Below are 144,179 nucleotides of genomic sequence, written 5' to 3'. Positions count from 1 at the left end.
TGTTTAAGGGGAATTCAAGGTTACTGCTTGCTCTCCTTAACTCCTCACCAGTCATTCTCATCCATCCATCTCTATCAAAGGCATCAATACTATTTCCTACCTCGCCCCAAAGAACTCCCTGCGAAAACTGTGTCCAATCCCTGCACCCGAAATTGCCATTCCCCAATTTTCCACCAAAACTTTAAAAATCCCAAATTTAAACCTCTTGATCAGTTTACTAGCCTAAAATCAGTGTTTTCCTATTGGTCATCTCGCCCATTGAAGGTCTTTACTGAGATTGACCGGAGAGAGCCCTCTCTTGCCCCGTAGGGCTAGCTACGAGGTTAAGTGGTTTGATGTTGCCTTGGAGTTTACCTTTCTCAGCCTGAGGTGAAATTTCAAGCGCTAACATAATGAACATAAAATTACATAAATAAATAAAAATATTACATTTCTTTTTTTTAATAAAATTAGAATCTGAAACCAAACCCATACTTTGCAATGAAAATTAGAGCCTGGGAAACCATAGTTACATGTTTTCAGGTCCTCTTTGAATGAAAAAGGGATATTATTTCTTTCACTCTCATGATTTTTCTGGCCTTATGCAGTTAATGGTGTTTTATTGGACCTTGGAGGAATGAAACCTAGTGACCTAATGGGACCTTGAACAAACAGACTTCAGGTGGACTTGACTGACATAAGACATGATGACATGAGCCTTTAAAATGAATGTATGCTCAACAAGACACATGAAGGTGGGCCAGAAAATATTGATTTTTTGAGAGGGGCTTTGGAGTTTGAACTTGGGCTACCATCAGTGAGTAAATTTTTACATGATGACCTAGGTGGAATGATAAAAATTTCAACATGGGACACTAATATGATGTAAAAGAGGAATTTTGATCACTGATGGTAGTATGAAAATACTGACTCTAACAACGTGCTCACAGAAAGCATCATCTTCATGAACCAGAACCATACAAATAGTTGATTCTGCTGCCGTGAGATACAATAGGAAGTCTCTTCTATAATCAGGTGGACTGAATAAAGAGTAGATGTTAATGTTTTTTTCAAAGCATCAAATGAGTGTTGCGTGAAATCATCCCATAGAAATGTGACCCCCTTCTTAAGAAATCTCATAAATCCTTTAGTAATCTCGGCATAATTAGCTATAAATCTCCTTAAGAAATTGACTTTTCCTTGAATACTCTGAAGTTGACGAATAGAGGACGGGGGATGCAACTGAAGTATTGCCTCAACCTTGAAGGGATCTACACAAATCCCTTCAGTAAAAATGATGAATCCCAACAACTGACCAGACATGACGACGAAAAAACACTTATTTGGATTCAACCCGATTCTATAAAAATGACATCATTCAAAAATCAATCGAAGATGTTTAGGATGATCTATTATCTTTTGAGAATGAGTAGCTAAATCATCCAAGTAAGCTTCGATAACATGTTTGATATCATGAAAAGCATATGACATGGCCCGCTAAAAGGTAGCTCCAACATTTTTAAGGCCAAAAGGAATCTTTTTATATGCAAATGTACCCCAGGGAAAATAAAAGCTGTATTATGTTGATCTTCTAGATGAATAGTGATTTTATTATAACCAGAAAATCCATCCATAAACGAGAAAATCTCATTACACACACACTTATCGATAATTTGATCAATAAAGCGTGTGGGGTAATTATCTTTGAGAAAACCCTTATTCAAGTCCCTAAGGTCAATGTATACACGAATCTTTCCTCGCTTCTTGTCAACGGGGGCCAGATTCGAGATCCACTCATGTGGTGCAGGTAAATTCTAAGTGCGAACACAAACAATTCCTCTAGCCCAAGGGAGCGGTTCTAGCCACAAACAAACAATCTATGGAAAATATCCCTAAGCTAGAATCAATTAAGAGGGCCTACCTATTAGAACACTATTCCACTTAGTGATGATCCTGCTTCCTCACTCCAGCTATCTTCCGTTTCCTTCCTTCGAATACCTGAAACAAGCAAACAACAACAATAACAAACATGATAGCATACAATATTGTATTCAACCTACTTAATAGGTTAAGGAACATTAAGCCATAAAGATGTAAAATGACACTTCATGTAGGAAGTCAATCAATAGTTGCATTTATATAAATCAGCAAAAGATTACAACCGGTGCCTTGACGTTGCTGGTCTCCTCTAATGTATCCGGGTTCCCACACTTCTATTAGCACTTCATGGGTAGCCCCAACAATGGAAGTTTTAAGGCATCTTTCCCTCTAGTCTCAAACCAAACCAAAAACACACTATTGTCCCTCAAACATACACTAGAAAGCTACAAGCTATAGATGACTCGCTAATCATTCAAACTCACTCCAAAACTAGTTTAGCTTAGGAAAAGAGAGGTTTATATAGCTTGGATGGATGGGATATGGTTCCTCTCATCATGGGAGAAGGTCTTATCTCTTGAGTTTGTTCCATCCTAATAGGGGAAAGGAGCCCAAACTGACTTCCTCGGCTCCATCCAGCCCAACCATCTACCAGACTTCTGTTACGAAGCTTCTAGATATAGAAGCTTTGGCTCCATATTTAAAAAATTTTCTAAAAGAGGATCGGTATGATTGGGAAATGGCTCAGTTGCTCCGTATGGCGTGAGGGCTAGTTTTAATCTCTGCAAATCAGCATGAAGAGGAAACTTGTCAGTAGCATCGGTCTTGTAAACTGGGATAAAAGGAAGATTCTTGGGAAATGATGCAAAGGGGAATTATTCTACTCATGAAGAGGGACATACTGGGAGTTTCTTCATGATGGGAAAGCATGTCAGGTTCACTATAGAGGTCCTCCAGGATCATGGACGGGGAGTATAGGGATAGTGGAAAACATTTGTGTAACAAATGTGCCCTAAAGCGTGAAGGCCGAACTAGAGTGAGGGGTGAAAAGATTTACAAGTGGAAGCGGGGAACCAAAGTCCATCATCGAAAAACCTGCAAGAAAGCATAGATACATATACATCACCGAAAACTATGAATAATGATACATAAATCATGGTATGGACGCATCCATCCAGAGAATGATCATGTAAATGGATGCAAGGCATGGGCGCAACCATCCAATAGAAATGATTATAATGAAACGAAGGTATGGCCGCAACCATACAATAATGAGAAGGATCACAGATAAAACTCATGGTATGGTCACAGCCATCCATCTGAAGGAGACATGTATATCAACATGATCATGTCACATCGCCTTGCAACCTGGACTTGTGTAATCTAAGCCTAGGGTCTTGTGCTCCAAATGACCCGATCAAAGTACAAATCCTAACATGTGAATGAATATGTTGAAGTTGAACATGCTAAAAAGTTGCTTGATTATCGATCAATGATGTGAACCGTTAACAAGCGTGAGAGAAACCGCCAATAATGACAATGGCTTTCATGGTACCGATAACAAAATTCACAAAATGTGAATAAAGGAACTGATGTCGAACACCTGTTAAATCGCCTGATCGAAAGCCAATGATGTGAGCTTGTTGTCAAGTGCGAAGAACTTTCCATTAGGGCATGTAAGCTCTAAGGTACTGGAAGGGAGTCTCTCAGCTAGCTTCCAGGATAATGAGCTAAAGTCGATAGGAAGTGACTGCGTCGAAGGATGGCCATGATGTATCCCACATCATTGACAAAATACAAAGGGATGCAAATGATTTTAGATGATACAGAGAATCAGGAGTAAATGTAACTGCAGAAGGACTAACTCTTGAACATATTGGCAACACAATTCTGGATTTTGGCAGCTTTTAGATCCATAGGATTGGTGGTCATGATGATGTGGTAGAGATCAAATGGAAGGAAAAAATGAATGGCCCAACCCAGGAAGGTCACTGATGAAAAGGAGGATATCCCAACCCGAAACGAAGTAGAAAGTGTCATGTTCAAGAGTGATCTTCCTACACGATTGATAGAATTTCCAATTTCCCTCCACCATTTCTGGCAGGTACCCCAATTATTTTTTGTCACAAGCTTGAAGGGGATAGAATGTGCTTGTACTGTAAGTTCATCCTTTGGAAGAATTTGACCTAGTAAGTCTAATGAGCCCTAGGAAGGAGAAGCTCACATTCGTCATGGCGACGAATCCAATGTCATTTAATGTTTTAACGAGTACGACAAAGGTGTAACTCTGTATATTTTTCATATTTAGAGAGTTTGAAAAAGACACGGAAAAGAAAACTCCACATGGTCCCTTTTCGTACATTTGTGTCTCTCGAGCCCAAAAAGGTAGAAAATGATACTCAAGAGAATCGCTTGACCATTTCAGTCAAGAAGTACCGTTTTCATAAACAGTTCATCCCAACCCGAAAAAGGGGTAAATGTAGATTGGGCGAACAATGTTTTGCAGCCATTAACGAGTTCAAAATGACAAGAGCTCGACAATATTTTCACATTAAAGAGTCGGAATAGAGCTTGAAAGTAGACCCCCCATTTTTATTCTCTTTTATGAGTCAAAAAGGGAAAAATACTTGGCGATCTTTTCATTTGAGTTTTACGAGTCAAGAAAAGAGCTGAAACATGACTCCAGTACCATCATCGACAATCTATCACTTGTCGCTGCACAAAAAGGTAAATGCGTTATCCAGTTTTTGAGGTAAAATAGGTCAAAAATACTTAAATACCCTAATATTTCATGAAAAAACGAATACAAGGAGAAAAAGTAATTAGTTTTTACAATTTACCATTTTACCTTTGTGTGAAGAGCTTTTTACCCACTTGTGCCCTAATTTTTTTGGAGAAGATTGCTGGAGATCCGGGAGGCCATTTGCCAAGCCGTTAGTTGTAGGTAATAGCCAAGACCTTAAGCTCCATTTTCATACTTATTTCACCTATTTTTAACCATTTTTTGGATTTCATGAGGAGGTTTTGACAAAAAAAATTCGCCCTCAGTCGACGTGATTTTCGAGCACGGAATCATGCTGATCGGGGTTTGCTAAAACTGTTAACCACATCATTGGTGCTACTATTTCTAAAACAGTCGCACCGTCATTGTGAACAAAATTTCTTCATATTTTTGCTCAATTTGTCTATTTGAATCCAAATTTCTCTAGTCAAAGATGATTATTGACTTGATTATATGGTTTTTGCAGGGAAAAAATCGTGAAAAATGGTGGACTGGAAGTAACGTGAGCATGAGGATATTGAAACTTAAGAAATGACTAACCCAAATTGCTTAGATGCTTTGAGGAACCGTGGGCTCCTCAAATTCTTCCTTACACTAGGTCTACGGGCTCAACCCGAATTCTACGGTATCTGATCAGTCTCTGGGATGTGAATTGAGAAATTTTCATGATTGGTGACCAAGAGTTGGAGTTGGAAACTTCAGACATTTATTTCATCATAGGACTATCCCGGAGAGGGGAGCCAGTCAATATATATGGGTCAAGGCCAATTGGGGCAAGTGTGACCATGCTACTTGCAGAACATTGCCCAGAAGCACTCAAATCAAAAAGTGGCAAGATCGAGATTATGACTATTCGGGATCTTGTGTTGAGAGTGTTACTACTGACCATCAACAGAGTGGTTGGGGCCCAAGCACAACATGAGACCAACAAGTCAAAGTTTCAGTATGCTATCGACTGTACGACACCCACTATCTTCAACTGGGTGGAAGCTATGAAAGTCAACATGAAGCACCAACTATCAAAAGCTAAGGCGGGAAACCTGAAGCAGTTTTGCTATGGGTCTGTGCTAGTGACCTTCTTCCTGGAGTGGGTTCCACTGTTCCACTACCAGTTGGCTGAGGTGGAACCGCCGATGCCACGAGACCCATGGATGGTTCGTTGGAGTGCGTTGATGCCCAAGATTATCGGGGGCCAACAAATGTCCTATAAGCCCGCCTTTTTCTCGTGGCTATGATGACAACTGATCATAGTGGAGGATTGGCCTTACAGTGGTACCGACTTCCGCGGAGATCTGGATATGCCACTCCCAGAGGGGGAGGATTATGATGATGGAGATAAAAACAAACAATTTTAATTTTTGATGTTTTTTATTATTTTTTAGATATATGTGTTCATGCCATTTTGATTTTATGAATGCTGATGTTGGACCAGAACACCCTACCGGGATGTCCTCGATCGCTAGGCACATTGCTCTGTAGTTCGAGGTCGTTCCTTATCAAGAGGGAAGTGACAATGAGGAGGAGATCGCGCAGAATATTGAGGAATTGACCCATGGGATCCCAGAGTATGTCTAGATGGGTGATGTCGCACGCCAGTATCAGAGGCATACGGTGGGGGTATCCGATCGGATCCGCTGACTACTGACTCGTGTAGTCCAAGCAGTTATATGCTATCATGAGAATCATGTTGTTTAGTGCATAGGTCTACCATTCCACATTTTTGAGGCTTGCGAGCCATGGATGTATAAGGCCTGCGAGCCACCGATGTATTTGAACACACATTTTTTTTGAGGTTTTGATGTATGACAAACATGATCGACATATATATATATATATATATATATATATATATGCTATATTGCCTTGCTTACTATGGTATAAATGCTTTTGTTTTTTGAGTTTTACATGTTTCGCAAATGTCTATCCAACACATAATTAGCTAATGCATATGTTAATGTATTCATGTGTCTAGGAATATGATGATATGTAATGTAATCAAAATTTCTTTCCAGTAGATGAACACGTAGATACATTCTCAATAGCTGAGGGTTTCTGACCCACTTTTTCCATTAATTAAATACTCTTCCAGCCTGTATGGAATCTCTCTTCAACACCATTAAGTCCCACCATGGAAGGGACATGCAGAACAATGCAGATCTCATTACCCTGATGATGGACTCACCTAGCTAGTCCGAAACGTTGGTTTCAAAATTGCTCACAGGTTTTTCCATTAATTAAATAGAATATTGCTTGTTGAGTTGAAGGATGACAAGTTGTGAATCAAGGTTGACAACCAATTCTAGGATGCCAAGAGCGATAGCTTCTGACAACAATTCGATAACTGCGCTATACTCAGCGATGTTATTAGTTGTTCGACCTAGACAAATACCTTGAATATCATTCAACTCACCATGGGGGTCATAAATGGCCTATGCTGTGGATGATAGATTCTGGGTACTACGGAAAGCACCATCAGCAAAATCGATGTGAGGAGACATTGACATCTATAAAGCAGGCAAAAACATAATAAGCAGGAAATCAGATTGCAAAACAGCACACCAAACCACACTGTACAAAAATGAATAACACACTATCGTACAAAAGTAACCATGCAATATGTCCTAAGCATAGTACTTTTTGAGATAAAGCCCATTCCAGGGCTTGTCTAAGGGATTGCCCTCATAGTCAATAAGCTCATAGGTCCCTTTCTGTAACAAACATTTAACAATGTAGGTCCCATGCCACATGGGTTTGAACTTGCCTGCCCCTAGCTTATCATTAGCTTGATCATACAAAAGAACCAAATCACCGTCGGAAAAAGCTCGAGGCGAGACAGACTGATTAAAATGGGACTTGACCCACTTTTTCTGTGCTTCAATGACCAAAGCAGCGAGATGATGAGTCTCGTCCAGTCATTCTAAATACAAGAGATGCTCTTCCTGAGGTGAGGTCTCGGGGAGAAGTTCGACAACTAGCTTGATGGTTGGAATTTGACACTCAATTAGTAAAGTTGCTTCCTGACCGTAGACTAGCTAGAATGATGTGAATCCAATTACGTCTTTGGTTGAGGTTTAGTAAGCCCACAGAGCTGAAAAGAGCATGAGATGCCAATTTGACTTGTGCATCCCAATGGTGCACTGAAGCATTGTAACCAAGACTTTGTTCACAGCTTCAACTTGGCCATTGGCCTGAGGGTAATACGGGGTTGAGCCATCGTGGTGCAAGCCCAACGTAGAAGTTAGCTTAGCCATCATGTAATCTCGAAAATGGGATCCATGGTCAGTGACAATGGCCTGAGGCACTCCAAACCTGGAAATAACGTGATTGAATAGAAATTGAGCCGTTGTTTTATCGTCCACAGAGTATGTAGGCATTGCTTCGGCCCATTTGGTGAAATAGTCCACAACAACAATAATATACCCATGCCCCCCGGCTGAATGAGGGTTACAGGTCATATAGTCGATGCCCCATTTGGAAAAAGGACTAATGGTAATAACGGGGTGTAGGTGAGCGGGTGGGGTGCACATCTTACACTGATAAATTTGGCACTCATGGCACTTGCGAATAGCAAGGATGCAATCCTTGAAGATAGAGGGCCAAAAATAACCAGCGCGAAGGATTTTTTGAGCAGTAGCATATCTAGACAGGTGACCGCCACATGTGCTAGAATGGCAGTCATTCAAGACTCTCTCAGCCTCCTCGAGAGTGAGACACGATGAAGAATTGAATCGACACCGATGCAGTATAAAGTATCTCCAATGATATGGTAAGGTTGATATTGATGCTGAATGCGTCAGCGATCATCCTTGGTCAACGTAGATCGGAAGGTGGATGTCTAGAGATATACGATGATATCATCGTACCAGGGGTCGAGAGTGTTAATTAAGAAAAGAGTCTCTTCTAGAAGCTGCTCGTTGGCACCAGCAGGAATATAAGCGGAGGGAAGGGAGCAAATCAACTTAGTGAAGACCAATGATTTCTTAGATTTGGCAGTAGTGAATACCAGATCAAATTCTTGGAGGATAAAAATCCACTTTGAATACTTGTCCCCCAACAACTAACGAGTCAAGATGTAGGTCATGGGGTTGCATTCCGAAATCACAGTGGTAGTGCAGAGTATAATGTAATGCCGAAAGTGCTAAAAAACCTGTACGGTAGCCAAAGCCAACTTCTCGACATGAGCATAACATGTTTCAGTGTCGAGGAGATTGTGATTGAGGTAGTAAATAGCATGTTCATTGCCTTTTTCATCGTCCTATACTAGCACCATAGCGATGGTACTAGAGGCTATAGCTAGATAAAGGAAGTAATTACGATGATAGTTCGGGGTATGCAACAAATGAGCATTTATGAGGACATTTTTTAGGTCATCGAAAGACTTTTGAACAGCCTCATCCCAAACAAATGGGGTTCATTGCTTGAGCAACCGGGTGAACCCTGAAGTTAGCTCAACATAGTTCGGTATGAAACGACGGAGGAAATTTACTTTTCCTTGCAGACTCTGCAGTTCATGTAATGAAGATGGAGGGGTTAAATTAACTATGGCCTCAACTTTAAGAGGATTAAGGCGAATGCCTTCTTTTGAAATGATAAAGCCAAGGAGTCGTCCGGATTCGATGCAAAAGACACATTTATGCAGATTCAACCGAATGTTGTAGTGTCTACAACGAATAAAAATTTGTTGGAGATGATCAAGGTGGTCATGGCGTTTACGAGAAGAAGTGGGGAGATCATCCAAGTAAGGTTGAATGATGTTTCGAATGTTGTGAAAGGCATAAGACATCACTCTCTAAAATGTGGCCCCAACATTCTTAAGGCCAAAAGGGAGATTTTTATACACGAAGGTCCCCCATGGACAGATAAAGGTTGTCTTATATTGATCAGCCAACACAATTTTTATCTGGTTGTAGCCAGAAAAACCATCCATAAAGGAAAAGAATTCACTCCCAGTACATTTAGCAATGATTTGGTCAATGAAGAGAGTGGGGTGATTATCCTTAGGATAGGCATGATTAAGATCACGGTAATTGACACAAACACGAATAATGCCTTGTTTATTTGTCACCAGTACAATATTTGACACCCAATATGTAAGAGCGATTGGATAAATAAATCCAGCTTTCAGAAGTTTTTCAACTTCCCCCTTAATGGCAGCCTCTTTTCTAGGGTGTAGTGGATGAAGCTGTTGGTGAATAGGCTTCGCATAAGGATAAGTTGGAATCTCTTGCACAAATATACTTGGGTCAATGCCGAGCATTTCTTCATATGACCATGCCAAAACATCCAAGAACTCTTGGAATAGACAAGTATAGAGGTTGATCTCTCCTAGAGAACAAGTTACCTCGATATGGACATTTTCAACGACACCAGGATTGACAAAAATATCAATTGGCATTGTTTGGGTAGTGTTACCCATGTTCCCTTCCAACGAAAATTCATGAGTCATGATCGACGTTTGACGTGGTAGGGACGGTACTGAGAAGAGAACTCCTCGAGACAAGTAGACATGACCACTAGGCTAGGCAAGGACAAGGAATGATGATGAGTGTCGTTCCAAGGTACTTCCTCTAGAGACATTACTTCCATGATAATTTCATCAGAAAGAAAAGTCTCTACTAAGGGATCGAGAGATTTCGAAGACCAAGCCACGGGGATTGAGTATACACATCGAAAGATGTTCTCGAAATAGGATGATCAGAGGATACTGAAGGTGAAGCCGAAACAATTTTCACATAATCAATTTTGGCAGGACTTAATGGCATAACCTCACCCCATGTATCAATAATATACGACGAAGGAATGACCCAAGGATCATACTTGATTGAAATCATGTTGACAGAGGCAACATGAGGAGGTGGGAGCGGAAAGATGCCCATCAAGGAAGGATCTTTAAAGAGTTCTGCCCCCACACTCTCAAAAGGAGCATCGGTGTGCTTGACATATGGAACATTGCCTTCCAAGGAGGAAGAAGCAAAGAAGGAGAGTTAGTCGACTGTGACTATCTTCCCTTTATGAAGAAAACGAATCACACGGAAAAGGGAGGAGGCTACAACATGCATGGCATGGGTTTAGCTCCGTCCAAGTAGAAGATTGTAGTTAAGATTAGTGTCAACGATCTCTACTTCGACGTGTACCGTCTTGCCCTCCAAAGTAATGGCAAGGTTGGGAAGGACACATAATGGTCACAAATCGTGCCTGTCAAAAGCTTACAGAGTGTTATGGGATTAGCTCGGAGTAGGAGAACCAATTGCCTTCCAACAAAGGACATACATGATGCAGGTAGAAGCACCTTCATTGATGACAGTACTATGAATGGTTTTCTCATTTATGATCACTTGAAAGAGAAAAGCAATTTGATGAGGTAAACGTGGAACATGGTTTTCTAGGTCAAACCAGATGAAATTAGATTCAGATGGATCAATACCCCCAATAGTTGACAATAACGATTTCCACTTAGAAGGACAAATTTGAAGGAGCTCGAGAGAAGACATAACTGATGGTGCTTGAGCCAAATATTCAACAATGTTATAATGTTGAGTGGCTCGAGCATTAGGATTGTACAAGGACTTTTGAAGCACAACTCGAGAAGGTGGTTGAATGGTGGAATCAGGATTAGGTTGCTCTATATGGAGAGGACCAGAACTGGATGGGGCAGAAGAAGAAGGGGTACCTTCTTTCTCTTTCCCTGTTGACGGGGTAGGAGTTTGATAATATTTTGACCTAGTAGCCATGTTGATTAGGGTACTCATCATGAACACTTGGGAACCTGAGGAAGCGGATGACTGAGGTTGGTCGACCATTTGAGTCTGTTGGGATGGAAAGGGCTCTTTCAAGATAACGGGGGTCCCTTTGAGTAAATGACTAACCTCGAACTATCAGGGACAATCCTTAGTATAGTGATCCTCCTCACAGGTGAGGCATGGATACTTGGATTTCCTTTAGGAAGCATCACCAGTAGATGACTTAGGAGGACCTTGTTTGGGGCATCAACTTTACCCTTGCCTTTTCCTTTCTTCTTACCTTTAGAGGATTTATTTGTTGCCTTAGACTGAGCAGCGTGAACCTACGAGGTTTTACCAGGGTCGGATGAATTGCGAGAGGAATCATTGGGAGCAGTGTTGGAGACCGACTTCTATTTGGAAGAAGATTTTTTAGGTGTCTAAGTCACTGAACCAATTACTCCATCAATAAGAGGGGTAGCTAGAGACTTAGATGTTGTCAGATCAGATGATGGTCTGGGCGCATCGGGTAACACATCATATAACATGCTGGATTGTGAATAGACGAGGTCTAGATACTGGGCACGTGTGATGGCTTGTTCCTTAGTGACGCATCCACCCATAGCAATGTCCTCAGTAATTTTGTTGACAAATGATTTGGTGAACCACTCGGTCAACAACTAATCAACAATTTCAAACTTAATTAGATGATGCCTACATCTCCATTCATGGATGTGATCGGAGATGTGAGTCACAGTGTCTTGCTTGAGCGACGTTAACAGATGGGTGCCAATTTCATAGCAAACTGACAACTGGAAATGTGTGAGAAAGGCCATGGCAAGAGTGTTAAAGTCATGATAGGTATTTTGAGGTAGCTCGATACCATTTGGCTGCAGCCCCTGTAAGAGTTTGTTGGAAAAGGCAAAGATGAATGGAATCATCAACGTAGGAATTCAAGGAGCACCAGAGGTGATATGTCATCACGTGGGCTTGAGGATCCTCTTTCGCTTTTCCTTCAAACTTTGGAAAATCGCTAGAAACCTTGGATGAAACTGGAGGCCAGTATGGAAAATGAAGAATCGTGTCATTCGTGTGTCTAGACACATCTGGAAATTCCATCATAGCCAAGAATGACAATTGGGTATTGAAAGGCATTTGAGGTTGATAAGGGGGCCCAATTGGAGGGGCCTATCCCTACTGGTAAGGATTTTGTCCATATGGCATTTAATTTTTCCCCCACTACAAGTTACCTTGCTCGTAGGGAGGATTCTGACCTTGAAAGCCTTGAAACTATCCGGCCAGAGGTTGTTGATAAGAAACATACGAGTTAAAAGGATGTTGAGCCTACTGGCCTTGGACATGTGGATTTTTCACCTAATGTCCCTGAGCATAAGGGTTTTGGACCTGCTACCCCTGGACGAAAGGGTTTTATACTTGATGCCTTGGACGTAAGGATTCTACACTTGCTGTCCTTGGACATAAGGATTTTGGACTTGCTGTCCTTGGACAAAAGGAGGTTGAACCTGTTGCCCTTGGACATAAGGATTCTGTGCCTGTTGCTGTAGGACTTGACCCTGGCCTTTCCCTTGCAAGGGTTGACCCTGTTGATATGAGTATAAGGGTTGCTGCTTCCGGGTTGACCTTGTTGTTGCAAGCGCTACCCTTTCGGCTGTAAAGGATATCCCTACAACTGTAGAGGTTGACTTTACGAAGATATAGGATGGGAGGATTGCAGCGCATACTGCATTTGTGGCTGCATGGTTTGCTGCAACTATTGTGAGGGTTTCTCCTACGGTTATTGCTGTTGTCTTTGCTGCGGCATCATTTGGCCTTACTGCTGCATGGATGGCCCTTGTTGCAACAAAGGTTGGCCTTGCTGCTGCATGGATGGACCTTGTTGCAACGAAGGTTGGCCTTACTATTGCATGGATGGCCCTTGCTGAAACGAAGTTTTCCCTTGCTGCTGCAGGAGCTGTCCTTTCTGATGCAAAGGTACTTGAACAGTTCCAAAATGTTGGGTTGTGTTATATTATTTCCACGTAGTTAATAGGGGGTTTGAAGGGCACCCGTAACCCCACTTTATGGGGTCCGGGGCAGCGCCCCGGAAAATTTTGGTTTTGGACCATATGTTAGGTTGGGCGGACCCACCTATGGTTTTGTGCATGATTTTCACACATGTTTTTTGGACGCAATGGTTTTCGGTCCATGGTATTGGACGCGATGGTTTTCAGTCCATGGTATTGGATGCTTCGGCATGTATAAATATGTATTGTAACATTGAAAGGAATATAATGAAAAATCAAGCTGGTAGTCCCAATTTTGGGAGCTAGGGAAAAATCTCTGTGCATATGTGTTTTATGGGTTATGCTCTCGCATTTTTTATTTTCTTTGTTTAAGAATTCGTATGCAGGTAATTTCTGTACAGGGTTAAAACCTACATTTGGTATCAGAGTTGTTTTGGCTTCAAGGGGATGCTTTTGTTGCTGAGGGGTTTCGCTCGGGCCTGTGGTAGACCCTATTCAGTGGGAGATCTGCGAGATCGATTCTGGTGGTGAAAGAAGATGGTGTCAGTGGAAAGATAGAGATTGAGAAGTTCAATGGTCAGAATTTTGAGTTGTGGAAACTCAAGATGGAGGATATGTTGGTGGATAAAGATTAGTGGATCGCGGTAGATCCGGGTACTAAACCATCGGGAGTGACCGATGAAGAATGGAAGAAGTTGGATCAGAAGGCAAAGAGCACAATACGATTGTGTGTCTCGGATTCAGTATTGCTGAATGTATCAGGGGAAGCTACGGCAAAGGCTTTGTGGGTCAATTTAGGGACTTTGTACCAATCTAAGTCTCTGGTGAATAAACTGTTCCTGCGGAAAAAGCTGTATAACCTGAGGATGAAAGATGGAGACTCGGTGACAGAGCATCTGAATGCGTTTAATACTGTGGTAAGTCAGTTATTATCTGTTGATATTAAAATTTCAGATGAAGATAAGTGCATCAGTATGTTGTGTTTTCTACCAGATTCGTGGGATAGTCTGGTTATTGCAATAGGTAGCAATGCAATTGCTTTGCAGTTTGATGAAATAGTCTCAGCCTTGCTGACGGAGGAGATGAGACGGAAAAATATGGACAACCAGAATGGTGATGCCTTGTCTGTACGAGGACGGTCCCAGAACAGAAACAAAAATAAGTCATCGAGTGGGAGATCTAAATCTAGAGGGAGATCTAAATCTCCAGGAAAACCTACAAAGGTGGTGTGCTGGAAATGCAGAAAGGAAGGGCACTTCAGAAGGGATTGTAAATCTAAAGCTCCTGATAAAGGAAAGGGATCTGATGATGCTCCTTCTGCAGAGGTGAAAACCACCTCAGATGAAGGTGGGGATGTGTACTTGGCTTCTTCAAGTACACATGTAGATCATGAGGCATGGTTGATTGACTTAGGTGCATCCTTTCACTTCACTCCCCATAGAGAGTGGTTCTGTGAGTATGAGAAATACGATGGTGGTGATGTCTTCTTAGGAGATGATAGGAATGCTAGAATCATTGGTCGGGGAAAAGTAAAGTTGAAGTTGCAAGGTGGAAGGTTTAGAACACTTCCGGGTGTTCTACATATTCCTGCATTGGCCAGAAATCTGATTTCTGTAAGCAAGTTGGATGATGCAGGTGTAAAGACGGTGTTCGAGAAAGATACCTGCAAGATGGTTCGAGGAGCACTGATATTAATGCGGGGAGTTCGGATTGGAACTCTGTACAAGCTGCAAGGTAGCACTGTTGTTGATGGGTGCAATAGTTCTATGGTTCCTGAAAATAGAGTAGAGAATCTAGTGGTCTCTGGAGAGAAGACCATGTTGTGGCATCAAAGGCTTGGACATATTGGAGAGAAGGGCCTTCGAATACTTCATGGTAAAGGTATGGTAGAAGGTATGAATAATAGCTCTCTGGATTTTGATTTCTGTGAAAATTGTGTATATGGGAAGCAGAATCGGGTGCGTTTCTCCTCTGGTGGTAAGAGGACAAAACATATATTAGAGCTTGTGCACAGTGATGTGTTTGGACCTGTGAAGGTTCCATCACTGGGTAAGTCTGTGTACTATGTATCATTCATAGATGACTTCTCAAGGAATACATGGATATATTTCCTTAAGAAGAAATCTGAAGTCTTTGACAGGTTTAAAGAATTTAAGGCTCTGGTGGAAAATCAGACAGAGAAGAAGATAAAGGTGCTGAGGACAGATAATGGTGGAGAATTTTGCAGCAAGGAATTTGAAGAATTTTGTAAGAAGTGTGGTATAGCACGGCAGAAGACTACTCCATATACACCTCAACAAAATGGAGTCGCAGAAAGAATGAACAAGACGTTGATGGAAAGGGCAAGAAGCATGCTCAGTGGTGCCGGGTTAGGACATGAATTCTGGGCAAAGGCGGTGGATACTGCATGTTACCTGATCAACAGATCACCTTCATCAGCGTTGGAGGATAAGACTCCACAAGAAGTATGGACTGGTAAGAAACCCTCTCTTTCACATCTAAGGGTATTTGGATGTGATGCATATGTACATGTTCCAAAGGAGAAACGAACCAAGTTGGATAGTAAATCTAAAAAGTGCATCTTTATTGGGTATAAGGATGGTTTAAAGGGTTATAAGCTTTGGAACCCAGTCACACGGAAGGTTGTGCATAGCCGAGATGTGTTGTTCAGAGAGGTAAAAGATGTTATTCAACATGAAGTCCAACCAAAGGAACCTGAGAAGATAGAGTTTGAGCCAAAGGAGGAAGAATCAGACTCTGCAGCAGAGGAGGAATCAGAAGATGAAGAGCCACAAACTCCGACTGTGAGAAGATCAGTTCGAGAAAGAAGGCAGCCAGAAAGGTATAGTCCATCTGCTTTCAGTTCAAATTTTGCTTTGTCTGTTACTGATGATGATCCCAGAACTATGAAGGAAGCAGTGGATTCAGAGGATGGAAAACTCTGGAAAGAGGCCATGGTCGATGAAATGGCATCTTTGCACAAAAATTAGGCTTGGGATCTGGTGGAGTTGCCGGCTGGAAGGAAACCCATTGGCAGCAAATGGATGTTCAAGAAGAAGACAAATGCAGAAGGAAAGGTGGAGAAATACAAAGCTCGGTTGGTAGCAAAAGGTTATTCCCAGGTGTCGGGAATTGATTTTGGTGATATTTTTTCTCCTATTGCCAAGGTAACTTCTATTAGATTACTTTTATCTGTTGCTGCTGCTTTTGATTTTGAGGTAGAACAGATGGATGTGAAGACAACATTTCTTCACGGGGATTTGGAAGAGGAAATCTACATGAAGCAACCTGAAGGCTTTGCGGTGAAGGGTAAGAAAGAACTGGTATGCAAGTTAAATAAGTCTCTATATGGGTTAAAACAGTCACCAAGGATGTGGTGTCAGAAATTTGATACATTTATACGGGGACTTGGCTTCACCAGAAGCAAAGCAGATCATTGTGTGTATTTTAAATTAATTGGTGACCGTATTATTTATCTGGTCTTGTATGTGGATGATATGTTGCTGGTTGGAAATGACAAAGAAATTATCCAGGATTTGAAGACCCAATTGTCCTCCAAATTCGACATGAAAGATCTTGGTGCTGCAAACTATATTTTGGGCATGGAAATTAAAAGAGATCGGTCAAAGAGGAAGCTCTGGTTAAACTAGAGGAAGTATGTCGAGACAATACTCCAGAGGTTTAATATGCAGGATAGTAAACCGGTGAAGGTTCCTATTCCTGTAGGTGTGAGGTTATCTGCTGAATAGTGTCCCAAGACACAAGAAGAGGAAGAGGACATGTCCCGTGTTCCATATGCAAGTGCAGTGGGTAGCCTGATGTATGCAATGGTTTGTACTAGACCAGACATTGCACATGCAGTGGGAGTATTGAGCAGGTTTATGTCAAAACCTGGGAAGGAGCACTGGACAACAGTGAAGTGGGTTTTCAGGTATTTGCGTGGCACTAGTGATTATGGTTTGTGCTACCAAGGAAGACCAGGATTGGACAGAGTGTTGGATATTCATAGCTTTGTTGATGCAGACTGGGCTGGAGATCTGGATCAGAGAAGATCTACAAGTGGGTATGTGTTTAACCTATTTGGAGTTGCAGTCAGTTGGATGAGTAAGAAACAATCTGTAGTGGCACTATCAACTACAGAGGCAGAATACATGGCAGCCACTCATGCAAGCAAGGAAGCAGTTTGGTTGCAGAGATTGTGTTCAAGTATGGGGTTAGTACAGGGAGCTATAAGAATAGACTGTGACAGCCAAAGTGCAATTTTCTTAGCAAAGAACCCTGCTTATCATTCAAAGACAAAGCACATTGATGTTCAGTATCACTTTGTGAGGGATATGATAGAAGACAGAAAGGTGTTGCTGGTAAAGGTGGACACTTTGAAGAATACTGCAGATGCATTGACAAAATCTGTGAGCTATGAGAAGTTCTCTTGGTGTAGAGAAGCAATGGGAATCTCAGGGCTGAAAAAATGACTAAGCTCTCCTGTGGAAAGAAAACAACAAGTGGGAGATTGTTGGGTTGTGTTATATTCTTTCCATGTAGTTAATAGAGGGTTTGAAGGGCACCCGTAACCCCACTTTATGGGGTCCGGGGCAACGCCCCGGAAAATTTTGGTTTTGGACTGGGCGGACCCACCTATGGTTTTGTGCATGATTTTCGCACATGTTTTTTGGACGTGATGGTTTTCGGTCCATGGTATTGGATGCTTCGGCATGTATAAATATGTATTGTAACATTGAAAGGAATATAATGAAAAATCAAGCTGGTAGTCCCGGTTTTGGGATCCAGGAAAAATATCTGTGCATATGTGTTTTATGGGTTATGCTCTCGCATTTTTTATTTTCTTTGTTTAAGAATTTGTATGCAGGTAATTTCTGTACAGGGTTAAAACCTACACCAAAATGACACATTGAAAGTTCCTGAACTATATCTGGCGATACCCACAAGGTGTGGCGGATGGACCAGGCTAGACATAAGGCCTAGGTTGAGGGATGTATGGTGGATTAGTCATCACTTGTGAACCATATGGAACATAAGGAGGTTGGTACTGACCTTGAGCCATATTGGGCTGTTGGTACTGGACGTTGTTATAGACATTTTTGTGCCTTACAACATTGAGCATGAAATGTCCATAATCTAAGGGATCCAAAGTCCCTAAACATGTTGTTCCTACCCCTAGAGGAACAAGGCTAACAAACCACAACAATTCACAAAAGTTCTCCACCTGAAACTGCTCAAAAACAAGTCAATTCAGGATCATGTCAACTGCTCCACTGACCATCTGCGCTGAATGTCAATGGCTCCACTGGCTACCGGCGCTGAATGTCAACTCCAACACTGGCTACCTGCGCTGAGCGAGATTGGACAAGTGGCAGACTCATTCCTCAAGGTGTCAGAAGCCAGAAAGCTTCCAAAATGACATTTGCCTCAGGGAATTCGACTAGTGATGAGTAAGAGGTTCCAAATCTCCAAGTGGAAGCAAGAACCTCCAAGTGGACTCAAGAACTGACAGAGGGAGAGGACACTAGTCAGATCTCAAGCTGACTCATCCTCTCTCCAAACATCTATATATGGATCTTTCCTCCATGAGATCTAGAGGCTGGAATTTTGTTATTGCAAAGAATTGCTGTTGGTTTGAGACTGGAACTATTGGGTGCTTAATGCTTTGAAGGGGCTGAAGATAGGAATTCCATTTGCTGGGAAGGAGATGCTGGATTGGAGCCCTCTGGGTTGTATCTCTTCCTGAACCTTGTTATTCATCAATAAAGCTATCTTGGTTTCTCCTATATGCTGATGTTTTCTTGATGTATGATTGCATTAGTGTATTTGATTTGTTTCTAATCCTGAATCATTTATGAATATGTATATTTGCCTTTGTGTTGTGTTCTTCTCTTGTTGCAAGTAGTTGTTCTCTTGTGATCTCGCAGGAATCAAGTAGCTGTTCTCTTGGGCGAGCGAGGAGGCAAGTAGCTGTGAACACCCAAAGGGAAGAGGATCTGGATCGAGGGACAAACAGAAGACACCGGTAAGTCTATTGATCTCTCTTCTTTCATATTTCATAAAGGAAGAAACCAATATAGCTGTACTCGTTTGTTGCTAAGGCACTGTCACACCTTAGGTGGATAGGATCGTCCTGCATAAGCATTTTTCCCCACAACAAATTGGCGACTCCACTGGGGAAGATTTGTTTAGTCATTTTTATTTGTGTTTCTATCATTTGTTTGCATCATAGACTTGACAGCAACATTCGAACTGCATCTTTCCCGGATGCAAAGTAGAAAGTTGCTGCTTTGATCCAGTTGCTGGACTTGTCTATGATCTTAACAATGGATCCACAAATGATTTGATGATCCTTGTGATAGATCTTAGTAGCTTTCAAAGCATCCCTTTAGTTATACCTTGCTTGTGTTTCTGATTTGGCCTGAAACTGTTGATTTTTGAGCAATTTGTGACCCAGAACCCAGGAGGAACGAGAGTTTCTCCTTCAGCGCAACTGCTGTGAAGGCAGTCTGCATTTCAATGTAGGTCCCGTGAAGGTTACCTGCGCTGAATGTCAAATCCTCAGTGTTGAGGTTGCGCTGAACCAGTTTGGCCTTGTGCAGCTGGGGTTCTCTGCTTTCTGTTGCCCTGTTTTGATCTCTGTTTTTGCAGCCTTTAACCAGCATAGGTACCAGTCTGATAACTCCTTTTCTTTGCTTACATTCCACCTCCTTTTGTACAAAAAGACTGTGAGTGTTTTTATGTGTTTTTGGCGTCATTTACAGTTTTCCTTTGCATGAGTGAAATAGTCATCCTGTAGCCCTTGATTCAGATCTGATTGTGATCTTAGGAGAGAGTTCATTGGCTGTTTACAGTTGATTATACATTTGCTTTTGCTTATTGGTTTGAGTTTGTCTCTTTTAAGTATCAAAACAAGTCTTTATTTCGAAAATCGTTAAGTAGTGTAATCTCTTCTACCCTCTCTAATTTCGAAAAAGTGAACTTGTTTGTATTGATCATTTAAAAGCAAATTCAAAGTTGTACAAAAAGCTTTTGTTACACAGTAATTTGTCACTGCCTTCCTGTCAGTCACCCTGCTGTGCCAATCACTAAGCTTCATGCCTTCTGAACTGGCCCAAAAAACCCATTTTCCTAAAGTTTTATTCACCAGCGCGTCTGTTTGGAAAATACCCGCGATGACTGGCGCTCCATAGTGTATCCCGCGCGCCGCCAGCTCGGAAGGACATCACTTTTCCGCGCTGGTAGCCAGCGCGCCTTTCCCGTGTTCTTCCGCGCTGACATGACTGTCCTAGTTATGTGAACGCGGCGACATCGCGTCAGTTGCCTCATAATCCGCGCTGATCCAGTTTGGGCGAATTTGTTCAAACAACCAGCCTTCCAGATAACTCCAGGCTTGGTTGTTAGCTTTGTGAATGTCGACTCCCTTCTATGGCATGTCTGTTCGACCCTTTGCAACCATTTCCCTCAAGGATAAGCTCATCCTTCCACCCTTTTAGGAGGCTCCTTCTCCTATATAAACTCTCACCATTACCATGAGCAGCTAGTTAGACTTAGCTTGGAATAGCTTGGATTGTACAGAGCTTGTAGTGCTCAGATTGCTGCTATAGGTTTGGTGTGCTAGGTGTGGAAGTGATTGATTGCTTAGGGAAGGTTGTTTTGTGCTATTTGTGTGAGAGAGAGAGTTGTTTGTCTTGGGAGAATCATCCTCAAAGGTGAATGCTTGAGATACATGCTGACTGGCCCCTCCTGAGAAGGTTACCGACGTCAGAACATTTGGTTGTACTCTTCTCTATTCTGATTAATAATAGATGACTGCTATTATTGTTCCATTCTCATTTGTCTATGCAATGGTTAAATGTGAATTACATCTTTTTTGACTGATGTATGGTTGCTTTTACTAGATTTCACGCTTGTGTTTGTTTCCCCCTTCATGTGTGCAGGTATCTATTCGCGGAGATCGCGGAGGATTGTGACCAGCCGAAGCGGAGGAGCGAAGGCAACATCTCTTCGTCAAACGACAGCGCAGGAATCCAAGTAGGTGCTCTTTACCTCTTGTTTAATTGTAATTAGGAACATGCGTAGCAGCATTGTGTGATTGTTGCTAGACCCCTGCTGGGCTAGTAGGGATCGCCTCTATCCGTAGAGGGGATTTACCTCTCCAACAGCTTTCTTTGTAGGCATCAATACTAAGAAAGTAGAAAACAAACACGTGCATTGTGCATTTGATAAGTTTGCATGTTGGATTTAGGAAAAGTGCATTAGAGTGTGCTGATTGCTCTTTGAGAAAAGATGGTGTCTTTCTTTTCCCTTAGTAGCTAGGATTTTCAAAGTTGAAAAGATATAAAGCTTGCTTATCATCTTTAGACTGCATTTAGGAATTTGTATCATACATCTCGTGGTGAACCTTGAAAGGCAAACTTTAAAAAGATCAACCTAAAATAAATTGAATGAACTTAACAACGCTTTGTAACATAACGCACAACATAGAAGTCTAGGCTAGAGACGTGTTCCGGCGTCGTTAAGCCTAGTGACTGTCGATCTCATGGAAGGTGGGTGATTCCTCCTGAGGGACGATAGCGCTAGTACGGATTGTGCTCCCACGTACCGTCGCGTATATATTGGGAGACCCCTATAGGCATATATCATTTATCCTTAGGAAGCCGTGTCAGCCGCCCTACTGATCGCAATGCAGTGAACAAAGCATTCACGAAGATCGACCGCCCGTACCTTAAAAAGTATTCTGCGGTTTTGCGAAAAGTTTGGCACACCCTCTGCCTAGAACTCCAGAGCAGTTCCTTTTGGCCTTTTTCAGACTCTATAACAGAAAAAGTCCATCCGAGCATTTGTCACTTCGGGCTCGTTAAAACATCGAAGGAGACTAGAGTCATCTTTAGCTTTTTCTCGACTCTTTAAAAGTGAAAAAGCAAGTTGTGTCTAAAAAGCGTCTAAAAATTCATTTAATTCGGAAACACACTTTCCCCTTTTGTATTTTGGTTGATCGAGTAATCCGCAATCGTGGAAGAAAGTCAATTGAAACCCCGTCGTTCGCGGAGGCTTACGAGTCAACCGTCTTTGTCTCCGGAATCGAAAACAGTACGGACAAAGCGAACTCGTTTAACCGGTTCAAAATCTCCTATCAAAGTTAGAACAAGTGTTCCGACAACATCTGAGATTCCGGTTACTCCAAACATTTCTGGAAACCCTGCCTCTATAGAAGAAGTTCAACGGTAGCAGAGGGACAGTAACACTGATCCTAGTCTGGGGGAAAATACTTGTGTTACTGAACCAGTTCCATCTGTAACCGGTTCAGAGAGTCTTGCTCCCCAAACAACTGTCGCTGTCGATTTAACCCCTTCTTCGGCACCAAAAATATTTTACGGACCTGACGGTCTTCCTCTTCCACTTGGTTTGATTGCGATAGAGGAAATTGTAGAAGATCCGCAAGAAAGTACTCCAATCCATTTTGGAGTAGGGGTCACTCTATTTCCTTCTACATCAGAAGTTAATCCACCACAAGTGGAAGTTCCTGTAGAATCGCTAGGCAATCTATTGGATAGACTGAAAATGTCTGAACAACCGTCGACATCTAGGACTATGTCGAATGACACAGCGACAGCAGAAGCCCCTGCCGTCACTCCGACAATGTTTGCCGGCATACCATCTGTCCCGACTAGCTCGCAACAGCTAGAAGGAGTCCACCAAGGGACTATTTCGACAGTGTGGTATGTTCCCGTTTGTTCATCCGAAATAATATCCGGTAACTCTTATGTTGAGACTCGCCAGATTGATCCATTTGGAGGTCAATTTGGGCAATCCAGTCCCCAAGGACAAACAATCCCCTTGAGTTCCGGATTGCTACCGTATGGGGGGCAATATGCCCTTTCACTACCCCCTCCGGGAGGGTACCCATACGGGAGTTCACAACAGTATTCAGGTTATACTGGAATTACATCAAGTGGTTGGGTACCTATGCTACCTCAACAACCAAGGGTTGTATATTCTATGCAACAGTGTGTACCTGTGACAAACATCCCGACCACACCGGCTATTGTAACAGTGTCACAAGTTCAAGCAATGCCTGTTGTATGTCAACCTCAGATCTCTTAGGTTGTAATGCAACAGCCCCTTGACCTTGGGTCACAACCACAATCACCAACTGGTGGGGCGACACAGGTCCAAACGGGTACAATTACCCCACACCTTGGTCCAACAGTTAGTATAGCACAACAGAACATGGCTTCACAACCGTGGCTGGTGCAATACCAACAACCACAATTCCAGCGAGTGTACCAAGGTTCTGAGCAGCAAATCTTTGCGAACAGTGGGCAACCGTATATTCAAAACGGTCAAAACCAACTGCTTTACAATGGTCAAGTCCACCAACCATATCAGTCATACCAACATCAATTACATTATGCTGGTATGCAAAGACCCACTGCTCAAACGGTTCCATCGTACCCTGGGTATGCTTCACCTAACCTGAATCAACAGTTACCATTTGTGGCAACTTTAGAGTTACCCGATCTACACTGGTTAACCAACGATCCGATTGCTTATGCCCCTTGGTGGCCAGCGATTCCTCACAAACTTCCATCTGACATTCCTAAATTCAATGGAAATCCAGGTGAAGACCCGTCGAATCACGTGATGACTTTTCATCTGTGGTGTTCATCAAATACCCTAAACGATGATTCGATAAGACTTCGCCTTTTTCAGAGGACGTTAATGGGTCCAGCGGAAAAATGGTATATTGAATTACCTAGAGCCTCATTCGACAATTTCAGCTCCCTAGCCACGACTTTCTTAACCCATTTTCAATTACCGATAAGGTATGAAACGGGAACAGAAATATTAACCAACTTCAAGCAGACAACTGCCACTCATATATCCGATCATATACATGAGTGGCGTCGTCACCGTAGGATGGTGAAAACATACATTCCCGATCAGCTGTTAGCTGAATGGTTTATAAAGTCTTTACTTCCTGCTATAACAGAAGATGTGGCAAAGGGGGGAGTCGTAACAGAGGAGCAAGTTATTGCTCGTGCACAATATCTAGACTTAGTTTATACTCAGTCTGGCACGCTCTACGATAAAATACCTGACGCCCCTAGACCGGAATTCTCAATTCCTCCTCCTCCTAAATCAAATAGTGACTCTCATGCCGGCGATGGTGTGATTGGCACGGCAAACACGAAATCGACAAAGGCTTCGTCTAAGAAAGCCCGTAAGAATTCGGATCAAAATGCAAAAGAAGAAATTCTTGCTTCGGAAGTAAATGCCGTATCAGCAGATAAGAGCAAAGAAACCAAACAACCAGGGAGCAAGAAGAAGCAAAACAAAGGGAAGAAGAAGAAACAGGGTGAGTCATCCCCTGAAAAAACTTCTTCAAACCCTCCTGGAAATAGGAAATATCCATGTCAAATATGTGATGAGGAGGATCACCGGACAGGAAATTGTCCATACAAAGCTGAGCTTAGAAGATTCTTCAAAAGTTCGCAAACCTCAGCTGTGTTAACTGATCCATTTCCCAATCCAGGTCAAAATCTGGTTGATAGTGGAAATGCTTCCCCGTCGCAAGTGCTTATGTTGTCGGTTTCAAAACAACAGAATGATGCTTTGATTTCGACAAGGAACAAAGATTATGGGAATCCGCAGCTGTCGAACGACAAAGGTAAAGATCAACCAAGTAGTTCGACAACAACTTCGACAGAAGTTGTACCACCCATCATTCCTGAATTAACAATAAAACCGCCAAAAGGAGTAGTACACAAGTCGACATTTAATCCTCACGCCAGAGCGGCGCAACATTATAACATAGTGGAAGATTTGGCCCAATCGCCATCCGCTATGTCGACTCTTGAAGTACTACAAAATTGCCCATCCCAAAGGCAAGCTTTGTTATCGGCTATTGGTGGAGTTGATCCCAAGGATTCCAATCTTGTATCCTTTAATCACAAAGGATACGATCCTCAGTTACCAGCTCAACTAGCTTTCCTTATTCAAGTGAAAGCTCTCAACAAGACTGTTCACCGAACAATTATTGATGAGGGGGCATCTACATGTATTATGTCGATGAGTTGCTGGAAGACTTTAGGATCTCCGACCTTGTCGCGATCTTCGACGACATTGAAAGCATTCGACGGAAGGACATATACCCCGTTGGGTATCCTTAATAACTTAAAGGTTGAACTAGGAGGAAAAACAATAGAAATAGATGTCGAAGTCATCGATGGGAATCTTGACTACAACATCCTACTGGGAAGACCATGGATATATGCCATGGCAGCTGTTGTGTCGACTTATTTTAGGAAGATCGCATTCCCGTTTGAAGGAGGGATTACGATCGTCGACCAACAAGACTTCCTCCCTAATGGTTCACAAGTTACAGGAAGCATTCCCATGATCCATGGAAGCAACCATTCGCTTCAAGACATCGGAGTAGGCCTACTGAAAGACCCCACATTAATGGGAACTTTCGCACTTCCACCTCCATTCTATATAGGGGAAGTAGCATTAGTAAGAGCCTGCAACATGATATCTTCCACGAAGGTCTCAGAAGACGATGTCGACATGGATCATGCAATGGTTTTGCCCCCAAGCCCTATAGAAATATTGTAGCAATCAATGTTTCGGGCATGGGAGGCGAACCCAAATCAACGCTCATCAAGCGTTTGGGTAGATAGGTCTAGAGAATATGGTACCCCATTAGATCCTTGGTCGAAAGTACATGGGACTGACGAAGGAATTCTACAATCAATGTTGATTGAGGGGGCACCATGGAATGATTGCCACCATCGTTCCCTTCTTCCGGAATATGAAGAAGATACTCAACATGACCTTTATCACCCTTCAGTTTTTGAATTCCTATCAAATACTGTAAATACGGTGGATTCCGAGCGAAACTTATCCAATATTGAAGAGACTATAGCCATAAATATCTCGACTAAAACAAATGTTGTAGAGAATATTTATGTCGGCAAAGGTTGTTCCCCTTCAGAACTGGAAATATATAACGCTCTTTTTCGCGAATTTAGAGATGTCTTTGCTTGGTCATATGATGAAATGCTAGGCATTGACTCGAGTATCGTTGAACATGAAATTAAAATGTATCCTGATGTCAAACCAGTAAGACAACGGCTTCGGCAGGTGCACCCCAAGAAAGCCGCTGCCATTAAAGCAGAAGTTGAAAAGCTCCTCCATGCTGGTTTCATCTACCTGGTTCCTCTAACCGATTGGGTATCGAATATTGTCCCTGTTATGAAGAAATAAGGGACGATTAAAGTGTGTGTCGATTATAGGGATGTAAACCAAGCTTCTCCGAAGGACAACTACCCTACACCCTTCATCGACCAGATAATTGACGAATGCGCCGGATGTGAAATCTTTTCATTTATGGATGGATTTTCCGGGTATAATCAAATAAATATCCGCCCACAGGACCAGTCAAAGACTGCATTCATCTGTCCGTGGGGCACATTCGCTTATCGAAAATCACCCTTTGGTTTAAAGAACGCAGGGGCGACGTTTCACAGGGCAATGAATTATGCCTTCCATGACATCAAGAACATCGTTCAACCTTATCTCGACGACCTTCCAGCTCATTCGCAAAAGCGGACTGATCATCCGCAGCATTTAAGAGCGATATTTCTACGTTGCCGACACTACAAGATAAGACTCCATCTGCACAAGTATTTGTTTTGCGTCGGTTCTGGTCGTTTACTTGGCTTTGTAGTCTCTAAGGATGGGATTCGTCTCGACCCTTGCAAGGTTCAGGCAATCATTAATTTGCCTCCACCTTCAAATTTGCTTCAGATTCAGAAACTCCAAGGGAAAGAAAACTTTCTGAGGAGGTTCATTCCAAATTATGCAGAACTTGCTAAAGTTTATACTCGTCTTTTGAAAAAGGATGTACCTTTTGTCTGGGATCAGGTGGCGCAAGCTTCCTTTGATGCTCTGAAAGATTCTCTAGTAAAAGCATCATTAATGTATGCCCCGGACTATCAAAGAGATTTTAACCTGTATCTGGTTGCAGCAGATACGACCATTGCGATGGTTTTAGTTCAAGAAGTCGATGGAATTGAACATCCTATATATTATTTAAGTAAAAACTTAAATGATACAGAAAGTAAATATTCTTATGTTGAAAAACTAGCGCTTGCAGCTGTTCAAGCGATTCAAAGGTTTAGACATTATGTCCTCTTTTAGAAAACTACCATTTTATCAGATTGCAACCCCATGACTTATATACTGTCGCGACAGTTGCTGGGGGGCAAATATTCAAAATGGATAGCGATCCTTCAAGAGTTTGATCTGGAATTTGTAAAATCCAAATCAAAGAAAGCCCTAGTTTTCGCAGAATTATTGTGCGATCTCCCATCGTCGTCCAACGATGAAACCTCCGAAGAGTCAATCGTGGACGAAAGTTTGTTTCTGATATCTACAAGCAATGAGTGGTATGGGGATATAATAATTTATCTCCAAACCCAAAAATTCAGGCCTGACACCTCTCACTCAGAATAGAAGCGTATACGATACCAAGCGAAAGACTACATGATCGTCGGTGATACACTTTACCGTCAGGGTATCGATACAGTTCTGAGGAGGTGTCTCACCCATGAAGAGGCCGAAAAAGCCCTGAATGAGTGTCATTCAGGCACGTGTGGGGGGCATCAATCTGGGTATGCTACAGCACAGAAAATCTTACGAGCAGGATACTTCTGGCCAACCATGTTCAAAGATTGCATAACAGCAGTCAGAAGTTGCCATGCTTGTCAAATTTTCGGTAGCAAAACCAGAAGACCACCCGCACCTTTACAGCCAATAGTTGCTGTTGGGCCTTTCGCCAAGTGGGGCATCGATTTCATGCAATGTAACCCCACCTCGACCGGGGGGCATGGGTATATTATAGTCGTTGTTGACTATTTTACCAAATGGGCCGAGGCGATGCCTACATTAGATAACACTGGTGAAACAGCTGCCCTTTTCTTTTTCAATCATGTAGTCGCCAGGTTCGGCGTACCACAGGCCATAGTTACAGATCATGGATCGCATTTTCGCAATCACATGATGGTTGAATTAGCTGCCAAGCTAGGGCTATCTCACGACAGCTCTACCCCGTATTATCCGCAAGCTAACGGACAAGTTGAAGCAATCAACAAGGTCCTGAAGCGTATGTTGCAAAGGATGATCGGGGTTCACAAAAGAAGGTGGCACCTAATCCTGTACTCAGCCTTGTGGGCTTACCGAACATCGGTAAAGAACGCGACCGGGTCCACACCTTTTCAATTGGTGTATGGCCTGGAAGCAGTCTTGCCAATCCAGTGCGAAATTTCGTCGCTTAAACTCGCAATTGATCTCCTCCCCGGAACTTCGGAAGAAGAGGCTCGTTTCTTGGAATTAATCCAATTGGATGAAACCCGCCGTGATGCCGCTTTGGCTAACGAAGCCCATAAGAAACGAGTCAAGGCGCAGTTCGACAAAAATGTCAAACCCCGTGTCTTCTCAGAAGGTGACTTGGTCTTGCTTTATGACCAAGAATCCGATAAATTGGGAGCAGGTAAATTTAATTCCTTATGGATGGGCCCCTATATTGTTAAACGAGTGTTAGCAAAAGGAGCCTACGAGTTAATGGATTATGACGGAATTCCACTGGCGCAACCCCGCAACGGGTTGTACCTCAAGCGTTACTATGCCTAAATAGTAACCTATATGTTTTTGTTGTATTTTGTTTTCGCTAAAGTATTTGTTTTGGTTGAGTGATCCACCTCTTTACATTTATTGCAGATGTCAAACCTTCTAGAGACATGTGTTGGATATGCCGACGGAGCGAGTCGTAGTTCGCGGAACCTGTCCTCTGCAGCCTGGGCCATTTTTGATCCAAGCGGCGAGTTAGTAAGTTTCAGAGGTGTGTGTATTGGGCAATCAATGAATAACATCACTGAGTATAGTGCGTTGATAGAACTACTCTCTGATGCCATCACCCGTGGTATACGCCGACTAATCGTCAGGCTAGACTCACAGCTCGTAATACTACAACTCAATGGTATATATTCCGTTCGCAATCTAGCTATTTATCGCATGTTCCTAAGGGTTAAGATTTTGGAAAGACAATTTGATTCAATTCAATACCAGCATATTTCCAGAAACTTAAACACATTAATCGACTCATTAGCAAACTATGTGTTAGATAGACATTTGCGACATTTATAAAAAGAGACACATCATCAATGATTGTACATATGGACCATATAACTCAACCAGAATAAAACTCGAAAATAAAAATATATATAAGCTGTTTATCGTTCATACATAATGTTCTGTAACCAAGACAAAATCGGTCATATGACCCAAAAACTCAAAAGTGATAGGGGGCACCCTAGTCTAGTGATGCTCATGATAGCACGTCACGGCCTGTGCAATCATGAGCAAGAGACGAGTCCATCGTCTAGGCACGCCAGTAGTATGCCGCTGCAACTGCAAAGGTAACTCATCAATCCTCACATCGGGAATGCCGAGAGTAAGGCTCTCAACCTGCTCCTGCACAGCTGTAAGAGTCTCTGCCACATCAAGGTCGCGGAGAATAACCCTCCCAGCAGTCTCCCCTGCTGGGGCAGCGACTGGCGCTTTTGGACGAATTGCTGGACGAACAGGACCAACATCTACATGCACACATGAGTTTGATCAGAGTCTTGATAGAATAAAGCACAAGGACATTATAAATAAGAACAGTAAACAGTAATATGGTCAAAGATTTTACCAATAGCGCCCCACTGTTCGCCATCCGGTAACACCAAATCCGGATCACCTCGGAAATCCATGCCAACATATGGGTACTCAGAATAGACCATCTCCTGGCGCTCGAACCACCTAAAGAAGGTATCAATGAAAGTAATCTGAGATTGACCAGCATGCCTAGACATGTGGTCAACCCATCTCTGCATGCGTGGCTCGGTAGGAGAAGGCAGGTCGAGTGCAATATACTGAGGCTGCATCAGTGGTATTTTCTCCAAGGCAAAGGCAGTCAAAACAGAACCAAATCCAAAGTTCTTCAGCTTCCCGTCCTTTACCTTGGTCAATTGACTTTTCATCTGAACAAGTACTGCATCACACCAGTTGAATACTTTCGGTTGGAGACACTCCAAGGCGTGCTGTACATAAGACCTGTTGGCAACATGAAGAGATGCACTACCGGCCATCCTACCAATAGTATACAGAATGGACCGGAGAGACCTGTCAGTAATCTCACGGATAACGACCTTGCCGTCTCTGCTCGGCTGGGAACCTTCCCTGCAATACTGGCGGACGTAATCTCTCACGGAGTCATTCCCCCGGGCCGAACCTGACAAAGAAATGGGGGAACCCCGCCTTGACAACCCAGTCAAGAAGTAAATGTCCACTATGGTCAAGGGGATGGATTTTCCCCTAATCTGGAATACTTGGTTGATGGGATCCCAAGCATCAAGCATATACTGCAATAAAGAGATCTGTGCTCTCATGCTAGAGATACGGAAAAACTTCAGCAGGCCACAGTTCCGCAGCACGTTCACCGTGACAGGGTCATGGAGAGCAATCATATCTTCTTCTTCATGTTCTCGTTCTCGCCATGTAAGGGACATTTTGCTCAAAGATCCCTGCAAAACAAACAAGAGAAAGAGTAAGTTCCTGGATTTGATGAGAAACTGGCAAAATTTCATCAAAAACTGTGCAATAGAACTGCTTTTCTATGATCAACGCAAGTGGCTAGTGTCCTACCTGCGTTGAAGGTCAAACTGCCTTAAGGCAGCTTGACATTCAACGCAGGTTTCGAATGGACTGCCTGCGCTGATGTCAGAGCGCCCTAGCAAAACCCCAGGGGCTCATGGGGGCAGGAAAACAGGCACAGAATGAAAAAAGGAAACCATGAAAAGAAAGAGCTAGAGTTTAGCTCCTACCTGGTCCAGACGGCGCCGAAAATCGTCCGCAGAATCTCCCGGAATCAGCTGGTGAAAATCAAGGGGGAAGAGGCACCTCCAGAGCTCCAACAAACCAAGTTCGAATGAAATGGTAAAATGAGAGGTAAAAACACCTTTTAATTGCTTTTTACGTAGTTCAAAGCTAAATATTAGGGTTATAATCTCATTTTCATGCAAATGTTATTCATTTCTAACTAGTTTGATGCAGCAATTGAGAATACAGTACTATCCTTGAAAAGAGAAAAGCTAGTTATGGTAAAAAATCAAAATTTGACTATATAATCGAGCAGTTTTAGCATAAAGTTCATGCTCGTTAAAAAATAAACGCAAGATCCGAGCAGTTTTAGCACATAGTTCATGCTCGTTAAAAATTAAACATAAGATAGAGCAAATGTTTCCACCCGCGTTTAAGCTCGTTAAAAAATGAACTGTCCCGATAAATAACCACTGTGAATGTTATACCATCAGCCATTAAAGCCTTGGTCGTGTTTGTACCTGTCACCTCCACTTTTCATTTGGTCGATCGTTCACCTCCATATGATTGTTTACCCATTTTGAGGAACAGCTGCGAAGAGTGATTTCACCTAGCCATCCTTGTGACACTGCCGTGATTGGAAAATTCCAACCTGTACCTGGAATCAGCTGCTAACCCTGTTTATCACTCGTTCCTCAAAAGACGAGTCTTCTTTAAGCTCTTTTCATCTGACTCGTAAAATATGAAAAGATTGCCGAGTTTTGGACTTCCAGCTCGTTAAAGCGACTGGAAGAGCTATCCCTCCTCTAGATTTTAATCTTTTTGGACCTGAGGGATTATTGCACAAAAAGATCGAGCGCTTGTTTTATTCGGCTCGTTAAAACTATCGAAAACTCATCCCTTCTGTATTGTTTTATACTTTTTCGGACTTAAGGGATTAGATGACGAAAAAGGAATTTTGGAGTTGACTTTATGTATCTTTTCAGGCTCTCGAAAAATGAAAAGAACTGAGTTATCCTTGTCGTTAGACTCGTTAAAATCATTAAATAGCGACAAACTTGTCTTTAGACGAGAACGAGTTTCACTATCGCTAGGCTCGTTAAAACATAGCGATGGGCTTGCCCGAAGGGCAGGTTATAGAACAAGCATATGTTATCCTCCTCAAGCTTGAAAAAAATAAAGAGGTACTGGTCAGCAATGACTGGGGAAAAATTGGGAGAAACTAAAGAAAGCTTTGATGGTAGCAAGTCGCTCTTGAACATGACACTTTTCCTCCGTACCACAATCGGGTTGGGTTGTTTCATTCACCGGTCACATCCATGGTCTTGCCATACCCTCCATATTTGGGGTAATGCTACTGATCCATCGCATCAGTGTCGCCATATGTTCAAGAGAAGTCGTTCAGAAAGAGTCAACCAGGTCCCATCCACTGCCATACATTATCCTTCATCCATTCATGACCGCCACCCTGAATCATATGTCACATATCGTTTTCACCTCCATTAAAATCATTAGCTCCGTTCCGTGTCACTGATGTGGGATTCATTAAGGCCCTCCTTTGACGGATCACTTCTTGTCGACATCAGCTCATTATCCAAGAAGTTGATCTAGGAACAACCCCTTCAGTACTTTGAAGCTTGCATGCCACAATGGCAAGTTTCTCACTTCCGGCGACAGGCATACATCAATGACCTTCGACCGAAAGATTTTGCGTGGTGTTCGACGCCATGTCCTTTATTCACACCACGTGAATTGTACTGCAGTACCTTGAGGGTCATTATCATTATCGGTGATTCCTCTCGCGCTTGTTAACGGTTTACATCATTGACCGGTAATCAAGCGATGTCTTTCCATGTTCGACTTCAGAACAATTCTCACATGGATCGACTTGTACTTAGAGTGAAGATCGAACGAGTTTGAAGACCCCGGATCTAGTTTCATCCATCTGGGCTGCGATATATATTCAGGAAAGATAAAGACATTGACATGTACATCATTGCAGCAGATAATCATCCTACTCAAAGGATGATAATTTCATCAAAATTATCAGTTTATCATCAGACGATTGTCTGTTCTATGTACAGAAAAATGTATTTATAAAGTTGAGCATGGGAATGCCCGCCTTAGCTAGATCATGAAAGAAGTATGAAAAATAATGTATTGTATTGTATTGTATTACAGGTCTCCCTCCCAGCATTGGATGAACTTCGGATTCCCCTGATAAAGCATTTCGCCCGATAAACAGCCTCATACTTTAGGGGGCAACTGTTATAGACATTTTTGTGCCTTACAGCATTGAGCATGAAATGTCCATAATCTAAGGGATCCAAAGTCCCTAAACATGTTGTTCCTACCCCTAGAGGAACAAGGCTAACAAACCACAGCAATTCACAAAAGTTCTCCACCTGAAACTGCTCAAAAACAAGTCAATTCAGGATCATGTCAACTGCTCCATTGACCATCTGCGCTGAATGTCAATGGCTCCACTAGCTACCTGCGCTGAATGTCAACTCCAACACTGGCTACCTGCGCTGAGCGAGATTGGACAAGTGGCAGACTCATTCCTTAAGGTGTCAGAAGCCAGGAAGCTTCCAAAATGACATTTGCCTCAGGGAATTCGACTAGTGATGAGTAAGAGGTTCCAAATCTCCAAGTGGAAGCAAGAACCTCCAAGTGGACTCAAGAACTGACAGAGGGAGAGGACACTAGTCAGATCTCAAGCTGACTCATCCTCTCTCCAAACATCTATATATGGATCTCTCCTCCATGAGATCTAGAGGCTGGAATTTTGTTATTGCAAAGAATTGCTGTTGGTTTGAGACTGGAACTATTGGGTGCTTAATGCTTTGAAGGGGCTGAAGATAGGAATTCCATTTGCTGGGAAGGAGATGCTGGATTGGAGCCCTCTGGGTTGTATCTCTTCCTGAACCTTGTTATTCATCAATAAAGCTATCTTGGTTTCTCCTATATGTTGATGTTTTCTTGATGTATGATTGCATTAGTGTATTTGATTTGTTTCTAATCCTGAATCATTTATGAATATGTATATTTGCCTTTGTGTTGTGTTCTTCTCTTGTTGCAAGTAGCTGTTCTCTTGTGATCTCACAGGAATCAAGTAGCTGTTCTCTTGGGCGAGCGAGGAGGCAAGTAGCTGTGAACACCCAAAGGGAAGAGGATCTGGATCGAGGGACAAACGGAAGACACCGGTAAGTCTATTGATCTCTCTTCTTTCATATTTCATAAAGGAAGAAACCAGTATAGCTGTACTCGTTTGTTGCTAAGGCACTGTCACACCTTAGGTGGATAGGATCGTCCTGCATAGGCATTTTTCCCCACAACAGACGTGACTTGACCAGTAGGATCAACAGGATTTGAAATGGCACCTGAAGAGGGTTGGTTCATCCCAACCATGTGAGGTTGTGAGCCACTCACATTGGTCACGCCAGACGTCATAGAAACATTTGGACTCTGCCCCCCAGGCGGTGGCATAACCTGCCCACTTACTGGAGGGATCAAAGAACTGGTAGAGACATGACTCAAGATCATCGGTTGAACCAGACGAGTTACTTCAATTGATGAAACAAGAGGATTTGGAATGGTGGGTTGCACTGGGACTGAAGTAACTGCAAAAATCACTGTCTGTTGGGAGGTCGGGTTCTGAATGAACGGACCTGTGGTAGGCATAACGCCAGATGCCCAAATAGGGTTGTGATATAATGATGAGGCAGTAGGAAGGCCTGAAACCAACTAAGATAAAGTCACGTAATTACGTGGTAACTCAGGATGAAGGCTGGTCGGAATACTTCCCGTGTAAGGGAAACCTTCAGGAGGGGAAGGATATTCTTGCTCCTCGACTATGCGTGGAGTGGAAACCTCCGAGTGACCTAGAGAGGAGACTGGGATTTCGCCTTCTGATTCCATGGTTGAAAACAGGTGACCATGGACTACCGAAGATGTTCGATGGGACAATTCCAAAGGAATACCCAGCTGATCGTACAAACCGTATAGAAGCTACGGTGATATCACAATAGGATCAAACAAAGGATTGAAAGGTAAACAACTAGTCCAAGCTGACCTTCAGAAGTCTTCGGACTCTCAAGAGTATGGATAGGATTATCCGGAGATTCCAGGTCAATGTCAGAAAGTGACCTAGTATCTGAAGGGGGAGGACGAGATGACAAAGGTTGAATACTCAGAACAATTCCAAGCTCAACACCTTGGTCCTCAAGTGACTACGACAATTCAGGAAAAGGCTCCTCAGACAATCTTTCAGACAGAGGAGAGGAAGAGGAACTAGGCGAACCAGTTGGTTCAACCACGATGATTTTGTCTCAAATAACCAAAAAAGAGATTGATTTCAAGGGATTTAAAATGTATTTAAAGGTATACTCACGATGTGGTCTAAAAAGACTAACAGGAATGTTATATGATCATGGGAAACAATTTTTTAAGACGCAAAAACAAACTGGTGCTCTTTCATGTTTTAAGAGTCGAGAAAGAAGCAAAGGTGACTCTATCACTTTCGGTTTGAAATGAGCTCAAAAGGACAAGCGCTCGGGTGATATTTTATATTTAGGGAGTAAAAAAAATCAAAATGACTACTCAAGATGATCTAGGTAAAAAGGATTACCAGGTAACATGAACTGCAGAATACCATCCAACAAATCGAGAAGTACGGGCAGACAATCTCCCCGAATGCTGTGTTTGGTGTATCACGTTTACAAGGCGGTAGACTCGACTTCCTATGGATAAAGGATTGAAACCTAGTGGGGTCTCCCTTTATATACTCGATGGTACAGGGAGTACAAGTCTGTACTAGCGCTGTCTAGTGCTGAAGTGAATGATAGCTGCTAGGTTTTAAGATGTCGGAACACGTCTCTAGCCTAGACCTTCTAAAATGTGATCGTTAGATTTCAAATGCGTCTTAGGTTAATTGAGTACATTTTAGAGTTGATCTTGAAATTATGTCTCGGTTTTCAGGCCTTATCGATGCAACTCCAAAAACACCTATATGCAGCTAAATGAGACAAGACCCTTTCAATTCGATGAATTGTCTACATTAATGAGAGTAGAAAACACACTCAAATGCAACAAAACAAGCAATTGAAAGCAAAATGACCTTTTCACTATTTCGATTTTGAAAACAAAATGATGATTTTTTTTTTCCAATTCCTATTTTCCTATCAAATGCACTTCAAGTAGTCCTTTCACTAGTAAAGAAAATTCATTTCTTTTCCAATGCAAGTGACGATGCAACTCTAGCCTTCAATGATGCTAACTAACGTAACATATTTATTCAACAAACTAGAATTATGTAGTTTTCAATGAAATTACGGAATGAATTTTTTACAAACACTTCTCACTTCAATGAAACATTCCCAATACAGTCAATCACAAGCAAACACAAAGCACAAATGATAATTCCTTTCAAACCTGTGAAGAAAAAATCCAACCAATAAAAAGATGAGCAATGTGATCTATGCCCAAAAAGAGGCTCCAACACCAAACAAAACTTTTCAAACTTGTTAAATGGAAATCAAAGCAACAAAAGGACTAACGAATTAAATGCAAAGAGAAACTTCGACAATCGACTTGAACTTCTGAGCACACAAATGGGTGAATGGATGACAACCTAGATTCCCTAGTGTTATAAACCATCCAAGAACTAAGAAACAAAGTGGAGAAAATGCAAATCAAACAAGCACACAAACCAAGCTAAAAGAGATTTCCAACCAGGGAGAACACAGTCAAAACAAGCTGAGAGACAGAAATAAGAAGGGAAAGACACACTGGCTATGATCTAGGGTAAACCTTGATCTCCACCTACAGGAATCAACGCGACTGCCTAACTGAAAACAAGCGCCAGAAGGGGGTCGGCACGACTATTTTTGAGAAACTCACGCTGATCGACGCGACTGTCAGAAAAATAAACATGTTGACCGAGGATTCAAGGAAAAAAAATAAAAATTTTCAAAGGCTAAAACCATACTTGCCACTGTAAATTTTAGGCTTAGAACAGTAAACCAAGCAAAGCAGAGAACACTAGAGAGAAATGGGGATAGTAGAAAAGTTCACACAAAACCATAAAATGACAATCAATCAAATACAAGGATTGGCTCCCCAGTATGGTCGCCAATTTGTGGTGCAAGTAAATTCTAAGTGCAGACACAAAAAATTCCTCTAGCCCAAGAGAGTGGGTCTAGCCACAAACAAACAATCTATGGAAAATCTCCTTAAGCTAGAATCAATTAAGAGGGCCTACCTCTTAGAATTCTATTTCACTTGGTGATGATCTTGCTTCCTCACTCCAACTATCTTCCGTTTCCTTCCTTCGAATACCTGAAACAAGCAAACAACAACAAAAAATGTGATAACATACAATATTGTATTCATCCTACTTAATATGTCAAGGAACATTAAGCCATAAAGATGTAAAATGACACTTCATGTAGGAAATCAATCAATAGTTTCATTTATATAAATCAGAAAGAGATTACAACCGATGCCTTGACGTTGCTGGTCTCCTTCGACGTATCCGGGTTCCCACACTTCTGCTAGCACTTCATGGATAGCCCCAACAATGGAAGTTTTAAGGCCTCTTTCCCTCTAGTCTCAAACCAAACCAAAAACACACTATTCTCCCTCAAACATACACTAGAAAGCTACAAGCTATAGATGACTTGCTGATCATTCAAACTCACTCCAAAACTAGTTTAGCTTGGGAAAAGAGAGGTTTATATAGCTTGGATGGATGGGATATGGTTCCTCTCATCATGGGAGAAGGTCTTATCTCTTGAGTTTGTTCCATCCTAATAGGGGAAAGGATCCCAAACTGACTTCCTCGGCTCCATCCGACCCAACCATCTACCAAAATTCCGTTACGAAGCTTCTAGACATGGAAGCTTTGGCTCCATATTTAAAAAACCTTCCAAAAGAGGATCAACGCGACTGGAAAAGGGCTTAGTTGCTCTGTACGGTGCGATGGCTAGTTTTAATATTTGCAAATCGGTATGAGGAGGAAACCTGTTAGTAGTGCTCGTCTTGTAAATTTGGATAAAAGGAAGATTCTTAGGAAATGATGCAAAGGGGAATTATTTTGCTCATAAAGAGGGACATATTGGGAGTTTCTTCATGATGGGAAAGCATGTCGGGTTCACTGTATGTTCATCCTTTGGACGAATCCGGCCTAGTAAGTTTAATGAGCTCTAAGAAGGAGAAGCTCGCGTTCATCATGGCGATGAATCTAATGTCATTTAATGTTTTAATGAGTTCGGTGAAGGTTTAACTCGGTACATTTTTCATATTTAGAGAGTTTGAAAAAGACACAGAAAATAAAACTCCACATGGTCCCATTTCATACATTTGTGTCTCTCGAGCCTGAAAAGGTAGAAAATGATACTTGAGAGAACCGCTTGACCATTTCAGTTAAGGAGTACATTTTCATAAATATTTCATCCCAACCTGAAAAAGGGGTAAACGTAAACTGGGCTAATGACGTTTCACAACCTTTAACGAGTTCAAAATGACAAGAGCTAGGCAATATTTTCGCGTTTAAAGAATTCAAAAAGAGCTTGAAAGTGAACCCCCCATTTTTATTCTCTTTTACAAGTCAAAAAGGGAAAAATACTTGGCATTATTTTCATTTGAGTTTTACATGTTGAGAAAAGAGCTGAAACGTGACTCCAGTACCATCATCGATAATCCATCACCTGTCGCTGCACAAAAAGGTAAATGCATTATCTAGTTTCTAAGGAAAAATAGGTCAAAAATACTTAAAAACCCTAATATTTCATGAAAAAATGAATAAGAGGAGGAAAAAGTAATTTTTTTTACCATTTTACCTTTGTGTGAAGAGCTTTTTACCCACTTGTGCCCTAATTTCCTGGAGTAGATTTCGGGAGATCCGGGAGGCCATTCACTGAGCCGTCAGTTGCAGGTAAGAGCCAAGACCTTAAGCTCCATTTTCATACTTATTTCACCTATTTTTAACCATTTTTTGGATTTCATGAGGAGGTTTTTTAAAAAAAAATCGCCCTCGGTCAATGTGATTTCCGGGCATGGAATCGCGTCGATCGGGGTTACTAAAAATGCCAACTGCGCCATCGGTGCTACTATTTTTAAAACAGTCACACCAACGCCGTGAACAAAATTTCTTCATGTTTTTTCTCAAGTTGTCTATTTGAATCCAAATTTCTCAAGTCAAAGATGATTATTGACTTGATTATATGGTTTTTGCGGGGAAAAAATCATGAAAAATGGTGGATTGGAAGGAACATGAGCATGAGGATATTGACACTCAAGCAATGGCTGACCCAAATTGATTAGATGATTTGAGGAATTGTGGGCTCCTCAAATTATTCCTTACACCAGGTCTATGGGCTCAACCCAAATTTCTACGGTATCTGATCAGTCTCTGGGACGTGAATCAGGAAATTTTCATGATCGGTGACCAAGAGCTAGAGTTGGAAACTTTAGACATTTATTTCATCACAGGACTGTCCCGGAGAGGGGAGCCAATCAATCTATATGGGTCAAGGCCGATTGGGGCAAGTGTGACCATGCTACTTGCAGAACATTGCCCAGAAGCACTCAAATCAAAAAGTGGCAAGATCGAGATTATGACTGTTCGGGATCTTGTGCTGAGAGTGTTATTGCTGACCATCAACAGAGTGGCTGGGTCCCAAGCATAGCATGAGACCAACAAGTTGAAGTTTTAGTATGCTATCGACTGTACGACGCCCACGATCTTCAACTGGATGGAAGCTATGAAAGTCAGCATGAAGTGCCAACTATCAAAAGCCAAGGCGGGAAACCTGAAGTAGTTTTGCTATGGGTCTGTGCTAGTGACCTTCTTCCTAGAGCGGGTTCCATTGTTCCACTACTAGCTGGCTGAGGTGGAATCGCCGATGCCATGAGACCTATGGATGTTTCGTTAGAGTGTGTTGATGCCCAGGATTATCGGGGGCCAATAGATGTCGTATAAGTCCGCCTTTTTCTCGTGGCTATGACGACAGGTTATCATAGTGGAGGATTGGCCTTACAGCTGTACCGACTTCAGCGGAGATCCATATTCCGCTCCCAGAGGGGGAGGATTATGATGATGGAGGTAAAAACAAATAATTTTAATTTTTGATTTTTTTTATTGTTTTTTAGATGTGTTCATGACATTTTGATTTTATGAATGCAAATGTTGGACCAGAAAGCCCTTTCTTGCAGGTACCCCACAATTCCCCCCCACCAAATTAGACAATACCCTTAAGCTAGAATCAATTAAGAGGGGCTACCTCTTATAACTCTATTCCGCTTGGTGATGATCCTGCTTCCTCACTCCAACTTTATTCTGTTTCCTTCTTTCGAATACCTGAAACAAGCAAACAACAACAATAACAAAAGTGATAGCAAACAATATTGTATTCAACCTACTTAATAGGTCAAGGAACATCAATCCATAAAGATATAAAATAACACTTCATGTAGGAAATCAATCATTAGTTGCATTTATATAAAGCATAAAGAGATTACAACAGGTGCCTTGACGTTGCTGGTCTCCTCCGACGTATCTGGGTTCCCACACTTCTGCTGGCACTTCATGGATAACCCAACAATGGAAGTTTTAAGGCCTCTTTCCCTCTAGTCCCAAGCAAAACCAAAAACCCACTATTCTCCCTCAAAAATAGACTAGAAATCTACAAGCTATAGATGACTTGTTGATCATTCAAACTCACTCCAAAACTAGTTTAACTTGGGAAAGAGAGGTTTATATAGCTTGGATGGATGGGAGATGGTTCGTCTCATCATGGGAGAAGGTCTTATATCTTGAGTTTGTTCCATCCTAATAGGGGAATGGAGCCCAAACTAACCTCCTCGGCTCCATCCCACCCAACCATCTACGAGACTTCCGTTACGAAGCTTCTAGACATGGAAGCTTCAGCTCCATATTTAAAAAACCTTCCAAAAGAGGATTAATGCGACTGAAAAAGGGCTCAGTCGCTCCATACAACATGAGGGCTAGTTTTAATATCTACAAATCAGTGCAAGGAGGAAATTGGTCAGTAGCACTGGTCTTGTAAACTGGGATAAAAGGAAGATTCTTGGGAAATGATGCAAAGGGGAATTATTCTGCTCCTGAAGAGGGACATACTGGGAGTTTCTTCATGATGGGAAAGCATGTCGGGTTCACTGTAGAGGTCCTCCAATATCATGGACGCGGAGTATAGGGACAATGGAAAAATTCTGTGTAATAGATTGGACAGGGAGTATAAGGACAATGGAAAAATGTTGTGTAACAACTCAGTTAAAGGAACATGGTATATGAAACCCGCCTTAAGAAACTTTTCAACCTCAGCTTTGATAGTTGTTGCTTTTATAGGGTTTACCGGTCGAAGCTTTTGGCGAATAGGTTTTTCATTTTCATATGTCTTGATGTCATGCTGGACTATATATGGATCTATCCCAAGAATTTCCTCATAATAACAAGCGAACGCGTCTCAAAACTCTTTAAAGGGATCGGTATAAGTTTGAATTTCTTCAGGGGAACAATCAACTCCAATGAAGAAATTTTCGATAACGTTTGGATTCCTAGAGATGTTCATTGGAACAATTTGTGAAATGATAGACATTTTACCTTCGGCTGAAAGCTGTGCTAGAGCCAAAGGATTTAAAACTGCATGAGCATCACTAGTAGATGATGAACTAGACAAGATTGATTCTACTTCTCATAAATCAGGGAGGAAATATGATCGATGATGCAAATAATCCCACGATCTCTCAACGCCCGTCATTGCTTCTAGAATTTCTTCTTCAGATGGAAAAATAATATCTAAGAAATCCATAATAGAAGTTGAATCTAGAGTTTAGGCCAGAGCCACATCCCCATCTAGCTTCTTTGGTGAAAAAGGAGTAGGATCAGAGTCTGCAGTGTTAACTATAGATTGATAAGCAATTTCAGTTGCAGACATAGGAAATGCCATTCCACCCATTTGCCCCTCATCTAATGTGGTGGTAGAAGAGGGTAAGGGCTAAGGATCCGAAAAATAATGAGTTCTAAAGAACTCTCTTCGAGAAGGTTCCTTGGAAGATGAAATAACATTAATTCTAGCAATAGGAGCAGGAAAATCAAAGGTACCCATTAAGGAAGAGTACAGTCCAACTCCTATATTCTCAATAGGTTGCTTCGAATTGTTCACTAAGGGAACAATAGATTCAGAATATGCATTAGATTCAGCTAGAGAATAATCCATCTGATCAACCGTTACAATTCTCCCTTCATGAGGAAAATAGAGGATGCGGAATAACAATGATACAATAGCATCCATCTCATAAATCCAATTTATTCCCGCAAGGATATTGTAATCCAAATTTGCATAAACTATTTCTACTTCAATATTTACAACCTTACCCCCAACATAGACCGGAAACGCGGGAATAATCCCATGCAGCCTATGAGAATGACCATCAAATGTTGTTAATAGAGTAGGTGATGAAACAGCCTGAGGTGATCCAATAGCCTTCCAACATGATATGGACATTACACATGTGGAAGCTCCCTCATCAACTACGGTTCGAAAGATATTGGTATTTTGGTATGTAGACTTGATTTGAAAAGCCATATGATGTGGGAGTCTCTTCTTGATGTTCGACATGTTGAATGTAAGAACAAGAGAGTTTTTTGGATCAACCGCTTCGATCACAGTGAGTAATGCACTCCTTTGTGTTGGGCACGACTAGAGTACCTCTAACGCCGACATGGCACAAGGACTCTGAGCTAGATCTTCTACAATAGAGTAGTTCTAAGCTGCCTTGGCATTGGGGTTAATTGTTGAATGTTTTGTGGAGCCTTTTGGCATCCGAGGTATAGACTCAACTACAAGCCTCTCGATATGGAGTGGCTCTGAAACATCAGGAGTAGTCTTATCCTTAGACGATTTTGGTTCAACATAATCATGTGACTGTGTAGCAATGTCAATATGTGAACTCATAATATAAACATTTGATGGATTTTCCCCTTCCTGGTTTCCCTCAGTGGGGGCACTAGTACTGGAATTCGCATCAGTAAATAATTGTTGCCCTTGGGGAAAAGGGTTAGTTAGCATAGCTTGGGAGCTAGAAGACCCTTGCGAAACCAACAAGTGCTGAGTATCTTGAATATTTGGGAAAAGATGAGTCAAATGGTCACCATTGCATAACTTTCATGGAAAATTTACTTTCTTCTTAGACTCTTTTTTACCCCCCCTAGTGTTGTTGGGAAAAGTATCTATTCAGAATGCCCCTATCCCACTCTAAGGTGTGATAGTGCCTTAGCAAAAAACAAGGAAAACTACTTGAGTATTCTTCTTTATGAAATGTAAATGAAGAGGAAGGATGTAACTAACCTGTGTCTTTCGCTAGTTTGTTGATCCAATCGCTCCTCTCTTCAATAGCTCCCAGCTCCCTGCTCCCTTACTGGCCCAGCTTCACCGAATTCCTGCAAGATCACAGAAGAGAGAAACTACACGAAGATATAGATATACATTCATAAAAAGCTCAGGATCAGATTAAGCTAAACATGCAAATATAACAAAACATCACTGATATACAAGCATGTAGAAGAAACTCAAATAATTTTATTGATATGATAAACAAGTCCAAGAGGAGATACAACCAAGTGAGTCCCGATCAAGCATCTACCTCCCAGCAAAGGAATCCCTTCCTCTCCTCCAACAAAGCATAAATCACCCAATATACTAATCTCAATCTCAAACCAACAGAAATTCTCTGCAAAGTACAAAATTCCAGCCTCTGGATCTCTGGGATGAGGGATCCATATATAGATGTAAGCAGAGAGGATGAGTAAGCTTATGTTTTGACTTGTGGCTTCTCTCTGTTAGTTCTTGCTTCCACTTGGAGACTGAGAGCCTCTTACTCATCACTTGGTCAAATTCAGTGAGGCAAGTGTCATTGGAGAAGATTCTGGAAGCTTCCATTGTCTCTCCACCTCGTTGAATGACTCTGCCACTTGTCATTTCCCGCTCAACGCACCTGGTTAGTGCATTCAAGTGCGTTGCAACGCACCTAGATAGTGTATTTGGGTGCTTTGCAACGCAGGCAACTAGTGGAGCTTCTGAATTGACCCTGATTTGACTAGTTCTGAGCAGTTTCTGGTGGAGAACTTCTGGGAGAAGCTGTCATTGGTTGACCTTGTTCCTTTAGGGGTAGGAACAACACTTTTAGGGACTTTGGATCCCTTGGATTATGGACATTTCATGCTTATAGCTGTAAGGCACAAAAATGTCTATAATAGTTGCCCCCTAAAGCGTGAGGTCGTTTATCAGGTGAAATGCTTTATTAGGAGGATCCGAAGTTCTTTCAATGCTGGGAGGAGACCTGTAATAAGATACAATACAATACATTATTTTTCATACTGTTTTCATGATCTAGTTGAGGCGGGCATTCCCATGCTCAGCTTTATAAATTCATTTTTATGTACATAGGACAGACAACCGTCTGATGGTAGACCGATGATTCTGATGAAATCATCATCCTTTTGGTAGGATGATTATCTGTTCTGCAATGCTGTACGTGTCAATGTCTTTATTTTTCCTGAATATATATCGCAGCCCGGATGGATGAAACTAGATCCGGGGTCTTCAATCTCGTCCGATCTTCACTCTAAGTACAAGTCGATCCATGTGAGAAATGTTTTGAAGTCGAACATGGAAAGACATTGCTTGATTACCAGTCAATGATGTAAACTGTTAACAAGCACGAGAGGAATCACCGATAAGGATAATGACCCTCAAGGTACTGTAGTACAATTCACATGGTGTGAATAAAGGACTTGGCGTCGAACACCATGCAAAATCTTTCGGTCGAAGGTCATTGATGTATACCTGTCGCCGGAAGTGAGAAACTTGCCATTGAGGCATGCAAGCTTCAAAGTACTGAAGGGGGTGTTCCTAGATCAACTTCTTGGATAATGAGCTGATGTCGACAAGAAGCGATCCGTCAAAGGAGGGCCTTAATGAATCCCACATCAATGACACAGAACGGAGCAAATGATTTTGATGGAGGTGAAAACGATCTGATGATATATGGTTCAGGGTGGCGGTCATGAAAGAATGAAGTATAATGTATGGTAGTGGATGGGACACGGTTGACTTCTCTGGATGACTTCTCTTGAACATATCGACGACACTTATATGATGGATTGGTAGCATTTACCCCAAAGGTGGATGGTATGGCGAGACCATGGTGATGTGACCGGTGAATGAAACAACCCAACCCGACTCAGGCACGGAGTGGAAGTGTCATGTTCAAGAGCGACTTGCTACCAATAAAGGTTCTTTGAGTATCTTCCCAATTTTCCCCCAGTCATTGCTGACCAGTACCTCTTTATTTTTTTCAAGCTTGAGGAGGATAACATATGCTTGTTCTATAATTTGCCCTTCAGGCAAACCCATCGCTATGTTTTAACGAGCCTAGCGATAGTGAAACTCGTTCTCGTCTAAAGACAAGTTTGTTGCTATTAATCTTTTTAACGAGTCTAACGACAAAGATAACTCGGTCCTTTTCATTTTTAGAGAGTCTGAAAAGGTACGTAAAGTTAACTCCGGAAGTCCTTTTTCGTCATCTAATCCCTTAAGTCTGAAAAAGTATAAAACAATACAGAAGGGATGAATTTTCGATAGTTTTAACGAGCCAAACAAAACGAGCGCTTGATCTTTTTGTGCAATAATCCCTCAGGTCCAAAAAGATTAAAATCTAGAGGAGGGATAGCTCTTCCTGTCGCTTTAACGAGCTGGAAGGCCAAAACTCGGCAATCTTTTCATATTTTACGAGTCAGATGAAAAGAGCTTAAAGAAGACTCATCTTTTGAGGAACGAGTGATAAAATGGGTAGCAACTGATTCCAGGTAAGGGTTGGAATTTTCCAATCATGGCAGTGTCACAAGGATGGCTAGTGAAATCACTCTTCGCAGCTGTTCCTCAAAATGGGTAAACAATCAAATGGAGGTGAATGATCGGCCAATGGAAAAGTGGAAGTGACGGTGCAAACATGACCAAGGCTTTAATGGCTGATAATGTTACATTCACGGTGGTTATTTACCGGAGGATAGTTCATTTTTTAACGAGCTTAAACGCGGGTTGAAACATTTGCTCGATCTTATTTTTATTTTTTAGCGAGCATGAACTATGCGCTAAAACTTCTCGATTAATCCAGTCATATGATAAGAAAGTCTCATGTAAGATGCCATTTTTTATGGAGCTTGCGCCTTACAAAGCTATGCCCCGCATCCTTTCGTTATGCAAGTTCGGAAACGACTAATCCTACGAGTTTAAAGGGTTAGAGGTCCTAAAAATTTAAAAAATAAATAGCCGCCCCTTGCTTGCACTCCAAAAGGTTTGCATGCCCCCAGGTATAAAACAGAGTTTCAAGGTTACCTCTACTTCACTTCCGCCAAAACAATTGTTTTACCGAGAGAGGCCTACCTCTTACAGGTCACCCAAAGATTGTTCCATTAATCTTTCAAACAAAACACTTCTTCGGCGATGTCTACCGAGATAAACAAAGGTGAGCGACGATGCCCGCCAACTCACATAACTTTGACAAAAGAATCTTATTCTAGAATAACCCATATCTCAATCATGGACGGGGTACAGACTAGTCATATTCTCCCACGGAAACTTACCCTATACCTGAAGTTTTCCTGCCGAAGCAGACCAGGACGCATGTCCCCTGGGTTCCAGTCATATCCCTCCGAATTACTCGCGCTCATCGGGAGGACGAACCATAGGTTGAGACATTTCTTGCGTGAAGAGACCATTTAGGGATGGTATATGACTATTTGCGATGCGTGATCCCGGAAATGAAAGCTAGTCCACGAGCTTGACCACTCTTCCTTCGTGCGGAAAACACATTACTCTCAAGAGTGAGGAGACGATGGCTCCCATGCAATAAATATAGTCTCGTCCAAGGAGTAGGTTATAATCCAAGGGTCCTTGAACGACCATCACGTTCATTTGAACGGTCTTCCCTTTCAATGTTATGGGCACATTGGGGAGGATCCCTAAAGGTCGACTGGTTCCTTTATCAAAGCCTGTCAGATTTCTCATCTCAGGAAAAAGCGATGGCGAACCAAGCGCTTTCCAAGCAGTAGAGGAAAGGATACTCACAGAAGCCCCCTCATCTATGATGGTACCAGCCATGACCATTCTATATATTTGGACGATAATTCTGAATGGTATGTTTGCTGGTAAACGGGGTCTGCCTAGTTGATTCCAGTCGAAGGAGACAACTAGGTTGCTTGGTGGTGGGACCGAATAGACGGCCGGGTATGGCTCTGATGAACTTCCTTCCTGCGATAAAGGAATGGGTGGGTTGCCCCCGTGTTCGTCGGAGTCTGTGTTGATGAAGAGAATTTGGACGGTGTCATCCTTATTCTCCTCAGTGACTGTATCATTCGAAGATAAAACCTCTGAAGGCAAGACCGGGTCAACTGCCGCCTCGACCTTTTGACTTTCGTCGGGTATGGATTCAGCTGGTTCATCTTCAATGACTGGCGCTTCAGCTGACCACTTGAGCGGGCCAGCTGGATTCTCAACTAACGAAGGACTCGGCAAGAGTTTTTTATATCCAGGAGGGAGTCGTAACGGTGAAACCGGACGATCATCCAAGACTCTTTTAGCCTCGTCTAAGAAGGGACAACGGTGGAGGGCATGGTTGCCTTCGCACAGTCTACAGGGAGATCTAGTTCTCCCTTTTTGTCCTGGGACTTCACTTTCGCTAGTTGACAGTGTGCTTTCAACATGGCTATCAGAGGTTGACACCACCGGATTGTGCAAATGTGGAGACCAGTCCCTTAGTATCCGAGGGATGCAGGGACAATCTCTGTGAAAGTGGTCTCCCTTGCAAATGACACATGGCGATTTAGGCCTGGTCAGTGCAGTGTGTGGATTTTCGTTAGACGACACTCGTTTTCCCCCAGTCGCTTTTGGCCCCTTCTTCTTCTTCTCTTTCTTCTTCTTTTCCTTCTTCTCCTTAGGAACTTGACTTTTGGCTTTGCCAGCCCCATCAAGCGAAGAGGAAGGAGGAGAGGAAGAATTAGAGGAAGTAGAAGGCTGGTGGGTAACTCTAGACTGGTCTAACTGCTGATTCGACTGTTCAGGAATAGTGGTGTTCTGAACGACATTGGTTGAGAAGAGCCAGACCGGCAAGCCAATTGTCAGTCCTGGAAGCGACAATGTGGCCATATGGGGCGCACCAACATCTCCCCAAGAGGAGAAGGGACTAGGATTTCCACAAAGGGGAATTCCTTGGTTGGTAGGCTCCATTTTCTCAACCTAAAGATCAACGCAGGAAAAAGGGTATGAATATTCCGTTTAAAATAAATTTTAACGACGCTTGGACACAACTTTCTTTTTCAATTTTAAAGAGTCGAGAAAAAGCAAAAGATGACTCTAGTCTCCTTCGATTTTTAATGAGCCTGAAGTGACAAGTGCTCAGATGGACCTTTTCCGTTAAGGAGTCTGAAAAGGAATGAAAGGGACTGCTCTGGAGTTCTAGGTAGAGGGTGTGCCAAACCAATCGCAAAACCGCAGAATACTTTTTAGGGTACGGGCGGTAAATCTTCCCGAATGCTGTGTTCAGTGCATTGCGATCAGTAGGGCGGCCGACACGGCTTCCTATGGATAAAGGTTTTATGCCTATAGGGGTCTCCCAATATATACTCGACGGTACATGGGAGCACAATCCGTACTGGCACTTATCGTCTCTCAGGAGGAATCACCCAACCATCAGTGAGGCTGACAGTCACCAGGTTTTACGACGCCGGAACACGTCTCTAGCCTAGACCGCTATGTTGTGCGTTAAGTTACAATGCGTTGTTAAGTTCATTCAATTTATTTTAGGTTGATCTTTCTTAGAAGTTTGCCTTTTTAGATCACCATGAGATGTAGATACAATTCCTAAATGCAGTCTAAAGATGATAAGCAAGATTTTATCTCTTTTCAACAATGAAAATCCTAGCTACAAGGGGAAAAGAAAGACACAATATTTTCTCAAAGAGCATAGAGCACACTGTAAATGCACTTTTCCTAAATCAAACCATACAAACTATCAATATGCAAATGCACAAATGCATGTATTTGTTTTCACTTTCTTAATATTGATGCCTAAAAAGAAAGTTGTTGTATAAATTTGAATTCGATTTCAAGTGAAAACACAAACAAGCTTCTTTTTGAAATCAAAAAGACGATTACGACACTTTATGATTTTGAAGTAAACACTTGTTTCAACACTAGAAATTCACAAATTCAAACCAAAAGACAAAAGTAAAAGCGCAATCAACTGTCAACAGCAAACAAACTTTCTCCTAAGATCAAAACGACACTTACGACAGGTCTAGATCTAAGGGCGACAGTATGACTAGTTTACTTTTGTAATGGGAAACTGCAAATGATGTAACAAATACACAAAAACAAATACAGTTTCTTCTATACAACTGAGGCGGAATTAAGGCAAAGAAAAGGGGGTTTTCAGATAGGTACATAGGCTGCAAAAATCAGAGATAAAACTGAACAAAATGAAGCAAAGAACCACAGCTACACAGGGCAAAGGCTGATCAGCGCACCTGTTGCACAGAGAAACTGAATTGCAACGCAGGTAGCCCTCTCAGGACCTGCGTTGAAATGCAGAACCTCTTCACAGAGCCTGTGCTGAAGCAGAAACGATAATTTTCTCTGGGTTCTGGGTCACGGTTTGCAGTTTAATCTATGGTTTTTGGCCGGATAAAAACTATCAATAAGGTACAACTAGAAGGATGATTTAAAGGAGGACTAAGAGCTATCACAAAGGGCAGTTAGAGCATTTGTGGATCAGCTTGTTCAGATCATAAACAGGCCCAGTGAATGGACTAGAGTAGCAGATCTCTACTTTGCATTTGTAAATGGCAAATGCAGTTCGATTCAGCACTCCTAAGTTTATGAGAAGAACAACAATAGAAACACAAATAAACTAACTAGATACTTCCCCAACAGAGTCGCCAATTTGTTGTTGGGAAAAGTATCTATTCAGAACGCCCCTATCCCACTCTAAGGTGTGATAGTGCCTTAGCAACAAACAAGGAAAACTACTTGAGTATTCTTCTTTATGAAATGTAAATGAAGAGGAAGGATGTAACTAACCTGTGTCTTTCGCTAGTTTGTTGATCCAATCGCTCCTCTCTTCAGTAGCTCCCAGCTCCCTGCTCCCTTACCGGCCCAACTTCACCGAATTCCTGCAAGATCACAGAAGAGAGAAACTACACGAAGATATAGATATACATTCATAAAAAGCTCAGGATCAGATTAAGCTAAACATGCAAATATAACAAAACATCACTGATATACAAGCATGTAGAAGAAACTCAAATAATTTTATTGATATGATAAACAAGTCCAAGAGGAGATACAACCAAGTGAGTCCCGATCCAGCATCTACCTCCCAGCAAAGGAATCCCTTCCTCTCCTCCAACAAAGCATAAATCACCCAATATACTAATCTCAATCTCAAACCAACAACAATTCTCTGCAAAGTACAAAATTCCAGCCTCTGGATCTCTGGGATGAGGGATCCATATATAGATGTAAGTAGAGAGGATGAGTCAGCTTATGTTTTGACTTGTGGCTTCTCTCTGTCAGTTCTTGCTTCCACTTGGAGACTGAGAGCCTCTTACTCATCACTTGGTTGAATTCAGTGAGGCAAGTGTCATTGGAGAAGATTCTGGAAGCTTCCATTGTCTCTCCACCTCGTTGAATGACTCTGCCACTTGTCATTTCCCGCTCAACGCACCTGGGTAGTGCATTCAAGTGCGTTGCAACGCACCTAGACAGTGTATTTGGGTGCTTTGCAACGCAGGCATCTAGTGGAGCTTCTGAATTGATCCTGATTTGACTAGTTCTGAGCAGTTTCTGGTGGAGAACTTCTGGGAGAAGCTGTCATTGGTTGACCTTGTTCCTTTAGGGGCAGGAACAACACTTTTAGGGACTTTGGATCCCTTGGATTATGGACATTTCATGCTTATAGCTGTAAGGCACAAAAATGTCTATAACACCTAGCATCACTTCCGAGTTTATTTGCATTACCCTTCCCATCCCGATTCTTTTTTCTACCACGTCCTTTCATCTTACCATTAGATTGTTGATTTCCTTTGGGGTTAGAATTTTGAATGACGTTGATAGATGAAGGTTGAGAAGGCATGGGAACTAATGACAATGCCTGAATAGAAGAAGCAGTTTGTAAAGGCAAGTGCTGCAATTGATTTAACAGGTTAGCCACACTATGATCAATTGATCTGACTAGGCCGTCGGCATGGGGTCTTGGCTTCAGCTTGGAAAGATAAACCTTATATCTAGGAGCATCAGGAAATATTTTTTGAAGAACCACAGATTGAGAATATATGAGTTCTAGCTGCTGGGCTCTAAAAATAACCTGTTCTTCAGTGAATACACCGGAGAGCGGTACATCCTTAGAAATTTCAGGCTACAAATATTTGAGAAACCATTCAAGAAGGAATTCTTGCGGAATATTGGCTTTAATGAGCCTCTTCCTTATCCTCCATTCTTGGATATGATAAAAAATGTTGGTTTCCTGGTCTTGTTGGAAATTAGCTAAGAGCTCAGTTCCAATATCATAACGAATGGGAAACTGAAAATGGTTTAAAAATATAGTAGCTAAGTGACTAAATGAAGCGAAGGTGCCCCCAAAGAGTTCAATATACCATTTAGCCACATTCCCATTTAGGGTGTGTTGAAATAATCTCAACTTGATAGAATCATCTATTAGGGAGTTTGATGAACACCATAAATGGAAAGTGGTTATATGGTCGCCTAGATTTTTACTAGTCTCCCCTTCGAATTTGGGTATGTCCGACAAAAGTTTTCTTGGAATCGGAGGCCAAGCTGGGTTGTATTGGATTGGATCATTAGTCAACTTTGATATATCTGGAAAGCTTAAAGTTGCCAGGGAAGGTAAGCATGGAGGACCTTGAGGATTCCACCCAATTTGGGTAGAATTTCCAACATTTTGAAAAGAATATCCTAGATTTGTGAAGGCACTAGGTTGCCTAAAGTAATTCCTAGGAATGCCTGAACCATAAGGAAAACCTTGTGGCCCAGAAAAATTTGGAGCTTGTCCAACTCCTACCGAAAAATTGCCATATCCAGTGAAATTTCCCCATAAAGAGGTATTGAATGGAGCAGAGAGCCCTTGGTAAGGGTTCCATGCATTAGCAAAGGGAGAAAATTTTTGGAATGAACACATGTAGGATTACGACATATTCCCTTGTTGGCTGAAAGAGAACTGATTTCTGGCTCCGAAGTCGCTAACATCTGGGTTAGTCCATCCTTGGAAAGGATTATAACTTTGACCCATGGAGGGAAAAGGTATTGATCCTAAAGACGAGTTAGAATGTGGTATATGACCACTCCCAAAAGGGAAACCCTGAAAAGAAGCTGACCCACTCGCCATGGAAGTCATAGACGTGGAAGCAGCAGATGGAAAACTTAATGGAACCAAAGGAATTGCGCTGGTAGGCATTCCAAAGGGGAAAGAACCAGTGTTGGAGGAAAAAGCTTGGGTGCCCCCACTCAAAGATGGAATGGAGGTAGAGCCAAAAATTGCAGTGCTAGGAGTGATTGAAGGTATGGAAATTGTACCTCCTCCTTGTACTGATAAAGGAGTTTGTACACTAGTAGCACTCATAGTTGAAACCATGCTCCCAGTAGTGGCCATCGAAGGAAAAGATCGATATAGACCAGGGCTCGAAGGCCTGTGGGTCGGAGTCCTGACGTATAATAGAACATTTGGATAATCAGGAGGGAGAGGAGAAGAAGGAGTCAAAGGAGACTTAGGGAGTTCTTCAACCTCTATAACATTTTCTGATTAGAAGAGGACTCTAGAAAGGACTGAAGTGTTCCTCTCCAAATCTTGATTGCCACTAGGTCTATTCGTTGAATCAATAGCTTGAAATGGAGGATCAATCTCTGCTGTGTCTGCTACCACTGATTGGAAATCACCGACAGAATTACTCCTATGCCTTATACAAGAAGGCTCAACACTCGTAGATGAAAGCCCGCGAAGCTTCCTAGACCGAAAAACTAGTCGATCAACCACTTTTACTTATTTTAAAAGAACCAATTAAAGACTCATTTTTTTTTATAAATCTAGGCCAACTAGGAGCAAAGAGCACTCTATAACAAAGTCCCTAAAAGATACAATCAATCAAGAAACTTCCAAGTATTTCCGCTTTGGGTGATGAGGATCGGGCACCAAAATATAAGAAAGTGAAATCAAGGACCTTACAAAGATAGTCTGGGATAATGATGGCCCAGGCCTACTAGCGAAGGTGACAGAAATAGTTACGCTGACCTCCAGACAAAAGCCTTTGCTGGTGCAAGTACCCAAGCTTCGCAAGGGTACCCTCCAAAAGTACTAATGAATGTGATACAACATCTGCCTCAGGTGTCGCGGGATTCCCCTCTGCAACCACCTATGTGGTCCCTAGGAATAACAACTATGGACACCAGTTCATATCAAAAGCTGGCAGAACGGTCTCAGGGTGGGATCCAACGAGTAGGAGAGGGGGTACCTCTCTTCCTTGTCTTCACTCTCCCTTGTGCTTGAATCCTAGTCACAGAGCTTTCCCATTATTTCTAATAACACATATTTCACTCATTATTCAACATCTATGTTTAACAACTTGAGTGGACTTGGAGAGTTAAATCTCCACTCACCTATTCCAAGGCCCTAAAGAACTAGACTCATTGGTGTAATTAATGACAAATTAAAAAAATGTGCTAGTTCTTTTTAATTAAGCGCTTGATTTTAAAGGGCTATTCTTTAGGTCACGAGTATAATGATAGTGAAAATTATGGTGTTTTGATGCAAAAGAAATCAATATAAACTTAGCTATATGCAAATTCAGCTAGTTTTCTTCGATGAAAAGGGATTTCTATGAGGTTCTACTAAAAAACTTATAAAAGCAATTTTTGTTTTTTGTTTTTGTTTTTTTGTTTGTTTTTTTTTTTTTTACTTCAGAACACGCTCCACACATTCAAAATCTAACAAAAAGGCTAAAAATGCTTACAGTGAAAACTAGCCTAATGCAAACTATAATGATGATGCAAAATTCTATGAGTGCTCATATAATAAGCAAATGTGTTTCTTCACAAGATCAATAGGCCAACTTGACTACAAGGAGGGCATAAATTCAATGAAAATATTCCATTGAAACCAAGCAAAACAAACCGAAAAAAGTTTACAATTGCTCAAAAACAACGAATAAACCAAAAACAAATTGGAAAGAAAAAGAAGGGCAAGAACTATGTTTTTGTCTTTTTCTTTTTAAAAGAACTAAAAGAAATTTTTGAGAGCACAAAAGACTAATAAACCTCAAAGACCAAAAACAAGCATAAAGAGTCCTAAAATTCGCAAGTTATGCATATCATCAATATAATGAAACTTGAAACGATAAAGGACTAAAGACTTGCATAAATTTATTTTAAAAACAGTATAAAGGACTTCGACAAACCAAAATAACATCAATAAATACTTTCAAGATTGCCAAAGAGGCACTCAAAAACCATGCAAAGAAAAATAGGTCAACCAAAAGGGAAATCAAAGTAAAGAAATTTGAAAATTGGGTTATAAACAAAACTGCAATCAGTTTCTTGTTCCACAAAGTCAGAACAACCAAGAACTTCCATAAGAAGCCTTGAACCCAAAGCCCAAACTGAAACCTTACTCAAAAATCAAACCCTAGGTTAACTAGGTTTTTCAATAAGAGGAAGATTAGAAATTGAAAACTTGCAAGAAAGGAGAGCTTCACTAACAACGAAAGACCAGAAAATAGCAAAAAGCACCAGGCAACAATCTTAACTGGGCCAAATATTTTGAAAAATTAATTCAAAATAAGGTATATGCGACTGTGTAAAGACACAAAAGTGTGTATACATGACTAAAACAGAGGAAACTCGTGGACACACTGTTATAGCTCCAAATCTCACTCTTATGGTTTGTAATGCTGCACTCATGGCCTAGGGCAACCCCTCCTTCCAGACCTGGTCCTAAAATTTAAAAAACAGTGTTTTATCCCTTATACGCGACATTGCCCTGAGTTAAACACGTGTATACGCGGGTCTGTGTATACCCAACCCGCGTATATGTATTAAAACACTTAAAAAAATATAAAACTCCTTATTTTCGGGCAGAGATCGCGGGTTTTACCTGCTGATCACCTATTAGTGCCTGTGGCCCAACTGTTCCCAACCAACTCCCAACTAAAAAACTACTTTGGGAGAGGTATAAAAAGACCTCAAAGGGAAGGCCTAAGGGAGGAGAGAAGAGAGAGAAAGGTTATTATGCTGAGATTTTTCCCCTGACTAGGTCTAAAGTCCCTTGTGCCTTCTGCACTTCCCCCATTTGTACAGGAAACCCTTGTTTCCTTGTGTGTTGATGTTCATCCACCATTTATGATATCATGGAGTGAGTTATGGAAGGAGTTTGTTAGAGGCTTGAGGCTGGAATGGATCCGGAAGGAAGCTTTGCTTGGAGCCTGCTAAAGGTGACTCAGGTGAAATTATTCCTTTTCATGTACTTTATTTGTCTATAATAAAAGAAACACATGTCTTGGTTCTCGATATAAATCTTCTTTATGTTTATGATATTCATGTTTAGAATTCATATGTAAATGGTTGTTTGGATTTCATAACTAACTACCTTTATTTATAACATGAAGATGGTTTCTTTATAAAGTATTGTCCATATACTGTTGTGTTCTTTGGAATTGGTTGTTTTGCAGGACAAAAGAGAAGAAGGGAACTCCAAGAAGGGTTTGGACCCTAAGGGCCTTCTCAAACGTAGGACCTAAGGTACGTACCCTTTACAATAGAATTTGCTTATAATAGCTTAATGGCTGTGTGAATGCGTGTTTCTTTGAATAGATAACTTTCAGTCTGCTAGGGTTTCAACCCAAAAAGACCTAGGGAAACATTTCCCTCCAACAGAATTGGCGACTCCACTGGGGACTACATACTTTTTGTTCCTAGTTTGGGTGTTTTCAAGCCAATCAGGGCTCAGCTGCCTTGTCTGCTTGCTGTTATTGTCTGGTCTGCTCTTGAATTTGAAGTTTTGCCAATTTCTTCAGTTTTTATTTTTATTTTTCTTGAAACCTTTTATATATGCTGTTTTTCTTAGTTACAGAAGCATATGCACGCATGTTTCTTTAAGTGAACCTGCGTATACGCAGGTTTCCTTAGTTACAGTAGCGTATACACGCAATCTGTACATAAGTACAGTTGCGTATATCTTGCAATTTTCAAGATTTGTAAATTTTTTTGTCTCTGAAGGTCTGTCTGGTAGTTTGAGTCAGTCTAAAACAGTCACTTGCTAGTATCAATTTTTGTTTTTACAGCGAGCATCTTGTTCCGAATTCTCACTGATTATAAGGAGTATTGGTCTTGTTTTTGTTATTGCAAGCGTCATATTTTCTTGTTCAAGCACACAAGATTTCTTGTTTGGAATCTTGGCTGCTCTGATTCATCAGGGTAGAGAGATTGTTCTCAATCTTCGTGTCAAATCTTGCTTTTGGTGACTTTTTGTTTGCTTGACAAAACCGCTTTTGTGACCATCCGCTTCTTTGTTTCATGAAAGTTGTTGATTGACACTTTCTTGAAGTTTGTCTTTTTGATCTTTTTGGTTATTGTTGCCAAAGCTTTCATCGCTGCTTTTGATTGTTAAGAGCATCCTCAAACACATCTCTTTTTGTTGAGTTTTCATCCATTGTGTGGTGTCAATTTGCAAAAGTGTTTGTTGCCTATTCTCCAATCACAAGTTTCAGTGTTGATTGAGAGCATTTCTGAAAAGACTTCTTTTTGTTGTTGCGTTTGAAGAAAATCTTTTTGAAAAACTTAGTTTTGCTTTCTTGAACTTGGTTTTCATTTGGTTTCCTTTTAGTGAATGAAAGTGCTTTATGTTTGTCTTAGAACTTGTTTTTAGTGTTTAGACGAAATGAATGGTAGCATCTCATATTCCATCTAGACATTTTAAGTGGAAAGATAAAGATTGATAAGCAAGCAACTTTCATTTTTTGCTTTTAGAGTAGTTTTGAATCTTGCATTGGCATATATTTGTTGCATTAGGATAGATTTGCATACCTTTTTAGGCATACATAGTTTTGTTAACTTTTGTGAGTGTGAAGCGTGAACTAACGAAAAGAAAAGAAAAATTTGTTTTATTAGAAGTTCCTCTAAACCCTATAGAAATTGCTCTTCATCGAAAAACGAAAAAAGTGCATGTGCATGTAGTTAAGTTTTTATTAATTTCTTTTGCGTCAAAAAACACCACTAGTTTCACTTCCGTTACCTTGTGACTTAAAGAACAACCTATTTTAAAATCAAGTGCTAACTAAAATTCACTAGAACTTTTGTTTAAGTCAGTTACACCAACAAGTTTAGGATTTTAGGGCCTTGGATTAGGCGAGTGGAGAGTTAACTCTCCAAGGCCATATAAATGTCAAACATAGGAGTCTGAATAGCGAGAGAAAATCCAATAGCGTTAGGAAGACCAGGAAAGCTCCGGATCTGGGAGTTAAGCACGAGGGTCTGTGAAGACAGGGAAGAGAGATACCCCCTCTCCTACTTGTCCGAACTTACCTCACAACTGTTCTGCCTGGCTTCTGCGACGAGTTGGTATCCATAGTTGCTACTCCTATGGATCTACACAGGTGGCTGCGGAGAGGAATCTCGTGGCACCTGAGGTCGACGTTGCATCACTCTCGACAGTACTACTGGAGGGCACCCTTGTGAAGCTTGGGGGCTTGCACCGGCGCAGGCTGTTGTTAGGAGGTCAGCGTAACTTCCTCTGATACCTTCGCTGATAGGACTGGGCCCTCATCATCCCAGACTATCTTCGGAAGGCCCCTTAATTCACTTTCTTGTATTTTGGTGTCTGGTCCTAATCACCCAGAGCGGAAATACTTGGAAGTTGTTTGACTGGCTGTTATCTTTAGGGACTTTATAGTGTGTTCTCTGTGCTCTTAGTTGGCCTAGCTTTCAATTTTTTGAGTCTTTAGTTAGATCATAACAAAAAATTCAAAGTGGCTGATCGATCTCCCAAACGGTCTTGAAGACTTCGTGGTCTTTGACCACCAAGTTTAGAGCCTTCTCCTAGAAGGCGTAGAGGTAATACTACTGGTGGGTTTTGTCCCACGGCAGTTGACGCATCGAGGATTGATCCTCCTCTCGGGGGCATTAGTGTTCAAGCAAGGCCTGGCACTTCTGAACAAGAGAGGGACACTCCAGTCCTTTCTCGAGTTCTCTTTCAAGCGGAGAATAACATAGAGGTATAAGAACTCTCAGAGTCGTTAGCGGCTCCGAATTCTCCACTACCATCTACTCATCCAGACATATTACAATACGTTGGGACTCCGACGCATAGACCATCAAGTCCAGGTTACGCTACGCGCTTACCATCGATGACCACTACTGGAAGCATGGCTTCTACAAGTGCTACGACTATGCAAACTCCTACATCGGTGCAAGGGGGAGGAACGATTTCCATCTCCTCTGCTTCCTTGTTTGGATCTTTTGCTAGCACATATTTAGTTGGGTCTACCTCAATTCCCTCCATGAGTGGAAATTCCCAAACCAATGCTTTTGGTACTGGATTCTTTCCATTTGGCACCCACTCACAGGGTATTCCATCGGTTCCGTTTAGTGCCGCTATGTCCATGATGGGCGAATCGGCTTCATTCTAGGGTTTTCCTTTTGGAAGTGGTCATATACCACATTCCAACCCGACGATAGGATCCATGCCTTTTTCTTCTGTAGGACAAAGCAGTAATCCTTTCCAAGGTTGGACTAACCCTGGGGTTAGTGGCGCGGGAACTGGGAATCCATTTATCGGTCAACAAGGGAATAGGCCGTACTCCACGGTTAGTTCGTTTCAAAGTATTCCTCCCTTAGCTTCGGCTTGGAATCCGTATCAGGGGTTATCAACTCCTTATAATACTTTAGGAGGAAACTTTGCTGGTTATGGAGGCTTTGTGGCCAGAGTTGGTCAAACTCCGAATTTTGCTGGATCACAAGGCTTGCCTTTTGGTTCAGCCAGTTTTACTAGTTACTTCGGGCAGCCAGGTGCCTTCCAAAACCCAGGACAATCTTTTCAGAACTTTGGGAGTTCCGCCCAGTCTGGGTGGAATCCCCAAGGTCCTCCTAGGCTTCCATTTCTAGCAACGTTGAACTTGCTAGGTCTCACTAAGTTAACAAACGATCCAATCAAGTACAATCCGGCCTGGCCTCCGGTCCCAACCAAACTCCCTTCGGACATTCCAAAATTCGAAGGGAAGAGTGGTGAGGACCTAGGCGACCATGTAACCACATTCCATTTGTGGTGCTCATCTAACTCCCTTATCGATTACTCGATCAGGTTGAGACTTTTTCAACGCACCTTGATCGGTAATGCGGCCAAATGGTATATAGAGTTGCCAGGGGGTAGCTTTACATCTTTCACTGACTTAGCCAATATTTTCTTAAATCATTTCTAGTTGCCTGTCCGTTATGATGCCGAAACTGAACTTCTGGAAACTTTTCGTCAGGATAAGGCAACTCACATTTCTGACCATATTCAGGAATGGAGACAGAGAAAGAGGCTCATTAAAGCCGAAATCCCTTCGGAGTACCATCTCGAATGGTTTTTGAAATCTTTACAACTTTGTAAGAGCATGTTTTTGAAAAACTTTGTAAGAGCATGTTTTTGAAAAACTTTGTAAGAGCATGTTTGATTGCTGGTGGAAGGCTTCAAAAACTGATACTAATAGGAGGAACAGGTGACTGTCTCCCAGGATTGCACAATTTCGGGGTGGAGCAGCTGTCTTGGGTTAGACCTAGTAATTTTCTCATGGAAGCCTATCTGACTGTATTGCGCAACTTTTGAGCTAAGCAGCTGTCCTGGGTTAGATTTCGAAATTTTCTCAAGGAATCCACTCTGATTGTATTGCGTAATTTCTGAGCTGAGTAGCTATCCTGGGTCAGACCTCGCAATTTTCTTAAGGAATCCTTCTTGACTGTATTTCACAATTTCTTCGCCCAACAACTATGCTGGGTTAGACCTCGCAATTTTCTCAAGGAAGCCCGGCTGACTGTATTTCGCAATTTCTGAGCCCAACAGCTGTCCTAGGTCAGACCTTGAAATTTTCTCAATGAAGCTTGGTTGACTGTATTTCACAATTTCTGAGCCCAGTAGCTGTCCTGGGTTAGACCTCACAATTTTCTCAAGGAAGCCTGGCTGCCTGTATTTCGCAATTTTTGAGCCCATCAAGCTGCTTGGATGGATTTGCGTAATTTCTACTAGCTGCTGGGCTAGCTGTCTCAAAGGGATTGCGCAATTTCTGGGAGCAGCAGATGATTTCTGCCTAGAATTGCACAATTTTTGGGTTGAGAAGTTGTCTTGGGATGAATTGCGCAATTTTTGAGAGGAAGAATGTCAGGAAGAATTGCATAATTCTGGAGCCCAGCTGGGTGTCCAGCTGGGTTTGCACAATTTCTGGAGGGAAGGTTGGTTCCCCTCCAGAATTGCACAATTCCCAGAGGGAGCTACTCAACCAACAATTGACACTAAGTCCAGAAAGCATCCTGTGAAGGAGGTGGAACAAACTTGCATGCACAGGATGACAAGACTCTATGAAACAACTGAAGCTGATGTGCTTGATAGTGAAAGACATGCTTCTGAGGATGGTTGGTAGGGAGGCTCCAAAACAAAGCTAAGGCAAAATTTTGGAGGGTGGTTGTAGCCGCTACAACACTTGGCAACATGATGGTAGAACTTCAGCTCTCTGAATGGACCTTGTTCGTGAAAAGCAAGTCTAACACCTCCGGAAGTATTGTTCAGTTCTCTGGTCGTCTTGGTTTCCACACTTTCTTGATTATAAGATGTAGCATCTGCCAAGCCCTTGGTCAGTCGACACACATTCCAAGCCAAGCCAACACAGTTGTTTTGATTGGGGATGAGGGGTATATTAGTGCACAAGCAGTATATTCGTTAGAGTTTTAGTTTCATCTCTGGTGTTGCTCTACTGCCAGCAGGCTTGGACAGTACCCCGGTAGAGTCATGCAGGAACACAAGAATCGCTCCGCTACCAGTGAGCCTGGTCAGTACCCCGGTGGAGTTACTTACATCACCTCTCTACGCAGGAACCCTTTCTCTTCTTTTGCCTTATTCGTTTTTCATTTTTTCGAAGTTTTTCAATTTTTCACTTTTTTATTTTTCATTTTCATAACTGTGCATAAAACTTATTCATTTCAGAGGTGGAAGAGGGATCCCGACTTATTAAGAGAAAAATAGGTTGTTCCTTCAGAGAATTAGTTTATATATACCTCTGACATGCTTGTTACGTTTTTCCCCCTCACCTTACTCTACTTGACTGAGATGACAAGGACTAACCCAAAAACAACTGACTAGAGTAGGTGATACTAGTTAGCGCACAAGCGTTGTGTTTTCACCAAGGTTAACTTCGAACAGTACATATTTTCCATTGATGTATCATAGACTGGAGGCAACAAGTTCTTACATAAGAGAGTAGACAATAGATAACCAAATGTTGATAGATGTACAAGTCCTCTCGTACTTTACCCAACTTGTTTCAAGAGTCGCACACGGTCCATGCAAAACTAATCTACAAACAATAACAAGCAAAGAAACCAAAAAGCAAATAAAGAAGCAGAAGAAAATGAAAAAGTAAAGTGGGTAAGTAAACAAACAAGAAAGCAAACAAAAACACAAAGAAAGAAGCAAACGTGCATGTAAGCAAACAAATAAAACAAAACACTACTCCTACTCCTAAGCTAACAGTGCATGGGTCGTCTCACGTGAAGTGATACTTCCCATGCAACTACTGATGCATTGATTGACCCATGTCGGTGAAGGCATGGTTCGCGAACAACACAGCTATGCGAACCTATAGATGTGAAAGATACAACAATGAAGACAGACACACTCCAAGCTTACAAGCATCCTTAGAACAAAAATGAGTGAAAGTGCATGAGATGCACTCTGTGGAATTGCCATGGTGCTGTGCTACACTACATGCAGATGTTGAGTGTATGCATTCCCTTGACCGTGACATGCAAGCAAAGGTGATAAATGTAGACCAATTACGTTGCACAAGTGTGCTTGTTGTGTAAGATTCCTCCAATGCATGAGCGATGGGATCGTGTAGTTCAAGTGGAGGAAGTGAAAACTGAGTGTTAGATTGATCTTCAATGCATATAGTGTTAGAAAATTATATATTACGGAGCAATGGAACACATAAAATATTGCAGAAATATAAACACAGAAAATGCATAAAACAAGGGAGACACAGATATATGTGGTTCACCCAGTTTGGGCTACGTCCACGGAGAAACAGCTAGTCCTTCTTTTATTATATTATCCAGTAAACTGAAGAGATACAACCTACAACAGATCCACTGTAACACCCTCTTCGCTCTCAATCTCCTCTCTCTTCCTCACTCAGAGTACATATATACATAGATGCAATACAATTCCCTCATATATAGTGAGGGGGTTTCCTTCTAGGGCAAAAAACCCTAAATTAAACATAACTTCTACTATCATATCATCCGCCTAATGAACGACCCAGATTGACTAGAAATTACTAGACTTTTACAAGGCAATTTTACATCTATTTTTAGCTTCGGGGGTGCTGCCCCCGAACCCCCACCGGGGGACCACTGGCCCCCGGACCCCCTAGTCGGGGGGGATTAGTCCCCTCGGACCCCCATGGGAGGACAAGTCCCCCCCCCCGCAACCCCCTGCATGGAGGGGTGTATAGTCTTCCTGCGGTATAAATCCGGTTGAAACCTTTGAATACATAAGATAATCAGGCTCCACACCCAACATATAGATGAGTGATGAGGAGCCTTACACGTTTGAACAATTTCTTGATCAGGAGTGAAACCAACCTCAGGACAACGAGGCACTGACATAACCATCATCTCGGGCTGAAGTGCCTCGACAGTCCGCGAGGTTTCGACTTTGTTGACAGATAGATCATTGTAGAACAGTGTCTTAGATAGATTAAGAAAAGTTGAATCAACATCATGATCGAATGATGAGGTAAAGAGATCACGACAACCAAGATCAGAAAACTCAAGATGTTGGTTGACATCCTCATGATTTGATGAATCACACAGAGGGGTAGATGAGAAGCAAGAATGTTCATCCTCTGAGTTTTTGGAAAATATGGACGAAAAATCAAGTGGATGTTCAAAGAATGAATGGTCCTCTCTGTTGTCAGATGATGGACTGACATCAGTGTGTCCTACGAATGATAAAAAATGGGTGCATCTGTGGACAGAGATACACATAAAAAATCCGGGAGGGAAAGATCACCAAGGAGGTCAGGAAAAAACAAAGGAGGTACGGATAGAGAGGGATGGCCCTTTGCTACCAGTGGATGTTCAAGCTCCCAGCCATACTCTTCACGAATGATAGGGCATGTAGGTTGTGCAACGCCAACTCTGTCGATGGCTTGATCCTCATTCAAAACAAGTGTAGAGTCCGGAATGGAAGAACACAATACAGTGTCATTCGGAGGATCATCCGAGTATGAAGATGGAGGTTGAGGTACAAAATACATGTGATAGCCCAATGGATTCGCAACAAAACTCGTGTGAAAAGTGGAAGGAGCGATGTCGGGAGGGTGTGACGATTGAACACATGTGTGCGCATATTCTCCCACGTCACTCTGTGGTGGTGGAGTTGTTTGATGAGAGGATGGTGGACAGTCACTTGTGACAGTGACCATGTCCATTTGTGATGCACAGCTTCATCACCGAAGTATGCTGAGCGAGGTTTAAGCTTGAAATTATTCTTGGGATTGACAGATTGGATAAGGCAGTATTCAAATCTGTCCATAAGATACTGAAATTTCATCTGACTTTTCGGGGCTTCAAACATGAATAGACGAAAGCGCTCTGAAAACCCCATAGGTGATCTATGTGGTGCCTTCCATTGTTTTAACAATTTTTTATCAAGTACTTGATGATCTACTGGGAACGGGTCCCCTAGGGACATTTTTGGGGTTAAAATCCCAAGTTTTGGGGCAGAAAGCCCAAGTTTTTGTATAAGAAGTGTAAAGTCTTGCATTTTGTGGCCGTGGAGTGCGAAGATGTAAAGAGTCATCAAGGGCATTGACCCTTCTTTTATGTAAATTGTGTCAACTTTAAGAGATCCACCCATGATCCGCAGACCATGGGATTGTATCAAAAGGAGAGTCTAAGGCAGTTCAGTCTTGGTATGTTTTGAGTCATTAATGGATGTAATGGGTTTGTGAGAGCTAAGAATGAAGAGTCTTAGCGTAGGAAAGAGGCTCTACAATTGTGTGCATAGAGGCCTAGCATAGAAGTCCATAGTTGAGTGCACGGACCCCTGCAATTGTGTGCGTAGAGCGGTTAGAGTCTATAAAGAAGATCTGAAGCATCAATAAAGAAAATTATTCTGGAATTATCTGTGTATGATCTATTTTACTTCTGTTATAAATGCATATGATTATGTTATGATGAATACTGGGCTTATGTTTTAATGCTATATTGATGCGCGAATCCATATGTTTTTCTTTGTTATATGAACGCAAGTAAGAATATATGTTTACATGAAGATCATATTAATGCATGTTGAAGTTATCAGATACTTAAGCTAATCTGGGTAATTACGGAAGTAAGAGTAGTTATAAAGGCATGTAAGTGTCTGATCCACCTATCTAGGGTATGCAAAGGATAGTTGTAGACCTTCACAGAGGTCTAGAGGACAACTAAGAGGAGTATATCGATAAGTCCTAAAAGGCTTATCAACCTGCGCGAAGGAAGGTTTAGGGTATAAAATGACATCACTACCATCTTTAGGTGTGGAAACTTGGTTCCTGCATCCTTCCATACTGCTTCGTGTGAGACTTCAGTCCATGCTCTACGGATTGATGCTGAAAGGGCCAATAGTGTAGGGATTTGCTTGGCTAATTAACGCTGAACCTGGGTCAAGGCCCATCAAGCCAAAAAATGGCTTCGTTGTTGGGACAAGGATCTACATAAATAAATGTGTAATGTCGCATCACTGGAATCCAACTAAGAAGGAGATCGAAGACTGGTTGGATAGAAAGATCCATGAATTCATGGCACAAGAGAACACGAATCCATGATTGATCCACGAATTCATTGCACAAGAGAACATGAATCCGTGATTGATGAAATAATAATGGTTGGACAGATATCTGTACACAGAGATACATGAAATCTTCTTTCGTTCCTTCCCGGTCAAATTATACGAGTGGATCGCGAAATTGGTAGATGGCCAAGGAAGGTGGAGGCTTGACGGTCCAATAGTCTGGACCCCGGAGCTAGTGTGGAGATTAGAAGCCTCTGAATATAAGATCAAATGCGCTGTCGATCATTGGCTCGATCGTATCATAGGAGGATTCGTAACAGAGTTCGCGGTCGATACTTCGGTCAGTTATAGTGATGCAGAGCGCTGCTTCTTCAAGGGACTGTGAGGTAAGTGTTTAAAGTCTTTAATACTTGGATTAAGATGCTCTTGTGTGAAAAGATGGTTATGAAGTTACCTTGATATCTGGAGCTATGCGAAGTGGAAAGTTCTTCAAGGATAAAGGGAAAACATGCCCTGAATATAGCCCGCTAATTAGACCTCCTCTGAGTGACGACGAGGAAGCAGCATAGGCTTCTTTGCAGAGCACTGTTCAATTGATAAGACAAGGGTTCCCAAGAATACCCCACCCACCCACACCACCTCCATCTTCACCTCCACCGCATACGCCTTCACCCACACCATGCCACCTCCGTCACCATCCAATATGGTGAATTCAGTAAAATTCCCTATGTTCAAGGGGTTGGGAACTGAAGACCCAAACTAATTTTGGTTCATCGCGAAGGTTGTATGGGAATCTCAGAATATTACAGATGATTAGATGAAGAAAGCAATGTTGGTTATTTCTTTGTAGGATAGCGTGCTAACTTGGTACATCAAGTACAACACTGATAACTCGATGGCTTCATTAACAGATATTCAGACCGTGCTGAATAAGGAGTTTAGTAGGCCTAAATCTAAAGCTCAATCATTTGTGGGATTCATGGAGATCATGATGAAGCCTAACAAGACAACTTGGGATTTGGATCAGAGGTTAAAGTGCACAATCTACGAAGCCAACATGAATCTTACGGATGGGTAGCACCACGAATGGTTTGTGGCTTCGCTCCTACCTCATCTAAGGGTTTCTTTGTCGCAACAAAAGATTGGAACCTAGGTGGAAGCCCTGGAGATTACACAAGACATCAATGCAAGTTGCTAATCTAGGGGTTCAATAGATTCACGCGCAGTTGCAGAAACTATGCCTAGAATTTGAGAGTCTGTGTTATGGTCTTAACTTGCAAAAAGATACCCAAATACAGAATATGCGAAGAAAGATACCCAGAACATAGAATAGTGAGAGACAACAACAAATATTTTATTATTCAGAAAGCAATGTTCACTGGCCTCTTCGAGGGGGCAACCTCCAATAGAGCAGAGCTTGATACAAAAATAAGACACGATGCTCCTCGCAGGGAGTCTCTATCCCTTATATATGACTCATACATGCAATACCAAGGATCAATACCATGGGTTTTATTACCATCTATCTAATACTGCGGCCCATTTGCAACTAACTGTGGTCCCGTCATTAATTGCGGGTTAACCACTTACAATTATTAATATGGGCTTTATTGACTCTTGACTATGACTCGATCCCATTACATAAATAAGGGGGTTAGGGTGGGACCCTAACATGCCCTCCCCCTTAAGACTAGCCTTGTCCTCAAGGCTGAAGCTGCGGAAACTGCTAAAGAATAGTGGCTGGTTCCCAAGTTGCATCTTCCAGAGAGGTGTCTTTCCACTTGATGAGGACTTCCCTAATCATGCGGCCCCGTAGGTGCCTGTCTCGTGTGTCTAGGACCTGTTCAGGTTGGAGACAAATTGACCCTTCTTCGTCCAATTTAGGTAGACTGGTTTGAATTCTGCAATTGTTCCCAATCACTTTCTTGAGGCATGAGACATGGAAAACTGGATGGATTTTTGCAGTAGGTGGCAAAGCCAACTTGTAAGCCACTTCTCCAATGCACTGAAGTACTTGATATGGCCCGTAGAATTTTGGAGATAGTTTCTGACAACCCTTGTCTTTGAGTGATGTTTGCTTATATGGTTGCATCCTCAAAAAGACCCGATCCCCTTCTTGAAATTGGCGCTATGAGCGATGCTGGTCTACCTGTTGCTTCATGCGGTTTTGAGCTTGATGAAGATTCTCTCTAAGATGGGCGAGCATGGTTGTGTGGTGTTGTAGGAGTTGATCCACTGCTTGTACCTTTGAGCACCCCTTGATATAAGAAGTAGGGGAAGGAGGGAGTTGACCATATACTGCTTCATAGGGAGTCATTTTCGTGGTGGCATGATAGTTGGTGTTATACCACCATTCAGCCAAAGGTAACCACTGTACCCAAAGATGTTGCTTTTCTGAAGTGAAACACCTAAGGTAGGTTTCCAGACATTTGTTGACAGCTTCAGTTTGACCATCCGTTTGTGGATGATAGGAAGTATTGAGTTTTAGTTGAGTGCCTTGTAGCCTGAAGAGTTCCTGCCAAAAATTACTGGTGAATATCGGGTCGTGATCGGACACAATAGAAGTGCGCATGCCATGCAATTTGAAGATCTGATCCATGAAAGATTGAGCGACCAAAGTCGGTGTAAACGGGTGGGGTAGGGCGCAGAAATGAGCATACTTCGAAAGTCTGTCCACAACCACCATGATGACTGACTTGTTTCCTGACTTTGGAAGACTTGTAATGAAATCCATATAAACCTCCGTCCATATTGATTCCGGGAGGGGTAACAGTTGTAATGTGCCTGGTGTGTTGACGGTCTCCCCTTTGTGGCATTGACAGACATCGCATTCTGCTACGAAAGTAAGGATGTCCTTTTTCATGCATGTCCAAAAAAATGATCTTCTGGTGCGAGCATACGTCTTCTGAAAGCCTGAATGTCTTGCAATGGGGGATGAGTGAAATTATGCCAAAATGCGACTTTTGAGGGTGGATGTTGGTGATATTACGACTCTGTCCCTGTAGCGAAGAATCTCATCCTGCCACGAGTAGTCTTTGGTGGAATTTTGATCCACTTGCAATTGAGAAATGAGTTGGGAGAGCCCGGGATGTGAAAACCATTCCCTGCGAGCCTCTTCAATCCATTCTGGAATGGGGAGGGAAATTGCTAGCAGAGGTACATTCCTCCTCAAATTGGCGAGATAATGCATCTGCTACACTATTGTCTTGCCCTTTCTTGTAAATGATCTCATAATCATATCCCAGAATTTTGGCGAGCCATTTATTTTGTTGTGGGGAGGATAGGCGTTGCTCCAAAAAAATTTAAGACTATGATGGTCTGTGCGGATTTGGAAACGTCGCCCCAATAAGTAAGGTTTCCAGGTCTCTACTGCATGTAAGATTGCCATCATTTCCTTCTCGTAGGTAGATTGGCCCAGATTCTTCCCACTTAGTTATTGGCTTGTGAAGGCCAAAGGTCGCCCTTCCTACATTAAGACCGCCCCAATACCCGTACTCGAAGCATCACATTCAATGACAAAAGATTTGGTGAAGTCCGGTAGTGCTAAGACTGGAGTGGAACACATGGCATTTTTGAGAGCTGTAAATGCCTGTTGTGCGTCCTCATTCCAGAAGAATGAATTTTTCTTCAGGAGTTGAGTGAGGGGCTTCGCTATGCGACCATAGTTGCAGACAAATTTACGATAATAGCCTGTGAGACCCAAAATTCCTCTCAAGCTCTTCAAGGTCTTAGGTTGAGGCCAATCCTGCATTGCCTGGATCTTTTTGGGGTCGACCTTGACACCTTCATGCCCCACAATGTGGCCCAAATACTCAACTTCTTCCATGCCAAATGAACACTTGGACATCTTGAAAAATAATTTATGCTTGCGGAGCAGCTGCAAGAGTAGATCTACATGCTGAAGATGTGCAGCCCAATTGCAACTATAGATGAGGATGTCATCGAAGAAGACAAGGAAAAATTTCCTGAGATATGGTTTGAGAAGGTGGTTCATAAGGCTATGAAAAGTATAGGGGGCATTACAAAGACTGAATGGCATGACCAGGAACTCATAATGGCCTTCATGAGTTCTGAAAGCAGTCTTTGGAATGTCGACTTCCTTCATGCGAATTTGGTGGTAGCCCAAGCGAAGATCCAGCTTAGTGAAGAATTGAGCCCCATTGAGTTCATCCCGCAAATCGTCAACCACTGGGATGGGAAATTTATCTTTGACTGTCAACTTATTGAGGGCCCTGAAGTCTGGACACATCCGCCACTCCCCATATTTCTTGAGCACCATGACCACCGGTGATGAATAAGGACTAATGCTGGGACGAATGACACCTGCTTCCAAAAGTTCCTTGATTATTTTTTCTATTTCATTCTTTTGGGTGAACGGATATTTGTATGGGATCACGTTTGGGGGTTGGGCCCCTGGAACCAAGGTGATGCTATGATCATGTTCCCCTCTCAAGGGTGGAAGCTCATGAGGCTTGTCAAAGACCGACAGATGGTTATTTAAAATATGTTGCATCTTAGGATGAATCGGCAGAGACTTGGTTTCGACTGCCTGGATGGCATTAAATTGAGCTATAACTCCATGATGGCCCTTTTTTAGCAATTTTTCCATCCTATGCAAGCTGATGATAGAGGGAGCTCCCGCCTGGAGTCCACGGAGGGTATGTGTGGAGTTGTTCTGCTTAAAACCCATATATAACTCCTGGAAATCCATTGTGATTGGCCCAAGAGTGCGAAGCCATTCAGCACCGAGGACAATGTCGCACCCTCCCATGTGTATGGCAAACATGTGGGTCTTCAACTGATAATCCCCCATTTGAAGTTTGACATTTTCACATCGGCCTTCACATTTCATTGTGCCCCCATCTGCAATTTGGACTTGGAATTTAGAAACTGCTCGTACGAAACAATGCACTGCTTCCGCGACTTTTTGATGGATGAAATTATGTGTACTTCCACTATCAATCAAGACTACTACTGGGCGATGTTTAATAAAACCTCTGATTTTGAGAGTTTGAGGTGAAGAAATCCCTGCTAAAGCATGTAGCGAAATAACTGGTTCGTCAGGGACATTGTCCTTTTGGTTGTCCTCTTCTACCACCTCATGATCCTCTAGTGGTGGATCTTCCTCCGATGAGCTGTAATCAGTGGCATCAATTTGAAAAAATTTGGGCTCCTTGCATTTATGACCTGGGGAGTATTTTTCATCATAGTAGTAACATAATCTTTTCTTTCTTCTTTTGGCCATTTCTGCAGGTGACACCTTTTGAACCTTAAGTGTTTAAGTCGTGCTGTGAGCCTGTGGGGGGTGACCCTTAGTGGTGAAATTTGGGCGACTGTACTGGGCTGCTAACGCACGTTCCACGTTACGAGCTACCTTACAAGCCTTCGTCCATGTGGGAGGGTGGTGCAGTAAGACGTGGGCTTTTATGGCTTCTTTAAGACCGCTGATAAAACATTCCGTGTAGAACACATCTGAAAGACTGTAATATATTCATCCACTGTGCTAGTCTGTCGAAGCTTATTAAGACGACCCAAAAAAGTAGATTCCTGGTCAAAGCATTCTGTAAGAGATTTTTTGAAGGAGTTCCAAGTCCTAAAAGGTCCATTGCAATGTTGATGCCATTCCCACCATTGCCACCTTTCATTTTCCAAGTACATGCTCCCCACCATAAGCTTAGTCTCATTATCTAATATGTTATTCAGATTGAAATACTGCTCCATTTGTGCTATCCATGTTGCCGGGTGAGAACCATCAAATTTATGCATATCCAACTTGGGAGGTCGCGGACGGGATTGTTGGTGGGGGCCCCCGAGGTGAAGAGAGTGGCTAGACTCACCCTCACTGTGTCCATTGCCAATATACGCCTCCTCATGGGCTTCCTCCTTGCCCGTTGGGATTATGCTCGGGATCATGCTATTTAGTCGGTCAAGCTGAATTTGGAGGGATTGCAAGGATTCTTCAAGTTTGTCCATCCTTTCATTGGCCATAGCTTGAGCTCTAGTTTCTACCATGCACCGACCTGATGTTCTTGAAAATTGGGACCGCCTAAATTTTTTTTTCACTAAGAATTGAATGGTACCACCATGCTCAGCTCGTCGTCCTGATTCTGATGGGATAGATCACCAATAAGCACCCCGATAGTTTTTTTTTTTTGAAAACTCCTAACGGAGTTTTACTCCCTTATGAATACTGCAGTCACCAAATCCTCAAAATGTCAATGCTGCCAAAAGTCCTACGAAAATTATACCCCGGTATAGGAACCCCACACAACTACTCAGATCTGGTGGATCTGAGAGATCTGAATGGCGGATCGGATAGCTCTGGGTGGCGGAACAGACTGCTGCTGTGGATCTGATGGATCTAATAGATCGGAATGGCTGGTCTGCTAACTCGGAACTGCGGGACTGATGTCTGCTGCTGCTGCACCTCTTTGCGCGCTGATCTGGCAGAGATGATGCGTGATCCCCAGATAGAAAAGGGAACTATGGTCTCGAGGAGTGTCAGGTGCTACAGATCGCAATATACATAAGGGTCTGACAGTAGTACTCGGCCCAATGTTTCAGGGCTCTAACTAAGGAGGATCAACCGTACCCTTAGCCGTACAACCCGACTACCTTATCGTACGGGCGAGTAATCTCTCCGAGTGTTGTTCTCGGTGTAGCAGCAAGATGGCCGACGGTTTATCTATGGCGAGGTTGCAGAGGAGCTAAGGGGCTTCTGATATACCCAGAAGGTACTTGGAAGATAGTCCGTACATGGTTCTGTTTAATGCGATACTACTTGAAGGGGTACCCACAGGGGTTACAAGGGAGTCCAAAAAGCGTGACCACCTCTTGTATTTCCTGCGTGCATGCCTCCCCAAATCTGCAGGTTTATGCGCTCAATGACAGATCCCATGGTTTAAAGATGCCGGAACACGTCTCTAGCCAATTTTTTTCTGCTAAGAAATGGAGATCCCACTGGCCCTGGAAAGTGATTTGATAACACTTGTTATGCTCTTAACATGCAAAAAGATACCCAAATACAGAATATGTGAATAAAGATACCCAGAACATAGAATAGTGAGAGACAACAACAAATATTTTATTATTCAGAAAGCAATGTTCACTGGCCTCTTCGAGGGGGAAACCTCCAATAGAGCAGAGCTCGATACAAAAATAAGACACGATGCTCCTCACAGGGAGTCTCTATCCTTCATATATGACTCATACATGCAATACCAAGGATCAATACCATGGGTTTTATTAATACGGCCCATTTGCAACTAACTGTGGTCCCGTCATTAATTGCGGGTTAACCACTTACAATTATTAATATGGGCTTTATTGACTCTTGACTATGACTCGATGCCATTACATAAATAAGGGGGTTAGGGTGGGACCCTAACAATCTGAAGAAAGACAACATAATTCAGCTGGAGGTGCGCGAAGAAGTTTGGTGCCTGAAGTGCAAAAGTCAGGGGCATGACAAAGATCACTATCCAATCTTCATGAATTATGTTGCAGTAGGGGGACAGATGCCTTTGAGGCTAGAAGCTCAAGCAGGGCCAAGTACAGGGCCTGTGCTATGGTGTGCTATCTGTCAAGTAGCTGGAAAACATGTGACAGACAATTTCCATTTGCTACAGAAATTTGTATAGACACTGCAACAACTTTTCTGCAACTTATTTCAATCGGCAGGTCATGATGAGTGTAATTTCCATAGTTATGAGCTAATGATGGATAAAACACCAGCATATAGGGTGCAGGTAGAAACCCAGCCTTTGGACCAAGGCGTTGGGGGAGCGCGAGCGAGGCCGAGGTGGAGGAGGACCTAGTAGAGGTTGGGGATAGGTCATTTTTTATAAATGTGGAGGATCGGGACACTATGCGTGAGAATGCATGAACCCGACATGTCCGTCATGCCGATATTGTACTCAGTTTGACCATGCGATAGAGGATTTACCTGTATTATTGACTAAGATACGCGAAAAGGAGGTGCAGCCTCAACAACCAACTCAGAACCTGCAGATGATGAGGGCTGAGCTTCGCAAAGAGGATCCTAAGGTAAATATTATGCTGCGGAGTGGAATGACGATTAGCAAAGATAAGGGGAAGCAACCTGAAGAAGGTGAATGGGTCCACAAAGCACTAGAAAAGGAGATCAGATTTGATCTAGAGCGTGTAAAATAAATGTTTATAGAAGCAAAGAAAATCTTTGCTGAGGCCTCTACCTCAGGAAGTCAGGTGAAGCTAGCTGAAGAGATGGACTCTTTCAGGCTTAATACTTTCTTGGAGACCTGTATGAAGCTGTTGCGCGATATCAGGGCTGTGAAAAGACTGTAGGAGCTGAGAAATAAATGTGTTGGAAAAGAAAATTCTCCTGATGGACCGCCCGTAGTCAGGAATATTCGTAAGCATAAGGAAATAATAGGGCGTGAGATAAGGCTCACCGCGCAGATAGGAGAATATGAGAAGGATTAAGTTATTTTGGATCTAGGGTTAGATGTGAATGTTTTTCCTAAACAGACATGGGAGACGATGGGGAAACCTGCCCTGGATTGGTCTTCGATTCATTTAAGAATGGAAAATCAGCAGAAAATCATTCCCATGGGAAGATTACAGGGAGTAACAGTTGATATTGAGGGTGCAAGCGCATTGGCTGATTTTGAAGTGATAGAGATTGTGGATGACAGTAATCCCTACCCTATGCTCCTTGGGATTGATTGGGCCATTGACATGAATGGGGTAATCAATTTGAAGAAGCGAAAGATGATATTTGAGAAGAAATCTCTTCATGTAGTAGTGCCCCTGGACCCTGCAGAAGGACCGTGCTATACTGAACCGGTCCGTGATTATGAAAGCAATGATGATTTGGACCAGATTTATAAGATAACGACGTGAGATCAGGATTGGGTGAATCCGACAATAGATGGACGCATTTCCTGGGACCGCAAAAGTTCTTGCACATCAGATTCAGATGAGGAGTTGGAGCACTAGCATAATCGACTGCATGAAGTATCTATGCTACGCTGTAATATGATGACCAAGTCGCTGCACTGTGTATCATCGGAGGTAAGGAGTCTGCCCTATTATGATGGTTTAATAGATGTCGATAAATTTTTGGACACACTCGAAAGGGAAGTACCAGAGAAACATCACTTCTAGGCCTTAGATTGGGCGTTGTGAGCTACGCCGATGAGATGGTGGGGTATGCACAAAGACAATTTTGATGATTGGTGCGTGTACAAAAAGATGATGAGATTACAGTTTGGTCACCTACAATGTTGGAATTATGACACAGGTTTGGTGTTATGACACAAGCGTTTTCCTTGATGGAAACTCACTCAAATGATAGATCACAGTTCAAGATCACAGAATGAAAGAAAAGGAGGTATATGTAGGTTACCCTTGACCAAACCACGTATACACGCGGGTTCTCGGACCAAAAGGCATGTATGCGTATACACGCACTTTCATGCAAGCAAAAGCGCATACATGTTGGAAAACTTGGTTTTGGTCTGTGGTATTTGGTCCTTGGTATTTTGACCCATGGTATTGGTCCAAGGTATCTTGTCTGAAGTGTTGACCCCAGGTATTTGGTCCAAGGTATTTGATTCTAAGTGGTTTTGGATCATGGTATTGAGTAAGGTCTAAGACTATAAAAGGAGGAGGAAATCACTAGGCAAAGGTACTCAAGCATTGAATATCTAATGAAGAGCAAGATCTAGAATACTGGTCATTGGGTTATGGTGCATAGCTGGATCTGAATCAAGGAAGAACCTGAGTGCTTGAAGAAGGATAAGTTCTATTGATGGGTCAAGATCTTAAGGCTTGAAGAGAAGTATATTTATGTGGTTTTGATCTTTTATCTAAATAATTTTCGCATGTCGTAATCTGTAAATCTGATGAGCTAGGTATAACTGATGTTTGAATAGTTGTAAAGGTTAAATCATCTTTTACAGATCTGTACGTAGGTTCATTACAGCAAGGGTGTGTATACACGCTAGTTCGACATTTCAAAACAACGTATACACAGGTTTGTCTTAAGGAAAGTGCGTATGCACGCAGGTTCTACACATTGAAGTAGCGTACAACTCATAAAATATGTTTTAGCTACTTCTGTTTGTTGTTGCAGTGTTCTGGGTTCTGGCTTGGGTTCTGGTTACTGTTATTGTGTTCTGGTTACAATATTCAGAAAAGTGTTTTTTGATTCAATTTTTGGTTGGTGCAAAGGAGATTGGTTAATGCAGATATATTTGATGTTATTGATGGATCCAGTCTGAAAATTTATGAAACGTGGTCCCTGGAAGAAAAGAGAAGGTTATAGCCTTCTGTAGGTTAGCACCTACGTACTAGTAAACACATTAGCTAGTACAAGAGCTAGGGGGTTGTAGCTCCCTTCCAGGAGAAACTGGAGAATGAGAGAAGGTTGTAGCCTTTTGAAGGTAGAAGCCTGCGTACTAGTATAAGACTGCACCAGTACAAATTTTGTAAAAAGAATTTTCTTATTAAAGAAAGATAGAGACGATTGCAGCAGGTGGTTTTAACCCACATTGGGTTTCCACCTTATATCTTATGTTCATGTGTGTGATTGCTTGTTCTTTTTACTGCACCTGGTTACTGTTTATATGCTTCTGATACACAGATTAAGGATCAACTAACTAAATTATAAGTTTGCAAGATATATGCTGGTTGCTCTAAACTCAGTTGCGTATACACGCAAGTTGCATTAACAGAAGTAGCATATATAAATTTGTTTATGGAAATGAAATATTGTTAAGTTGCTAATACTGATTCACCCCCCCTTCTCAGTATTATTTCCAACAATTGGTATCAGAGCAGGTCCTTCAGAAGAAGCTTGATTGCTTGAAGGAAGATTTATCATCATGAGTACCTACGAAAGAGAGGGATCCATTAGACCACCAATCTTCGATGGGAGCAACTTCATCTATTGGAAGGTAAGAACCACAGCCTATCTTCAATCTCTTGGAATAGATTTTTGGGAAATCTTGGAAGGAGGATACACATTTCCATCAACAATTCCTACAGATACGGCAGGTAAAAAGCAGTATGAAACAAATGCCAAGGCTATCAATACATTATTGGGGAGTTTGTCACAATCATAATTTGTCAAGGTTATGCAACTCAAAACTACCAAAGAAATATGGGACAAGATCGTTCTAAGCTATGAAGGAGACGATCAGGTAAAACATACAAAACTACAATCTCTCAGAATTCAATATGAAACTCTCAAAATGTATAATGATGAAAGTATAGCTAATTACTTCTTACGTATAGATGAGATTGTTAATCGCAAGAAAAACTTGGGTGAAGAGATAAAATAAGTTACTGTAGTTGAAAAGGTTTTGAGATCCCTGTCTTCTAAGTTTGAATGAAAAGTTTCTACCATAGAAGAAAAGCAGAATCTTCAGAGTATTACTATGACACAGCTGCACAATATTGTTTGGTCAATTTAGTGTGATCTGAATTGCTATTTGAAATGTCAACCCGGGGTTCGTAAACTGACGAAGTGAAGTGTACTATATGTACTAGATAACCATTTCCTTAATCTTTTGTCGTTTTTGAGTTTTTTTTTTAGTTTATTTTTGGATTTATCTTTCCCTAATGTGTGATGGTGAGAGTGAAAGTGAAGTATGAAGTATGGATAGTGATGGTGGTTTCTATGGTGATTTTCTCAAACTTGAAAGTGCTCAAGAAGAAAGCTAAACTGAAATCAATTCTTAAGAGAAAGTAAATGCATCAAAAAGTGAACTAATGACAATGGCCCAGTATCCTTGCTGCTGAATGAAAAGAAAGTAAAAACTGAACTTAAAGCAACTCAAACCAAAAGCAAAGCAACTAATTCACACTACTTAAACTCTTCAGATCCTTTACCCTTCAGCTCAATCTACCTTGTGGGAAGTAATCATGAATAAGTCAAGCAATATGCTATATAAATGACAAGAAATTAAATTGCATAAAAGAAACTAGTCACACTACTTTAACTCTTCTGGTCCTTTACCCTTCAGCTCAATCTACCTTGTGGGAAGCAACCATGAATAAGTGTAAGCAATATGATAACTAAGTTGCAAGAAATTAAATTTCAGAAAGGAAACTAATCACACTACTTCAACTCTTCTGATCCTTTACCCTTCAACTCAATCTACCTTGTGGGAAGCAATCATGAATAAGTTTAAGCAATATGATAACTAAGTTGCAAGAAATTAAATTGCAGAAAGGAAACTAATCACACTACTTCAACTCTTCTGATCCTTTACCCTTCAGCTCAATCTACCTTGTGGGAAGCAATCATGAATAAGTTTAAGCAATATGATAACTAAATCACACTACAGTTAGTGATATTCTGATTTCTTGCTAATAGAGTCACTTCACTATAGAAAGAAACCATAAATTGATGAGCAGTATGATATCTAAATAACAAAAAAAATAAGTAAGTAAATCACAACTTGAAAAAGACAGTGCTGAAATTAAACTTCAGAAAATGAAAGTTAGCAGGAAGGACAAGATGATCTCATATGCCAATAGTTATCAAAAAGATGAAAATTTTCCCGGGCTGCCTAAGAAAACCTGCAGAAAAGCACTGATCAGTTGACAGTTATAAGAAAACAGGGGTGAAAATCTAAACAACAGTGAGTTAAGAAACATCAAATGAAGTGTTATGTACAAGTTAATGATACAAGATCATAATAAAACCAAAGGAAAACTTTACAAGGCTTCAGCGCGCAGGGGCCCTCTGCCACTTCAGCCGGTCAACAAGTAATCACACGAATAAGCTCAGAAAAGTCTTCTCATATATTAAAACAACAATATGTATAAACAGTGGGGTGACAATACAACAGTTCAGAATTTACATAAGGGAAAAAACTTCTTTACAGCGTTCATCGACGCGTTATTTATAATGACAAAATGCTGAAACTATCTAACTAACTCCTACGCTATTGACTGTATTGCCAAGGGCACGTAGATCCCTTCAGCCGAAATCTAGCGTAACTGTCATCATGTTTATTAAATCTCTGGAGTGGTTGCTGTTAGATTCCGGTTACAGAAGTGATATCCAGGTGTGCTGGTGTCTTCGTGAGCTGAGGACTGTGCCACGTAACGTTCACGTGCTCAAAACAAAGACGTGCCACCGCTGAACTCTTTGGTTGGCTCTACCTTTGACCTTCGTTGACCGTGACCTTCCATGGATGATTTGGCTGCTTCGAAGGGACACGTTCCATGTATCCGTCACCTGGAGCTTGCCCATGTGGCTCGTTTCTTCATAGGACACCTGTAGCACAACTTTTAACAAAATAGCTGCGGAATCCTGTGCTGGCTGCGGAAACCTGTGCTGGCTGCGGAAATTGACAAGTTTCCGCAGCTGCATGAACAAAAAAACTAAACCAAACAACAGTCATAAGTATAGTCAGAAAACCATGTAAGGAACTCTTTTTAAACTATAATGCAATGGTTTAGCAGCTGGGTGGATGCAATAAGTGGAAAAGGAAGGCTGAGAGGGTGTATATGAAGGTGCAGGTTTGAGGCTCAACAAGTATCCTAACTGCTTTCGAAATGAGAAAAGGGGGTCCATCAGATATGAGAGAAGCCGCATTCAAGGATTCAGGAAGAGAAGAGCTCAATGAATGGGGACACATTTCAGAAGGAGAGGAAGAAGCAAACTTTGTCAAGAACCTTCAACGAGGTTCTGGAAGATTCAGAGGTAAACTACCTTTCAAATGCTTTGCTTGTGGTAGAGTCTGTCATTATGCAACCAAATGTCCTCATAAAGATAAGATGGATAAAGGTAAGGAATTGGCAAAATGGAATAGAAAACAGAATGTAAGTAAGAAGAGCTACTATACGCATGAAGATAGCGATGGTTTATCAAATAGTGATGAAGATGAACATGGTAATGATTATAGACTTTTGATGGCTTTTGAAGATGATGATTTCTTGTATGCTTTAGATGAAGATGGTCTCTATGAAGAAATTTCTAAACTTAAAATGTGTTTAGAAGAAAAGAGTATGATTATAGATACTCTGACATTCCAACTTGTTGAAAGGAAAAAACACAATGAAAAGTTAGAATGTGAAATTGTGGGTCTAAGAAAAGATATTGAGAAAACAAAAGCTCTCAATCTTAGATTTGCTAAAGGATCAAAAGCTTTAGATGAAATTATCAAAGTGCAGCGTTCTTCTCTGATAAAGAAAGGTCTTGGATATACAGAAGAAGGATCTCAAGCACAAAAGCCATTAACCTCCAAAAGCTATTTTGATGCAGCAAGGAGAAGTGAACAAGTTGACAATCGTCAGCAAAGGCATAAAGCATATCACCAGGTAAATCGGGTTCAATCTACATCAAGGATGAACAGAGGCTACAACCTACCTCAGGTAAATCATTCTCAATTTTCTTCAAGAATGAATGTCAATGGAAACTACAATCATCAGGTCAATAGATTCGATAATCGCAGGAATTTCTTTAATGGCCAATGTTTCGCGTGTCATAACTTTGGACACAAAGCTGCTCAATGTGTTGCTTACAAGACCATCATGACTAGAGAAGCACGAAATCAAAGGAATGTGACTGGGATCATGAAAAGGACCTACAATAAATTTTCTGCTCTTGAAAATGAAATAGAATGCTCTATCTGTAACAACTTCAGTCATGAAGATTCTGAATGCAGGAGTAAATTTCAGCAAACATATCAAAAGGAGCAAGCTTCATTGGGTCCCAAAACATGGAGAAGGAAAGAATCGCAAACAGAAAGATGTGGTATAGCCTTGTATGCAGAAGGACAAGAAAAACAGTGGTACATCGACAGTGGATGCTCGAAACACATTGTTATGCTCCTATACCAATAGGTGTCATATTTCATGATTGACTTGTTGTGCTCTGTAATATGTTCATTCCTTTCCTTGTTGCAAAGGTTTTCCATATTATCAGAAAATCAAAAAAATGTAAAAGATGTAAAGAGGGTATACCCTAAAATAAAAATCAAAGGGTGAAAATAAATAAAATGGTCAAAAAAGTGAAATAAATGAACCCGAAACAAAAATAGACCAGGAAAGTGTGCAAGTCCAAAATGCCACTACTTTTTCATTTTCTGTAATAAGCATTGTGTGCAGCTTGTTAACTTACGCCACAATTGATGAATGGCCAAACAACTTAATCTTGTGATTTACGCCGAAGAATTTCTCTTAAACTTGATATGGATCACAGAAGCCTCAATTCAACAGCTTAATCTTGGCTAGTTCATGTTTGAATTTCCTGTTTTAAAGATAGAGAATAAAATCTGACCAAACTGTTTAATCTTGGTAGATAAGTAGATAGGTAGAGTAAATAAAAAGGAGCTCAACAGTTTAATCTGAGCCCTTGGACGTTATAAGTGTATACTTAGGTAGGCTTACTATGCAAAGAAAAGAAAATTTGATAAGGGTTTGCCAGTCTAAGTGCACCCAAATAAAGAAGAAAAAATGCTAGGCCAAAGTAGGCAGGGTAGGTAGATGGTGTTGCAGAATGATACTTGTGATAGATTATGTCTCTAAATGTGTTAATCTTTATATCTATCACAAGTGCAAGGCAGACATTATACCTGATTCAGCTCAAGCAAGACAAGGTTGAATAACTAACTCCCATCCATACTTTTCCCTAAATCATTCACTAATTCCCCCAAAAGTATTAAGATCTGTGCTTAATATCACCCATCAAATCATTCATTTCATTTCATGAAGTTTCTCTTAAGTAAATCCCTACTTTACTTAGGAAAATGCACAATCTCACCCATAAACCCTTTTTTCCCTTTCAAAGCCTAAGTTTAAATGTAAATTTAACTTAGCGCTTTCATTTTGAAGTCATATTAATTTTAAACTCTTATTATATAAATCCCGCCTTATTACCCTTCCCCGTATTACTTAGTTATATACAAAACCCCGATATTTTATTTATCCCCGCCCCGGTTAATTATAACCGTAAATGCAGATTAAATGTTGTTTATCAAAGATTGATAAGTTCATTCGTAATTTATCAAAAAATGTAACTTCCCTGCCGCACAAAGGAATTAATTGGCCCTCTGGGTTAATTAATAGTCGTCCCTTAACCAATCACATCACCTCGATATAGTTATTAAACCATTTGATGTATCGGGCCCGCAACAGTTAAACCTCCACCATATCCCCTACCCGTCCACCATCCGATCCTCGCATGTTCATCTAACGATCGACGGCGATATCGAGACCCCCCTTTCAACCTCACTTTAACTCGCGATTGCCCGACGGTTTTCTGCCCGTACCAAGGCCACACGTCATCCGATCATTGTGCTCGCTCGCTCCTGGTCCAAAACCGCTCGGCCCCAAAAGGTTACCACCCTCCGTTGACGCCATTCGCCCGGAAAAACCCGCCAACCTGAATTTTGTCAAAATAAATGGGCAAAACGGTATTTTCTCTGTTATACTCTGCATACAATACTTCGGGCATAACAACGTCGAGTTCACAGTTCCAGTTTCCGACCAACAAATCTACATCACGAGCTCTGTAGCCTCCCATTCAACCTGCAATGTACGGTCCTCCTCTTTGACACAGGTACCTTTAAACTTTCTCAATAATTGGCTATTGGTGCATCAATTACCGTGGCTTCTCAGCAATCTCCAAAGGACTTAACATACCAGCCACATAAAGATCTACTGCGCGGTTACCATTGGTAAAAAAGTAAAATTTGGGCAATTTACCAGGGCGAGATGAACAAAGGTAAATAGGTCAAAGAGTATCAGATCAGAGTTAAAGAGTATCAGTAAAAACAGGGCAGCCAGCACTGAGTAACTGAAGAAAGCAATTGCACAGCCAAATCATAGGGCCTGCCTCCAGCGCATTCAACAAAAACAGGACCAGCACAACATCAATTTATCTTTTTCCTATTTTCGAGACTAGTTGTTTCTATTTTTCTTATAAACTATTCTTAGCCATCCTAGATATTATCTCACTCTGTTATGAGATATTTTGTTGTACAATTTTTGCATAAATACCCCCTCAATTGGAGTATTGAGGGTGGATTCCTAGACTTTGTTGTAATATTGATTTTTTGGAATAAAGAGCTGTTGGAATCAACTGTTGCATGGCTTACTGGATGAAGAATTGAAGCAGAGGGCTTGTCATATACTTCTTGAATCAACCACCGGATCAATAAGTCCTTTATATCTTGTGTCTTAAAGTTTTATTGTTTATTATATCATCTGCGTTTCACAATCTGAATGACAAAGAAAAGATTTAGTTTCAGAATATGCTTCATTGCACTCTGTTTTCAGTCATTATTGTTCTCTGTGTTTTCTTCAGAATTAGGATAAGCAGTGAAATCTTAATTGCTCCTATTTCCTAATTCTTTCATGTTGATTATTTGCTAAAGAATACTTAACTGCTCCTTATCAGTAATCATCCAATTTCCCTCTTTAAATAGGTTGAAGGATTCTTAACTGCCGTTCACCCCATTTGAGCCTATTCCATCTGTTTCAAGTCTTTATTTGTTCCCTATTTGACTACCTTGCTTTGTGAATCCATCCTCTGTTAAGAAACCAAATCCAGAAAGCCATCTTCCTTGACTCCATTAGCCCAATGGCCTGAACTACTCTGTCTCACCTCTCTGCTCTATTGAATCTCACCACCCAAACTCAAACAAAACTCCTAAACTTCATAACTAGCCTAATTCCTTTAAAAGACAAAGCTAAATCATAAAGAGAGAGGCCTCTTTGGATATAGATTGGATAGATTTTGTATCTAAAAGATTGGTTTGTGGTTACCTCGGCCTCCTTTCCCTTTCTTACAACTTTTGGGAAAACCTGAGTGATAACACACATGACAAGAAATAAAGAAAAACTTCAGTCATATAATGCCTTAAAAAAAGAAAAGAAGGTCTCATTTGGTAATGACACTCCTGCAGTCATAAATGGTAAAGGCTTCGTTCTCTTAAAAAAAGGTTAAATCTGGGAATGTTATGTATGTAGATGGTCTAAAGCATAATCTATTGAGTGTCAGTCAAATGTGTGATCAAGGAAATGAGGTAGTATTTTGATCAAATTGATGTGTTGTTCATGAGCTTGATATGGGAGAAACAGTGATCAAAGGTGTAAGAACTCCAAACAACTTGTACATACTCAACGGGGGACAACAACAGTGCTACCTAAGCAAAAATGATGAACACTGGTTATGGCACAGAAGATTGGGGCATCTAAGTTTCTCTCAAATAAGAAAAGCATGCAGATACTGGGCTGTTCGTGATCTTCCTGATATTAGCATTCCATAGAATACAATATGCAAATCATGCCAATTTGGTAAGCAAACCAGAGCACATTTCCCTGAGAAGGAAGGATCAACTAGTAATCCTCTTGAACTTGTTCACACTTGCTTATGTGGTGCATCTAGGAAAAAGTCACCTCGTGGAGAAGAATACTTTATATTGTTCATTGATGACTTTTCCAAAATGTGTTGGATAGGACTTCTAAAGCATAAAGATGAAGCTTTCGAAAAGTTCAAAGCCTTCAAAGCATTGGTTAAAAATGAATCAGATCACAAAATCAAATGCCTTAGGTCTGATCTAGGAGGGGAATTTACATCGCATGAATTCTTCGACTTCTGTGAAAAACATGGAATAAAAAGGGAATTCTCTACGGCAAGAACTCCTCAGCAAAATGGAGTGGTAGAACGGATGAACAGAACTGTTCAACAAATGGCTCGTGCTATCCTAGATGAGTCTGGAACTCCTGCAACCTTTTGGGGTGAAGCTGCATTTGCTGCTGTCACTATTCTCAACAAAACAAATGTCCGGGTAAACAACACTCAAACTCCACATGAACTTTGGTATGGTAAGACTCCTACTGTAAAATACTTCAAAGGTTTTGGAAGCAAATGTTACATCAAAAGGACTGATTGTTATAGACATTTTTGTGCCCTACAACACCAAGCATGAAATGTCCATAAACCAAGGGCTCCTAAGTCCCTAAAAGTGTTGTTCTAACCCCTAAAGGAACAAGGTCAACAGATTACAACTTCTCCCAGAAGTTCTCCATGAAAAACTACTCAAAATTGGTCAAAACAGGATCATTGCAGCTGCTCCACTGGCTAGGTGCGTTGCATCTCACCCAAATGCACTGTGAGGGTGCGTTGCATTTCAAAACTCCCTTCTGTGGGGTGCGATGGGCGAGAAATGACAAATGGCAGTGTCATTCCGCTAGGTGGAGAGGCAATGGAAGCTTCAAGAATCTTCTCCTGTGACACTTGCCTCACTGAATTCGACAAAGGATGAGTAAGAGGCCCTCAGTCTCCAAGTGGAAGCAAGAACTGTCAGAGAGAAGACACTAATCAAATCACAAGCTGACTCATCCCCCTTACAGATATCTATATATGGATCCCTCATCCCAGAGATCCAGAGGCTGGAATTTTGCATATTGTAAGGAATTGCTGTTGGTTTCTAGAGATAAACATCAGATTGTTGGGTGATCTAAGCTTTGTTTGAGGTGAAGAGGGGCTTCTTTGCTGGGAGGTTGATGCTGGGTCGGAACAATTGGTTGTAACTCCTCCTGGATCTTTTCTTGTTTATCAATAAAAGCTATTTGAGTTTTCCTCCATGATTTTGTATCAGTGATGCTTGTTACATTTGTATGGTCAATTTAAATCTGATCCTAAGTTGTTTATGAATATAGATCCATGTCTTTGTATAGTACTATGCTTCTGTGATCTTACAGGTACTTTGTGAAGCTGGGCATGCAAGGGAGCAGGTAGCTGGGGACTATCAAAGAAGAGAGGGATCGAATCAAAGGATTAGCGCAAGACAGAGGTTAGTCTTTCTATTCCTCTCTATCTATAATTCATAAAGGAAAAACATAAGTAGCTTTCCTCTATTTGTTTCTAAGGCAGCTGTCACACCTTAGTGGGATAGAGCAGTTCTAAATAGACACTTTTCCCAGTAACACTGATGAACAACTTGGCAAGTTTGAACCTAGAGCAGATGAAGGCATTCTCCTTGGTTACTCTTCCTGAAGTAAAGGATATAAGTGTTATAATAAAAGACTTGGGAAAATTATTGAAAGTATTGATGTTGTGGTTGATGAAACAGGCAAAAGTCCAAAGCAAGTAAAAACCGAATATTATGAAGAAGATGAGGACTATCATTCCACATCAAATCAGACTAATTCCGAAGAAGAAACCAATGAGGCACCATAAGAACAGATAAGGGTAGAAGAAAAGACTCCATCCAGGTATGTTCAGAAGAATCATCCAAAGACTCAAATTTTGGGGTAGAAGAGGCAGGTGTGCAAACAAGAAGAACTATTACAAAAGCTTATAGCTATTTAGCATTGATTTCCTCCGTCGAACCACAAAATATAAATGAAGCATGCAAAGATGAATGTTGGGTCAAGGCCATGAATGAAGAACTTGAGCAGATTGAAAAGAATAATACCTAGTAATTGGTTCCCAGACCTAATGATAAGAATGTCATAGGAACCAAATGGATTTTCAAAAACACGCTGAATGAAAATTGTGAAGTTATTAGAAACAAGGCTAGATTTGTTTGTAAAGGGTATGCTCAACAAGAAGGTATAGATTTTGAAGAAAATTTTGCACCTGTTGCTAGACTTGAAGCCATAAGAATGTTCCTTGCTCTTTCTAGCTTTCAGAAGTTCAAAGTATATCAAATGGATGTGAAATTTGCCTTTCTTAATGGAGACCTAGAAGAAGAAGTATATATTGAGCAACCAGACGGATTCATCCTTGGAAATGATCCAAAACTTGTATGCAGACTCAGAAAGGCTCTCTATGGTCTAAAACAAGCTCCAAGGGCCTGGTATTATCGTCTTGACAAATACCTTCATCAACAAGGTTTTTCAAAAGGATCAGCTGATAGCAATCTATATATAAAAATTGACAATGATAAATTGCTAATACTTGTTGTGTATGTTGATGATATCATTTTTGGTAGCAATGAAGAAGCCATGAGTCAAAACTTTGCATTGGTAATGCAGAAAGAATTTGAAATGTCCCTGCTTGGTGAGCTCACATACTTTCTTGGTTTACAAGTTCAACAAAATAAAGATGGTATTTTTCTATCACAAACCAAGTACCTCAAGCAGATCTTGAAGAAATATGGCATGGAAGACTCTAAACTAGTATGTACCCCTATGTTAACAGGATGCAGCCTCAGCGAAAATGATGAATCAATAGCAGTACATCAACCAACCTACAGATCCATGATTGGTAGTCTGCTCTATCTAATAGGTACCCGACTAGACATCATGCATGCAGTGGGAATAGTTGGAAGATTCCAAGCAAATCCAAAGGAAGCACACCTTCAGGCAGTCAAAAGGATATTCAAATATCTTCAAGGAACACAAAACTTTGGTTTTTGATATCCTAGAGATACAGATCTTACACTTCATGCATATACAGATGTAGATTGGGCAGGAAGCGTGGATGACAGAAAAACACTAGTGGTGGTGCATTCTTTATGAGTTCCAGATTAGTGTCTTGGTTCAGCAAGAAAAAAAGTTCAATTGCATTATCTACAACTGAAGCAGAATATGTGGATGCTGCATCTTGCTGCACACAACTCCTTTGGATGATGCAAACATTGCAAGACATTCAGATCACATGTACTCCACCCATCTCCATTCTATGTGATAATATAAGTGCAATCAGTATTTCAAAGAATCTAGTCATGCATTCCAAGACCAAGCACATACCTATCAAATATCATTTTCTCCGTGAACAAGTGCTTGAACAAAAGGCCAAATTGGAGTATGTTCCCTCCAAAGAACAAGTTGCTGATATATTCACCAAACCGCTACCCAGAGAGACATTTGAATATCTCAGATAGAAGCTGGGAGTAGTTGATGCATCATCTTGCTATTGAAACCTACTTGGTTTAGAGGAAAATGGTTGTAAGCGAGTTTCATGAAGCATATCCATGTACATATGTTGGTTGCTGTGGATACAGTCGCGTATATGTTGGTTTGAAGAAAAACAGTGGGCAGACTTAGGATGAAAAGAGTTTGATATGGGTATGACAGAGACTATCTGGCACAGGTTCAGGGGGAGCATATACTTCTAATACTGCATTGTTGGCATTATCTTTGAAGATCTTGGTACAATTTCACAGTTGTTTTTTCAGGTGGAATAGGTGAAAAGGGAGATCATGGTTGTTGGTCTGGATGGTGATTGATAGATGCTGCTGATGATAGTTGCTGATGACTATCATAGTCTTGTTTTAGATATTTTGTCTCTATGTCATGTATATATTTTATTATCAAGGTCATGTAACAACCTATTTTGTTTCCCCACTATGCCTGGGATGGATGATGTAATGTTCTTGTTTTATCATGTATAAACTTTTGGTATATCCCCACTTGGTTGGGTGGATGAGTCAATCTTGGTATATCCCCACTTGGTTGGGAGATGGATGTATGTATGAATCTTTGGTGATAGGAAGGTCATTTATGATGTATAGAGTCATGTTATTCTTGTAGAACATCTTTTTGCAGACCTTGCTTATAGTCAGGGGGAGCATGAACAACACACTTCAGCATATCAGAGAATTTAGCATGTACTCAGGGGGAGCATAACCCTTTGCCCTTGATGACAAAAGGGGAGAATGACTTGGGGTTGCCATCAAGTCCAAAGGGGGAGATTGTTGGCATTATGACACAGGTTTGGTGCTATGACATAGGTGTTGTCCTTGATGGCAACTCACTCAGATGACAGATCATAGTTCAGGATCACAAAATGAAAGAAAAGGAGGTATATGCAGGTTACCCTTGACCAAATCGTGTATACACGCGGGTTCTCGGACCAAAAGGCACGTATGTGTATACATGCACTTTCACGCAAGGAAAAGCATGTACATGTTGGAAAACTTGGTTTTGGTCTGTGGTATTTGGTCCTTGGTATTTTGACCCATGGTATTGGTCCAAGGTATCTTGTCCGAAGTTTTGACCCCAGGTATTTGGTCCAAGGTATTTGATTCTAAGTGGTTTTGGATCATGGTATTGAGTAAGGCCTAAGGCTATAAAAGGAGGAGGAAATAATTAGGCAAAGGTACTCAAGCATTTAATATCTAATGAAGAGCAAGATCTAGAATACTGGTCATTAGGTTATGGTGCATAGCTAGATTTGAATCAAGGAAGAACCTGAGCTCTTGAAGAAGGATAAGTTCTAGTGATGGGTCAAGATCTTAAGGCTTGAAGAGAAGTATCTTTATGTGGTTTTGATCTTTTATATGAATAATTGGTGCATGTCATAATCTATAAATTTGATGATCTGGGTATAACTGATGTGTGAATAGTTGTAAAGTTTAAATCATCTTTTACAGATCTGTACGCAGGTTCATTACAGCAAGGACGTGTATACACGCTGGTTCGACATTTCAAAACAGCATATACGCAGGTTTTTCTTGAGGAAAGTGCGTATGCACGCAAGGTCTACACATTGAAGTAGCGTACACCTCATAAAATATGTTTTAGCTACTTCTGTTTGCTGTTGCAGTGTTCTAGGTTCTGGTTATTGTTATTGTGTTTTGGTTACAACATTAAGAAAAGTGATTGTTTGATTCAGTTTTTGGTTGGTGCAAAGGAGATTGGTTGATGCAGATATATTTGATGTTTGATTTATGTTATTGATGGATCCAGTTTGAAAATTTATGAAATGTGGTCCTTGGAAGAAAAGAGAAGGTTATATCCTTTTATAGGTTAGCACCCACGTACTAGTAAACACATCAGATAGTACAAGAGCTAGGGGGTTGTAGCTCCCTTCCAGGAGAAACTGGAGAACGAGAGAAGGTTGTAGCCTTCTGTAGGTAGAAGCCCGCGTACTGGTATAAGACTGCACCAGTACAAAATTTGTAAAAATAAGTTTCTTATTAAAGAAAGATAGAGACGATTGCAGCAGGTGGTTTTCACACACATTGGGTTTCCACCTTATATCTTGTGTTCATGTGTGTGATTGCTTGTTCTTTTTACTGCACCTAGTTATTGTTTATATGGTTCTGATACACAGATTAAGGATCAATTAACTAAATTATAAGTTTGCAAGATATAAGTTGGTTGCTCTAAACTCAATTGCATATACACGCAAGTTGCATTAACAGAAGTAGCATATATAAATTTGTTTATGGAAATGAAATATTGTTAAGTTGCTAATACTAATTCACCCTCCCCTCTCAGTATTATTTCCAACACACAAGTGCATCTAACAGAGAAATATGATGGAAGGGATTATCCACGTAATCACCTCATCAAATGGACTAAGGTTTATGGAGCAGAGCCTCAGCCTGAATGGGTGCATCCGTTTTGTCATACTTTGGATGTAATACCGATGAGCTGGTACTTGGAAACAAAGCTTCGTTATGGCACTGAAGAATGGGAGGTTTTGAAATAGGGATTCTTGATGATGTTTAGCTTTAAGGATGGGTTTGAAAGTATTGATGAGGTATTTCACGAAGTCAGGGCAACAATCTTCAGAGTACCGCAGGATCCATTCGACTTAATTCAACCGGATTGGACCACCCAGCTGTGACATGCACTAGAGTGCTACAATGTCATTACCGAAGAAGAGGACAAGGATCCGAGGAAAATTAATATCCCAGAGACTGAAGGCCACCACGAAGTTGAAGGACCGCAAATTGAAAATCCCGATATCACCGCATCGCTAAAAACAAGACAAGTGAACATTGGAATAGAGGAAAAGCTGAAATTTGCAAAGATTGGGGACTACTGGGATGACACAACAATAGATAAGGTCGCTGAATTGCTCCGCGAATATCAAGACTTGTTCCCTACAAAGTTTTCAGAGTTGAAAGGGATAATAGGGGACCTGGGAGTTATGAAAATTACATTGAAACCAGACACAAAGCCGATCAAGCAGAGGCCTTACCGCCTCAATCTGAAGTATAAAGAAAGGGTCCACTTAGAGTTGGATAAAATGCTTGTGGCGAGTATTATTGAACCAGTAGAAGAGTCTGATTGGGTGAGCCCAATAGTAGTTTTGGAAAAGAAGAAGAAGGATGAAATAAGGATATGCGTAGATCTTAGGAAGTTGAATGACGCCTGCATACATGATCCCTTTCCAACTTCGTTCACTGATGAAGTGCTGGATAATGTAGGAGGACAAGAAGCACATTCGTTCAAGGATGGGTTCTCGGGGTACCATTAGAGAAAGATCACGCTGGAGGATAGAAGGTGACCTTTGCCATGGAGTAGGGGTGCTTTCAATATACTGTAATGCCTTTTGGACTGAAGAATGCACCGATGATATTTTTTCACGTACGGGTTCTCACAGTCTCTTGCAAAGTGACTTGCCTCGATGCAGTTATAACAAATAATCTGACCTCAACCTTGAACAGCTCTACCACTTTGACCTCGTCCTACATAGCCACCTCAACCACATCGTTGTCCACTTCCTTCGTGTCCTTATTCTTCAGCTTGCATTCTGTATGTATCAGCACCGAGATCCATCATCAATTCATAGGCTCGACAATTATTTTCACCATGCCTCACCAGCTTACAAGACTTGCAAAATAAATTTGTAACAAAACTTGCAAAACTTGCACATATTTTTGTAACAAATGGAAATCTTGAGAGAGATGTTCACCTTTAGTTCTCGATATCTTGCACCATAAACTAGATCCAACATTCAAAGGATTAGGTGCTCCACTAGCTATGTAATTTCTAAAAATAGGACATTGCTCTTTAGAGTGACCTTCTGCTTTGCATTATGTACATGAGACCTCTTTCCAAACTTCTTTGCTCTTCTTCATATTGTCTAATTGTAGAGTCAAATTCACCAACTCACTCTGTATCGGCTGCATACCGACATTTGTATCACCTATCGGTGAAGCTTCCATTAGGGGAATTTTGAGGTTTAAAATGGGCCTCCTATGGAAATTATAAAATAATAGTGAAAATAATAAAATAAGATTATATTACATCATCAAATTTTAGAAGGAAAAAATAAAAAACTATTTTTTCAACTCGTATTTTCAACTTATCTCCCTATGGGTTTAATGCGTGCCTCTACAATCTTCTGTTGTGACTTATCGAATGGTAGATTGTACACATCCATCTCTAGATCATCATCAAGGAGAACAACTTCTCCTTTCTTGCTCAGGACTGGTTGAAAAAGTAGTTTTGTTATTTTATTATTTTTTAATCTTTTTAATTTTTTACTCCAAAAATGTGGAATCATCCCCCATGGTTGACATCATCGTCTTGAATCCTATTGGTTCTTATAAAGTTTATTTTTGTTGTACATTTTTCTTAGGAGGCCCATTTTAGACCACAAAATTCCCCTAATGTAACTTCGTTGCCAACTCCAAAGCTTCGACTTCAGTCTCTATTTTCTGCTGTGTGAAAGGTAATCTACTGTGTGGGAGAAATGCGCCTATAAACCATTAATTGTGCTATTGCAGAGCTATATCAAAGCTCACATGATCCAGAAATACCTTGAACCTTTGATCTCCTTTAGTTTTGTGATGCACTGCGACTCGAATTTTGGTTTCTTGAATTCTTTTACCAATGTTGATTTAATGTTTGCGTAAGACCTTATCTGGTTGATCGAATATTTCATATACCAATTTAATGCTCAATCTTTGAATGTTGTAGCGAGCTGTGCCTCTTTAAAATTTTCATCATGGACGTGCTTCGCGGTTCATAATGCTTTGTATAAGAACCAAAACTACTATAGATCCCCTAATCCAGTTCCTTTAAATATTGACAACTTAATATCATCAGCTGTCATTCTTCTTGGGGGGAGGCGGATTAATAAAGGGAGGTGGATGGTAGACAGGGGGAGTGGGGGGAGGGGAAACCAATTTTTTTCTGAATCTCGCTAGATTTGGGCTTCGACACACTTTCACGCTGAAAGGGTGAATATTGTGGAGTTCCTTTTGGATTCTCACGGGGGTTTTCTTCACCCTCGGATTCACTCAACAAAGGGCTATAGTGAGTCTCTATGAAAAGCTTTGGATCTTGGTCACGAGATCTCTTCTTAGTGTCTACTCTATACCCTTTTCCACTTTGCATTGTTCCAGTCTCTTCTTTAGATCTTTTTCCAAACATAATATACTAATATCTGCATTCAAAGAATTCCCTTTTCACACAAAATCATTTTAAGTGAGAACTTCAGAGATCTCAAGTACTCATTTCGCGGTCCCTTGAATTCATTCAGATTCACTATAGGACACCATCGAGTCTACTACAAACTCAGTAATAAATTTTCCCAAAACATTGCCAACCCAGAAATCAACAACTCTTGAAATTTTGTTATTAGTGTTCTTGAGTTGTTGTATCAATTCTGAAGTCCAATGCTTAGGTTCGTCTTCTTTAAAGAAATTATTTCTCTCTGTCAATCCTGAAATCCACTCGCATATCTCGATGTGAAACGAACCAAAAGGATATTTTGTATTGATATTCAAAGATATACTTCTCCAACCACCTTTTAGATGGAAATTTAGGGTTTCTATTCTCTCGATCTGCAAATTCTCTTTCCTTTTGTTCTACCCACTCTTGAATTTCTTTCTTCGAAGAATGCCAAAACATATCCCTCAAACAGATCCTGGTACTGGCAACATAATGATTTGTTGGCTTAGGTGGGATATACCCAGGTTCAAAGTGTGTGTAACACCAACAAAACCCTCAACCACTGGGCCTCTTGGCAAATATCTGCAAGCAGATCACAGTCTCACTTGAAGTGATTATGGGAGGTTGTAGAACCAAGTTTCTGCAGCTTGAGGGATACTATGCTCTCCCACCCATGTATCTTATTTATGCTTTAATTCTTATAAAAAATTTCACATAAACAAACTACTTTATACTTATAGATTATTTCGCATAATTACAAGAATAACATAAACATTCATAACTGTGCAGTACTGAAATAAAGTATAGATAATAAACAAATGAACATTAAGACATAGATTTTACCATGGTTAATCCCAATGTGGTACTACGTCCATAAGAACTATTGCTTATGATATGAATTTGGTACAACAAGCAGTTATTCCCTACGCACACAATTGTAGGGTGTCTACGCATGAAGTTGCAAACGCTCTGAGCACTCAGGTACAGACCGAGGCCTCTACGCACACAGCTGTGGAGCCTCACCTTCCTCGAAAGCACAAACCACAAATGTATCACATAAACATAGATGTGATCCAATACATCATCCAATTGATGTCTTCCTTCTTTATTATTCATCCCTATATATATTATTACATGAGGGATTTACATCATTACATTACCATGGACCCAATACCATGGTTTCCAAAATATGCTATAGCCCAAAACCCACAACTTTATGATATTTTAATGCTTTTACAAAAAAGGAAGCCACTTCACCGTGAAGGCCCGATGCTGTGTGGTGAATTTTCCGCATGGTCTTCATCATGCTTCACTGCTTTGCATCGTTCACTTCGTACTCTACGACATCCTTTCTACTATGTGATTCAACAAAACTTGGATTTATTCCCAAAATCTCGCTAAGTGGGGTTGCTCCCAACAAGACAAACACGAATAAACAAAGAGAAAGCATGTAAAAGAGTTAAGACAAAGTAATGGGGAGATAACTAAGTTGCATATATGTATTTTTTATTATATGTGGAATCACCTTTTACATTGGTATACCAATAAGTATATATAGATTGATAAGATAGTTACAAGAGTCTAACTGTCGGATTAATCACATTGTCAACTGTGTCATTATTTATCCAATTTTCATATTATAATATTCTACATTGAGGCTAGTCGGCTCGACTGACTAGCCTTTTTCCCATTCGACTAGTCGGTCAAACCGACTAGCTCCTTCGACATGATCCATATTATAAAGGTGTCGAAATTGATAGGCATGTTGTGGATGAGTTACCAAATAAAACAAATGATGTGTCACATATAATTAATTCTGTTATACTACTAGATATGGATAATGACATGGACTTTTAAATGTTGGTGTTATCAATCTAAAATTTCCCTAGGGTTGTCATGAAAGAAATAATAGAGGTAACCACATACCTACTTTTGAGATCAGGATCTAACCTTCCTAATACTCAGAGAGGGCTCTCTCTTAATGATTTAAATTTGTTGGATTAATTAATCTTTGGCTAGTTATTTAAGCTTGGTTGGTTTTTGATTTGATTTGGTGGTGGAATCACTAATTCAGATAGATAGATAAGTGTCTTTTTACCATTGGGCCATGGAGTCCAAATTTCAAGAAAACATGGCTGAATCAAGTTCTAAAAATAGTGTTCACAGGGCAACGTAGCTAAGTAAATTCAGATCTTTTAGGCTAGATGGTGAAATGGTTTTTCAATTGGGGTTAAGGAGAAATCAAGGATTCCTCAAACCGGATAATGAGAGAAATGAAAGAGGTTAATCAAAACTAGGGAGAAATTAAGAATTCCCTACTCTAGATATCAGAAGAAAACATTAAAATGAATAACTGTTCAAGACAGAGTGTACTTAAAAAAATTCTAAAGTAAAATTCTAGTTATTTCATTCAAATTGGAAAAAACATGTATGTTTGTGAAATACTTAAGAAAATAACAATTTGACAAATGAAAGATACTTCACTGAAGTGGCCCAACACATGAATCTTGTAATGAAATGCCTTTATTACTCAGTCCAGTCTACTGACTTGAATTTTTTTACAATAAACCCTCCGGTTTTCAAATCAATGGAACTATAGAAATGTTCAGCAATCCACACTCTATACTTTGAATTATGAAGTATTTATACAAAAACTGTTACAAATTATCCTAAACTGTTTTAGGAATTATTCAAGGAAAATAAATATATTCATGCAAGAAGATAGAGACACCTAGGAAACTAAAAGGCTAGCTGTCCCTTCTTTTACTGATTTTGCTGTTTGGTGCTTTGATATTTTGTTGCTTTCTCTCTTTTGATGTTGCTCTTGCCAGTTGTCCTTTTACTTTGCCCTTTGACTGATACTTTTAATCTTTCATCTGATACTCTTTAACTAAGATGATTTGCTGTTTTACTTTGACTGCTTTGTATTCACTGTTTACCTTGCACTTTTACAGTAAATCATTTAACTTTTCCCAAGTCTCTATATCTGGTAATTTAATATTTACCATTCTTCTATAGACTTCATCAGCTTCTGTGTATTTTGCAAAGGTGGGCTTGTTTACAAAAAGATGTTTTACCTCATGCTGGAGGTAAAAGAGGTTCTCAAAAGCCTGGTAAAGGACTTTTCCTATAGACATCCCTTTCATGGAGGAATTGCTGGCTTGTTTCTTTTCCACTTCTCTAATTCTTTGATCATAGTCTTCATGTGGCATCAACCTGTCATTAATCACCAGTGGATTAGGTAGACCTTTCTGCCTCAAAGTATCAAATTTGACCATGAACCTAGCTATTGCTTGCTCCATTGTATGGCATTTATCCTCAAGTTGTGTCATCAGGTTCCTCTTGGTGATTACCTTCTTCACTTCTAGTATGGTCCCAGTTCTGTAAGCTATTCCAAGCTCCTGCAATTCATATTTATTCTTTGAGTTAAGGAACTGGATTATTCTTGAGGCTTCTTCTGGCATATTTCCAAGTTCGACTCTAACCCTTTGAATTTCCTCACCAGCCTCTTTGACCAAGTCATTTTGTTCAAATATCACTTGTATATATGGCCAAATATCATTGACTGAGTCAATGATATTGGCCCATAAAAGCTATTTTGCTTGGGCTAGTGGCTCTTTTAGTGTTAATTCTTTCTTTAGCTTCCCTATCTTTTCATTCAACATGTTTGTCTTCTGAACTTCATTCTTATGCATAATTTGAGCTAGTTTCTTCTCATCCTCTAGACTTTTTATTTGTTCCTTATGTCTATTTATTGTAAACAAAACCTACTGGTTAGGAGAGACTATGGCTCTTTGGCTTGGGATATAACAGATTTGACATAGGTGGATGATTTCAGGGAACTCGTATACTTGTGGGAATAAGTATTTGGGCAAATTTGATTCTCATTGATGAATGTCATCATTTTGGTTCATGAATTTTCCTTTACTCCAACAATGGAGTTTCAATAGATGTCTAGGGGAAACTGTGTCTTTAATTTGGAAATCTTTGTCGGCCAATGGGAGGTGGTCAATGTCAAGGTGAGGGGTTTGCAAGGGTTTCTCATTTAGAATGCTTTGGGAAGCCATAATTTGTTTTATTCTATTGAATTATTGTTTATCTGGATTAAGGAGTAATCTTAGGACTTCTGGAATAGTGGGAAGGGTGAATATAGTTTGCAGAAAAGGGTTTCTTTGGATGCACAGTGGGTTTCTTCAATTTGGCAAAGGTTTTTTAATTAATTTAATTAATTAACCTTTCATAAACACTGTGCAGAGCTTAAGTAGAGGGCTATTCTGATTCTTTCAAGAATACCTGGAAAACAAAGATTTGGTGTTCAGTTAGGGTTCTGTGGTAGCAGTGGAGGTTTTTGAGGCTTCAATTGTCTATGTGCTGCTTCAATTTGGAGTCTGTAGGATCTTCAGGTTGTAAATGGGTAAAAAATGATTGAGAAGAGTTCTTGGGCGCTAGAATTGGTTGACAGAGGTCTTTTACAACAAAATAATATTGAAAAGAGTGAAAAGGGGGCTTTTTTGGTTTTTAACCAACAATGGTTAACTTTTGGGTGCGGGATTAATGTATGAATAATAGGCGGTTTGATTTTACGCAGGGAGGTGGTTTTATGGCATATCACACTGCTTTTGAGTGAAGGGTGGTATTTTTTGACATCACGTGATATAACGTGGGGCTGCCATGTAGAAAAAGGGTGCTCGAGAAAAACCTCGAATCTCGCGTGCTTTTGGGATTTTGATAGTCGGACGATGGGAGTGCGTGATATGGATATGGGCCATCAGATCTGGGAGTGGTTGATCAGAGGGCTATCGCGTGGCAGAGTTGCAAGGGCTGAGTCAGGGTGTGGTTGATGGGGCCTGGGGATAAATAATGTGGCGGGTTAAATATTTTCAAAGGTTTAGTGAGGGTCGGTGAATTATAACGTGGGGGGTTAAATACACAAAGGGGGACTATAAGTTAGAAAATAACTTAGGATAAGGGGGTTTAGTGGGATTTTAAGGGAAAAAGGGAAATTAATAAGGGGAAAATGATTTTTAAAGGGTAATGTGTAGGGAAAGTTGTAAAACAAATGGAAAAAGGGTTAAAATGAAAGGAAAGGGTTACTACAACGGGAAATGACGAAGGAAGGGTAAAAATAAAGGGAAAGGGTTTTTACAATGGAAATGTGTTAGAATAAGAAGAAATGAAAGGGAAGGGTCCTTTGGAATCAAGAAGGGGAAATTAGTGAATGAAAATAATGAAGGGGTAAAGGAGGGAAATTTAGAGATGTAAGGGGTTTAGTGAAATGAGAGGATATTAGTGAATGAGCTTTAATATTTAGGCCTAAAATCATATAGAACTTTTTAGGGTAAATACCCAAAGTAATACACAATTTTTGTGAATGTCCTCTTTCCTTTGATAGTTTCTCCTGCACATAAAACACAGGATTTAAGCATGACGAAGGTGCATTTGAGCTAGAAACCTTGTGCATTTCAAAACCTCTTCTACCTACCCTTTATTTACCCTAGCATTTTCTCTTCATTTATTGGGTGCATTTGAGCTTGTTGACTTCTTGATTTCTTTTTCTTTGATCAGAAAACTATCTAATTCTAACCTTATAGCTTCCAAGGGCTCAGATTAAACTGATGAGCTCCTTATTATTCTCTACCTAACTACTGATCCACGAAGATTAAAAAGTTTGGCTAGATCTTTATTTCTCTATCTATCAACATGAAATTTAAAGCATGGATGAATCAAGATTAAACTATTTGACCATCATGGATTGTGGTATTTTTGACAAGCTCCACACAATCTTATTTTTGAAAAACAAAGTAAAAGTAGTGGCATTTGAATTTGCATCACTTTCAGAATCTATTTTTCTAACTCTTTTTGGTGGGGTTCATATTTTATTTTCTTTTTTGATCCTTTTATTTTAGTCCTTTGATTTTTCTTTAGGACTTACACTCTTTACATTTTTTATTTTTAATATGGGAAAACATTTTGCAGAAAGCAAAAATATGTACAGTATTACAAGACTAATCATAGCCAATTCAAAATTATGAATCCTATTATTATAGGACCCTAACAGTGGCTCCACATGGGGATGGCATTTCCTAGTGAAATGTCAAGAACTTTAAGATCAATAGCCTTTGAAAATTTGATTGTGCTTGCCTTGTAACTACTTCTCTATGATCTGCTTTATTCATACATATGATGGTACACCTTTCAAATCTTAGGGCCTTCTCTTCGGGCTTCAACCTCAAAAGATAATCATCAAATCCAATCTAAACTTTGCAATGTTATGTAAATTGAGAAAAGTAAACAACTGAACTAATGTTAATCTGGGGATAAGTAATGCATCAACATTCTACCATTGTTTGGTCCATCTGGTAGATCTGTTCCATATAACTGCTTCAAGAAAAATGCATTATTACCTCTGTAACCATAAATGATGTAAGGGCCTTGCCATAGGAAATCAAATTTACCATGTTTACCCTTTTGTTCTCTCCTGGAATCCCATTTGAGTACCTTGTCACCCATGTAAAAATCATCAGCTTTGGTTTTCTTCTAAAAAATATTTTTGATTTTATCTTGGATCACATCGGATTTGGCATAGAATTCTTCCTTGGTTTGCTGCAAATGTATTGTCTAATTTATCCTCCTTTGGATATCATTTGATTCTACTTGCATTTCTTGAATAATTTTCATCACCGGTACTCCTAAAGAGGATGGAAAAACAACATCCATTCCATATAATAGCTGATAAGGAGATGTACCAATGAATTTTTTGGTAGTTAGTCTGTCTACCCACAAAGCATTAACCAACTTTTTGTTCCAGGTCTTCTTATTGTCTTCTAACAGTTTCTTGATGATATTCACAAGGCTTTTGTTTGAGGATTCTGCTAGTCCATTACCTTGAGGGTAATAGGTTGTGGAATGGCCAAGGGTAATGTGGTATATGTTACAAAAGTCTATCATTTTCTTGGGTTTGAAAGTAGCAGCATTATCAGTAATGAGCTTTTTTGGGCATCCAAATCTTGAAAGGATATTTTTTTCAAGGAATGAGATGATGACAAAATCTGTGGCTTGTCTAGAAGGGATGGCTTCTATCCATTTAGTAAAGTAATCAATGGCTATCAAAATCCATTTATGTTGGGCTAAGGAGGATGGGTGAATTTCACCAATGAAGTCTAGACCCCATTGTTGAAATGGGATTTTAGTGGAGATGGGTTTGAGGGGTAATGGTAAGAGTTTCTTCTTGCCTTCAAAGATTTGGCATTTATGACAGGAGGTCACATATTTTCTGACATCTGCAAAAAGGGTGGGCCAGTAAAAACCCGCCCTTAAAATCTTATCAGTAGTTTTTTTCCAGTACAAGTGTCGTCCACAATCTCCTGCATGAAATTCTTGCATAACTTTGTCAGCTTCATCTTTTAATAATCAATTTAACAAAATGCCACCATTATCTTTCCAAAATAAAGCATTTTCTATGATACAATATTTCATTGATTTCATTTTCAAGAATCTACCTTTAGTTCTAGATAAACTAGGAGGAGCTTGTAAATTTAGTAAAACAAATATGATATATGTATACGAAGGTGAATCTAAAAAATCTTCACTCATCTGTGGAGTCGCCATCTATTCTTGATCATCTAGAGCACCAATGAAATTTATATCTAAGGCCTGACAGTTCGATTCAACCATGGGTTTAGCTAAACCTTGGCCTTTGATTAGTTTTGTGGGATTTATTGCAACATCATATTCCAAAATAGTGGCAATCCATTTGCCTCTCTTTCCTTCAGGCCCATCCTGTGTTAGAATGTCCTTTACTACTGAATTTGGAACATATGCAATGATGTGCGAGTATAAAATGTACACTCTGAAATCTTTAATAGCCTTCACTAAAGCAAGTGCTTGTTTTTCCATTATTATACTTTAGTGTAGCATCTCTCAAAGATTTGCTAAAAAATCCAATAGGTTGCTCATAACCTTGATCATTCTTTTGCAACAATATTGCTGCAATAGTATGTTCTAAAGCAAAAGAAAAAATTATAATTTTTTTTTTTTGAAATTAGGACTTATGAGGACAGGTGTTTTAGTAAGGGCTTCTTTGATTGCCTCAAAAGGCTGCTTAGCCTCTACTGTCCACTTAAGTGTTGAATCTTTCTTTAACATGTTACTCAATTCTCTTATTAGTTATGCTAAGTTAGAAATGAATCTTCTAAGAACATTTATTTTACCTAAGAATGATTGAAATTCTTTAATGTTTCTAGGGTGGCTGATGTTTAGGATTGCCTCCATTCTAGTTGGATCAATTCTAATGCCATTTTTGAAATTATGTGTCCTAAGAGTTTACCTTCTTCTAAACCAAAGATTGTCTTTTTGGGATTCAAAGAAATGCCAAATTTTTTACATTTTATGAATACTCTTCTTAGGTGATCTAGATGTTCATTATCTTATTTGGAAAAGACTATGATATCATCTTGGTAAATGACTAGAAAGTCATGGATTTATTTTGCAAAAGCTATGTCCATTGCTCTTTGGAATGTTGCTACAACATTCATCGATCCAAAAGGCATTTTCAAATACATGAAATTACCCCAGGGAGTGGTAAATGCAAAATTTGCTTGATCCTCTAGCTGAACAAGGATTTGGTTGTATCCAGAAAATCCATAAAGTAATGAAATTCTGGATGACCCTACTACCCTCTGGAGAATATGGTCCATTTTAGGGAGGGGATAGTTATCTTTTAGTGATACTTTGTTCAAGTTGTTGAAATCAGCACAGATTCTGATTTCTCATGTTTTCTTTCTTGTGGTGACTAAATTAGAGACCCAATCTGAATATCTAATAGGTTCTATGATTTGTGCCTCATACATCCTTTTTACTTCTTTTTCAATTAATGACATAAGAACTGGATTAATTCTCCTAAGCTTTTATTTAAAGGGTTTCTTATCTTCTTTGATGGGTATTTTATGTTGAATAATGTTGGTGTCATAAGACTTGAGGTATTCATAACTCCACGCAAAGACAATTTGAAATTCTTTAAACAGACTTATGTATTTCAAATTTTCAGCTAAAGGTAATGCTTTGGATAACTTAACAAGCTTAGGTTTTTATTCTATTCCTAGGTTGCATTCTTCTATGTCTGATCTTAAAGGCTCCATTTTTGGTTTCCTAGCTACATCATTTGAGTCAAATAGATCTTCTAATGGGACTAATCCCTTAGGCAAAAATTTATTTTTAAGGTTTAAAATCTTAGAATCATCATTAACTAATTCTTCTATTTCTACTATCAACATTCAAAATAGTCTTGATGATGGATCCCTGTTGGGATTTGAAACGTTGACGGAAAAATGGTTTTTACTGTGGGTTCTCCAATTTCTAAATTACAAGATATTAACCACAGAGGTCTTAGATCCATTATCTATTTCTACTTTAGTGAATTTAGTGGGTTTATTTACATCTACAACATTTATATCTATTTCACTATCCATGGTGTCATCTAACGTACAATCAATATCTATGTTACCGTTTTTGAATTCTCCTTCAACATTCATGAAATCATATATTTGAGAATCTTGTGAAAAAATCTGCCAATATTTCAGATTATCAGGTATAATAGGCCTGTGTCTCACCTCTGCAGTGTAGTGGTTATTGGGCTGAAAAGGTAATCTGCAAGTTCTGGCAAAAGTAGCCAAATTGTGAGCTTGCATGTTTTGTTTCCTAGGAATAGCAGCAAAATCAATTTCAAGAAGTTCTTTAATCAGATCTAGAATAGTTTCTCTGTATTGGCTAAGTCTAGGATTATTCACAGAATAGTCTCCTCTAATTTGTTATATGATCAATTTAGAGTCTCCCATGATAGAAACTCTCTTGGCTCCAAGATTTCTTTCAATTTTCCATCCTAAGATTAAAGCTTCATACTTTGCCATGTTGTTTGTGCATTTAAATTTTAATCTAAAGGCATGACCTTCAGAATGATTATTTTCCATGTTATGAATCCAAACTCCTACACCTGCTCCTAATTTTTTCACTGAACCATCAAAGTCTAAGTGCCACCTAGATTCATGAAATATATTTTCAATTTCAGGTTCTTTATGTTCTTGTTTGACAACTGTGTTATTGTCCTTTTCAGTGTTTGAATTACATAAAATGAAAGAATCCATATCAGAATGTACAGAATAAATTGGATAGTTCTGTGGTTTATCTGTACTACTGACCATGTATTTCATTAAAGTTTCTTTATAAAATTTTTTGGGTTGACCAAATATTAAAATTGTGGCATAAGACATGTCTAATTGTAGAGATCCTTGCAATTTTTCTCCCCATGAGTGAGACAATAACATTCCATACTTTGGAGGGATATCAACAACTACAATATCCATGACAATACTTTTACCTGGGTATTGAACTAGAGTAACACACAAGTCTTTTATTAGGCCCAGACACTTGACTTTACTAGAATCAAAAGAGAAAAGATCTTTGTATGGTCTAGTTATATCTAAATCCAATGTTTCCATGATTACTTTTAGCATTAGATTGTGGGATGCTCCTGAATCTAACATAACATTGTGTACGATTTGATCATGAATAATCAAGCTAATGTAGAATGGAGGGACACCACTTTGTTCATGTTTGCCATTTACTTCAGGACCAAATATTAATTCTAGTTGGTCATCATTTAGATTAACAGAGTCTTCTCCTTCATCTATATTCAATGTTTTAGTGATTTGGGATTTGTAGGAATAATTTCTTATCAATTTTGTTAAAGGAACTGATATTTTCAATTTGGAAATTTCAGTTTGGATATTAAATGGAGTCTGTGTTTTGCGTAACTGAATGACTTACTCCTTGGCAATTGGAGTTTGTGTAGGCTTTTCCTTCTTATCTTTAGTTGGTAATTCAGTTTATGTTTGGGTATCCATTGTTTTACTATTTTCAATTTTTTGATTTGGAATAGTTTGGGAAGCAGTTTAAATCTGAATAGTATTTGAAGGTTGGACTTCCTTTGAAGTTTTAACAACAACTGATTTTTGAATATCAGCTGAAGTTTTGAAAACAGTATCTGTAATGTCTACAATTTTTGGACTAGCTTGCAATCTTTGGAGTGAATTTTTTTTGGGTTTCTCTTGAGAGAATTTGCAGCACTTTGCTTGCAGGAGCTCCCACTGTTTTCTTAGTCCGAGTTTGGATAGTTTTATTAGTAGGGGCTTCTGTGTTTTTCCTACCCCTAAGGTTATATTTCTTATGAACTTCATTAATAGAAAATTCATAACCATGCTTATAATCAAAGGACTCTCCGGATTGTAACTGTAATTGTTGTAACATGCATAATTCTTGTTCTTCTTGGGTACGAAAAATAATATTACCATGATTTATTTCCATTAAGTTAATCTATGTGTCTTGATCTTCTTCATTTTGGTGAAAAATTTTAGCGTAGTTTTCTTGGAAAGGTGGTCTAATCTGTTGATTAGGTGGCCCTTCTCTAGGCTTACCAGTATTTGGATTCTTCCTAAAGTTTGGATTCTTGTTTAAGGGCCTTGTTGTTGATTATCCCATTGTGCTTTTCTTTCCATAATTTCTAATCTATCCACTAACTTTTCTAAAATTTTAGCTAAAGTATCTCTCTTAACATCTGAAGTGGATGGTTCCTCCTTAATGCTAACTCTCCTCTGATTCCTCATTCTAATTCTTTTAGCCAACAAGTTAGCTTCTACACTAACTACACCACTTTGCATTTGTTCTAGAGTTGGAGGGTTTCTTTCTCTCAATTGATAAGACATATCAGTGTCAAAACCATCAGGAAATTTGATTAATGCCAAGTCCAGTGGAGGTATGATATTTGCAGGGATTGCATTGTAAATACTGTCAAACCTAGTACAATAGTCCTAAACAGATTCATTAAGATATCTTCTAATGTTTTCATATTCAGATAATATTTGTATAGGTTTTTTCTTTCTTTCCCATCTATTGATAAACAATCTATGGAAAGTGGGTAAATTAGTAATATGACCAGCAGGCAAACCTTTGAGCCATTTCTTGACATCTCCTACTAGTGTTTCTGCAAATAATCTCATTTGTACATTTTCTTCATCAATTTCATGTAATTCAAAATAATCATTCATTTTATTTACATGTTGTTGTGAAGTATATTGACCAGTACCATCAAACTAAAATATTTTGCTCTGGTAGTCTTGGGGCATGGCATGTACTTGAGCTGGTAAGGTAAAAGGAGCATATCTGGCAACCATGGATAAGATTCTAGCTTGGCTAGGAGGTAAAATGGTAGTGCTTGAAGATGAACTTGAAGGGCTTACAATGGAGCTTAAAGGGCTTAGGGATGGAAATAAAACTCTAGGTTGAAGAGGAAGATTGGGGATGAATGATTATGTGGAATGAGGTGTAGTGGAAATAATATATGAGATGATACTAAATAAAGATGAATTTACAGGCTCTGAAATAATGGTAGAATGCTTAGGAGTAGTGTTGTGGGGAAAAATGCCTATGCAGGACGATCCTATCCACCTAAGGTGTGACAGTGCCTTAGCAACAAACAGAGACAGCTATTCTAGTATTCTTCCTTTATGAATTAAGAATGAAGAGAGATGGATGGACTAACCGGTGTCTTCCGTTTGTCCGTCGATCTGGTTTCTCTTCTCTTTGAGAGTTCCCAGCTACTTGCCTTCTCGCTCGCCCAGCTTCAACAGGTTCCTGCAAGATCACAAGAAGAGAACACTACACAAAGACATAGATTCATATTCATAACTAGTTCAGGATTAGAAATAAACTAAACATACTAATGCAATCATACATCAAAGATACATCAGTATATAGGAGAAACCAAGATAGCTTTATTGATGAATAACAAGGTTCAGGAAGAGATACAACCCAGAGTGCTCCAATCCAGCATCTCCTTCCCAGCAAATGAAATTCCTATCTTCACCTTCCCTCAAAGCATTAAGCACCCAATGATTCCAACCTCAAACCAACAGCAATTCTTTGCAATAACAGAATTCCAGCCTCCTGGATCTCATGGAGGAGAGATCCATATATAGATGTTTGGAGAGAGGATGAGTGAGCTTGAGATCTGACTAGTGTCCTCTCCCTCTGTCAGTTCTTGTTTCCACTTGGAGGTTCTTGCTTCCACTTGGAGATTGAGAACCTCTTACTCATCACTAGTCGAATTCACTGAGGCAAGTGTCATTGAGGAAGATTCTGGAAGCTTCCAGTGGTCTTGACACCTTGTTGAATGAACTTGCCATTTGTCAATTCCCGCTCAGCGCACCCTGGTAGTGCTTCTACCTGCGTTGCAGTGCAGGTAGCTAGTGTAGACTTTGCATTTCATCGCAGACAGCTAGTGGAGCCTTTGAATTGATCCTGAATTGACTTGTTTTTGAGCAGTTTCTGGTGGAGAACTTCTGTGAATTGCTGTGGTTTGTTAGCCTTGTTCTTCTAGGGGTAGGAACAACATGTTTAGGGACTTTGGATCCCTTAGATTATGGACTTTTCATGCTCAATGCTGTAAGGCACAAAAATGTCTATAACAGTTGCCCCCTAAAGTATGAGGCCATTTATCGGGTGAAATGCTTTATCAGGAGGATCCGAAGTTCATTCATTGCCGGGAGGAGACCTGTAATACAATACAATACAATACATTATTTTTCATACAGCTTTCATGATCTAGCTGAGGCGGGCATTCCCATGCTCAGCTTTATAAATTCATTTTTCTGTACATAGAACAGACAATCGTCTGATGGTAGACTGATAATTTTGATGAAATTATCATCCTTTGGGTAGGATGATTATCTGCTGCAATGATGTACATGTCAATGTCTTTATTTTTCCTGAATATATATCGCAGCCCGGATGGATGAAGCTAGATCCGGGGTCTTCAAACTCGTTCGATCTTCACTCTAAGTACAAGTCGATCCATGTGAGAAATGTTCTGAAGTCGAACATGGAAAGACATCGCTTGATTACCGGTCAATGAGGTAAACCGTTAACAAGCGCGAGAGGAATCACCGATAATGATAATGACCCTCAAGGTACTGCAGTACAATTCACGTGGTGTGAATAAAGGACTTGGCGTTGAACACCACGCAAAATCTTTCGGTCGAAGGTCATTGATGTATACCTGTCGCCGGAAGTGAGAAAATTTCCATTGAGGCATGCAAGCTTCAAAGTACTGAAGGGGTTGTTCCTAGATCAACTTCTTGGATAATGAGTTGATGTTGACAAGAAGTGATCCGTCAAAGGAGGGCCTTAATGTATCCCACATCAGTGACACGGAACGGAGCAAATGATTTTGATGGAGGTGAAAACGATCTGATGACATATGATTCAGGGTGGCGGTCATGAAAGGATGAAGGATAATGTACGGCAGTGGATGGGACACGGTTGACTTCTCTGAACGACTTCTCTTGAACATATGGCGACACTTATGCGATGGATCGGTAGCATTACCCCAAATATGGATGGTATGGCGAGACCATGGTGATGTGACCGGTGAATGAAACAACCCAACCCGATTGTGGTACGGAGGAAAAGTGTCATGTTCAAGAGCGACTTGCTACCATCAAAGTTTTCTTCAGTTTCTCCCAATTTTTCCCCAGTCATTGCTGACCAGTACCTCTTTATTTTTGTCAAGCTTGAGGAGGATAACATATGCTTGTTCTATAACTTGCCCTTCGGGCAAGCCCATCGCTATGTTTTAACGAGCCTAGCGATAGTGAAACTCGTTCTCGTCTAAAGACAAGTTTGTCGCTATTTAATGCATTTAACGAGTCTAACGACAAGGATAACTCAGTCCTTTTCATTTTTAGAGAGTCTGAAAAGGTACGTAAAGTCAACTCCGAAAGTCCTTTTTCGTAATCTAATCCCTTAAGTCCGAAAAAGTATAAAACAATACAGAAGGGATGAGTTTTCGATAGTTTTAACGAGCCGAACAAAACAAGCGCTCGATCTTTTTGTGCAATAATTCCTCAGGTCCAAAAAGATTAAAATCTAGAGGAGGGATAGCTCTTCCGGTCGCTTTAACGAGCTGGAAGGCCAAAACTCGGTAATCTTTTCATATTTTACGAGTCAGATGAAAAGAGCTTAAAGAAGACTCGTCTTTTGAGGAACGAGTGATAAAACGGGTTAGCAGCGGATTCCAGGTACGGGTTGGAATTTTCCAATCACGGCAGTGTCACAAGGATGGCTAGTGAAATCACTCTTCGCAGCTGTTCCTCAAAATGGGTAAACAATCATATGGAGGTGAACGATCGGCCAATGGAAAAGTGGAGGTGACGGTGCAAACACGACCAAGGCTTTAATGGCTGATGATATTACATTCACTGTGGTTATTTATCGGGTAGTTCATTTTTTAACGAGCTTAAATGCGGATTGAAACACTTGCTCGATCTTATGTTTATTTTTTAACAAGCATGAACTATGCGCTAAAACTGCTTGGATCTTTGCGTTTATTTTTTAACGAGCATGAACTGTGTGCTAAAACTGCTCGATTATACCAGTCATATGATAAAAATGTCTCATTGAAGATGTTATTTTTTATGGAGCTTCATCTTACAAAGCTTTGCCCCTGGATCCTTTCTTTATGCAAGTTCGGAAACGACTAATCCTACGAGTTTAAAGGGTTAGACCTACAGGTTTAAAGGGAGGACCTAAAAATTTAAAAAATAAATAGGCGCCCCTTGCTTGCACTCCAAAAGGTTTGCATGCCCCCAGGTATAAAATATGATTTCAAGGTTACCCTTACTTTGTACGCCAAAACATTTGTTTAAGCAGGAAAGGCCTACCTCTTTCAGGCTACCCAAAGATTGTCTCGTTAATCTTTCAAACAAAACACTTCTTCGACGATATCTACCGAGATAGACAAAGGTGAATGACCTTAGTGCCAAACACGTAACTTTGACAAGAGAATCTTATTCTAGAATAACCCCTCTCCAGCAAGGGCGGGGTACAAACTAGTCATATTCTCCCGCGGAAACCTACTCTATACCCAAAGTTTTCCTGCCGAAGCAGACCAGGACGCATGCCCCCTGGGTTCCAGTCATATCCTTCCAGATTACTCGCGCTCATCGGGAGGACGGACCGTGGGTTGAGAGATTTCTTGCGTGAAGAGACCATTTAGGGATGGTATATGACTATTTGCGATGTGTGATCCGGGAAATGAAAGCTGGTCCACGAGCTTGACCACTCTTCCTTCGTGCGGAAAACACATTACTCTAAAGAGTGAGGAGACGATGGCTCCCATGCAATATATATAGTCTCGTCTAAGGAGTAGGTTATAATCCAAGGGTCCTTGAACGAGCATCACGTTCATTTGAACGGTCTTCCCTTTCAATGTAATGGGCACATTGGGGAGGATCCCTAAAGGTCGACTGGTTCCTTTATCAAATCCTGTCAGATTTCTCATTTCAGGCAAAAGCGCTGGCGAACCAAGTGCCTTCCAAGCAATAGAGGAAAGGATACTCACAGATGCCCCTTCGTCAATGATGGTGCCAGCCATTACCATTCTGCATATTTGAATGATAATTCTGAACGATATGCTTGCTGGAAAACGGGGTCTGCCTAGTTGGTTCCAGTCGAACGAGACAACTAGGTTGCTTGGTGGTGGGACCGAATAGACGGCCGGGTAGGACTCTGACGAAGTTCCTTCCTGCGATAAAGGAATGGGCAAATTGCCCCCTTGTTCGTCGGAGTCTGTGTTGATGAAGAGAATTTGGACGGTGTTGTCTTTATTCTCCTCTGTGATGGTATCATTCGAAGATAGAGCCTCTGAAGGCAAAACCGGGTCAACTTCCGCCTCAACCTTTTGACTTTCGTCGGGTATGGATTCAGACGGTTCATCCTCAATGATAGGTGCTTCGGCTGACCACCTGAGCGGGCCAGCCGGGTTCTCAACTGGTGAAGGACTTGGCATGAGTTTTTGATATCCAGGAGGAAGTTGCGCTCGTAAAATCGGGCGATCTTCCAAAACTCTTTTAGCCTCGTCTAAGAAGGGACAACGGTGGATGGCATGGCCGCCTTCACACAGTTTGTAGGGAAATCTAGCTTTCCCTCTCTGTCCTGTGACTTCACTTTCACTAGTTGACGGTGAGCTGTCAACATGGCTGTCAGAGGTTGACGTCACCGAATTGTGCAAACGGGGAGACCAGTCCCTTAGTATCCGAGGGATGCAGGGACAATCTCTGTGGAAGTGGTCTCCCTTGCATATGACACATGGCGATTTAGGCCTAGTCAGTGCTGTGTGTGGATTTTTGTCAGACGACACTTGTTTGCCCCCAGTCGCTTTTGGCTCCTTCTTCTTCTTCTTAGGAACTTGGTTTTTTGTTTTACCAGTTCTGTCAAGCGAAGAGGAAGGAGGAGAGGGAGAATTAGATGAAGTAGAAGGCTGGTGGGTAACTCTGGTCTGGTCTAACTGTTGATTCGACTGTTCAGGAATAGTGGTGTTCTGAACGACATTGATTGAAAAGAGCCAGACCGGCAGGCCAATTGTCAGTCCTGGAAGCGACAATGTGGCCATATGGGGTGCACCAACATCTCCCAAAGAGGAGAAGGGATTAGGATTTCCACCAAGGGGAATTCCTTGGTTGGTGTGCTCCATTTTCTCAACCTAACGATCAACGCAGGAATAGGGGTGATTGTTCCGTTTAAAATAAATTTTAACGACGCTTTAGACACAACTTGCTTTTTCACTTTTAAAGAGTCGAGAAAAAGCTAAAGATGACTCTAGTCTCCTTCGATGTTTTAACGAGCCCAAAGTGACAAATGCTCGGTTGGACTTTTTCCGTTATAGAGTCTGAAAAAGGCCAAAAGGAACTGCTCTGGAGTTCTAGGTAGAGGGTGTGCCAAACTTTTCGCAAAACCATAGAATACTTTTTAAGGTACGGGCGGTCGATCTTCTTGAATGCTGTGTTTAGTGCATTGCGATCAGTAGGGCGGCTGACACGGCTTCCTAAGGATAAAGGTTTTATGCCTATAGGGGTCTCCCAATATATACGCGACGGTACGTGGGAGCACAATCCGTACTGGCGCTATCGTCCCTCAGGAGGAATCACCCACCATCAGCGCGATCGACAGTCACCAGGCTTTACGACGCCGGAACACGTCTCTAGCCTAGACCTCTATGTTGTGCGTTAAGTTACAAAGCGTTGTTAAGTTCATTCAATTTATTTTAGGTTGATCTTTTTAGAAGTTCGCCTTTTGAGGTTCACCACGAGATGTATGATACAATTCCTAAATGCAGTCTAAAGATGATAAGCAAGCTTTATATCTTTTCAACCATGAAAATCCTAGCTACAAAGGGAAAAGAAAGACACCATCTTTTCTCAAAGAGAAATCAGCACACTCTAATGCACTTTTCCTAAATCAAACATGCAAACTATCAAAATGCAAATGCACAATGCAGGTGTTTGTTTTCCGCTTTCTTAATATTGATGCCTAAAAAGAAAGCTTTTTGTACAACTTTGAATTTTCTTTTAAATGACAAATACAAACAAGTTTACTTTTTCGAAATCAGAAAGGGTAGAAGAGATTACAACACTTAACGATTTTCGAAATGAATACTTGTTTCGACACTTAAAAGAGACAAACTCAAACCGAAAGCAAAAGTAAATGTATAACCAACTGTAAACAGCCAATGAACTCTCTCCTAAGATCACAATCAACAGATCTGAATCAAGGGCTACAGGATGACTATTTCACTCTTGCAAAGGAAAACTGTAAATGACGCCACAAACACATAAAAACACTCACAGTCTTTTTGTACAAAAGGAGGCGGAATTAAGTAGAGAAAAGGAGTTATCAGACAGGTACCTATGCTGGTTACAGGCTGCAAAAATCAGAGATCAAAACAAGGCAAAACAGAGCAGAGAACCCCAGCTGCACAAGGCCTAACTGGATCAACGCACCCTCAACACAGAGGTTTTGAAATTCAGCACAGGTAGCCTTCACGGGACCTACGTTGAAATGCAGAACCTCTTCACAGGGTCTGCGCTGAAGGAGAAACGAGAGTTTCTCACTGGGTTCTGGGTCACAGTTTGCTGATTAATCTACGGTTTTAGGCCAAATAAAAGCAACAAGCAAGGTACAATCAAAGGGATGCTTTGAGGAAGGGCTAAGATCTATCACAAAGGATCATCAAATCATTTGTGAGTCCATTGTTCAGGTCATAGACAAATCCAGTGATTGGATCAAAGCAGCAACTGTCTACTTTGCATATGAGAATAGCAGATGCAGTTCAATTGTTGCTGTTGAGTCTATGAAACAAACAATGATAGAAACACAAATAAAATGACTAAACAGATCTCCCCAGCGGAGTCGCCAATTTGTTGTGGGGAAAAATGCCTATGCAGGACGATCCTATCCACCTAAGGTGTGACAGTGCCTTAGCAACAAACAGAGACAGCTATTCTAGTATTCTTCCTTTATGAATTAAGAATGAAGAGAGATGGATGGACTAACCGGTGTCTTCCGTTTGTCCCTCGATCCAGTTTCTCTTCTCTTTGAGAGTTCCCAGCTACTTGCCTTCTCGCTCGCCCAGCTTCAACAGGTTCCTGCAAGATCACAAGAAGAGAACACTACACAAAGACATAGATTCATATTCATAACTAGTTCAGGATTAGAAATAAACTAAACATACTAATGCAATCATACATCAAAGATACATCAGTATATAGGAGAAACCAAGATAGCTTTATTGATGAATAACAAGGTTCAGGAAGAGATACAACCCAGAGGGCTCCAATCCAGCATCTCCTTCCCAGCAAATGAAATTCCTATCTTCACCTTCCCTCAAAGCATTAAGCACCCAATGATTCCAACCTCAAACCAACAATAATTCTTTGCAATAACAGAATTCCAGCCTCCTGGATCTCATGGAGGAGAGATCCATATATAGATGTTTGGAGAGAGGATGAGTCAGCTTGAGATCTGACTAGTGTCCTCTCCCTCTGTCAGTTCTTGTTTCCACTTGGAGATTGAGAACCTCTTACTCATCACTAGTCGAATTCATTGAGGCAAGTGTCATTGAGGAAGATTCTGGAAGCTTCCAGTGGTCTTGACACCTTGTTGAATGAACTTGCCATTTGTCAATTCCCGCTCAGCGCACCCTGGTAGTGCTTCTACCTACGTTGCAGTTCAGGTAGCCAGTGCAGACTTTGCATTTCAGCGCAGACAGCTAGTGGAGCCTCTGAATTGATCCTGAATTGACTTGTTTTTGAGCAGTTTCTGGTGGAGAACTTCTGTGAATTGCTGTGGTTTGTTAGCCTTGTTCTTCTAGGGGTAGGAACAACATGTTTAGGGACTTTGGATCCCTTAGATTATGGAATTTTCATGCTCAATGCTGTAAGGCACAAAAATGTCTATAACAAGTAGCAGTAATTAGGGCAACTAATTCAACTGACTGTTGAAAATAAGCTTCATCTATGTGTCTTATCAAATTTGAGGTTAAAGCATCAAGTTTTTCAAAAGTGTCTAGAACATGCTAATCTCAATTAGGATGTATAGTATTCTTCTTTGATTCAATAAATTGAATAAAAGCAGGGTCTATTACATCATCATGGACTGAAGTTTCAGATTTGGTATGAAAAAATGAATTATCAAATGATAAATCAAATGGAAGATCCTCTAAGTTTGATAACTCTTTAGGAAGTGAATTTGCTTTGGTTAGCTGACTAATGCTTTCTTGAATTTCTACTTTATTTTTTTCTTAAGATTTTGTCTGGATTATCAACAATTATAGCAAGGTTTGGATCTGGATGTGCCCTGGTATAGTATGTTCTTTTGGAATCTAGAATTTTAAATTTTTTAATTTTTTAATGAAACCTTTTAACAACCCTAAAATGGAATTAAGGTGAAAAGATGAGGTTTAGGATTTCCTTTAAGGTTTATTAAACTGAGGACTTGTCCCGAGTATGGTTGCCACTATGTTATCACTCTAAAATTTCCCTAGGGTTTTCATGAAAGAAATAATAGAGGTAACCACAAACCTACTTTTGGGATTAGGATCTAGCCTTCCTAATACTCAAAGAGGACTCTCTCTTAATGGTTTAACTTTGTTGGATTAATTGATCTTAGGCTAGTTATTTAAGCTTGGTTGGTTTTCAATTTGATTTGGTGGTAGAATCACTGATTCAGATGGATAGATAAGAGTCTTTTTACCATTGGGACATGGAGTCCAAATGTCAAGAAAATATGACTGAATCAAGTTCTAAATATAGTGTTCACACGGCAAGGTAGCTGAATAAATTTAGATCTTTTAGGCTAGATGGTGAAATGGTTTTTCAATTGGGGTTAAGGAGTAATCAAGGATTCCTCATATAGGAATTTACAGGGTAAGTTCCTCAGACAGAACACCAAAGGCTTGCAAGAAACAAGGTGCCATTTCTCTTTCTTCAGCAGAAGCAGAGTATCATGGTGCCGTAGAAGCTAGTAAGGAAGCCTTGTGGCTTCGTCAGATCCTGTCAGAGTTTGGCTTTCAGCAGCAGCATCCGACTACACTTTGGTGTGATAATCAAAGTGCCATTCAGCTATGCAAAGATCCAGTCCAACATCAGTGCAGCAAACACATTGAACTACACATACACTTCATCAGAAAGCTCATTCACGACCATGTTCTTGAAGTGCAATATTGTTCAACAGATGATCAAGTTGAAGACATCTTTACAAAGGCTCTCACAGAGGCGAAGTTCACTAAACTTCGATTTATGGTTGGAGTTCAGGAAGTTGTCACTAAGGGGGGATAGGCTCTAGTGCCTCCTTCCTTCTCCTATTGTGTCATATTTGTAAATCCTTCAATCCTATCCCAAGTTGTTCTTAAGGGGGGATGTTAGGATATTCCAACACATAGGAAATAGTTAAGTACAACTTGGTCTAGTATAGAGTTAGGTAAAGTGTGTTTCTTTGCTATGTACATTTTGTAACTTACAATCTGACAGTCACGATATGTAGTGATCCGACGGTTCATTCTCTCCTCGGTATTACCGACTTATGATTCATGGCTTAACACCCGATTGGTCCATGGACTCTATTTAAAGAGCATGGAGGGTCATTTGTAGGTTAACTCTTCATGAGAGAAGCTTATGTAAATTTTCATTCTTTTATTAATAAATTGTCTGAAGTGGCCGCGTTGGCTCAATCCGTGGACTGTTTCCCTCTTTGAGGGTTTTAACCACGTCAAAAGTACTGGTGTATTGATCTGCGATCTATTTGTGAGCGGTGTCCTTTGGTGTTCTGTCTGAGGAACTTACCCTGTAAATTCCTACACCTCAAACCGGATAATGAGAGAAATGAAAGAGGTCAATTGAAACTAGGGAGCAATTAAGAATTCCCTACTTTGGATATCAGAAGAAAACATTAAAATGAATAACTGTTCAAGACAGTGTACTTAAACAAATTCTAAAGTAAAATTCCAGTTATTTCATTCAAATTGGAAAAAACATATATGTTTGTTAAATACTTAATAAAATAACAATTTGACAAATGAAATATACTTCACTGAAGTGGCCCAACACATGAATCTTGTAATGAAATGACTTTATTACTCAGTCCAGTTTTCCGACTTGAATTTTTTTTACAATAAACGCTTAGGTTTTCAGAACAATGTAACTATATAAATGTTCAACAATCCACACTCTATGCTTCGAATTATGAATTATTTATACAAAAAACTATTACAAAATATCCTAAAATGTTTTAGGAATTATTCAAGGAAAATAAATATCTTCATGAAAGAAGATAGAGACACCCAGGAAACTAAAAGGCTAGCTGTCCCTTCTTTTATTGATTTTGTTGTTTGGTGCTTTGATCTTTTGCTGCTTTCTCTCTTTTTCTGTTGCTCTACGCTGGCTATCCTTTTACTCTGCCCTTTGACTGATACTTTCATCTTTCATCCGATACTCTTTAACTAAGATGATCTGCTGTTTTACTTTGACTGCTCTGTATTCACTATTTACCTTCCACTTTTACAGTAAATCATTTAACTTTTCCCAATTCTTTGTATCTGGTAATTTAATATTTACCATTCTTCTGTAGACTTCATCAACTTCTGTGTATTTTTCAAAGGTGGGCTTGTTTACAAAAATATGTTTTACCTCATGTTTGAGGTAAAAGAGGTTCTCAAAAGCCTGGTAAAGGAATTTTCCTGTAGGCATCCCTTTCATGGAGGAACTGCTGGCTTGTTCCTTTGCCACTTCTCTCATTCTCTTATCATAGTCTTCATGTGGCATCAACCTGTCATTAATCACCAGTGGATTAGGTATACCTTTCTGCCTCAAAGTATCAAATTTGACCATGAACCTAGCTATTTATTGCTCCATTGTATGGAATTTATCCTCAAGTTGTGTCATCAGGTTCCTCTTGGTGATTACCTTCTTCACTTCTAGTATGGTCCCAGTTCTGTTAGCTATTCCAAGCTCCTGCAATTCATACTTATTCTTTGAGTTAAGGAACTGGATTATTCTTGAGGCTTCTTCTGGAATATTTCCAAGTTTGGCTCTAACCCTTTGAATTCTCTTTGACCAAGTCATTTTGTTCAAATATCACCTGTATAGATGGCCAAATATCATTGACTAAGTCAATAATATTGGCCCATAAAAGCTGTTTTTCTTGGGCTAGTGGCTCTTTCAATGTTAATTCTTTCTCCAACTTCCCTATCTTTTCATTAAGCCTGTTTGTCTTCTGAACTTCATTCTTATGCATAATTTGAGCCAGTTTCTTCTCATCCTCTAGACCTTTTATTTGTTCCTTAAGTCTAGTTCTTGTAAACAAAACCTGCTGGTTAGGAGAGACTATGACTCTTTGGCTTGGGATATAGCAGATTTGACATAAGTGGATGATTTCAGGGCACATGCATACTTGTGGGAACAAGTATTTGGGAAAATTTGATTCCCATAGATGAATGTCATCATTTTGGTTCAGGAATTTGTCTTTACTCCAACAGTGGAGTTTCAATAGATGGCTAGGGGAAATTGTGTCTTTAATTTGGAAATCTTTGTTGGCCAATGGGAGGTGGTCAATGTCTAGGTGAGGGGTTTGCAAGGGTTTCTCATTTAGAATGCTTTGGGAAGCCATAATTTGGTTTATTCTATTGAATTATTGTTTATCTAGCTTAAGGAGTAAGCTCGGGACTTCTGGAATAGTGGTAAGGGTGAATATAGTTTGCAGAAAAGGGTTTCTTCAATTTGGCAAGGTTTTTTAATTAATTTAATTAATTAACCTTTCATAAACACTATGCAGAGCTTAAGTAGAGGGCCATTCTGGTTCTTTCAAGAATACCTGGAAAACAGAGATTTGGTGTGTAGTCAGGGTTATGTGGTAGCATGGGAGGTTTTCGAGGCTTCAATTGTCTATGTGTTGCTTCAATTTGGAGTCTACAGGGTCTTCAGGTTGTAAATAGGTAAAAAGCATATGAGTAGAGTTCTCGGGCGTTACAATTGGTTGACAGAGGTCTTTTACAACAAAATAATAGTGAAAAGAGTGAAAAGGGGGCTTTTTTGTGAAGGGAGATATTTTTTTGAGAGCACACGATATAACGTGGGGCTGCCACGTAGCAAAAGGGCGCTCAGGCAAAACCGCGAATCTCGCGTGCTTTTGAGATTTTGAAAGTCAGATGATGGGAGAGCACGATATGGATATGGGCCGTCGGATCTGGGAGTGGTTGATTGGAGGGCTATCACGCGGCGGAGTTGTAAGGGCTGAGTTGGGGTGTGGTTGGCGGGGCTCAGGGATAAATAATGGGGTGGGTTAAATATTTTCAAAGGTTTAGTGAGGGCCGGGGAATTATAATGTGGGGGGTTAAATACATAAAGGGGGACTATAGGTTAGAAAATAACTTAGGATAAGGGGGTTTAGTGGGTTTTTAAGGGAAAAAGGGAAATTAATAAGGGGAAAATGATTTTTAAAGGGTAATGTGTAGGGAAACGTGTGAAACAAATGGAAAAAGGGTTAAAATGAAAGGAAAGGGTTACTACAAGGGGAAATGAATAGGGAAGGATCAAAATAAAGAGAAAGGGTTTTTACAATGGAAATGTGTTAGAATAAGAGATGAAAGGGAAGGGTCCTTTGGAATCAAGAAGGGGAAATTAGTGAATGAAAAGTAATGAAGGGGTAATGGAGGGAAATTTAGAGATGTAAGGGGTTTAGTGAAATGAGAGGATATTAGTGAATGAGCTTTAGTATTTAGGCCTAAAATCATATAGAACTTTTTAGGGTAAATACCCAAAGTAATATACAATTTTTGTGAATGTCCTCTTTCCTTTGATAGTTTCTCCTGCACATGAAACATAGAATTTAAGCATGATGAAGGTGCATTTGAGCTAGAAACCTTGTGCATTTCAAAACCTCTTCTACCTACCCTTTATTTACCCTAGCATTTTCTCTTCATTTATTGGGTGCATTTGAGCTTGCTGACTCTTGATTTATTTTTCTTTGATAAGCAAACTATCTAATTCTAACCTTATAAATTTCAAGGGCTCAGATTAAACTCATGAGCTCCTTATTATTTTCTACCTAACTACTGATCCACGAAGATTAAACAATTTTGCTAGATCTTTATTTCTCTATCTATCGACATGAAATTTAAAACATGAATGAATCAAGATTAAACTATTTGACCATCATGGATTGTGGCATTTTTGACAAGCTCCACACAATCTTATTTTTGCAAAACAAAGTAAAAGTAGTGGCATTTGAATTTGCATCACTTTCAGAATGTTGGGTCCCTATAATACTAGTGATTACCCCATTACTATTGTAGTTATACCCCTTATTAATATTGTTGTGCCCCTATTTCCCCCATATTGTTATTACTGTGCCCCATAGAATCCCTCTATTGTTATTTTTGTGGCTTTATATTGTTATTGTTAGGTCGACTGGATTATATTGTGACTCCTTAGACTCCTATATATAGAAAGGAGGTTTTGTCATTTGAATCATCCAAGAATTGTTCATTTATGTAATGTAAAGGAGGTTGCCCCCTCGAAGAGGCTAAATTCTAAGGTGTTGATCTATCTTTTCTATCTTTTCTTGAGCTGGTTTCATAACATTTGGTATCAGAGCTTTGGATTCTAGGGTTTGGCTGCTCCAAACCGGTCATCGTGGCATTTTCACTATAACCTTTTTTTTGGGACGTTTCAGAAGTCGAAAAAAAACCCATTTGAGAAGAAATTGCGCTGAACCTTGGGTCTGAATTTTAGAGCTTTTCGCGTGATATTTGCGGAGATATGATCTGAGGAAGTTGGTGTTTTTACAGACTTTTGAATTACATTCAAAACAGGTGACCTGGGGAAAATCGTCATAACTTTCTCTCTGAGGATCAGATTGAAATTTCGTAAGAAGGTACAGAAAGAGGACAGACTGTAGTTTCTTGTATGTATGTTTTAGATCCAAAGGTCGAAACAGTGACTCGTGGCATGTCGTACAAGTTTTCTCTACTGAACTAGTCTATAAGCAAGTCACTGTGGGAGATTTCACATAACTCTTTCTTGGAGAATCCAATTTGGGTCAGACTTGTGGCATTGGAAAGAGGACAAAGAGGGCTACTACAACTCACAAATTCAGAACTAGATGATTGGAAAGTACAGAGATACATCAGAGGCAATATCGAGCTCCTACAAAGTGAAAAAAGGTGTGTAGGTTTTCTTAAATTTTTGCTTAAGCTTGGTTTGAAAATTTATTTTTAAGGAATTCAAAGGGCATAGTAGAGCATTATTATCGGTAACTAATGCCCCGAGGAAAGAAAATGCAAACACCTAGTAAGGAACCTGAAAGCTCTAGCATGACTCATGAAGAAGAGGAAGAAATGCAACATGATATATCAAAATTACAAGTCCAAGTGCAACAACTGTCCCTTGCACAAAAAGGAACAGAATCTAAGATGGATGGTTTAAAGAAAGATGTAGAAGCTAAGATGGATGGTTTAAAGAAATGTGTAGAAGCTAAGATGGACTGTTTAAAGAAAGGCATAGAAGCTAAGATGATTGACGTGGAAGCTAAGATGGATGATTTGAAGATAGATTTGAAGACAGACATGGATGAATTGAAGATAAATATGAATAAGTTGCTACAAGAAATGGTCCCTAAGGGTGAAAGGGTACTAAAGGAAACTCATGATGAGAACAAAAGAAATGTTAATCATGATTCCATAGATGCTAATGTTGGATCGAAGACTCACCATATTCCAAAAATCGATATGAGGAAGTTTGATGGCAAGGATCCTGCCACATGGATATTACAGATGGAGCAATTCTTCGATCTCAATAATGTGCAAAACACACAAAAGGTACGTATGGCAAATTTATATTTGGAACCAAATCAGTTTGTATGGTATCAATGGCTTTTCTCTCGTAAACCATTTATCACTTGGGCAATTTTTACGGAAGAATTGATAGCACATTATGAGGATACAAAAAGCAACACTTTTTTTAGCCAATTGATAAGTCTCAAACAAAAGGGTTCAATAATGGAGCACATTGAGGAGTTCCAAAAATTGAACATAAGGGTAAAATATATTCCAGAGGAGCATAGGATTGATGTGTTCATAGGGTCTTTAAAGGATAATATCCAACATGATGTTCGCCTTTGGGAACCTGATTCATTAGAGAAGGCATTCAGGTTAGCAAGAAAAATGGAAAGCAAAATTATGGCAACCAGGAAGCATACCACTCACAACTATAAAGACGGAAGTGTTGTTGCCCCTAGTCTTCCACAACCTATAAGGTTGACACCAAAAAAATTGGAAGAAAAAAGAGCAAAAGGGCTTTGTTACAGTTGTGATAGCAAATACACTAAAGGTCATAAGTGTGCTGAGAAGAAATTATTCTACATAGATTGTGAAGAGGAAGAAGAAAAGGAGCAAGAAAGGTCAAAAGAAGAGGATATACTCCAGGAACAAAGCCTAGATGAAGAACAAATAAATCCGACCATATCTTGTAATGCATTGGTGGGAATTACCACTCCTCAAACCATCAAGATAGAAGGACAAATCAAGAAGAAAAAGGTAATAGTGTTGATTGATTCAGGAAGCACCCACAATTTTATTCATTGTAAGGTAGCAAAAGAATTGAATTGCTTCCTATATCCAGCACCAGAGTGTCAAGTGATGATTGCAAATGGAGGAACAATAAATTGCTGGAAAGTGCCATAATATCAAGCTATCCATGGGAGAATATGTATTGACTAGCCCAATGCTTTCCATTCCAATGGGAGGTGCTGATGTTGTACTAGGAGTCCAATGGCTACAATCCCTGGGTACAATAGCTTTTAATTTTCAAGAACTTTTCATCAAATTTTCTACGGAAGGAAAGGAAGTTGAATTAAGGGGTATTGCAGGGAAACCAGGAAAGATAATCAGCTCTAATAGTATGAAAAAGCTTCTAAAAAAGGAGCAAAGAGGTGTAATTGCACAATTATGCTCGCTAGATGTTTCCACATCGGAATCATCTATTTCTCTAGATCTCCAAAAAGTCCTGGACAATCATTCCAAGGTATTTGAGACTCCCAAAGGTCTCCCACCTATGCGTGATCATGATCATGCTATTCATCTGATTCCAGGAAGTGTTCCTCCAAACATCAGGCCGTACAGATATCCCTATGTCCAAAAGAGTGAAATTGAACGTATGGTTGCAGAAATGCTAGAGGCTGGTATAATTCAACCGAGTCAAAGTTCTTTCTCTGCTCCAGTAGTATTGGTGCACAAGAAGGATGGATCATGGCGCATGTGTCCGGATTATAGGGAGCTCAACAAGCTCACTATTAAAGATAAGTTCCCCATTCCTGTCATTGATGAATTACTGGATGAATTGCATGGATCAATTTACTTCACCAAGTTGGATCTTCGTTCAGGATATCATCAAATCAGAATGAAGACTGAAGACATTCCGAAAACAACATTTAGAACTCATGAGGGTCATTATGAATTTTTGGTCATGCCTTTTGGCCTTACCAATGCACCTTCAACATTTCAAGGTTTGATGAATTCAATTTTCAAACCATTCTTTAGAAAATTTGTGTTAGTATTTTTTGATGATATACTAATCTACAACAAGTCTTGGAAGGATCATGTTGAACATGTTGACAAGGTGCTACAACTATTGAAGGAGAAACAATTATATGCAAAAAGATCCAAATGTTTCTTTGGAGTCCAAGAGGTGGAATATTTGGGTCATATTGTATCTCATGAAGGAGTTAAGGTAGACCCTAGCAAAATTAAAGCCATTAAGGAATGGAAAATCCCCACATCCATAAAGCATCTGCGAGGATTTCTCGGGTTGACAGGGTATTATCGCAAGTTTGTTAAGAATTATGGGAGAATAGCAGCACCTCTAACAACATTATTGAAGAAAGATGCATTTTCATGGACTCCGGAAGCAACAAAGGCCTTTGAACATCTTAAAGAGGCAATGTGCCAAGCACCGGTCTTAGCTACACCGGACTTCACAAAAACCTTTATTGTGGAATGTGATGCTTCAGGAAATGGAATTGGTGCTGTTCTAATGCAAGATGAAAGACCCATTGCTTTTGAAAGTCGTCCAATCAAGGGAAAGTTTTTAAGCAAAGCTATTTATGAGAAGGAAATGTTGGCAATACTCCATGCACTTAAGAAATGGCGACCCTACCTAATGGGAAGACACTTCAAGGTAAAAACGGATCATGATAGCCTTAAATACTTTTTAGAACAAAGATTATCCTCTGAAGAGCAACAAAAGTGGGTCACAAAGATGTTGGGTTATGACTTTGAAATCATCTACAAAAAAGGGAAGCAAAATGTGGTGGCAGATGCACTCTCAAGAAAGGATGAGGATGTGGAAGCATTGTTGTGCGCCATTTCTATTATCCAACCAGATTGGATAAACGAAGCAAGGGAGGAATGGAAGAATGACGAAGAAGTGTGGGCACTTATTCGAAAGTTACAACAAGATTCCAGTACGTTTGGTACATTTAGCTGGCAAAATGATTCGTTATGGTACAAAGATCGCTTATACCTCTGTAAGAATTCCCAGCTAAAACAAAAGATTCTTATGGAATTGCACACTTCTCCCTTAGGAGGGCACTCAGGATTTTTAAAAACTTACCACAGGGTTAAGAAGGAATTTTTTTGGGATGGCCTTAAATCATATATTCAAAAGTTTGTGGCTGAATGTTTGGTTTGCCAACAAAATAAAGTTGAAACAATTAAGACACCAGGTCTATTACAACCTTTATCCATTCCAAGCCAACGTTGGGAGGAGGTTTCAATGGATTTTATCACAGGTTTACCAAAGTCTGAGGGAAAGAGTGTCATCATGGTGGTAGTTGATAGACTTACCAAGTATGCACACTTTTGTGCATTATCACATCCATTTAAAGCCAGTACAGTTTCTACTGCATTTATGGAAACAATTCAAAAGCTACATGGAAACCCAAAGATTATTGTAAGTGACAGAGATCCCATTTTCACTGGAAAATTTTGGACATAATTATTTTCTTGTCTTGGTACTCAGTTAGCTCATAGCTCATCTTATCATCCTCAATCTGATGGGCAAACTGAGATAGTAAACAAATGTTTGGAAGGATATCTTCGTTGCTTTGTATCTGATAAACAGACACAATGGGTCAAATGGTTGCCTCTGGCTGAATGGTGGTATAACACTTCCTTCCATACAGCAACAAAAATGACCCCATTTATGGCACTTTATGGGTATCAACCACCATCCATCACATCATATTTAAGAGAAAATTCTAAGGTTCAGGCAGTGGAACATCACATCGAACATCAACAACAAGTCCTCCAACTCTTAAAGGATAACCTCGTGTTGGCACAAAATAGAATGAAACAACAGGCAGATCAACATCGTAGTGAAAGAAGTTTTGATGTAGGTGATTGGGTATTCCTACGGCTACAACCATATAAGCAAATGTCCCTCAAGCAAGCTAAGAAGGATAATAAATTATCACCAAAGTATTATGGTCCGTACAAGGTGTTGCAAAAGATTGGTACTATGGCATACAAATTGGAGCTTCTTGCAGCTTCTCGATTGCACCCAGTTTTCCATGTTTCATGTTTAAAGAAGGTTATAGGCAACAAGCTCCCAGTTCAAACAATATTGCCAGAACTTGACGAGGAAGGAAAAATTATATTGGAACCGGAAGCAGTCACAGAAACAAGAACTTGACAGCTACGAAATCATTCAATTTCAGAGTATCTTATCAAGTGGAAGAACTTATCTGCTGAAGATTCCACATGGGAGGATGAGAATTTTATGCAGAAGTATCCAGAACTACTCAAGCGTTGAGGACAACACTTTTTTGAAGGAGAGGGGCATGTTGGGTCCCTATAATACTAGTGATTACCCCATTACTATTGTAGTTATACCCCTTATTAATATTTTTGTGCCCCTATTGCCCCCATATTGTTATTACTGTGCCCCATAGAATCCCTCTATTGTTATTTTTGTGGCTTTATATTATTATTGTTATGTCGGCTGGATTATATTGTGACTCCTTAGACTCCTATATATAGAAAGGAGGTTTTGTCATTTGAATCATCCAAGAATTGTTCATTTATGTAATGTAAAGGAGGTTTCCCCCTCGAAGAGGCTGAATTCTAAGGCGTTGATCTATCTTTTCTATATTTTCTTGAGCTGGTTTCATAACACAGAATCCATTTTTTATCTCTTTTTGGCGGGGTTCATATTTTATTTTCTTTTTTGATCCTTTTCTTTTAGTCCTTTGATTTTTCTTTTAGGACTTGCACTCTTTACATTTTTTTATTTTTAATATGGGAAAACATTTTGCAGAAAGAAAAAGTATGTACAATATTACAAGACTAATCATAGCCAATTCAAAATTATGAATCATATTATTATAGGACCCTAACAGTTGGAAGCAACTCGAGGCCGTGAAGATGATTTAGAATATTGTGACACAAATTCTTTGCTCCAAGGCCTCCAAATGCACCTAGGGAAATTGAATTTATTCGAGGATATAATCCTAATAGAGAAGCAAAAAAACGAGATGGTAAAACTACACATGTCATTAATTGGCCTACAATCGGCTCATCTCTCATAAATGAGTGTAATACTAAAATATTATTTCAAATTTAATTTACAACATTGTTCCTTAGAGGAGAATTTGATTGGTTACAACCGTGGCTAAGAAATGTGCAGCTTCATGAGTATGTAAAATATCTCCTCAAATTTTTTGATAATATGTTTGGGAGACATCCTCCATTTAGATACGTTTTACTTAATATTATCATGACACATAGTGCTGAAACTTCTTCTGTAGTTTTTGTTAAAAAAATATGATAGAACTACCTACAACAACAGTTGATGAGTTACGAGAGCATTTACAAAATATTCCCAATTCTAAAATTGCAAATAGATTAATGAGATTTGGACATGTTCTAAGAGGTACATGTGCATATTGGACCAAATGTAGTGCAGATTTATGTGACCTTGTTCAACAAATTGGACTCACAATATTCTTCACACTAAGTGTAGCACATATGCAATGACATGATTTGCATATATTGGTGTGCAATAACTCTCCTAGAGATCGAAAGGAAGAAAGGAAATGTAGACATCAAAATGTGATTGATAATCCTCATCTTGTAGCAAGTTATATGCATTTGAGACATACATTGTTTCGACATGATATTTTTTCAAAATTTCATCATGCTACATATTTTTGGTGTGCTTATAAATGGTAACATTGTGGATCTCCACATGTACATGAGTTTCTTTGGCTAAAATATGCTCCCAATATGGACAAATTGAATTAGAATGACCATACTCAAGTAAGACTTTTAGGAGAATACTTTGATAGACCTGTCCATGCATTCAATCCAAGCAACACATTTAATCGCAATGAATATCAAATAAAGATCCATATTCAATGAAATGATCACGATCATCCTTCCTTAAAGAACTCACAACAAATATTTGAATTTGATCCAATGATGGACTATGAAGAGCTTCTTAATTGTGTTGAGCACCACAACGTGTGGAATGATTCTTGTTGAGAACCACAATGGGTGGAATGATTCTTGAGGATACCTTGATTCTTGAGCATAAGTTGAAGTGCAACACATCTAACTGCATTATAGCATTGGTGCCACATCATTAAGTTATCCACATCACCTCAAGTAAAGTCATGTAAACATGTAGAGGTCATGAAGTCATGTAAACATGTAGAGGTCATGAGGTTACATTTAACTTGCATCTCAAGTAAATATGTAAATGTAAACGTAAATGTAAACATAAACATTTAACATGTAATGTTTAACATTTAACAATTTTAATCTAATGTGGGCCCTATACATAATAATCTAATTACCATGGGCCAAATTCTTGATAAATTATCATTTAACATTTTTAGTCTAATGTTGGCCCTAAACATTTTTAATCTAATGTTTATACATAATAATTATATTGATTTCTAAATAGGGCAATTAAAAATGTTAAATGTTAAACATTACATGTTAAATGTTTAAGTTCACAATATAAATTTAAAATATAAAGAGGTTTATGAACACTAAGGAAATGGGTATGGTAAATAAATAAAAATATAAATAAATTAGAGGTATGGTAAATAAATAAAACATCTTTTTAAATTTACTCCATAAACCTCTTTATATTTAAGAACACTAAAAAAATAGGTTTTATTTAGGTGATACCTATGGGCCAAATACCACTTTAATACCATGGGCCAAATACCATATTTATAAAAGAGTTATGGTAAATTAATAAAAATATAAATAAACTAGAAGTATCTTAAATAAATAAAACATTTTTTTATATTTACTCCTTTGGTTGAAGGTTAAGGGCCAAATACATGGGCCAAATTATTATTAATACCATGCAACTTTTTTTTATTAACCCTAATATTAATATTAATAAAAATAGATATGCCACATGTATCGACCCATGGTATTGAGAACCAATGGTATTGACTCATGGCATTCAAGTGGAATGTAGCCTATTTAAAGGGAGAAATTAAACTAGAATAGATACATCTTTACTCTCGATACTAAGGGAGGAGAGCGATCAAATATTTTGATATGAAAACTAGTAGAGAGTGAAAAAGAATTGATCCCTCTCGGCCCTTGGTAGATAGCTAGTAAAGATGGATATATTCTAGAGTTAGGGTTTCTTAGATATGTGTAAATAAAACTAGTATTTTCTTGATATTCGTCACATTATAGAGTTATTGATGTTGTGTTTTAGTGTTATGTTATGTAAATATTTTAACTATGTTGAATAAAATTAATATAAAAGTAAAATAAAAGTATTAATTTTAATTATAATCATTAATTAAAAGATTTTGAATGGATCAAATTACACAAAAGTAATAAAATAAAATTATATATATATATATATATATATATAGGAAAAGAAGTTTTAAGGCCAAGATATTTGATTTGTTTTGAAAGCATGTGGAGATTCATATTTAGTTTTTATTAACTAATTAGTGGATAACAAATTAAACCAATAAAGTGCTATATAATGTGTGCAAGAAACAAACTAGGTCCATCTTAACTCTTCCCAGAGGGGTCAAATGTGGTGACATTCAAACCACTTTTAGAGTGAAAGGAGATATGATTAGCTTTCTGCCATACTTGGGTGGAGAAAGAGAGGATACTGCCCCAAATAATTAGAAAAACCGTTTGTTTTAGTACATTTTGTTTGTAAATGCTAGTGGTATTTGGATAATTTCACTGTGATCTCACTGTCAAAATAAAATAAAATAAAAACTAAAAATAACCCTTTCTTAAATATAGAAATTCAAAGTTATTATGTTTTTATTAATTTTTGTCTCGTAGTTATGGTAACCCCATGGTATCCATGTAGAATATTTCTTATTTAAAAGGAAATTAAGCCATCCTAATCCATCTTAACTTGCTACCTAACAAGCACTGAGAAAGATTAAATAATTGTCATACAAATATGTTAAGATAAAAAATATTTGATCCAGTAGCCAGAGTTAAGATGGATCACATTGTTTTGTAAATGTCTATGGTATTTTGATAATTGTATTTAAACACCCATTTTACTCTGTCTTAACTAGAGATGTATGAAGGGAGACAACTAAGAAATCTTTTTAATTATGCAACTGTGTGAATTTTTAATTGTGCAGCTTACAAAACATTTCTTTAATTGTGCAACTGTGTCCATTAATTTTCCCCAATTTGGGAGAGTCTTAATTTTTTTTGGCAACAAGGCTTTAAATTTGACACAGTGCTTTAAATTAACCATTTAGATATAAAATAATTTTTTTGGGAACAGTCCTTTAAATTTTAACAAAAGTGATTTTCACTGATATTTTTCAAGTCTGTGAGTTGAGCCTATGCCACAGTCTGACTTTTAATTTTTTTGCAACAACCCTTTACATTTGACCCACAGTGCTTTAAATTAACCATTTAGATATAAAATAATTTAATTCTTTTGGAACAGTCCTTTGAATTATTTAACAAGAGTGATTTTCACTGATATTTTTCAAGTCTGCGAGTTGAGCCTACGTCACAGTCTGATTAATTTTGGCTACTTTCAATATGATAGATATTAACCGTTTAGAGTGCTAGTTATTTATTTATTTATATTTTATGTGAGTTTTGAAATATGGAATTATATAATGATATAAAATATTCTATATATTATAGGTTTAGTTTATATTTCATGTGAGTTTTGTAATATGGAATTATATGTTTAGTAAGTACCTATGTTTATTCTTGACATTACCTCTCATTACAAATTTGGAATACGAGATGGACAGGGCTGCAACATTGTTTGTTTCTCACTAAGAGATTGGACAGGGAAACATGGTAGAACTTCTGCAAAACGAGAAGAGGCCTAGGGAAGAAGACTAAGAGAATCTAGAGAAGAAGACGAAGAGAATCTAGACAAGAAGATGAAAGAAGCCTAGAGAAGAAGACGAAGAGAACCTAGAGAAAAAGACGAGAATTTCTGCCACAGCTAACACCACCATACACCACCATATATGGATGCGAATCCACAGATGGAGCTACCTGTGAGTTTTGAGGATGAGAACCAACCTCAACAACAACCACATTCGTCACCCATTGCGTGCATCCACCCTCTGAGTCTGGGAGCTTTGGGTAAAACCAAATAGCTGCCAAATATTTATAGAGATTATCATGTCCACACATTTTCCTCTGCCAAAATGGGTTGTATCAGGGTTGACATAATACTTGTTGTTCATTCTTATAGCTATGTGGTGTTCTTAAAACGACAGAGATACGAAATTTCACCTGTTTGCTGGAAAAACAATAGAAACCCTACAACCTTCCATGTGGGAGCATATCAAATCTGTGTGTTACAATTACCATGACAATTCCTTTTTAATAGGGTAAAGTGGTGTATCACCAAGAAATACATGGATGGGACAAAGTGAATATAATAAGCCTAGAAATTGCACCTATACAAGCAGGAGGAAATCCAATGGTGAAGCACCTTTTCCCAGAAAACTGCTGCATATTAAAATGGGGTTTTGATGTACCAATTTGTATAGGTGCAATTTCGAGGCTTATTATATCCTGTCTTATCCATGTATTTCTTGCTGATACACCACCTACGCTATTAAAAAGGAATTGTCATGGTACCTGTAACACAGATTTGATATGCCCCCACATGGACGGTTATGGGGTTTCTAATGTTTTTCCAGAAACAGGTGAAATTTCATCTCTCTATTGTTTGAATAACACCACACCACATAGCTATAGGAATGAACAAGTAGTATTATGTCAACCCCTGCCACCATAAAATTGATACAACCCATTTTGACAGAGGGAAATGTGTGGACATGATAATCTTATTTTATATTTGGCAGCGATCTGGTCTTACTCAACTCTCGCAGACGCAGAGGGTGGATGCGCCCATTGGGTGAGAAAGAGTACTAATTCCGCCCCAACGAGCATTATGAAGTACAAACCCCAAGGGCTGGTCGTGTAACACTATAAAATCAACCTTTCAAACACTAACATCCTCATCCTCAAGTTGGCACACATATACATTAACATCGGTTAGCCCTGCAAGTTTTTTAACCTGGCCAAGTCTCAATATGTTTCCTAGACCTTCAAGGCAGAGATTTTTAATCGCTGCCTTTAGGCATGTATGCAACCTTGAAAGAGAGAAAAACTTCCTACTTTATCTGTTCGTCATTTCCACCAGACGTTGAATGTGGAATTGCAAATCCACACTAGAGGTTGAATTTGGAATTGCAATCTAATACCACATTTGCTATTATGAATGCACTCCTTTTTCATTGCAGCCTGTGATCAATGCCGAAATATTTATATCCTTGCTCGCAAATGCAGAATTCGGTATAAAGAGAGAGGCAGCATTTGGAATTTCAAATTCAACTTCCAGTGGAGTGGCTTTTCTTCCTTTGCATATCTCATTTTCGGCATCCATTCCTTTTTATAACGGTAGTTCGATGACTCGTTTTCATTTCAAATGTTGCATAAAGACACTTTGTGATCTTCTAGCTTGTTTCGGAATCATAATTAAGGATGCTAATGTCTTGAACGAGATGGAAGATTGACAGTGGGAAGAACAGCAACTAAATTGTAGGCCAGGCTAGAATTGTAGGCCCAACAAATGTTAGTGTATATGTAAGCCAAACTAAGGATGCTAATGTCTTGAATAAGATGGAAGATTGACAGTGGGAACAACTAAAAGATCCTTGACAATGCGATCATATGCTCTAATATTAATAGACGGTCTGAAATATGATTATATGCTAAAAAATTAATAGACTGGTCTTTCTGTAATGCTACAAAAGTTGATGGGAGAATCATGGAAACGCTACAATGGCTGCGGAAGTTGAAGAATCGTGAGGGGAGAAACTATAACAGTAGACAAATCACGTTCGGACGAAGAAAACATTGTTATATAATAGCTTCTCAATCATCAAATTTTACCAACCGTGTATTTGTTGGTGGGTGAATTGCTTAACTGCTTGCTTTTTTAGGTTCATTTCCGTGAATTTGTTGGTGGGTGAATTGCTTAACTGCTTACTTTCTTAGGTTCATGACAAACTCCAAAACTAATTGAACTAATTGGCATTGCAATGTTTTGAAGGTTAAATAATGGATTGAGATACAAAGTGACAGTGAGCAGCAGCAGATCTATTCATGAATTTTCCTTTTTGAAATAAAGATATGGGCTTTTACATTGATAACAATATAAAAACAATATATATGAATCATCAAATAAAAAATTATCCAAATAAAATTACTAAATACATTATATATTTTTAAATATAAATTTCAAATATTCAAAAGACAATGTACAAAATAGGTCAATAAGTATGTTGTATATTATATGTTTTTAATTATAAATTTCAAATATTTAAAAAAAATCTATAAAAATAACTTTAACTATGTTTTTTTTGTTAACTTGGCAGTACTTCTTCTATTTATATTACTTTTTCAAAAATTTTAACTTCCATTTGTTCTAGGTGGCTTACCTGCCCCAAGGAAACTAGATAACCACCTCTTTGCATTAAACCCTATCCAAAATTTAAAGAGGTTTATTTCTATCCATCTAGCATCACTGTGTTGACTGTCTATACTACTTTTTCTAGAAAGCAAATTAAACCACTGCATCAATCCTCATCCGAGGATATTACTGGGGTTGGTGTTTTGGAACTGGAACCTCGCATCTCGCTCCTCTGCTTGATTCTCCACTTCAGCTCTTTTAGAGTCTGTTTGATTCTTCCCAGGCTTAGGTTATTTTGTAGGCCTGTATCTGAATTGTCGCTATCTCCCTAAGTAATTCTGCCCTGACTGGGTCCTTTTCCTTTTTTTCTCCTATACCTTTTCTTTGTCACCCGCCACTTGCTCTCGATGCAAGGTCATGGCCCATGCCACTACGTTCTTCATTACCCAGTACTGCTGTATGGTTTTCCTGAATAGGGAATGCGTGCCATGAGAATTCCTTGGACCAGGAACCATGCTTTCCCACTCCTCCATGGAGATGTCCCGGTGCTTGACACTGTCATTTAGTTCCATCTCCCAACTCGCAATTTGGGCTCTAATGTCCGGCGGATTCCCTGCCATGTACATGCCAATAATTGTCTTCATGTGTTCACTCCCCGACTTCTTTCCTCTTTTCCTTGTCAACCCGCTTGTTCCTTCTTCCTTCTTGTCTTCTCTCTTGCCTCTCCTCGGGACCATTTTACTCCCTGCCTGTCTGCAAATTTCTTCTTCCTCATGTTCTTCGTTCTCCTCACTATACTGTCCCCAGTATGTTAAGATACCTATCACAAAGCCATTGCATTTATGAGAGTTATAATATTGAATCAAAACTATTTCTTAATTGCCGGTTTTCTTTCCCTTTCGAGCGTTTGTTACCTTCGGGATTTTTGTCAGAAGGGGTTTAGATCGAGTCCTTCTTTTGATAAGTTGGTCTTTGCTTGGGTTTCTTCCCATTTTCCCTCTATGGCAACAGTTTGCGCACGGCCTTTCCATTTTGGTTATCCTCATGGGTTCCTCCCCGGATGAGGTTGGTTTTTTGTTTCGCCTTTCCCAGGATCTCCCTAGCTTGTCAACATGTTTCTTCCTGTAGCGGGCTCTACATGCCTCCCCCCAAGGTTGCTTGATCTCCTCGTTCACTATAATCCTTCAGTTTTTTTCCCCATGGTTGCTTCCATTTTTCCTACTGGCTCTCTCCCATCAATTCCTACAGGGCTAGCTAGGGTCATGCTTTGTCGGGGATTACTACGACCTTGTGTCATGGGATGGCCCTCTTCCTTCTTGGGTACGTGACCCTACCTCCCGATCTCCCTGCCTCGGAAATAAAAATGCACTGCGAGATTGGTTTTAACAGTGTCGCGGGAGGTTCGGATTTCCCTTTTAACAGACTTATGCATGTTCCATCTCAGAGATACTATTTTCCTACTGTAAATAATCCTAAGCCTAGCAGGGATGGGGAGCATAGGAACTACATACCAACTTGTCGGTCTAATGCCTCTTTCGTCCATCGTTTGATTCTTCGCTCTTCGGCCACCTTCCCTCTCACCAACTCCTCTTGCTGTCGTTTACATGCGTTTTGCTACATTTTGATTTCTGTTAAGTTTTATTCCTCTCTCCCTCTGGTCCCTTGCCTTTACTGCCACCTGTCTGGCATTATTACCTGCACGGATCCCTACACCCTCCTCTCAGGATGCTGCCCCTTTTTCCTTACTGTCATCTCCTCTCATTAATCCGCACTTTCTCCCGCCTCCTCTTGCCATGTACCTGCTGTCCTTGTCCTGCCACTTGTTATCATTCTTTTGCCCAACCCCCTGCTCACTACCCTGCCTTCCTCTGTGTCGTTCTCTTCCGCCACTGCCCTTGTACTCTTGGGAGTTGTACCTTCTCTGCCCTGCTCCGTCACCTTCCAGATTACCTGTCTACTCACTTCATTCTCTGCATCTGTCCTTTCCCCCACTTGTCATCTTCCTCCCCCTTCCCGACCGCATCTCCTCGGTATCTCTAGATTTCCTATGATGATCCCTGATCTGGGGTTCCTCTCTCCTCTTTTGTCTTGTGCAAGGAGTTGCACTAAGTTTTCCATCTCCTCCATTTGGACTAGCTCTGCCTTGCTTGCATCCAGAGTTCTTCCACCATGCCTGCACTCCTAGTTTTCCAAGTTGTCTGTTGGTTCGTTGCCTTTCCTTCTCACATGGGTGGGAAGGATGTAGTCTACATGTCTTATAAATTTGCTAATCTACTGCACCAACTAGGCGGTTCTCCAGCTACGGATGATTTTCTCCGCTTGGGTTCCTTGTTGCAGCTGTTTAACTATATCAACTACCATTTTCGAGTCTCCTTCAACTTGTAGATTTTCGTATTCCTCCCTTACGGCAATTTCCAGCCCTTTTTTAGTGCATGGATCTCTGCTTCATTGTTTGTAGCATTACTGCAATCCATCGCATAGATTCTTAGAGTCCTTCCCCTGTCATCTCTGAATACCCTGCTAGTCCCTGCCTCGCCTGGGTTTCCTTTCGCAGCCCTGTTGAAATTCAACTTGATAAACCCTTGTTAAGGATTTCTGTAGTGATTGGCCACCTCCACCTTGTTGTTTTTGCGTATCCTGACTGTCTTGTGCGTCGTACTTGGCTTTAGTTTGAGGCATATCATTATTCTTGTTTTTGTTGGGTCAATTTTCCAATCCTCCTTGTACCACCTCTCTGTAAGAATGGTCTCTCTGATATTCTGTATGATTTGGTTCCATATCTATGTTTTTTCTCTACCTTCCTCCTTGAAAATCAGGCAGTTTCGCTCTTTCTAGATATTCCACAAAACAATGCATAGCGAGAGTCTCCATGCCCTGTTCAGGATCGTGTTTTGGTAAGGTTTTTTCCTCCAGTTCTCTATCGTTGTTTTCATGCTATTTATATCTTTGTCACTGATTTCAAATATTTACTGATGTTGTTTCCACAAGTTTACGCTAACTTTGCAGGCATTGGTTAAATGCTCCATGGTCTCTTCCTATTCTCTATAGAGGGCACATCTCGTTGGGCCTTGCATTCCTTTTTTCCTCAGTTGGTCCCAAGTTAGTGCTCTCCAATGTCATAGGATCCAGGGAAAGAATGTTACCTTCGGCCATTTTTTTGTTTTCCATATGCTTTCCCATTTTTTTGTTTCTGGATGTCTGTTGTATCCTTCTTTTAGATGGTAGCCTTTTGCTATTGTGAACATACCTTTGATTCTATCTCCCCATCTTAGAGTGTTCGTCCCATCTTTGATCGCTATTTTCATTGTTGCCATTTCCTTTTCATAGATTTCCCATTGGGCTGTTGCTGGCGCTTCTCGCCAGTTTTCCTTTTGTTTCTACCTTCTCCAATATCCATCAGATTCTAGGCACGAGTAGTTTCGTATTGTGTCTCCCTCATTTAGGTTGGTGAATTGGTGGATCTCTTGGAGCTGCAGCTGATTGTTGAGTTTTTCTCTATGTTGCCACACTTCTTCCTAGAAGTTGGCTTTATCCCCTCCTCTGACTTCCCAGAAGCTGTGCTCTCTCATCAAATCCTTGTTGGCACTGGTCAAATTCTAGATTGCAGAGCCTTTCTTCTCATTTTGACTTCTCAGCTTTCCTTCTGGAGACCTGGGCATCTCATATTTTCTCTCCCATAGTTTTTTCCACAAGTTTTCCCCTCCCTGTGTCCATCGCCATCACAACTTTGCCCCCATTAGCCGGTTTAGGATCTATGGGTCTCTCAGACCTAATCCTCCTTCTTTTAGGGATTTACTTAGCCAACTCTAGGATAGAAGCGCCCATTTTTTTGTCTTACTAGACCCTTGCCATAGGAATTTTTTAAACATATCTACCATTTTCTGGCAGATTGTTTTAGGTGTGGCTTGGCTGGTAAGTTGATATATCGGGATGGATTGGAGCACCGATTTTAATAGATTGATGCAGCTCGGGATATTCAACCCCCTAAATGTCCCATTTTGCATTTTCCGTTGAATCTTTCCCATCAGGGTACTCCAATTGGCCACTCTATTTTGCTTGTCATTTAATAGGATGCCTAAATACTTAGTAGGGAAATTCCCAATTCTAAATCCCATGGTTCTTGCTAGGAAGGCTTGGGAGGAAGCTTGGGTATTGAAGAAATAAATTTCTGATTTCTCTTTGCTTATCTCTATCCTAGAGGCCCCTCTGAAATATGTGAGAATTTCCATTATCTTTTTTGCTTTTTTGAATGTTGCATGTCCATATAGCATAACGTCATCGACAAATTGTTGGGGGGTTAGAGGTAGGTAATTTCCCCAAAGCCTTAAGCCCTTTAGTTGTTCGCTATTAACTTTAGCTTTTATCAGTCTTCCTAGTCCATCCATTGTGAGGATAAACAGGAACGGGGATAGTAGATCACCCTGCCTAAGCCCTCTAGATGGATTGAATGCTTCTGTAGGTGAACCATTTAGTAGTACTGACATAACTAGCGTAGTTATCATTGACATTAACCAGCTTATCCACCTGTCATCAAAGTCGTATTCCTTTAAGAGTTTTTGGAGGTATCCCCAATTAAGTCTGTCATAAGCTTTGGCTAAGTCTAATTTTATCAGCATCCCTTTGGTTTTTGATTTTTTCAATGAGTGAATTGCTTCTTGTACTACCACTATGCCATCTGTTATTTGTCTACCTTTGACAAACCCTGTCCGCTCTTGGGATATCAACTCTGGTAGTATTGGTTTTAGTCGATTCAACATAATTGTAGATAATATTTTGTATATAACATTACAGAGCGCTATAGGTCGAAATCCTTGTGGTTCTTCTGAGTTCTCCATCTTTGGTATCAGGGCTAGGAACATAGCGCTCAAGTCCGGATGCATTCTTTTGGTGCATCTAGATTCTTATACTACATTCACTATATCTTGGCTCATGAAGTTCCACGTAGCTTGATAAAATTCTGAAGTGAATCCATCAGGCTCAGGGGCTTTATTCTTTGCCATCTTTTTTATTACCTCCTCCACCTCCGGTTTCGTTATGACCCTTAGGAGAGCCAAGTTCTAATCTCTAGTCACTATTTTAGGGATATGTTGACTAATTTTGCCAATGTCATCCTCCCTTCTGATATTGGGTTCTGTGAGGAGCTCTTTAAAATGTTGTACCAACAGATTTTCCATTTCAACTTTTTGCATTAGCCTGTTGCCTTTTGTGATCTCTTAGGGAGAATATTCTGTTTTGTTGTCAATGCTGTACCATTGCTTTATGGAAGAATTTCGTGTTTTTTTCTCCCTATTTTAGCCATTGGATTCTTGATTTTTGTTTCCATAGGATTTCCTCTTGTTTTCTTCTTTCTTCTAGTTTATTTAGCACCAGTCATTCTTCTTCTGCCAACTCTTCACTTCTTCCTTCATCTATTATTTTCTGTTGCATTTGTTTCATCTTTATCTGGAGTGTTTCTTGATCCTTTTGAATGTTTCCAAATTCTTCTCTGTTCCACTTCTTTATCCTTCCTTTTAAGTCATTTAATCTGAGTTGGAGGGTGTGCATTTTGTTTCTTCCTTCCATCTTAGTCTCAGTCTGGTTCCACCAATTCTTCATTTTATCTACGAAGGTGGGTTCTCTTAGCCAGAATTCCTCAAACCTAAAGGGTCTATTTTGGTTCTGCTGATTCATAGCTATTTCTAATTTAATGGGCTAGTGATCCGAACCTAAACATAGGAGGATTGTTGCTTCATAGAAGATATATTTTCCAATGAAGTGTTCTGTTGCTAAGAATCTATATAACCAGGATTCTATTTGTCTGCTCCCTCCTCTTCGATTGTTCCACGTATATTTTCCATTTATGGTTGGGATATCTACCATTTTTAGTTCTGCTTGAAGGTCCCTGAACCTCTCCATCTCTTGCTCTTCTCTTTGCAGTCCGCCTTTCTTCTCATCTTTTGATGTTGTCATGTTAAAGTCTCCTACTATCATCCACAGTTTCCCTTCATGTAGGTTTTCAAGCTATTGAAGTTGGAGGAGAAAGCTTCCTCTTTCCGCTGGTGTATGAGGGCCATATACTGTCGAGACTAGAAACCATTCACTGTTTTCGATTAACCAGAACTTCCACGTGAGTATTCTTTTCATGCCTATCCAGTAATCTGTTGTGATTTCTGTAGGGTTCCATAGTATTGCTATGACTCCCGCACTACCTTTCGCATCAATGGTCATGCATTCATATTTCGGTTTTATTTTATTTAGGATTTCCTCCATTTTCCTTCTTGAGATTTTTGTTTCTTGTAGCAACATTAGTTGGGGTTTTTCTTTTCTTAGCCTTTCCGCTAAGTGTCTCTGTTTGCCTTTATGATTAATGCCTCTTATATTCCAGGATGTCATTATCATTTGGGTGCTTGGCTTGTCTGGTGGAATATCATCGATAGCGGTACTAGTCTCCCGGTATTCACTAACATTTCTCTCATGATCTGTATCGATTCCTGTAGATTTCTTTGACCTCTTTTCTTCCCACCTTTTGCTTTGCTTTGATGGTCTTGAGTATTATCCTAATGAAGGCCTAGTTGTTCGCCCATTTCCATTTTTCCCTGTCCCTGTTTCGCTTGGCACTGTTGAAAAGTTTCTTTGTATAATCTTTTTTGCTATTCTGGAATGAATCTTTCATCCAGGTGTCTCCACTCATTTAGTAGTTTCTGCAATACTTCTTCTTTTGAGCTTAGTTCTTCTCCTCTGCTTGTATCAATTTCCATTATTGTGTTTTCCATCTTCTCCCTCACTTCCTTTTCCTCCTTCTCTGTTAGTTCTCTTTGTGACTTACTCTTGGTTTGTGATTTGCCTTGGCTTGTGTTGCTTTCCTTTCCTTTTTCTCCCTGATAGTCCATTGTTTGGGTCTCGTTGTTATCTTCTTCTTCTTCTTGTAGGATTTCAAAGTTGTTTGTATTACTTGGTTGGGCTTGTTGTTCTTTCTTTCCTTCGCTGGTGTTCTCTCTTGCTTGTCTTCTTTTGCTTATTACTTCTTGAAACCCTTCCTTGTCTTCCTGGTTTTTTCTCTGCTATTTGTTCCTATGCTCCTCTTCTTCTGTATTGAGTGGGAATTCCTTGAACAGATGTCCATACTCATGACATCTTCTGCATCTGAATGGAATATGTTCATAGTCGAGGGTTTGCTGCCATACCTCCTCGTGATACTCTAGCTCGACTGTGTCTGGAATAGGGTCAGCTATATTCATGTAAACACAAATTCTAGCATATGAGGTGTATCTTCCTTTTTTTGTAGTTTCTGCTATTTTAACAAAACTGCCTATTGTGTTTCCTATTCCCTCTAGGATCTCCGGATCCCAGAAGTCCATTGGTAGCCCGAATAACCTAACCCATACCGGGGCTGCCAAGAATTTTTCCTTATCAGGGTTATAACATTCTTCCCAGTATCTCATGAACAGTCCAGCATTATAATGAAAGTAAGGACCATTTTCAAACACTTTTTCTTTATCTTGCAGGTTCGAGAAGATTACTGTGAAGAAGCCTCTTGCTCCCAACTTTAGCTCGATGTGGCCTCAGGGTTGCCATTTTTGCTGGATCCATTTGGTGAGATCCTTTTCCGTCGGCCATACTCCGTTGAACTTGCAAATGAGCATATGGTATTTCATGTAGCTTCTGTATCGCTCCAATTTGTTCATCAGGATTATAAATCTTGGTTTCTCCTTCGCACATGATAAACACTTGCCTCTGCTGCCTGCCTACCATCGTGCTCCAAGGACAGGTCCCGGTTTTCTTTTTTCTTCCGCCTGGTTACTGGTGTTCTAGCCTTCTCCTGCCGCTGCGTCTCGATAGGAGGGGATCTCTCCCCTCCTCTCCTCCTCTGTCATTTCTTCTAGTTCTTGGTTTCTGTGTCTGTCGCTTGTTGCAGTCTGTGGTTTTTCCTTGCACTGCCTAATTCGACCTTCAAGATTTATTATGAGAACGGGGTTGTCAAAATTTCTTGTTTCCTCTGTTACCTCAAATCATATTTTTGATATTTCCATCATCTCATGCTCGTCAATAACTCTAACTATGTTGTTTGCCTCTTCACCCACTCATTTTCCACCCTTAAGTTAATAGGTGAAAATGAATAGGTGAGAAGGATCACTTATAGCTACCTCAGCTCAAGAATATCTATTTAACATTGCTAATAACTTAAGTCACTTATCCTTTCCCCATAGTTTTTCCCATTGTTAACTTCCCACATAAATTTTATGTATTGTTGGTAGCTTTTGATGTATTGTTGATAACCTTTATCATTTTACTAAGTTTTATTTTGATTTCATTTTTTCCTTTGCTTCTTTTGTTTTTAAAAAATTGTTATTATGGTATTAAACAACATGTTGTTGTTGCTAATAGTGTAAGCTATGTATGTTAGGTAGTATGGACACATGTGCACTCTGACCATGATGAAGTTGAATGGTCTAATTTCTCTCTATCGAAATCAGATATGGAAGATTTATTGATTGCCTAGAGAGGCTCATTTAATAACCCATTATGATGTCGCATTGCACTTGAGTCCATACTACCTAAGGGGTGGTCCAGGTGGCTATGCAGTACATAATAGATGTGGCCTAGTTGGTCTAGGTAGAGGTCAGATTATTTGTTATAAATCCATACATGAAGGTCACTTCCTAAGAGTACCTAAGGGGTGGTCAAGTTGGCTATGCCATAAGAGGTAGATGTGGTAGAGTTGGTAGAGGTCCAGGTCATATTATTTGTTATAAATGCATAAACGTAGGTAAGAGATTGTTAGAATCCAACTATAAATTGTATAGAATTTGATCATGTCATTTAAGAGTGTGGGGTACTTATAACTAAAATGCAAGAAAGGAAGAATCCATAGCCCAACCAGAACATTAGATGATGACAGTTGAACCAAGGACAAATGAACCTAGTATCAATATTTTAACAAGGAGTTGAGTTGAAACTGGAAGACAAAGCAGGTAGAAAGAAGGTAGTTGAAGATACATGGGTTAGAAAAACTACAGAGAAATATAAAATTTAAAGCCTTATCATAAAAAATTTAAATAATTATATACATAAAATTTAATGTCACTCATAAGAAAATTTGAATAATTTATAAATAAACAATTACAAATCTATTAACCCAACATAGTTTTATCATTATTCTTCCCATTCACTAGATTTGGGTTGGGTAGATTTGTTTTGGCTTTACTGGATTTGTTGAGTCAGTGGATTCCTCTTATCCAAGTCATAGACTCACCTACATGGGAATAATTCAACAATTTTCCATGATTTGGAGCCCACTGCCTTTGAAAATCATGTTTTTTTGTTTTTTGTGTTATTTTTGTTTTCTTGTTTTCTTTTTGTTTTTTGTTTTTGTTTTTGTTTTTTTATTTTTTGTTTTTTGTTTTTTGTTTTTGCTTTTTTGTTTTGTTTTGTTTTTGTTTTTGTTTTGTTTTGTTTTGTTTTTTTGTTTTTTTTGTTTTTAGTATGAAAAAAGCAATATTATATATTAATAGCTCAGAAAAAGGAATTTAAAATGATATTCAGAAAGTCCCACATCATAAAGTTTTCCCAAAAAAACATATAGGAAGTGATAAACAATCCATGTCCTCATACAGATTCACAGTAATAAACTAGTATCTAAAGGAAAATAAAAAGCTTTCAGCATGTCGACTCCTTCTTCTACATCATGAAATAACAACATGTCCATCATTCCGAGTGAAAAAAGAAAAAAACAGTTTTGAGACAAGTAGAGTTACAAAAATTATACAAAAAATAAGAAGGGATGTAGTAACTAGCAAGGTAATGGGAAGTCTCCCATGTCAATGACTTTGTGTTCCAAGATAATTTCTAAGTGCATTCTTCCATTCTTCCAGTGTTACTAGTGTAGTTCCTACGTTGATTCCATAGTAGCTTAATTCTTCCGAGAAAGCCTTGTAATAATGGGTTGGTGATGTTTGCATTGCCCATTAATTGATAACTTTTGAATCCCCATGGATATAAATACTAGGGATATCCAAGAAATTAGAAAACCATAAGAGATCCTAAAAGGCCATTGCTTCGACCTTTGTGTTAGTGCCCCTACCTCCATGCCAGAATGTTCTATATGTTAGTGTGCAACCGAGAAACCGCACCCACATGTGTGTAGTTGAGGAGCACCATCCAAAAAACCCACTGGGTATTCCAACTCAAGTTCAGTCCTCTTTTGACGAGGTGTTTTGGAGCAGATTTCATTAGATGTATGCAGTGAGTGGCTCATTAAAACATTTTCAATGATATTATTGAAATTTTCAGTGTGGTTCTCAAAGATACATCTGTTTCTCCACTTCCTAATTTCCCAAAAGAGAATGGGCGGAATGATCCTCGAGACACACTTTTGAGAGCTCCACCACTGTAAACAGTCTACAATGTTTGCATGTTGAATGTAAGGAAAACCAATATATGAAGAAAGTCTTTCCATACCTGAATTGTATGTTGACATGTAAGGAAAATATGAGAGTTATTTTCTTATTCCTCTTTGGAGATAAGACAGATACGAGGTCCTTTCAATTGTCACTTTTGCAAGTTTTCCCAAGTAAGATTTTTATTGTGGAAAACTAACCACGTAAAAAGGATGATTTTGTTTAGGATACTAGTTTTCCAAAATGTGAATAAAACATGTTTCTCGGTTAGTAATGTATCCTCGGAAGAGAGAGAGAGGTATATATCTGCAACTTTGATGTTCTCATTCTTCATCTTCCCTGACTAGATTAGTTTATCATGATTGCTAGCCCAAAAAATCCCAAGTTGTTTCATCTGAGCAACAATGCAGTCCCAAACTAGGACCGAGTGCCCACATAAGCCCAATTCCTACGTGTTCCTCGAGACTCGGTAAGGACCCCTTCATAATGCAATGGCTTGACACCAGGAGAATATGCCTCTTCTATTGAGAGCAATTAAGAGTTTCTCTGGGATCATATCCAAATTTCCAGTACCGAGAATAAGGTCGTTGCCAATGAGAATGTTGTGGCGAGAGCCAATGTTTTTGTAGGAAGATGTTTGTGACTTTTTTGAAACTGAGTGAGATAGCCAATCCATTGGAGACCCCAACGAGTATGTAAAATCCAAATTCTTTAAATCTTTTTGTCTCATGACCACACTCCATGTTCCCATCCCAAATATACCTCTCCAAAGTGACTTGAATAATAATGCCCATCCAAAATGACGAAGGCCAAGCACATCCTATCCCCCCATGGCCTTTGGCAGAGTGATTCTGGATAATTTGGACAAGTGAAATTTCTTGTGTCCATGACTACCCCCCCAAAAAAATTAGCCATGACATAGTTGAGAAAGTGTATGATGGCAGCATGAATGTTATACAGATGGGCCCATTATACCCTAATTGATTAAGGACAACTTGTGTAAGGTTGACACGGCCCCCTAGGGATAGATTCCTATATTCCCACGGAGATATCTTCTTGAAGAATCTATCTATAAGCCAAAGCCAATCAACATTCCTATAATTGCATGGTTTTATATGGTATCTCAGGTACTTCATGCCATGACTCATCAACTCAGATTCAATTCCAAACATATTTTTAATATATGTGATATTTTATAATTCACAATTCCCATGATAAATGATAGATTTTTGAGCATTCATGTACAAACCAGAGGCATTTGCAAATTTCTTGAAAATATGGAAAAGACATAATTTTGTAAAATGATTCAACATACCCATAATGAGCACATCATCGACAAAGAAACCATGTGATATGTTGATGTTGCAGCCCATCTTGAGAGCTTGGAACTGATCTCTTTCCATCTCTTTTGAAATATGCAGGCTCAAGCCGTCCATAGCCAGGATAAATAACAGCGGCGACAAAGAACAACCCTGTCTTAGACCAAACCCTGGCTGGAAGAAATTTGTGGGGTATCCATTAATGATCACAACATAATCAACATTTATCATGCATGCCATAATCCATTCCACGCATTTTAGATGTAGGCCTATTTTGAATAGAACCAGCCCGAGGTACCCCAAATTTAGGTAGTCGAAAGCCTTCTTCAGATCAACTTGCAGGATGGTTACATTTAAATTTTTGTATATATCGAATGAAAGCATTCTTGTGCTTTTGCAATGACATCATGTATTTGTCTGCCTTGTAGAAACCCGTGTTGTTCAAGAGATATATGGTGCGAAAGAGTGCTTCATAGACGCCTGGCAATGGTTTTTGAGATAACCTTGTAGATGAGGTTGCACAACGAGGAGGATATCGCTTCGGGATAAGGGAAATATACGTAGATTTAATGCAGTGGTGTACATACCGAGTAAGTCTATACTCCTCCACCATTTGTAGAAGATATTTTCTAAAAAGATAAAAAAAGTGTGTGAACAGCTCCACGATCCACCCATCTAGTCCTGGGCTTTTATTGCCCTTAAAATATTTTAGGAAAGTGAGTAATTCTTCCTTAGAGATGCTTTTGTATAGAACATCATTTGATTCTTGGTCAAACATGCTTGGGTAGTGCTCAATCCCCCATATGAGGTCTTTGGCATCAATTTTATCTCTGCGCTCATATGTTGCTTTGAAATGTGTGGTCGCTGTTATAGACATTTTTGTGCCTTACAACTATAAGCATGAAATGTCCATAATTCAAGGGATCCAAAGTCCCTAAAGATGTTGTTACAGCTCCTAAAAGAACAAGGTCAACCAATGACAGCTTCTCCCAGAAGTTCCCCACCAAAAACCACTCAGAAACAATCAATTCAGGATCAATTCAGAGGCTCCACTAGCTGCCTGCGTTGAAATGCAGAGGTTACACTGGCTAGGTGCACTGCAATGCAGGTGGAAGCACTACCAGGGTGCGCTTAGCGGGAAATGACAAATGGCAAGCTCATTCAACGAGGTGGAAAGACCCTGGAAGCTTCCAGAATCTTCTCCAATGACACTTGCCTCAATGAATTCGACTAGTGATGAGTAAGAGGTTCTCAACCTCCAAGTGGAAGCAAGAACTGACAGAGAGAAGCCACAAGTCAAAACATAAGCTGACTCATCCTCTCTGCTTACATCTATATATGGATCTCTCACCCAGAGGTTCAGGAGGCTGGAATTTTGTACTTTGCAGAGAATTGATGTTGGTTTGAGATTGAGATTAGTACATTGGGTGATTTATGCTTTGTTGGAGGAGAGGAAGGGATTCCTTTGCCGGGAGGTAGATGCTGGATCAAAACTCA

The sequence above is a fragment of the Pinus tabuliformis genome, chromosome X, assembly GCF_031772625.1.
Source record: "Pinus tabuliformis cultivar Carrire ecotype Pingquan chromosome X, CPIR1, whole genome shotgun sequence".
Classification (NCBI taxonomy): Eukaryota; Viridiplantae; Streptophyta; class Pinopsida; order Pinales; family Pinaceae; genus Pinus; species Pinus tabuliformis.
Note: the sequence above shows the minus strand (reverse complement) of the source record.